The sequence below is a fragment of the Ammospiza nelsoni genome, chromosome 5, assembly GCF_027579445.1.
Source record: "Ammospiza nelsoni isolate bAmmNel1 chromosome 5, bAmmNel1.pri, whole genome shotgun sequence".
Taxonomy (NCBI): Eukaryota; Metazoa; Chordata; class Aves; order Passeriformes; family Passerellidae; genus Ammospiza; species Ammospiza nelsoni.
This window is the reverse complement of record NC_080637.1, coordinates 38,932,010-39,076,188: the sequence shown is the minus strand read 5'-3', so window position 1 is coordinate 39,076,188 and position 144,179 is coordinate 38,932,010. Positions and strand designations below refer to the sequence as shown.

At 38.2% G+C, this 144,179-nt stretch overlaps 1 protein-coding gene across 6 annotated transcripts; it reads left to right on the top strand.

Moving 5' to 3' along the window:
• The first annotated feature begins 30,381 nt into the window (after nucleotides 1–30,381).
• Nucleotides 30,382–143,898, top strand: PPP1R12A (protein phosphatase 1 regulatory subunit 12A). 6 transcript variants are annotated; one of them, XM_059471538.1, is made up of 25 exons: nucleotides 30,382–30,710; nucleotides 75,048–75,178; nucleotides 94,092–94,210; nucleotides 100,327–100,486; nucleotides 102,282–102,426; nucleotides 104,592–104,666; nucleotides 105,125–105,213; nucleotides 105,342–105,499; nucleotides 109,598–109,719; nucleotides 112,200–112,415; nucleotides 113,200–113,294; nucleotides 114,277–114,399; nucleotides 115,766–115,927; nucleotides 116,368–116,544; nucleotides 120,175–120,265; nucleotides 121,699–121,896; nucleotides 122,073–122,193; nucleotides 124,220–124,338; nucleotides 124,995–125,060; nucleotides 128,233–128,249; nucleotides 129,011–129,152; nucleotides 129,807–129,911; nucleotides 130,802–130,849; nucleotides 135,284–135,334; nucleotides 141,749–143,898. In XM_059471538.1, exons 1-25 carry the CDS (start codon nucleotides 30,474–30,476, stop codon nucleotides 141,833–141,835), a joined length of 3,054 nt encoding a protein of 1,017 aa, XP_059327521.1. In that variant the 5' UTR covers nucleotides 30,382–30,473; the 3' UTR covers nucleotides 141,836–143,898. The 6 variants fall into 6 exon arrangements, with proteins under 6 accessions (XP_059327521.1, XP_059327520.1, XP_059327524.1 ...); XM_059471537.1 differs by having other exon boundaries at nucleotides 30,383–30,710; nucleotides 102,282–102,423; nucleotides 122,073–122,241; XM_059471541.1 differs by lacking the exon at nucleotides 141,749–143,898 and adding an exon at nucleotides 136,966–137,136 and having other exon boundaries at nucleotides 30,383–30,710; nucleotides 122,073–122,241.
• The last annotated feature ends 281 nt before the right edge of the window (nucleotides 143,899–144,179 follow it).

Here is a 144,179-nt window from a genome sequence, read left to right as displayed (position 1 = left end):
TCCAGAGAAATACATATTAATGAGTCAGATTAACAAACAGTAGAAAGCAGAGATAAGCTAGACAAAATTACTTTCTATGCTTCTTTTAGGAAAATAGTAATACTACTCAGTAACATTAGCAGAAATGACAGTTACTCTCCTGGTGCTCTGGCTTGAGAGCTAAGAAACTGGTTTTAGTCCTGGGCTAAGTGTCCCAGACATGTAAGTGTCCCCATCACATGTAACCTTCTGCAAATCTTTGCAAAAGTGGCCTTTTATTTCTAATTCCTTGATTTCTGAATAGTTGGCCTGAATTTCAGACCTGCTAGGTGCATACAGATCCTGTTGACTGTAATTAGAGAGCATAGCAGTCTAAAAATGAGCTTTCAAGGTGTGTCAGTTTGGTTAATCAGAAGTTAAACAACTCAAAGAAAATGATTGCTTGGAAATGTGTGCTCAGAGATGCTGCCTCCATTTCTTGTTTTGCCAAATGGACATAACATTTTCCATTAATTGCTCAGCTAAAAGCTTGTAATGAAATTACTTCATCCTCTATATTTTAATGTGAAAATATCAACTAAAAGCATGGCAGAGGAGTGATTTACAAACATTTTAGATAGGCAATTGCACATTGATTGCTGCATATGGAGACTTACTCCTTCCAGATTTTGGTAATAAAAACAAAGTAAGTATGAAAAATTACAGTAGAGCTCTGCTAAATCATTTATCCCCAGTGTTTGAATACTGTTTCCCATAAAGGAGCAGCAACATTGTCGGTCTTGTGACTACAGTACCGAGGAAGGTGAAAGATAGCATCTTTGGAATTAAATTGGAGAAATATGATTCATCCTTTTTGTCGCTTGCCAAGCTTACCTTGACATTTATTTCTTGTGTGAAGAGTGCAGAACTTGTTTACATAAGTTTCCCCCATACAAATGCATCTGGATTTCCTCTGAACTGTCATCATCCTGCAGGGATATTCAGTCTACCACCTCATGGAATTTTCTTTTGTAATGACACTGAGTTAAATGGTACTGTGGGCCTGAATGTTGCCAGCATTCATGGCAGCCTCATGTTTCGAAAAGTTCATACTCCAATGGGAACTCTGCAACCTCACCCTGACTTTAGAGGATGAAATCAAAACTTAGATGTGAGCTGGTTCAGACCTATCTGGGTGGCAGCTTTGCATCTCAGGATGTTCTCAAATGACAAAACACTGCTGAATTACTGAAAAAACTGTGATTGTTTAATGCGGTATATAGGATTTTATTATTTAGGTCATGTCAGTATGAGAAGGGCTGAAACATATGTATTCCTGGTTCATTTCAATTCAAAGCATAATGCATTTGTTTAAGCAAATCACTAGATTTTCTCTGTACAAAAAATACATACACAGTGAGAGATCACCTCTTTGGAGAAAAAGAGTAGTTTTCTTAATTTCTCTTTTACTGCTGTTCCTGTGATGGTACAACCAAATCAAAACTTGGTTCAGATTAATATGGTAATGTACTGGTACAAGCATAACCAGATTTAGCATTGTTTATGCTTTCTGAACATGTGTTCATGAGGGGTTTATATTTCTAATCAGGCCAGCATCTTAAATGTAGGTAGACTTGTGCAGATTTTACAGTCCAGACAAACTACCCTGGTGCCATACAAATCAAGGCAATTCTGTTCACCTTCACAGGAATTGTTGTGCAGTCACAAAGCAGTCACTATCACAATACTAAGGAAGAATGTCTATAGTCTAGAGGATGTAGATCTCTAAAATGCATTCCATTTAGATATCTACCTGTATTCACAGGAATGCTTTTTACTTTTTTGCCAAGTACTTTTGTCTTGTGATCATATTGGCGTACCAAACCCTTTTAGATTATTGCACATTATCAAAAAAATAAAATAGGTAATATTCCACTCATTTAAACAAATCACAATTCTCATGACAGAAGCATCTAGGCATTAAGCAACATAGATAATAACCTTTACTTCTTACTATGTTATGATGACATCAGAAAAGTGACCCATTTTTTTCCACAGCCTCTGTATTACTTAGCAAAACTATTTACTCCTACCTATTTCACATTAATAAAATGAAAGAGGCAAAAAAGTAAGAACTGTATTGTTCTGCAAGAGACATCTTCAGTGACAGTATCATCAGAGGCACATTATACTTGTAATTAGTTAAAGGAGAAGCTGCTATAAGATATAATTTAACTGAGATAATTGTAGCCTGGATTGCATCTCTAGTTATATATTGTGTTTGGCAAAAATGACTATGTATTTTTAATTTCTATATTTTGCATACATCTTTTTTATTTTAATGTTGTCTGTAATTGACTACATAAGTTGCTCTTTATTTAGTGCTTTTGCTGTATGGCTGTAAGCCAAACTACACAAATAAGTAAACAAATGAGCCCAGAGGGCTGTGTGAATATATGTTATCTGACAGTCCTCAGCGACCCATGCTCCAAAAGGGGTGTGGGAGTTTTTTCACTTTGTTTTGTTTTGTCTTTGTGAATAGTATTACCCAGTTTCTTAATTTTGAACAGACCCATCCTCTTTGAAGAAAATTATATATGCATAATTTGGATTAATTTTTTAATGTTTATCCAGTGTTTCAATTTTGAGAAAGTTAATGGGGAATTATAAGGAGCTAGTTTAAGGTGTAATACTTGCTTAGAGTGGTACTAAATAGTTTTTAGATAAGGTTTGCTCCTATCTCTTTCTATGCTAAGCTTCTCCCAGAATCTATGGACTATTTGCAATTTTTGTGTGTGAGAGCTTTGTCTCACTTTCAGCAAGATAATCAGAATAACCTTACTGCTAGGAAACCAAAGAGACTGAGAACTAATTCTCATTTGCATTTCCTTCCAGCCATGATTAGGTCTCCATCATCATGTGGCCTTTTCCTTTAAATAAGCTGTTTAATGCCAGAAACTTGAAATGTGTCAAAGTTCTGACAAGATTCTTTCTACATTACACCATTAAAATTTTCTGTTCTGATTAAGCTTTTGGGGTGACCTAGTTCACTGTGTGCACTGATGTATCTTGACTTTTGGATGTGGGATAAAACCAGCTATTCCATAACCCTCTGGGTTTGCTTTGTACTCAGGAAAACAGGAAAAAAGAAATGGAGCTGGTGCATGCTGTGTGGGAGACTCTCACACGTGTGTGCTGTGCAGTGCAATGCTCCCTCCAGGAGTGCCAGCCACTGCATCCAGTGAGAGACCTGTCTGTGAGGAATGGGCAGCACCCAGACAGGACAAAGCAATAACAACAACCAAAAATCATTTGTGCACTTTTGTGCATGCATTAGGTACATGTGCCCTTACAACAAAGGAAAGATACTGTTTAAAATTATTCCTGTGTACCATGGAAGAGAGAACCAAATCAGGCAGCAAGGAAAGTCCTTTTCCAGAGAGCATCCTTGACAAGGGATCCTCTTTGTTGCAAGAGCATTAGACCAGGGTATGTATTACGTCACACAAGAGACTCTCTAACTTTGACTCAGCCAGTTCAAACAGAAATAAGTCAGAGTACTGTGCAGCAATAATTACTAGCTGAGGCACTAATTGGAACAAATTGCCCTTAGGGGGGAAATGAAAAACAAAGGGATAAGCTTCCCATGATCTTTGCACTGCTGTATCCATTTACAACAGCAAGTTCTCCATCACAGTGGGCAGGAGCAGGGGTGGGCTCAGAATCAGCTATGAAATCTAACAGGTCACAGCAGGAGCCATGAGGCCACTCTTCAGGAGGGAGAGAATGAAACTGGCTTAAAGACTTGTGTTGTTCTAGATTAAACGACTGAAGAAAAAATATTAAACTTCTAGGTTTCTCATTCAATATAGAGATGATAAACAACCTACTGTAATAAAAGGACCTTTCCTGTGAAAGAACATACTCTAGTAAAGCAAGAAACATTGTTTGGTTTCTTATGTTCCCTGGAGCAACTTGTAAAAAATATTTTGGCATCTTCTACTCATATAATTTCCCACTGCCAAAATGATTAACTGAAACCAAGAAATTGCATCTTCTTCTGAGATGGTCCTAAAACTCAGAAGTACATAGAGTCAGTCTGGTACATTTCCATTTTGCTAGTTTTCAAAATCTATTTGAGTAATGTTGCTGAGTGAGTCTACTCCACTGGACTGCCCATAGACAATCCATTCTATTTTTCTGGGAACAAGATCATTTTTTGTCTTATTTTCTGGGTTCTGTCTTGAATACATGCAAGTTTGTAATGACGCCACATAGATAACAGCCTATGCTGAGTTCCTGGATGTATGCAGTGATAGTTCCCATCCTTGTTTGTTTACTCTACCCTGAACAGCAAAGAGTCAGCTACTAAAAGCAGTGTGATAATGTCTGAAAGAGAGAGTTAAATTTTGATTATTTTTTTCCATTCTGAAGTCTGTTATCCAGGAGGTGCTACCACTGCTGCTCTTGAGTTCAGCCTTGTCCAGCAGTGGGTGTGTATTGCAGCTGGCTGGAATTGGCTCTGTGGGCCATGGGGGAAGCTTCTGACAGAATCCATCCAGTAGCCCCTCACTACCAAAATCTTGCCACACAAACCCAATACAAGGCCATACTGAGGACATTGTCACTATGCATTTGCCCTGGTTTTGCATTCTTACATAAATAACTGCTATGGCCATGACAGAGACAGGATACTGGGCTGAGTGGACTCTTTGGTCTGACCCACACTCATTATTCCTCTTCTCCTATATTTTTCTGATGACTTGATTTTCTGCTTCATTGACTCAATCTCCAGTCTGCAGGGCCCATTACGTTCTTATAAAGGCAATTAGATAGACAAATTATTCTTGACAATTCCTCAAGGGCTGCTGCTCCTTACTCCTTGCTTTGTTATCCTCTCAGGATGCATAGAGACAGTCTGGGATACCTCTTATTTGCATTTGCTTTCTACAGATCCTCATTTTTTCCTATGACAAAAGCCAGTAGACTTTTCTTTGCAATAATTCTTATTTAGTTTCCAGAAAAAAAGTGCTAAGTTATTGCTTGAATAGTTGCTAAATTCAGTAAAGATAGATCTGAGGCCTCGGCATTTAGTGACCTGTTTGGGTTGTTTATCTGAAATGATGGGGTTTGAGTTACTCTGGAACACCTAAATTTTACAGCAGAAATGTGAACAGTGTCTTTGATCATGATGTATCAGAGCAGACTGTGACATTTGCTTCAGAAGAGAAAGTTACTAATGTTGCTACCATCTTTTAACTCAACCTTTGACCTCCATTTTACAGTTAGTTGCAGCACTTCAAAAAATACTTTCAGCCACTTTCCTAACTGTTGCAGAAGAGGCAAGTCAGGAATCCTAAGACATACACAGTGCAACAATCATGAATTTAGTTCTGATTGAAGGGTCAGAGCATTTAGTTCTGACTCTATGGAATGCCAAATCCCACACTGCAAGTACCAGTGATACAACAAATTACTCCATTCATTGGTTACTGCTGACATGGCCTTCTTGCAACTCAAACACCTTCCTAGCTCAAATATATTTCTCATTCAAAGACAATATTAGGTCTTCAAATTCCTCCTATTGACTGTTGTTTAGTTAACTGCAAGATTTTTAGATATCTCTTGCCAATGTTTTAAATAAGCCCTCAGTAACATTTTTTACTGGCTGTGTATAACTTTAATTGGTAGTTTTGTTTCTCTTAACATGGTAATTATGCAGCTTCTAAGAATACCTTGAGAGAAACGAAATTTCAAGAAGTCATGGTCAATGGAAGTTTATTTTAAATTGTTAAATAGGGTTTAATTCTCTGAAACTCCAGCTGGATCTGTGCCGTTTTCTTATATATTTTTACCAGGTCTGCATGTGGATGAGTATATGGCTCTACAAAATACAGGTGAAATTAATGAAATCATGGTGAAAACACGATTTTATTCTATAGCATTAAATTCTTTAAGTGTAATGTATTCCTAAGACTAGGCCCATGAGAGAAATCTCAAGGTGCTTCTGCCAAGAATCACAAATTGAGGTGATTAACATCCCTTGTCATTTTTTTCTCTTTCATTATCATTTTTTCCTACTCTTGTCTTACAAAGTTAAATGCAGAATGTGTTTATATCAACATTGTTACCAATAGCTTGATGGTGCCATGTAGTGTATTACCATGACATAAATTGCTATACAAGTAGTAAGAAAACTATGTAATTCACTAGAATATCCCATATTCTGAATTAATCATTTTTCATTATGTAGCTTTAATGAAATTGAAAAGTTTAAGTCTTTTCATTCAAAACCAAAAATTGGCTGAAGGGGAAAATAATAAATGTTTGTTCTGCAAGTTAATGATTTAATTTAAAAGATTGAATTATGAAGTTTTATATCCTTAGAATAACTTAATGAAACTCAGATGCTTTTTAAATTAAAAAAAGAAAAAAAACAAAAAACCCAGGAAAACAAACCAGCTTCTGGACAGACCCAGAGTCCCTGTATCAATTAATTGTTGAGAGTTAAATTAGCCAGTGCATTTAAATTTGTTTGTTGTTTTAGTTTTATTCAGTTTACCTGAAAGTAGAAGTATGCAATACAAAAAGCAGAACTGTCACTCCAATTCTCTTTTGTTTGTGTCTGTTTTCTTTGTTGCTAGACAACATGTTATTCTTCAGTTTTTTTCCCATAATTAAAAAAATACCGCTACAGCAGATAATATGAGAGAAAGTAAAACAACATACTGTCTCTTTTGTCCTAATAATGGGAAGGTATTTGTCTGGATAAGGTCACAGTTGCTTCTTAGTATAAATTACTTAATTGTTTTCAGTAGGGCTGTTGTGTGAGCTCCAGGACTCGGCAGTCTAATCTGAAGCAGAACTCTCTGTCTTCGAAAGAATGTTTCTGGGGATGATCTTTGCAGGACAGGCTACTAAGTCACCAGGCACTGGGCAGATTGGGTTTTATTAGTACTTTTTGTTTTGTCTTAGAAGAGAATGTGGATAATAAAGAAACATAATTTTACAGACATCGTTTTCTATGACCATATACTTTTAATTCTTTGTATTTTTAGGCAGAGAAAAGGCTACTGCCAAAAAATGGTAGTCTTCACAAGAGCTGAATACAGCAGTTGCAGGCACAGTTAGTCAGATTTTTAATAACAGCCTGTTTTTTTTTAGTGACAAAAAAAGATTTTATGCTATAAATGTAATTAATCAGGTGGTAAATATCAGTACATTTTTAGGTTTCAGTGGTACCTTTCCAATTGAAAAGAGGGACAGTGGTACACCATTAGTACCATCTAATGCAGCTGGAACCACGTTGTTGTGTAGTCACAGGGCAGCTCCATCCTCTTGGATAAAAATAAATTTCATTCCTTCTAAGTTTGTATATGGATGGACAAGCCTGTGTGCATGGCTTTGCGAAGAGCTCTCCCTCTGCATAAACACTCTCTCAAAGCCAAAGCTGGAGGCCAGTGCAGTCAAAATATGTACTGGTTTAACAACAAATTGTACGTAAGATGTTGTTTTAATTGACATATCTGTGAACAGTCAAACCCCTACTTTAATCTGATTTGTATCAACCAATAAACTCACAACTTTTGTGGAAAAACAAGCCCTGGCCCTACCCAAATCTTGTTCCTCTGCACGGAGTTTATAGAAAACTATGCAGCAGGCTGCATTAGTTACAGTGCAATCAAGGATTCGCTAGGAGGGAAGAAAAGGACTTGTCCTCATGTGAACTCTGCATAAGATGCCTGTGATTCTTGTGGGGGCTTTCAAGGTGACACAAACTCAGGTTATGTTGGAGATGGTGGTAGAATTATAACATAAATTTATGTAAGTTTTAGGAGCACATTTAAAATTCTTAATTAATTAATTTTTTTAATGTCCCTATTAGCCAAGTGCTTGCAACAGTCCAAAGATGAACAAATGCCAGTACAGCAAGAGTAAATTTAGCAGCCACCACTATGCTAAAAAAAAAAAAAGTTATCCAAAACATAAGGCACAAGGAAGGGTGATTTCAGGGTTGTTTTGTTGTTATGGGAAGTTTTTTTCAGATTTTCCTCTGGAAAGACAGAATGATCCTCTTGGGGGGAAAAGAGGGCTCACTTGGAAGCTTTTTCCAGGGCAAGCCATACACATATCCAAACCCACACACACAAGCACAGAGAGATATTTACCCCATTTTGCTCAGAGCCATTACATTGGCTCCAGCGGAAGAAGGCCTGTCAAAGGGGTCTTTCACTAGGCACGTAGGGAAAGCAGGAGCAGAAATAAATATTTGCATAAATGTTCAAAGCCTAGCACTGATTTTGAAGTAGCTTACTTCCAAATGCTCATTGCATGTTTGCATTACAATGTTGTACTTTCTTTTCTCGTCTCTGTCTTAAATCATGTTCTGTCTTTCCCCTCTGCCTCCATTTATTTGGTCCTTACACCCCTCCAGCTTTTTTTTTTGCAAACACCATAGTAAATTTTAATGTGGGAGCACCTATAACTTCACTTTTTTAAGGTTTTGGTGCTCAGCAATACTAGTATAAACACTTCTGGTTTTACATTTTTCTCTCAATTGTTTAATCTGCTGTCTGTTTAAACTAGACACCAGCAGGGTTGCAGTCCTTAGCAGGCAATCCCATTCCTCCAGTGAGGATGCCTATTTTGTATGAAGCATGTGATGTTAGAAAGGTTTGTTAGTGTATACAACGAGACAGCTAGGATGCCATCTATGGTTTTTGTTGGAGCCTATTATCTTACACAGTAGCTACAACCTGATAAGTGTCATTTAAATGCTTCAAAGTTCTTCTTTAGCACGGTGCAAGATGTTTTTGCATGCGTAACTCCTGTTACAATCAGTAGGAGGTACATCTACTCTGTGCCCTACTCCTGGCATGGTACATTAACAAGGAATTTATAGCTGCACCCTAAAAGAGCAAGAATTTCTGGATAGGCACCACTGAATATATACTGGGATATCTCGTTTTTACCATGTTCCAGGGAAGAAAAGTTTGGCAAAAGTTTGTTTACCTTGATGTACAGCTTCAAGAGCAAAAAAGGAATAATGTATAGCTGAAATGCCTCACCATCAGTGAAAGGCTCTGAAAAGCTGCAGCAGCACACAAATTAAGAGCAACCTACCACTCTGTGCCAACTACGACTTAGTTGGGAAACTATGCAATGATTAAACAATGAAATTAAACACATAGGACCTGGAACATTTAAATATTTAAATGCCACTTTTCATAACAAATCATACTAATGCATAACAGTGAGTCTGACCTTGCTTTAGGATGGCCTATGACATTGCAAGAAAGACAGATAACTTTGTGCAGTCCTCTGCGCCTCCAGTTATGATCTGTGTTCTCCTATAAAGGTAGGGCTACCTACATGAGATCTTGATTATGAAAGTTCTTTGTTTTTATATATTTATCAGGGATATGGCAGTAATTTTTAAGTGAAAGGAATCTGCTTTCATATAAGCATAAATCTCAAGTAAATCCCTTGACCTCAGTAATGCTACAGGAAAATGCAAGTCTGGCTCCTTAAGAGCTGCTACTTACAAGTTTCTTCTTAATATTTTAACTACTACTCACATTATTTTATTGGACAACCCCATGGCTTTTTTCAGTGGAATTATCTCCCCACTTTATCTGTAATTCAGGTAAACTTTGCAGTAGAAAGTTCACCCAGATGTGCTTCAGGAGAGAGGGTTTACAGGCAGGACAAAACCTCCAGCAGAAGGAAACCTTTGAGCCAGCTGTGTGAAAAAGCAAAATATTACTATGCATTTTCAACAGAAGTCTGTACTTCCAAATGGGAAAGTCAGTAGGAGTCTATTCAGAGGCATACAGAGCAGGGGTTCTCAATCTTTTAGTGATTTTTTGTGCCAGCAAAGAGCTGGTTATAAGACATTGGCCCCACCTTGTTTCCATGTCAAACCTGTATTAAAAGATGCATGTAAATACATTAAGTGCTTTCCTAAAATTAATTTCCTTTGAAAGCCATTGCATGACTGTAACAGCATTGTGCAGTCATTGAGGAACTTGCTACTGTCTGTTTACAACACATCTACCGGGGAATTGGTAACAGCTAAGCTCACTTAACTAAGAGGTTAAAACAGCAAGAAAAACAAGGTAACTTGGGGTCTAACTCTGGATAATAGCTCCAGTCCAGATCAGCATTTTCCACGGATCCCAACTCCAGGTGCCAAGCAGAGCTAAACCAGACTTGCAATGTCAATGTCTTAGCCAAGGTTTTGTGTAGCAGGAGGGGGTGGGAAACAGCTCAGGCTGGGACTGCTGCTCTAAAGGTCACTCTGCTTTGCAGAGGGAGCCTGCAGCAATGTGAATTCCTGAGTCGAGATTGTCAGGAAATGTTTTTTAGCTGAAACCACCTTTGAAATCATGTTAAAGAAAAAAAGAAAAACAGTGAATATGGATCATTCTCACAGAAGTCCTTTATCACGGGGGCATTTTATCTTGGAGCAAATTTCTCGTGATGCAAGTTTTTTAAACCTGATTTAATCCTAAAAACATAGAATTTTTGAAACATGCAATAGCCCTTGGGGGTTATTATTATAGCCCCACCCTGACACCTGCACATCTGTTTGTTCAGATATTGCCCCAGGGAAAACATTTGCCCCAGCATGCAAGCCTAAGAATTTATAAGGATTTTCTATCACTCATGTGCTGTCTCTCGATTCCAACTTCTCTTTTAAATCTCTGTAAGTGTATATTAAGTGTGTGCTAAGGTCTACTGACACATCCAACATCATCTTCATCCTTCATTCTTTTTCAGTTTTTCTTGTGGGGTTCTTTGATGTGTGTGCACATGTGTATGTACATCTAGCCTGCTATCCATCCATCCATCCATCCATCCATCCATCCATCCATCCATCCATCCATCCATCCATCCATCCATCCATCCAGCTGTCCTTCCCTCCCTCCCTCCCTCCCTCCCTCTCACTGGGACTGTTGGGCAGCAAGGGTAGTGGGGACATGTGTCAGTGTGGCTCAGGCTGTGGCCCTCTCACTCCTAGGCTGAGAGGTCATGTTCAAATCTCATTTCCTGATGCTGAGGAAAGAAGTCTAAACAGTTAGTGGCTTCATCTCTCGAACAAGATATTGACCTGGGGCTTCTGGATGTCAAAGATTTCAGAGAATATTTTGGAAAGAAAGGGGAATAACCCCAATGCCCTGGCCAACATCCCAGTTTTCAGCAGAACTAGCATCAAAACAGAATGTGATTAATGCTAAGTATATAATGGCTGCCACATTTGCCTTTGTAAGCAGAAGGTCTCTTGCAAACAAGCTTTTTATTCTTTCTTTCTGATTCCAATTAAAACTAAAAAATTTTCTTTAACTGTAGGACAAGCATTGTAAAATATATTGGTGCTCTAGTGTCCTGCAAAGATTATCCTGACTTATGAATATGTTTTCACTGCCAATTTTAAATTGATGTAATTTAAATGTTTTCAGACTTCCATTCCTCTTAAATAACACTGCAGTCTGTGGCCTGAACTTTCTTCAAACTCAACACCATTGCTTTGATAATCTCTGTAAAGACAGAATGGTACTTACTGTGTAAAGATGGAGTTTTGAGTGTAATAATAAGCTTTTCTCATTCCTATTGCTCTTGAAATTTGATGTAGCTAATGCTAGAGAAGCTTAAGTGACTGAGTTTAGTTTTACTTTCAGAATTATACTGTCTCCCAAACTATGTGTTTAGAAAATTGCTGTTTTTGCTAGCAAGCACACAGGAACTCAGGCTGAGGCTCAGGCAGTTCCCACACTGATCACATGCACTTCAGACTTAGTACACACAGAAACTCCATTAGAAGCAAATGTTACCATAAAAATGTATCTTCGGCCACACAAAAAATTAAAAAAATTTTCAAAAATTAAAAAAATTTTCCAGGTGATGATGTTGGACTGTGGCAGCCATTTGGGGCAGTCAGCAGCAGCTGACAGCTCCTGGATGGGGAAAGGAACACTTTCTCAGATCATAGAATATCCTGTATTGGAAGGCACCCACAAGGATCATCAAGTCAAACTCCTGGCCCTGAATAGGACCACCCCAAGGGTCACACCACGTGCCTCAGAGATTTGTCCAAATGCTTCTTGGGTTTTGGCAGGCTTGACATCCGTGCCTGCCTGTCTGCTTGCCTTCATAATAAAGCAGTAGACTGCTAGGAGGTTTCCTCTCAATCTCCTCTGCTCCAAGCTGAAAAATACCTACTAGTTTTGTCCTTGCAGGAATTGAGTTTCTTAAGAGCGGGAAATGAATAAATTAAATGGCAGAAACTGCTCTCCAAAACTGTAGGAAGTACAGAGGTGAAATATATCCACTCTGAGATGCAGCCTTAGCTCTGCCCTGAGGCCAGCTGGGCCAGCTCTGCATGCACCAGCAAGCTGCAGTTGCATTTGGAGAGAAACCCCATGATCATTGCAGTAAAACACTTGCTGTGACACCTTGTCTTTGCTATGGCAGAGCTCAGCTCCTCAGTCACAGTGACCAGGACACACTCATAGCTGGCTGATCTTCAAGTACTCAGGGTGTTGGCACGAGGTCTGTAACCAACTGCGGTTACTTCTGTCCTGGCAGCTTGGCTGGACCAGGTGAACAGGCAGTGCTTCCCAGGATAAGAGCCCCAGAGTTCTGCACTACAGTGCCTGGTGTGGCACTGCACCAGGGGCTGTCAGTCCAAAATACCTTTTGTGTGGTTTGTGGTGGGACTCATGGGGAAAATTCTTACATATCTACTTACACTTCCTGTAATCTTCTATTTTGCATTTTCCCTGTAAAGTCATAATACTTTTCATGTCATTTCATTCTCTTCATTAATTTTTCTAGAAATACAGGTGATATGCATGTCTACAGATGTTTTGGTATCAGCAATATATAACATCAGGGGGTTGTGGTGTTTAGGGTTTTCTTATTATTTGCATCATTTTAACAGGAAAATTGTTGAATTTTCCTCCACATGACCAGGAGTTGGACTTGATGATGATGATGAATCCTTTCCAACTAAGCATATTCTGTGATTCTATGAAAGCATGGAGAATAACTGCAGTGGAGAACAAATTAGTTTCTGAATGTTACTAGCATTTATCTATCACCTACACTTGGTAAGGCAAAGCTACAGGGATTGTGAGACAAGTCGTGAGAAGTGAGGCTGAGCATTCACATTGAAGTCACCAGGAGAAGAGAGGTTGTGAGAGATGACTCTTGGGGAGTTCAGCACCAGCTTCCAACTTCACATCCACTGAATGATGAGAGCTTTGATGAAGATTAAAGAGATGGCACTGATGAAGGCTGTTACCTGGCTTTGCAGTAACTAGGTGGGAGCTGGAAGACCTAAGGCATTTCTTCTAAGACTGCAAAGCTACCAAGTCTGCATATTGTGACCATGGGGCAATACAGGGTGAGTAACAGAGGAGCACAATGAATTTGCTTCTCTTTACCTCCCTGTGATTTAGAAGAAAATAATATATCACAACTTTTCCAGCCACAGCCTCCTTCCTACCCTACGAATGGTAGAGAAAGAGCTCATTTTCCAGGGTTGGGAAAATGTCATTGAAGCAATGGAAACACACCATTACTGTGAACACAACTGGTTAGGAAGATCCATGATAAGTCTTCAGAACAAAACATTTTTCTCATATAAAAACCCCAACTTTTTAAAAAATTAAAAAAAAAAAAAACTATCTTCTAAGCTTTTAAAAATTCTTAGAGGGAGCACTTTCCTAGACTGGCACATGCACATTGATGTTGTTGCCAGTTTAACAATTATTTGAGGAGCCACCTATTTTTCCTGTTCTTTGTGGAGCCACTGGGATGCAAAGGCAGATGTGAGCATAGCTTGAAGATTTTGCACTGCCTTGCAAAGTGACTGTTTAATGTGTATTTGTAGACTGATGCTGGAAACACTTCATAATTAGTCTGTGTCTAAGCCAAAATATTTTTGTTGTGATATTTGAATGTTACATTTTACAGATGATTTGTAAAACAAAAAGGAAAATGTTACCAGGAAAGAGGGTAGGGACGAAAATATCTCTGCTGATTTTGAACTGCCAGACATAAAGGCAATTACCAGAGCAGACTGTGGAGATGTGCACCCAAAGGAGGCCTTAAGGGCATGCTTTGATATTGTGTCAGAATCAGAGGAATGTCTGCTTTGTGCTAATTTGTGTCAGTGTAGTTGGCTTGCATATAGACTTCAAATAAACTGCTGATTTTAAATAACCATGCCAGTTTGGAAAGCCTGAGTAAATCATCATCTACATAAGAAATCATAGCAAACACAGACATTTCTATGAAGATTCTATCCATGAAGAAGATTCAATGTGCTGACCACTTACATGGATCACAGATTGGAGTATCATTACCTTTAGTGGACAATGTGGTCAGGATGCTGTGGGTACAAAGTGTACACACAAGGAGAGGACCTAGTTTGGCCGTGAGATGTTATCATGTGCCAGAGGATGGCTGTAACCTAGACCATAAAAACATCCATACTGTACAGTAGAGCTTGGCAAGTTTCAGGTTCTTCTATGTCCTCACACTTTATAATACAATATTTTGGTATTTGAAGGCTGCAAACCTCTTGTATGCTTCCTGAATCACCTTCTAGTCCTTCTGCCCTCTTTTGAAAAGTTACTGCTTTCACTTCTTAGCTTCTGCACACTCTTGGCCAAGTTAGAGGTTGTCCTCCTTTTTTCCTATTTTTTCTTTCTTACAGCGAAGTTTCTATACTTGCTTTTCAAGCATAGCACAGGAAGGCCACTGAGAAATATTTAATAAACAAGAAGAAAATCATAAATGAGAAAACTCTTTAAAGTTTTTCCATAAGGGTGTAATTAGAAGTATTTAATTTCCTTTAGATGGCTCATTCAGGACAGTTCAGCAAATCCCAGTATTATGAACACATGAAAGACATGACCAATGGACTGATGGATGTCAACAGTGATGAGATAACTGCCTATACTTGTGATTCTGACTGATATTTGGCTTGTCAGGGTGCCAAAGGATGAGTGGAATAAACTGAGGTGGATCAAGGACCTGTGCAATGAGATATTTCAGAGTAATGATACTGCCAGGGTTTCATCGTTATTCCTGGGGTTATTTTGCAGCCAAGCTTATTGCTGATTCATCCCCACATGGACTGAAGAAGTTCAGGGCTTCTTTCTTGAGAAAGTCAGGAGCTAGACTACAAATGAGTTTCTAGAAACAAGGCATTTCTAAAACTCTGGGAATTTTAATGGAAGAAAAGTAGGGCTGTGAGATGTAATTGCTGTGACTTTGGGCCAGAGAGTTCAAGTCAATAACATGGACAGTCCTAGTTACAGGAACATAGGCATAGTGTGTGAAGGATGAATCACTGATAATTAATGCAACATCCCAACATGCACTAAAGGAAAAGGATTAAAAGGTAATTTGTCACCTAGTTTTATTAAATCAGAAAAAAGTTGAGATTTTACCAACCAGACTTCAGATAGCAACATGGAAGTAAATGCCAAACCAGGGGTAGTTCTACTGCCAAATAAGTGTGGTTAGACCTTACCAAACTCTATGTAACAGCAGCCACATCAGGTTTGCTAAATGTTAGCAGTCTTAGTTGTTATTCTGACAATATCTTTTAAAATACACCCATCTTTACTAGTCATCACCATACCGTAGAAACTATAGTTATGCATGCAAACAGGCTGCTGACAGTCAAATTGACAAGATATCTCTCTGCTTCTACTGCTTGTGGTCTACAATCCACAGACTCTGATATATTAATTCCCTCTATCAGAAAACCTCTCTTCATATCTCACTTTATATAGACACTGCTCACACTCAGCCTACAGATCTCCTTCAACAGTGCTAATCAGAGAGAATTTTTTTCCTGACATTCTCTAGGACCCTGAATGCCTGGGTGCCAAAGAGGTGGCAGGATGAATGTATTTTAAATGAGATGGAAGCAAAATGCATTCATTGTCAGACTGAAAAGTTCTTGCCTTGGGACAGCAGCAAATTATTCTGAAACACTACAAATATAAGAATATAAAGGGTGATTTACAAGATCAATATTTAATGAAATACAAGGTATTTTAGATTATTATGATCCAATTTTCACAGTAACTTCTGTTATATCTTATTTGCTTCCAAAAAAATTAAACATCTACTTCAGTTTTTAAGCGAATTCTTCCTGAATGTAAGACCTAGGATAGCTGCATATACTATACACACTTCAGACCAAAAAATGTCACATAGCAAAGTAAAAGGAAAGACTGAAATTCTGCAACTGCTTTCCATCATTCTAAATGCCAGTGCTGAGATAGTAATGTAGCTCATGGCCCAGATATGTAGTAATATCACATGCATTTTAATTAAAGGCAGTTGTCCTCATCCTGCTGAGGACTTGGTCACTGATGTACAGTGGAGCAGGAACAGTCTCAGTAGGCAATCTTCGGTATCTAGGAGCTGCATCGCCAGCTGGGGTTTTATTCAGAAAAGTACTGAGGCTTTAAAGTCCATGCTCTGATCATCCTTACTCACTCTGCATTGGCTTGGTTTGCAGAGAGGGCTTGGTGCATACATAGGATATTCTTTCTGAGGGACGTGGAACTTTAACTTTCACTCCAAAAGCATACCGGCTGCCCCGCCATCATAATTAGAGCAGAAGGACTCTGAACCACATGTATGGTAGGCACCACCCACAATATAAACCTAGAAATAGTTCAGCCATCACAGTAAATCTGATCTAAGGTAACATACACATATGTATATATGCCAGGGAAGTGACTGAGTCACTATGGAAGTGGCACTTAGGGACATGGTTTAGTGGTGGCATTGGCTATGCTGGGTTAATGCTCAGACTAAATGATCTTAGAAGTCTTTTCTAACCTAAATTATTCTATGGTTCTTTAAACTGAGGAATCAGTACCAGCCATTTCCAGCTGCTGATCTGCTCTTATTGCATTGAACCACTGATGCAGAAGTGACCAACAAACCATAGCACACAGCCTACTACGGAATATCGAACTGGGAGTCGGATTCTCTAACGACACATCTTTCCAAAACAGATCTATAAAGCATGTGATCAACAGTGAAAGCTGTGGAAATACAAGGGCTGTAGCTAAAGCTGTGAATAATAATAATTTCTTTCAGGTGCTTCTCTGCAAGGTTAGTCTCTAGATTCTGCTTCCTTTACTCATATCAGTTGCAGGCCGACATGTAAGAGCTTGATTCACTGTCCAGCCATGTGCAGGAGTGCATAGAAAATATAATGGGCATGTTTAAAATAATCCTACCAGAAGCCAAGACCTTTCATTCTACTTTGCACTTGCATTTTGTTGATTTAAATGAGTGTGAAATAGGGGATATAAATGCTGCTTGACTTCAGACACCTGTCTTAGGGGAGCAGTCACCTTGGACTCTTATCCAAGGAGAAAGACCTTTCTGGAAGGCTACTGAACATCTGAGCTCAGACTGTGTACACACTTTCTAACACAGAGCAACAGAGAATCAAGCCTACTGTCAGTAGAATTAGGATATCTAGGATGTAAAAGCACATTAAAAGAGAATTCATGCATTTTAATACATTTAAAATTATAGAAAATGAATTATTTTTGTACAGCATGAGATTGAAAATAAACATGGCTATTTCATGAGAAACCACGGGATTCTTAAATCAGATGCAAGAATCCTAAAGCTTCATGATTGCTTCCTTTTTAAACTACTTGATAAAAAGCAAACAGGAGAGTCCTTGCTTTAAAAAGAAAAGATCTGGCAAAGCTTCCAGCTAGAACAAGGATAAGACAAGATTACAATCTGTTTACTGGAACATAATAAAGTCATCTGAAAAAACAAAAAGCACTGGAGACCTCGCATGTGCTTTGGATACGTATCCTAAACATGCTGTAAGATGTGACAGAACCTTTTTCATTTCTCTATTTATTGTGAAACAAATATAAAAATGATATGAAATTATTGTTTCCTTTTTATTTTTATCCTAAAATAAAAAGGAAACAAAAATCACTGTCAATAAATTCAGATGATGTTACCATGAGTGCCTTTTACCATCTTATGTATGTTGATGAAAGAAAAAAATTTGTTTGAAGAAAGCATCTGACAGAAACAAGCAAATGGGGATAATTCAGCAGGCAGGCTAATTCCCTTTACTTAGACTTTCCCATATACATTTATAATTGTGTAAGAACATCCCATCCTGAAAAACCCATCTCACTGCTGAAAATAGCTAGTCTAACTAATACTTTTAAGTCTTAAGGAGAGCTGAATTGGTCACCGCCTAAATGGTGAAAGCCAAAAGTCTTTTGGCTTTGAAAAGCCAAAAGCTGGCATAGGGTCAAATGGCACTTTGGCAGAAGTCCAGCTTCTGTCATACACACACACACATGTATATATTTCCAGCCAGAAGCAGATATGCCAAGGGAAAAAGACTTGCATTCAGTTCTGCTGCACTTCACAAGAGCAATGGGTGCTACAGACAGAATTGTAGTTATATGCACTTGGTTGGATTAATAAAAATATCATAATTAATCTCTAAGCAGTCATTTCACAAGCAGTGTGCAAATATGTACACAACTGCAGGAAAAGTTTTTATCATAATGACTGATATACATGCCAGAGAGCTAACCCATCTTCTTGCACACCTTCAGCCCTACAGATACTATATGCCCAATTCCAGTTTATTACATCTTTTCATCCCCTTAAAAATTAAGGTTCCTGCATATATTGAAGTAGAGGCCTTCATAAGTAAATGCTTACTTAATTAGTGTACATGTAAGCATATGCATACCTACTAGGCCTTAGAGGTTTCAATGGGACCATTACATGATTGCACCTCATTATATTGATTAATATGGTGTGAAAACAAATGTTCCACAGATTTCTTTACAGTCCTTCTCTAACTTCACTAAAGTTAATTAATGCATTCCCTTCCAGGTACGACCATGCAATGACTAGCCAAGGAAGATGACTTTTGCCTCACACAGCCAGCCATTGGGTGCCATGCCCTTGGGAAGTGGACCCAGCTCCCAAAACACGTGTTACAGCCAGCAGACAGAAGTCATTAGCTGTTGGCAGATAGGGTGTATACAGAAGATGTGAGAACAAGCACAGTGGCTTGAACTCTGTTCTCTGCCTTGCCTTGGGGTCTTGGTTACTGTCTTTGGCTTCACTGCTCAGGATCCTGCTGGCATTAACCACCTGTTCATTTGTAACTTTGTCCCAAGCCATCTGTCCTTGCTGTTGCTCTGTCTGCTCCTTCTCCTGGACTCACCTCATGAATTACACTCCCTGGTTTTCTGGCTCCATCTGAAGTTCAGCTATGCTCTTGTCAAAGTGAATGCAAGCTTCCTGGTGCTAAACCCTAGACCCATAGGCCTACCTTACTCTGTTAGGCTAATGAGCCTTATATGTCTCTGGTTCTTGATTTCAGATTCCCTTGATTATATCACCCAGCTCCTGCCTCCACCCAGACTCAAACCCCAGGGCTTCACTGTGAGTCTCCTAACTCCCATGTCCCGTCATAACAGTCTTCACAGACAGGTGCAGGCAGACAGACAGCAGCTTGTTTTGCTGGTGCTCCAAGCTGGGCAGAAACGAGCCAGCTTTGGTCTCAAAGCTGTGCTCCTACATTACCTGAAGGGGAGAGCTCTTTTATAACCAGACAAGATATGCAGCAGTTTGAAACACAAACTGTATCCACCTCTGTCTATACTTGCTCACTTGGACATACTGTGCAAACCTGTACTAACTTTTAGGGTAGAGATTAAATTTAGATATCAAGTAGAGACACACTGTTCACATGTCTCAAATGTTTGCCCAGATGTTGAGCAGCATCCTCTGCGCCACACAGCTAGACAGAAATTTACTGTGCGTGTTGGAGAGGACCAAGGTGGGAAAATTTCTACTTAACTTTCTTAAAACTGGTTATAGTTTATCTGTGAATATTATCTATGTTGACCACACCATTCAGGTGAAGCATAGCAATTGCATTTTGTTAATTTGGGTATCAAGCCAATTCTAGTCTGAAGCACACTCTGAATGTGGTCGGTTGACCTTGGCTAGACACTAAGTTTGTCTATCATTCTCCCTTCTCAGCTGGACACAGGAGAGAAAATAAGATGGAAAATGACTCAGGGGTTGAGATAAGGCAGTTTACTAAAGCAAAAGTGAAACTTTGCGTGTGTGCAAGCAAGAGGAAAAAAAAAATTTTATTCTCTACTTCCCATTGGCAAGTGATGTACCGGGAAGCAGGGCGTTGGCATGCATAGTGGTTTCTCCAAAAGGTAAATGTTGTAAGTAATGAATGCTTTTCTCTTCCTCCTTCTTATTACCCTAGCTTTTATATCTGAGCTGACATCGTGTGGTACAGAAGGTCCCTTTGATCAATTTAGCTCAGCTGGCCTTGCTGTGTCCCCTCCCAGCCTCTTGGCCACCCCAGCCTACTGACGGAGGGCAGTGCTAGAGAAAGCAATGCTGATGCTGTGCCAGCACTGCTCAGCAGCAGCCAGAGCAGTGGGGTGTTATCAAGACCTTTCTAGCTGCCAATGCAAAGCTCAGCACTGTGAGGGTGCTATGGGAAAATGAACTCCATCTCAGCCAGACCCAATACAGTGAATTAGGTGTCTCTGTTTCAGTAGTGTTAGTCTAGACTTCCTCAAAATCTGTATTTCTATAAGTGCAACACAAATCTCATTTCCCCAGTACTAGAATTTGAAGTTTAGGCCTTTATCCAGGGTAGTTACAGTAAGTTTACACCAGCTGATGATTTCATGCCATGTATTTTCCACACCAGCAGGTGAAGGATCAAGAGATACAGAAGATGCCAACGAAATGTGCTTGAGCTACTGTAAAGCTAACTAGTTTGGCTACCAGTAGTAATATAAGCAGAGTTCAAGTGTAAACTAAGTTAGGCTAGATTTAATTTAGACAACTGAAATTTTGTAACTTAAACTGAGTTCTGTGCTTGCAAAACTTGTACCCAACCCAGGCAGCACAAACCTAACAAAGCCACTGTACACTGGAATCATTAAAACAAATATTGAATCTAAAGGCTGCCTATTTTATGGCAGCTTTAAAAGCAAATGAAGCATTTATTAACTTCTAAATTGTTTTTAATACCTGAGTACCTCAATGGATCTGCTCATTAAAACTGTAAGATGTGAACAAGGGCACAGTGGCAGGATCTGGCCATAAATGCTTTCAGACATGTGACAGAGACAGAGTTTTTTGTGCTTTTGTTTCTAGGTAACTGCCTGGTTTTGTTTAACTATGTTTTGATTACGGTATGGACTTCATTAAACACTGTATGGGCAAATGGCATGCTTTATATTATATTTAGCTTTATCTCTCTACTCATGAGGACTGTGTGGGGTAATTGCTTCTTTGAGGGCTGATCCTCATCCCTTTATTAAAGTGTGAATCTGTGGGAACATTATATAACAGGGGAATGAGATTCCAGCTCTGCTATAATATGTTTAACCTGAATAAATAGTCAGGCTGGAAATTGTCTGTGTGTTGTATAACCCCTCCATAAATTAACGCTTAATTAAATTACAGATTTTGGAACTTATACTGGAAATCATTTGCTTGCATAAGAAACTCCTGTTGGATTCAGTGGGATATTATTGGGACCTAATACAAAGTCACTAAAACAAGTAGGAGTTTCTAAACTGAGTCTTAACTGCTTTAAGTGAAAACAAATTAATACATCTAGACATTCTCAAGACAGAGCAAGTGTCTAATGTAACTTGTATGTATTACCTACACAATTATTATACTTCTAGAGGAAACAGTCATTAAAGCTACTGCACAGATTTGAGGTATAAAACAATACAAGATATATTTTCCTTTGTGCTGCTGCAGAGGAGTGTGAGTGTTATACAATGGTGATTGTATGCAGGATGGAGTTGCAGGATATTTCTAATTTTTGTGGGGAAAGTGAATGGCATCTCTTTGAAAGTAAGAATCTTTGGAAGTATGCAATGCACAAAAGCAGTGACATAAATTTTGAATTTTAATTATGGATTCAGTTTTTACGAAAAGAAGACAAAGTAGTTGTGCTTAAGCCATTATTTTTTTACACTATTTGCTTTTCTGTAGCAGTTAGACCTTTTTATAATCTTATCTAAATGCAAGGGTTGAGGGAGTAGGACCAGATCCTTCTCCTTTTGAAGTAATTGTTTGCCATTTATTTTACTGGGAGTACCACAGGGATTTTATAAAGAGTGTAAGATCAAATATTATGTACAAATTAAAAATTATGCAAACTCTGCCTTTTTTTAATATGGGAGCCCACAGAATTGTGACACAGACATTTAGAACAGAAATCACTTTTGTGTTAGTGCAGGAATGTTTGGGTTTTTTCAGAGCACTCTTACCTCAATCAAAATTCCCACTGCAAAAGAAGATGCAGCATTGGGTGCTGTATCTCTAGTACACTATTATATCTTTACTAAGGCTTTAATTTAAATATTTTAGATCTTAAATAGTGAACAGTGGGAGTGGAAAGATTCTAATTAATGTGATAAAAATTCTTTATTCAGTTTCTGAGTTTCAAATACAAACTTAGGTCAGAAATGTAAAATTAAGAATTTTAAATATTTATCCCATGTAAAATCAAGATTCAGGTGCACAGCCAGGAATGTTACAAGATCCTATTATTTATGCTGCTTATCAGCCCACAGTCCTAAATTAGCTATCAAAATGTTAATAACAAAAATAATTAAAACAATTACATTTTAAAATTTTATCTTCCAACTACAATTGTGTACACAAGTAGTTAATTTTACTGTTAATGATCTAGTTGAAATAAGGTAACTTTTTTATCTATCTATCTATCTATCTATCTATCATCTATCTATCTATCTATCTATCCACCAATCTGTCTTAAAATGAGTGTAATGTAAAACTTTTCTAGGACCAGCCTTTACTTTCTTGAGCCAGAGGGAGAAAGCAATGAAATGCACATAACTAAAAATCAAGGAATGCTTAATAAAACCAAGCCAAGTGTCTGATCTCAGCAAAATCAGTGCTTTAGATCTCAGTTAGAGCTTGAAGTAAAAGCACACACTAAGTGTTTCAGTCACAAAGAAGTATATGGTATATACACTATACCTGTGTAATAGGTACACTGTCCCAGTGCTGTAACAGGGAAGTGATCACAACGCAAACACACCTGGGAGGAAGAGGCAGGTGAGCATGGGAGATGAAGAACAGCACAGCCTGGCTGTGCTGGGGGATGTTTCTGCTGGGGTCCTGGCTCACTTCATGCCACCATCGCTGTACACTCAGGACTAAGTGTCTGCTAAGTGTGTGTCCCCTCATGACTGTCAGTTTTTAAAATTAAAAGACTGCCAAGAATGAGAAAGCTGTTCTTATAATTTAACATGAAAATGATCTTGCCCTGCACTCACTGCCATGTTTGCACAGAATCCTTCTTTCTGGCTGCTACATGGAAGGAAAGAGAAAGTCACATGAAACAGGTACATTACCTCCACAGAGAAGACAAAGACTATGCTCACTTGCCTTACTCAAGTTAGTGCATTTATTTTCCACATTCCAGAATCCAGGTCCAAAGGACACCAAACCATTAAATAAATGTTTCCATACGTGCAAAAATAATGGTTTAATGGTCACAGCTAAAACTACAGGTGAGATTTCTTGTGATGGTTGAGCCCACATAATGTATTCCTGCTTCTGAGAGGAGTCATTCTGTCCTTCCTCAGGCCTGGTCACATACTCACAAGTCTATCTAGCCTCCTGTCACCCTTTGATGCATTTGTTCTGTTTGCTAGAGCAGCAGAAAACTAGCTGAGCCAAGAAGTAAATAGTCTGTTAGTGTAGCCAACTCATTCAGGTGCCAAATGAACACCAAAGCCTGGGAAACAATTGGGAAGGGCATCTGTGCATCCAGAGGTAGGGAATGGGCAGTACAAAAAAAAGACACACTTTTGTGTGTCAGAAACCTGCCTGAATATCTTCATTATCTAGTGAAACTTAGCCTAGGTCTCCAAGAAAATGCTGGATGACATGTCTTTCTCTCAGGCAAAGAGAAGGCTGAGTCATATATCCAAATTATTTAGGGAAATAAAAAAAAAAAAAAAGGCTAAAATCTAGAGGTTACAGCCTTTTCCTCATCTTACACTAAGTGGCTAAATAATGCTTTGGTGAAAAGAAGATGGTTTTGAGTTACACAAGCATCTGCTAAAAGGAAAATTAATTTTACAGGTCCCTTCTCAAGTGTTTTGAGTTACTGTGATGAATGGGTTGCAGGCCAGCACGCCACTACTGGAATGGTTAGGAAATGTAATTTCATCAGATGGGGGTTGAAAGTCACAAACCTAGAAGCCATTTAAAAAGATCTTAAAGCATACATCTCTGCATTCATGATATAGATGTTAAAGTTTCTAGAATACCTTAGTGTTACATTAGCAGCTGTTGTATTTTGCCTCAGATTATTGTCTCAGTTAAGTAACTCTTCTTTTGAACTTACAAGATGAAGCAATTCAATTTCTTAACGGCCTTGCGCTAAGGAAAAATAGGAGGCCACCAAAGAAGTCACTTGATGGTTTGGGATGAAGTCTGATCAGTTGAGCTGTAGTGTGAGAAGTTACCTACAAAAGTAGATTTCCATGGCAAACAAAGGGCTTGTAACAAATATGGGGGAGAGAAAACCAGTAGAAATGTTTATTAGGACAATGAACTGCTAGAAGAAGTGATTTCTGAGCAAGGAAACTGCTTTCAGTTGATTGTTTCTGTTGTATTCAGAGCCACGGGTCTTTCTGAATATTCTTATAAATATGCATTGCTACACACTAACAGCCAGTCCTCTTTCTTTAAAAAATCCTATTTTAGTGGCTGTCTGAATAGACCAAAGGATGACATTATTTTTGCAGTGATATAGGTGTGTCACTTCTGTTAGTACGTGGCTACGACTAATCATGATGTGAGTGCACAGTTATGCCACATGCTGTAGGCACCCTGAGCAGCAAGGCATACTCCTAGGAGCCCAAAATCCAAGCCAAGCCAATTGCTCAGCCACATATAGATTTCAGTATTTTTAATTTAGAGAAATAACACATTCATACACCAAAACAAATATTTAAAAGGAAATTCATATACCTTCTGGTAGCAGAAAGGCAGAAATGTCTAGGATGTCACTAACCCTTGAGTGCATGTACATTTGCATTGCGAGTGAGAAGCTAGAATAGGATGTCTTTCCTTTCTATTTGTCCAAAACATTCTCCTGCAGTCCTGGAAGTATGTTTCCCAGCTGTGATATGTTCAGAATGCAGTTCACAGGGAACAACTTGAATGCATTTCAGAGGGATAGGTCATTCCATTCCCCCTCAGTATTTGAATTGTATGTTTCAGCTGCATGCTCCTTGACTCAAGCCACACACAAGTGGGAAAGAAACACTTCACCTTCAGAAAGGTGAACAGGGGTTCATAAAAGCTACTATAAGGTTATGTGGCCTTTAAGACAGCAAAATAAATCAAAGATAGTTGTTTTCAATATCAAGAGGACAAAATGGACAACGGTCACAGCAGTGTCAAACACTGTGTCTGCATCCATACATTTGTATAGATTGGATAGAAACAGAGCATCTATATTTCTGTTACACAATGTATGGCTCAGTTCTTTTTTTTCATGACATGACTAGACAAAACTTAAATTTAATTGAAAGTAAGAATGATTTTATAAAGTCAAACTTATAAATAAGTATATTTTCCTATTTTTAAAGGACATGGTGTTACTTTTTACTAGCCAAGAGAACTATTTTTAGCTTAATCCATGTACTGTTGAGATTGTCCATAGAACAAATGCTAGTTTAACAGATGGGTACAGATAAAAATATGTGAAAGCATCTCTATGTGAATCAAGTTTAAATGTTAGCTTGCATTGCCATTCAGGAATACAGAGACACCAATCTGTGTAAAGCTCATGGAAGATGCTGGGAGAATAAACCCCTGCAAATCCAATTCAGAACTGCATAGTTTATAAATCTATGCTCTGGTTGCTATGGTAGTTTTAGTTTTGGTTTTGGTGACTCAGGATTATGCAGCAACAAAAAGTAACCCACCTTGAAATGTGAGGTTTCTGTATAAGAATCTTACTCAGAACTGACTAAGACCCAGAAGTCTAATTCTTATGTAGTTTACTTGAAAATTTTGATAGCAATTTGTGCATAGTCCTCTTACCTCTTTTTTTCTGGATGAGGATTGTACCAGAGATTTCACTGTTATGTGTGTAGGTGTGTCACACAATTAGGGTAGAGAATGCACCAGATTTAAAGACAGAAATGACTATGACTATCAAGTAAAGCAATGAAAGAAATGCCTTATTCTTATGATAGGTATGTCTGTCATGGTGTTTTCATGTGAAAAGGTATTTTTATATTTTGTTATCCCTTCTCTCATTTTACCATCCAGAATTCTTTATAACAATCTCTTAAATTTATTAGAAAATTTTGTGTCAATATATATATATGCAATATTTTATTGCAATATGCAATAAAAAAACTACCCTTTTTTCCCAGAGCTGGAATTAATGGCATTAACTTTGATATATTCGTTTTCCTTCAATGGGGAGAGAAAAATGTTAAGACAAAATTTTTAGAAGCCTCACTGTGTGTAATGCTGTTCAAAATGAGAGACAAATCAGCAATTAACCAGTTGGAGGTCAGAACAAAATTCTACATCCCAAAAGATGATGATTTTGGGTAGTGCAAAAGCTTCATCTGAGAACATCTGTTGTCTAGGATGAAATAGCTTTGAATAACGGTTGTTATGCTTTTAAGAAAAGATAGAAAACCAGAAAGCACACTGATAGTAATCTCATTGCTAAATCATTGTATTGATCACTTGAAGCCTGTTGTTAAATTAACTGGAAATATGTACACACATAGATGCTATCTCTGTAAAATGTTTACATCATTACCTCTACAGAAAAGTAGCCCTACTGAATTCAGTGCTAATATTTGTATGTGGAAAATTACATACTTAATCACCTTTAGTGTTGTGTATATACATGCAAACAAGGGATTTAACACCACACCTAGTGTGTTGAGTAGTCTGGTAGGAATACATCAAAAAAGCCTGATAAAACTAGGTCTAACTTAGTATGTTCTTAAGTTGCACATATAACGTAGCTCACATGGTTAAGTGTCTCTTGCTAGCATGCTGTGATCATTGTACACACACATGCACACTTATGCAGTTATCTGATTCACTCTTGTGACTCTTGCAGTACTGACTCTTTCAGAATTAATTTGATACTCACTTTTAATATGGTCTTCAAAGACAGCTTTAATACATGTTTGCTCTAACCCTCTGCACAAATGAATTTAACACTCCATGCTTAGATAATGGGAAAACAATTTCATATTTCTACCAAAATTATTATTGGTATTTACAGATGTTTATCTCAATTAGTATGGAATTAGAAGCTGTAGCCTGTCTCATCTTCTCTCAGCTACACTGAATTTACAATGAAATGGAATGACGTTAGACACGGGGTAGAATGGCATAACAATGGGGTAAAGAATATGGCCCAACATGCCTTTGCTAATGAAATTACAAACATTTATGGGAGATTTGAGATAGGAAAAAATTAGAAATTAAAAATATTATTATAAGTAGTATTATTATTCCTGTCTTGAAGAGTGAACACTTGCAGAGATTAACTAGTTTACATGAATGACAGCTCTACTTTTTGCTTAAGGAAGACCATATGCTTTCCTAGATTTAAGTGCTACATATAATTTCCAGCAGAGCACACAACTACCTCCAAAAGACATTTATATTCAATGTATATGGAATATGTGAGTTTCAGCTGACTGTACAAATGAATTATATCTTGCCTGTAGTGTCTGCAAAACCCTTCAAACATATCATAACTCCCAACCATGAGGTGCAATCCAAAAAATTAAAAATTCAAGGAAAATAATGTCAAGAATGTGGAACATACAAATAGCTGCAGTGCATGGAAAAATATTTGCTGAAGTTCTCTGAAAAGCTGGAGCTGAATCAGTGCAAAAACTTTCCTGGAAAGAAGAATAAAAGGAAAGTATGAGATCTGGTTTTTAAAACCAAACTAACTGCATGATATTTTAGAACAAAACTGAGCTGTAGAAACTCTGCATTTCACTAACAAGCCAAGAAGAGCAAGTTGGAGTTAAAAGAGGATCCATGACCAGAAAGAAAAAGCTGAGCTGGAAAATGGAAATCAAGGAGTGGGGACTGGAACTAATGAAAACTTAGAAACCTGCTCCATGACATTGAAATTCCTGAGAGAGTGCATTTTGAACATGTGCCTATCAATTTGTCTAGAATTACTTTGTTGCTAATAAAGCACTCTATTTACATATTGTGTGCTGAAATCAAGCATTCTTCAGATATGAGGATTCTTAAAGAGTCAAATTTTCAGACAGCCAGCTGAGAGAGCAGCAGCATGATGGGGAGGTGACTTGTAAAATATCTGAGACATTTGGGGCAGGGGAATGCAGCTTTTAACTTGCATTACCTTTTTCCAGGTTATAGTTTCCAAGTTCTTAGGAAATGGCTCTGGGTTGAGTCTGTCCCCAGGGACTTTGCCCACAAGGACAAGACCACAGCAGGAGGCTGGAACCTGCACAAATTCCCTCCTTAGACATGAGTCGGGTGCTGCAGCCAAGCTGCCAGCCATGCTGTCCATGCCATGCTGATGGTACCAGTGCAATGCCAAAGCACAGCTAAACCACTCGTGGCAGTAATAAACAAAGACTGGCTTTGAGCTGTGCTTTGCAGCCAGCCACATTTTCAAACCCAGGAATGTAACATGTACCCCTGGATAATCACACAGGCTGCCAACGGGAAGGTATAAATTAGGTGCCAGGTAATCTTTCATCCACCTACTTAGACTGCAATTCTTTCTCTGGCAAATCTTTCATCTTGACTACCAGATGTTGTCTTTTGTTCTCAATCACGTTACGCCTGCAAACTGTCAGTGCATGTATCCCATGCACTGCTGTATGAGTAAGTCTGATGGATATTATGCAAATATCTCCAGATGAAAATCTGTTCTGAAAGACATTAAGAACAGCACGTTGCTGCAGGTACCTTGCAACTACTACTTCTTGTGAAATGTCAGACATCTTTATCAATATCAATGGAAATAAGAGCCTGAGCCGGCTGCACGACTGCCCACCATAAAACGGAGAGATTGAGAGATTGCAATTAGAAAAGCACAAATCATGCAAAATTTGAAGTGTATGAGGTTTGGTGATCCTCTCAAACTATACTTTGTTCCCTATAATTAGTTGAAAATAAAACTTATTTTCCAGTAGATTCAAAACCACATTTTATCCCCAGAGATTATTCCATTTAAAGCAAAATACATATTGCTTTTAGCTAAAGAAAACAGGCTGTGCATAGAAAAAACTTTATTATCTGTTATAGCTTGGTTACTAGAAGTTGCAACTCTGAACAAAAACATTTTAGTCTTCGTATCTTCAAATGCTGCGTGGTTTGTAACTATTTGTTTTCTCCCAAGAGAAAGGATGGCTGTGCTACCCCCCGGGTTTTGACATCATGGAAGTGAACCGTAAGTGAAACGGACAATAAGCACAGGGCTTTGTCCATTGCCATGTAGAATGACAGAATCATGGAATATTATGGAGTTGGAATGGATCTTAAAAATCATCTAATCCCAATCCCCTGCCATGGGCAGTGACACCTCTCTAGACCAGGCTGGTCAAGGCCTTACCCCAACTGGCTTTGATCACTGCCAGGGCTGGGGCATCCACAACCTCCCTGGGCAGCCTGTTTCAGTGCCTCATCACAATAAAGAATTTTTTGCAAAAATATCTAGTGTAATTTGTACCCATTACTCCTTGTTCAATCACTACAGTTCCTGACAAGGAGTCCCTCTCCAGCTTCCCTGGGGCCTCCTGAAGTGTAGAAGCAAATGGTAGTTGGTGACTTCGTACATCAAGCTGGTCTGAGGTGGTCCTGTCTAACCTCCCAAAACAAAGGACCCTCAAGCAGGTTGCTCCATTTATTTCCTCTTTTCCAGTCAAGTGGCTGCATGTTGGCGACCGCAGGCGGAAACACCGACCTCGCCGCAGGTGACAGAAGTCGCAGGTGGGAACGGGCAGCGCGTTCGGCGAAGGGGACAGGAGGCGGGGCTGCACTCCCACCCCCACTGCCCCCTCCCAACTCCCATTCCCCCCTCACAACGCCCCCTCTCAAATCCCAACTCCCACTCTCCCCTCACAACTCCCATTCCCCCCTCCCAACTCCCACTCCCCGGCCCGCCCGGCCCGGCCCGGCCCGGCCCCGCCCCGCTGCCCGCCCCCCGGCAATCTCGCGGGATTATGCTAATGAGCTGCCACCGCCCCGCCTCTCCGCTCCCCGCCCGCCCCGCGCCCTCCCTGGGCGGTGAGCGCGCGCGGCCGCGGTGCGCTGTGGGATAGTGGCGGTATAAAGTGTACGCTCGGCGCGGCCGTGGCTGAGGGGGCCGGCGCGAGCGGGGTATGAAGATGGCGGACGCCAAGCAGAAGCGGAACGAGCAGCTGAAGCGTTGGATCGGCTCCGAGACCGACCTGGAGCCGCCCGTAGTCAAGCGCAAGAAGACCAAGGTGAAGTTCGACGACGGTGCCGTCTTCTTGGCCGCCTGTTCCAGCGGAGACACCGAGGAGGTGCTGCGATTGCTGGAGCGGGGCGCCGACATCAACTACGCCAATGTGGACGGGCTCACCGCTCTCCACCAGGTCGGTGCTGGGCCGATCGAGGGACCCCTAGCCGGACTGGGGCGGAGGGGGGGGGACGAGGCCGCCCGAGTGCCCCCCCCAGAGGAGGAGGTGGAGGAGGAAGGGGCCGGAGGCGGCTGCGCTCCCTCCGCTGGGGGGTGTCGGGGCGGGGAGGTGGCGGCAGGGTCAGCCTGGGACCGGCCGGGGGCCGCGGGCCGAGTCCCGGGGCGGGGGGCTGCACCCCCTCCCCGCGGGCAGGGCGTCGGAAGGGGCGGATGGGCCTCTCCTGCGGCGGGAAGGAGGTGCCGCTGACCCTCTTTCGCTTTCCCCTTTTGGCAGCGCTTCCCTCGGAGGGCTGGGGGGAGCGGGCCCTGCCCCGTGTGGGCTGGGGGGGCCGGAGGCAGGTGCCCCCGGCGTGGGAGGGTGACCGCAGGTGAGGAGAGCGGGCCGCCCTCGGGGGGCGCTTCAGCCGCTGCCCCTTGCCCGGGATCCCGGTAGTAGTTCCGTGCTTCCCTCGGATTCCCGGTTCCGCAGTAGTTTAGCCGATTAAAGCCCGCTCCTGTGTGCGGGCGGCCGTGTTGAGAGAGGGATCATCTATTTCTCTCCGGTTTCTAGGGGAAACCAGTGTTTTCTTCAGTATATAGAAACGCGTATCAGGAAGGGGCTGCTTGTTTTCGTTACCGATGGCTCCCGCCGCAGTATGAAAGCTTAACTTCAAGGGGAGCGGGGATCTTATTTTTTTTTTCGTGCGTTGTAAAGTAGTGAAAAACCCAATCCATATTGCTTTGTTCTGGTGTGGGTATGTGGGACGGGAGTTGGTGCCGAGGGAGGTAACTTTCACTTGGGCCGGGGGGGGAATGGACGGGAAACTGGCTGTGAAGTTTCCTCAAAATGGATGCTTTGTGCATGTTGAACTTCATAGCAGTCTGATTGGAATCTCAAAACGTTAGCCAAATAAGGAAAGGCTGTGGCAATCCGGAGATAATGCGGGTTTGCCTGAATGGTTTTTTCTCTAGAAGGCCAAAAGCTTCCACACAATATTGGATTCACTGAATATCTGGAAAACAAAAAAATATCTCTGACAGGCTAACTTCTTGTTCTTAAGTTTAGAAGTTGTTCAGTAGTTTAAAAAAATATCTTAATGGTTTTGTGTTGTAGGTTAATCAAGTAGAAATCTTCCCAAAATGGTTATGTGAGGTGGTTTCTTACATTAAAAAAATGAGGTGGTGAATTTGTTTTCTTCATCCTGTATAGGTTTTTTAAGGATGTGAGGCTTTAGAAATTCATAAACTGCCTTGCAGAGCTGGATAGAATCCCCTTTTGAGCATGGGGTATAAAATTTTATGACTCTTAGCTCTGTTTGCTGTGTCTGAGTTGTCACTTGCTCCCCTGTATAGGGTGTTGGTTTACTTTCAGTTGTGAACCGAGCTGGAAGAATGAGTGTGTGTTGTGGTTGAGCTTGTCAGCGTGTTACTGCAGCACGGTTACCTGACTGCAGGCTAGCCTGTCACTTCGCTGCAAGCTTTTCTGTATTCATCCCCCTCTAATGAAGTTATGGTCGGGTCACGCTGCCAGGGAGCTCGGTGTGAGGAGCCATACCTTAACTGGTTAGATCCTTGGCTCTGCAAGTGCTGCGCTCCAGCCATTGGTAGGGGAGGATGACGCTTAGTTGAACTCTATTGTTAGAATGAGAGGTGGCGTTCTTGCCTTCTGATGTCCAGAAGGCATTTTCAAAATGTCTCTGATACTGTACACCAGAAAGCTCTCATCAGGGTAATTCTGAGCATATTCTCCCCCTTTTTGTACATTGTAGTCAGCTTTCAGTTTGGAAGGGCAAAGTCTAAAAGAACAGAGGTAAAGATTTACATCACTGCTAAAATTCTTGCTCACACTCCTCCTTCCCCCTCCCCTCCTTTAGTGATACCAAATGACCTTTTCTGATTTTATGATACTGGAAGTAAATAAGATCAGTTGGGAAGTTATAATCCTCTTGAGGCGGTACAGTAAGTGGAGGTTACCTGTTGCTATTAAAAAAGCCATAAAGCAGATCCATGCCTGTGACGACTCTGAAGGGTTTCACTTCATTATTAACACAAACTCATATTTTCTTCTAATATGCCATATAAAAGGTGCAAATCACACATGATGCAGTCTGTAGCATGAATTAATTTCATCAATTTTGGCTGCAGCATGAAAAAGCTGTATCTGTTCTCAAAGGAAGCTCTTCAAAACTTGTCATTCTTCCTGACACTTTTGACTGACTGATGGTAGTTGTGTTCAAGTCCATATTATTGTGTTTGAGATTGCCATGGAGTGCTGTTGCTGTGTGCTTCTTTGGTTTGTTGGGGTTTGTTCTGTGTTGTCTGTCAGATCCCATGTAGAAGACACTGCTCTTCAGAGAAATAAATTTATCTCAGCCAAGGTAAAATTACTGTAGGTTTTTGGGTTGTATCTTTTTTGTCCTCCATCAGTTTTTTCAGTTACTGACCAAATGCTTATGTCTGAAATAGCAATAGAATTAAATATTTAATGTAATATTTAGCCTTTTTTTCTGTTACATATGGCAGTTATAGGGAGAGACTTCAGCTTTTATTTTTCGCAGCACAGGTAGTTGGAAATGCTGAGGGGAAGTACCATCAATTCTGAAATTCTGGTGAACTTCAGATCTGGTCTCTAATGGAGGATCAAGCTTTGTTGCTGAGGCCATTAGCTAAGCTTTTTCTCTGAGTGGGGTAGAGTGCCATCCCCATCAGAGAGCTGCCTGTAGAATTGTTTCTGTTCATGCGTACGGGAAGGAAAACAATTACTTGACCTGGTAGCTGAGGGGAGGAAAGCAGGGAGGATATATATAGGTACTTGCTGCAGCCCTTGACAGTGCCAGTGAGCAGATTTTGTTTTATATCTGCACGTGCACGAGTGAGTGAACTTGGGTGCATCATATCTGAGGACAGATGAATTAAATTCTTTGGTATCTTACAGAAGAGGAAAAACTGTCATTAGGTTATGGTTATTATTCCTCTATGGAATTTTGAGTTCAAAGCTTGTTTTAAGAACTTTTTCTACACAAGTCCTCAGGCTAGGCCTTCAGCACAAAGGACAAAAGTGTTATGTACTGTTTTCCTATCTGAGATATATGTGCAGTGTAGGATATTGCAGCAGGATACTATGTTGTGCTGCATGATATGCATTATATACATATTGTGTGTGTGTATCTGTAAGACCAGAAAACTTCTAGATGAGAACTTTAAATTTACAATCAGATGTCAATGCCATTACTCCAGTGGAGGTGGGAGTTTTGAATGTTGCAGTCTCAGACAGCTGTTATGCAGAATGAACTCTAATTTGAAGTGCAGCTTTTTAATCTGCCTTAACAATGGAATGTAAGGGGAACTTGAGAAAAGAACGAAGCTCAAAGGTGAGCTGTGACCTTGCAAATTATTTGTGTCTCCAGAGTGGGGGGATAGAAGTGACATATTCCAAAATAATCTTGAGAAGAGGCTATATAATCTTTTCAATAAAACCTGATCTCGTCTTAGGCAGACATACTTTTTCAGAGTGGGATTCAGTTCTCTCGTCCCGAAAGCTTAACGCCTGTCATTCCTCAGAGTTTGGACTCTCTTCTGCTTTCCTTGGCTTTCATGGAAGAGAATTTAGTTCACTAGCTCTGACTGGAATTTATTGCTTAAATGGCTGAAAGTAGTTTGTCTAGAAGTTCCATAGAGCTTTGTACAGGAGAGTGAAGCCCACCCTTTCTGGACAGCACTACAGAAAGGCTGCATGCAGTGGGGAGGGAGCACGATGTGGCCGGTTTCCTGGAAGGCTGCATTTCCTGTGCACGTTGCTCCCCTGGGAATATCAGATGTGCAGTGTGCAGTACCTGCACACACCTCAGCACTGGCTGAGATTAGGCTGTGGTTAGGTGTCACAGTTTGTGCAGCCTGCTTTTTGGCTGCCCTTTTTCTCTGAGGCTGCTCAGACTAGGGGATGGCAACCTTGTTTTTGGCCTCGTTCTCTCTGGGTGAGGAAGGTGAGTGCTGTAGCCCAATTCCACCACACAGCATGGAAAGAGCATGTCCTGCTGTGCTGCTCTTACCTGTTCTGGGGAGGGCGCTGCTTTTGAGGTAAGATAAGGGGAATTGTCCTGGCTCTTTGTGCCTGGGGATCATTGTGTAACCCCAGGGGATGTTGTTGGTGAAGGGCCCAGCTCCTGTTGTCTTTTTTTTGTCTGTGACAACTACACTTTAATCAAACAAAGTTCCTCAAAGGCTATCTCTCTGTTTCAAATTGTGGCTTTTTGCAATTCTTTAGGTGCTCATTTGAATGTGAAGGTGAGACTGTTTTACCAACATTATAGTTACATACTAGTTTGCAGATAGAGCAGTATGTGGTAATAAATAGAAATTTTGATTTGCTGCCACTGTTGTAGGACTATGCTGTGTTTATCCCTGAATACTAATTAAGATTGTGTGTTTCACAGAATGTTTGCTTACCCTTTCTGAGTAAGGACAGTTATTGCTGTCATTGCCCGTGGGTTCTATGAGATTTATTTCCTAGATAAGAAGTACCTTCCTTTGCAGAGGTTTTTGCAACCGTTTATGTGAAAAATTCTGTCAGGGCTTTGGGTGGCATATTCTCAGTACCTGATATGGTAACAAGTGTGGATACCTTTGGCACCAGCTGTGTTCTTGTTACAGCACCCTTTCAAACTGCAGCCAGTGATGCAAAAGGAACATAAAATCTCCCAGCACTGGTCCCTTTGCCTTAGAATTTGATAGAGGGTGTTAGGGCTGCCCTGTGTTCCTTGTGATGAGTGGTAGCCCAGGTCATGTGTTTGAGCTGGGGCTGCAGCACATCAAGCTCTAAGAGCAAAGACCAGGTTGCCAGTCCTAAATATCTAGAGTGTTTGCATCATAGCAGCAGCACCCAAAATCCAAGGGTAAGGGAGGTATGGAAATAGCTCAAAGCTGTCCTAGTAACCTCCTGGCTATGACTTCTGCCATTACTGTTTCAGAGAATGAAAATACTGGTGTATATGGTAAACTTGTTAACTTTTCAAAACTGTTGAGTAGGAGGACTTCATTTCGTACTGAAAGGTTGGTGCTCAGTTACAAAACTGATGTTCAAGTCTCACTGTTTGGATAGGAACCAAGCTGCTAATCACCAAACCTCCTAATGCTCTCATGGTGGATGGTCTACCGCTGAGAATTTTGGGGTAATTTGTTCAGCTTGTTTTATTACTCTTTTATAGTGGCTTTTTTTTTTAATCTATGTTTTAAGATAAACAGAGAAAATGAGTCCAGAAATAAATGTAATGTTGACTTCACTCAGTGATCAGACTACAGAGGCATATTTGTTTAAATTCTCTTTTGTGATTGGTTCTTGTGTGGGCCACAGATCTTTCTGTAGTTACAGTAGCTAGGTTCAGATGGTACAGTAAGTACTTGTTAACTTCCTACTGATGTTGTCATCCAAGATTTTAAATTTTTTTTTTTTTACTCTTTGAAAGGGAGGCAAGAAGAGAGGAAAAAAGGTGTGATTTTTCCATAACATACTGTGAGTGTAATAGTGGATATTTAAATACTGTATTCAAAAAATTGTGTTCTCCTTGGTGTTTTATGAAAGAAATGAGTAACAATCTCTTTACCTTTTTAGGTTTATTGTTTCTGTCAAATATGAACCTGGGATTTCTATGTATTTTCATTGCTATGGATATTTCTTGTGCACAAACAGAATAACCCAAGTGAATTCTAGCATATAGAAATTACTTAAAGTATTTAAAGCTAGTTTTCATGTTAGTGTAACTGACAGGTTGCTTAAACTTGCTAGTCATGGAGGAAGAGTTCTGCATTCCAATGTAAGGATGAATTCTTCAGGTAGGAGTTTAGTATTTACTGAAGCTAATATTCAGGGACAATTTGGTCTCTAAATATGAATTTCACTGTAGCATTAATGCTGCTTTTACAGTACAGCTTTGTCTGTGGTTTTCTGTGTGTTCTAATATATTTTTGGTATTATTAGAACACTTTCTCATGATAGGTCATCAAAAAGCACCTTGTAAAAGTAGATGAGGTGTGCTTTTATATGTATGAATAAAATGGATATGAACACACTTGATTTAAGGCCTTTATGATTTTGACATTGTAGTAGCAAGAATGCTGTTTTACTAAATTATTGAATTTCAGTTGTTAGCTATATCTGAGGCTAGGAGACAGAAGCAGTCAGTATAAATCACTAGTAGATTTACCCCTCTGGAGGGATCTGTATTCCAGGCTTAACAATATGTGCTGTGTTGTAGTTGGAACAGATGGTTTGACAGGCTCTTGTGCAGTTCTTTACTTGTTTATCCCTTTGCTCATGCTCTCAGTTGCTCCCTTTCTCAAAGTTATTACTTAGGCTAGTAAGACACTTAGTGCAATCCTCTCAAAAACTGAGAGCCCAGCAAATTGGTTCTCTGTCAGTGTAATTGTGTTTCCTGAGGCTGCACTCACAGCATGTGGAATTGAGGAACATGGCCTGTCCTAGCACATACTGGTATTTTATCCAAGGATACGTCCAGATGGGTTAGACTTAGATCAATTAATATGCTCTGAACGCAGTGTGGAGGTAGTTTTGAAACTGTGGCATGAGTACATCACCTTTCTGGGATTCTTGAAGCCAAGAATCTGTAAATTATATTAAATACTGCTGTATAGTAGTGTAAATATAGATCATACCAGGTGAGATATGCAGCATGTGAGGGCATTTGCCTAACAAGTGCTTTGTCAATGCCCAAGAGTATATTTTTCTTCATTGATCTTGACAAGTGTAAAATGCAAACTGGAATGCAGCTGTAAGGCAGGGGAGCCGTCCCTAAGCTGGTCAGCCTCTGATGCTGCTGCCTGGGTGGAGACATTCCGAGCTCCTTTACTTTCCTATATGCATTCCTGAAATGACAGTCCATGGAAAGCACGGCGTACGGCGTAAGAGTAGCAGCATTCCTCAGCTGTTTCCAGTCACTTCAAGTCTGTGAGACAGAATACAAAAAGGCAAAAGATGATCGCAGTACTTGGTGGGGGGAAGCATTGTTGAAATTTTTTTTTCCAATGTATTGTTTTGTCAAGACCTGGTACCCAGGTCTTGTTTCAGTTATTGAGCACTGAATCAGCCACTGTGCTTATCCTGGAAACCGAATCTTTGCTGGCTCATTAACAAAACCAAAATTAGAGCAATATGATGAAGTCCTTGAACGAGACTGTTTCCCATTTATGCCTGAGTGGTGTTAGCACTTACCCCATTAACAATATATTTGTCAGGCTAATGGCTTCTAAAGGTCTGTTAAACAGAGAGAAGGGTGGAGTTGGCTTTAAGAAGAGGGTGAACCCTCTGAGAATCAAATGTAGCCGCATTTTGGGCCTACACATTTGGGCCTAGGTTTATCTTCAAGATCGCAAATAAATAGTTCCTATACTACTGTAGTTTCTGAATGCTTAAATTTGGTCTATAACTGGCACATGACCATTGATTCTGATACTAAATTATCTGTAAGCTATTGTTAGAAATGGTTGTAGCCCTAAAACATTCAAAAGGGCCATGTCTCTCACTGATTTTTTTTTAATTATTTTTAGTTCAGTCTGAAATATGCTTTGATTGATTTTCTCATGTTATGATTGTAGTTCAGGGCCTTGAGTTGGGACTGACACCTTGCTTTGGTGTGATCAGTTAGCCAGCCAGTGGTGATTATTAGACAAGTTTTAGTTCTGGGGTGATTATTTAGTTTTGGAATTTGTTTTACTGCCCTGATTGTGAAGCAAGAAGAGTAATGGGAATCATCTATATTGATCACTTCTTGAGTATTTGAGGTTTCTTGTACATCAGAGAATTACTTGCAAGTGTTAGCTTTGTGTTGTGGATCTGATAGGGTTTTCTTTTTTTTGTTCTTTCACTGAAGGACTGAGGTGAACGTTAACAGGAAACCTGTTTGTTAGTAATTCTAACAAATCTCCAATCTTATAGGATGAACTTACCTTACTAGTTTTTTTTAAAATTCACACTTGAAGCAAGTATTTATATTGGGCAAAATAATATCTTCATCTGGTAACCAAGGTGAACAATCTGACAGGCATGTACCCTGTATGTGTGTGGTCAGTGCTGCCTTCTGGAGCAGTTCACTTGGATGAAGCTTGCACTGAGGAGCTGCATTCCTCTGCCAAAGCTGGGATCCTTGTGGGCCCCTTTGGAAACTGGAATACCATCTCAGGCTTTGAAACTTTCAGTTTACAAATGTCCTAAAATTTGCTTTAGTGCTCTTGACTGAAAACCTACACTTTTCTTACTGAAGTGGAAAAGTTGTTATTTTAAGGCTGCAAAGCATGTTGTCCCAAGTTTTAACAAAAGTGTTGTTGCTTACAGTGTGTTTGCAAATAGATGCAATTATGCTTGAATAAGTAAGCTTAAGTGAATAGATTTATTTTGATAAAATTATTTTCTAAAATTGTATCTCCCCACCCCAGAGATGAAACAATCTGAAACTACTTGTGTTATTTCCTCAATCAATGTGAATTATAGCTACTTGTCCTGTATTCTAGAAAATGTAAGTAACCCTGCTTATTGTTGTTGCAGCATTAAGTTATTTTTTTATTTTTATCTGTATTTTTATGAAAAGTCAATGCTCTTTTACTTGTTTTTCTAGTCTCTTTCTTGGAGATGTTTTTAAACATGGTGCTTGAACCTTCTGAAACTTTGGGCAAAATGAATTACCTTAGGTTTTATCCAAAATGAAGACTGAAAATTGAGGTGCAAACGTTGTGTCTGCAGGCCAAATGTGCACTCCTCATAAGTAATAATCTCATTTTTATCCACTCATATAAAACAATGTCTCCAGAAAGCTTGCCAAACTTCACAATTTCCCACCACCTTTTATTCAGCTACTGTAGCAAATTGAATTAAGTCCTGTGTTTTTGAGGAGCCTGCACTTGATCTCCTCAGTAGAAAATAAGTTTAGTGCTTACCTCTGAAAGAAGAATTTTTGTGTAATGTCAGTTTCTTGGTTTCTGAGTGTAACAGAGCAGAGGGGGCGAGTTGTGCTAGCACTGGCACTGTCAGTGGGTTTTTGTTCATGAACCTCCCTGGACGTGGCTTTTGGTCACTCGTTGTCTGCTTCCTTGCAGACAGCCTGGCCTGCTAGCACCTGCTTGCTTGGCTCTCTGGGCCTGTGTGTGTACGTGTTTAATAGCGATAGTGAATGCTAATGCTGTATGTCACAGTGCTTATCAGGTATTTGTGCACTCGGGAAGAGAAACAGCTTTCCTGCATCCCTGCAGAGGAGTAACTTAACAGGTCTGGTGTCTCTTGTGCTTAGCACTTCTAATAGACTTATTCAGTATTGAAGGTGGACTGCGGCCGGATCTGTCAAATGTGACTCCTAAGAAAGCTCACGAAGTTACTGTAGAAACCAGTCTTATCTATAGCTCTAGGTAAATACAGCACTGGTGATTCAAAAGCTACCAGTTTTAAGGAAAATGGGGAGCAACTTGATGTGAATTATATATTATAAAGTGTTTTATTGCTTACTCTGGTGGGATCTGGGGGTGGGAGAGCTCTTTCTCAGTTGTTTTCTCAGCAATTGAGGAGGTTGCTGTACTCTAATATTGAGGAGGTTGCTGTACTCTGTAATAGTAAAAAACATGTCAATTGTATTATATTAAATAGCATTTTTAAGCTCAAGTAGCTGTTAAGATGTGACTGCTGGAGATGAGCACTATTAGAATTTTTTCTGCAAGAAGCCTAATTTTGTGAGAATCGCTGTAACTTTCTGGAGCCTAATCGTTAGTAGGTTCTATGGCACGAGGAACAGGGAAACAAGAGTTTTTCTGGATGTGTATGGAGCAGTTTCCAAGGGAAGATAACAGCTTCAGTTTGAATTACAAAGACTTTGCAAGAGCTAGGAAAGCCTACTTGTGATTATTAAGATGTCAGGCTTCAAAAGCTGTTGCTGCAGTTATGGTTTGGCATCCTTTTTTAGGCTAAGACACCTGCTGTGTTAGGTGCATATGCTGGATGAAAACATAAAACCAAGAAAGCTCTGGCATAGAGAAGCTTGCATTATAGTAGTCCTATTAAGAATACTTTTCCTTCAAGTTTGTTTTTAAGATTTTTGTTACGGCATCTTGCGTGTGTTGTGGATTTTTTTTTTTTCCAAAACACAATATATAAATAAAAGCACCACTGAAAGCTGAAGGCAGGCAAACTGTGGAGATTCAAATAAAAGACCAAATAGGACTTAAAAGTAACTTTCTGTTAAGAAACCTTGGCATCAGAGCCATATCCTCTTCAGTGACATCATTTATCATCAACTAAACAGAGATATGACTGCAGTGTTTGCTTTAAGAGCTGATATGTAATTTCTCCCTTTTGGGAGATCCTCCAAGGGCTTTGTATCTCAATAGTTTCTTACCTGCACATATTTTAACCAGTACTTTGTCTTTTCAGGACAAGCTCTCATGACAACATTTGAAAGATGTTGTTCTTTCATTTCTTGTAAGAGTTTGGGCCCTTTTGATTTTTTTTCTGTAATTATCTAATTTTATTTTATATTGCCAAGTTAAATGACTTAAATATGGGAGAATTTTTGTGGTGCTTTTTTCTCCTGTTCATTTTGCCTTGTCATTTTTCTCTGCTGATAATGTATTTGATAACATTCTTTGAATTCTGTTATTACTTGAAGGGTGCTTATGCAGAATTTAAACAATTGACAGCCTAAGTCAACTGATTGGACTGCTTCATTGCAGCTTAGCTGCAAATATTACTTGGGTTTTAAACTTAAGTCAGAATCCTCACTTTTTAAAACAAAAATGGCTTCAGCTGTTCTGCTGATGAACTCATAGTAGGCTGTAAAGCTGAGGAGTGTCACTTAACTAGGAGTGACATCACTAACTGTTTATCAATGCACTTCTGTACTTATCTTTTTGTAGCTGTGATTCGTGAGACCCATATTACTCCACGCAATTGCATAAGTTTCTCTTTTGAAGAAGTTCTGTGACCTAGATCAAAATGGGCATTGGGAAACTCAGGGTAAAAAACAATCTTCTGATCCTAAGATAGAACAGTGATGGAGATAGGAATTTTTTAAATCCAGGTAAATTGCCCCTCTTTCTCTTTTTATGTCCTCCTGTCTCCTTGGTCTACTCATGTTACAGAACCTGGATTTTTGACAATCAAATCCATCTGCCTTGTGGCTTTTATTAAATAAGAAGCATTGGTTGGTTATTGGTGCTTCTAGATTTATAAAAGCAGTCTCCAAATTCAGGTCTTGCTCTGTAGAGACCTTAACAAGGTGCTGGTGTTTACAGAAATCCAGTCTGGGCCCTGCTTTCATTTCTTTCTCCAAGAAAGGCTGATGATGGTTGGTTCCTTTAGTACTATCAGCATCCATTGAGACACATGATGTGTACATGTGTGCTTTTTCTCCTCCTTGTGAGGTTACCTAAGATGACTCTCCATACACCCAGACCAATGAGTGCACTATAAATTTCTCTCTCTGGAATGTTTTAACTTTGCTGAATTGCAGAATACATGGAATTGTTCCTGTAAAGCCAAATATGTAAATCAAGGGTTTCCATATACTTTGGCTTTTGTCAGCCTCAGAGTGTATATTGTGAAATGCTTCTGGCACTTCTGATGACTCTTGATTGACTGAGAATATTATGACTCTGTTAAGGTATTTATCTCCTTAATCCCAATTATTTTTCGTATAATCATAGAGTATTAAGGGTTGGAAAGGACCTTAAAGATTATCTAATCCCAGCCAAACCCGTGCCATGGGCAGTGACACCTCCTGCTAGATCAGGTTGGTCAAAGCCTTACTAGAACTGGCTTTGAACACAGTCAGGGCTGGGTCATCCACAACCTCCCTGGGTAGCCTGTTCCGGTGTCTCACTGCACTCACAGTAAAAAAATTTCTTTAAACATATAGTCTAAATTGCCCATCTTTCTATTTGTACCATTACTCCTATTTCTAGCACTACAGTTCCTGACACAAAGTCCTTTTCCAGCTTCCCAGTAAGCCCACTTCAGGTACTGGCAGGTTGCTGTAGGGCCTCCATGCAGCCTTTCCTTCTCTGGGCTTAACAGCCCTGATTCTTGCAGCCTGGTCTGCCAGGGACGTGCTCCAGACCTCTTACCAACTCTGTGGTTCTCCTCTGGGCTTGCTCCAACACTTCCATGCCCTTACCTTGAGAGCATCAAAACTGTACACGCCACTCCAGGTGGGGTCTCACAAGAGCAGAGGAGAGGGGGAGAATCTCCTCCCTTGACCTGCTGACCACACTCCTTTTGACACAGGGTATGGTTTGCCTTCTGGGCTGTGATCTCGTGCTGACAACTCATTCTGAGTTTTTCATCAAACATCGCCCCAGTTCCATTTCCACAGAGCTGCTCTCAGTCATCTCTCTGCCCAACCTGTAGGTGTGTCAGGGTGAAGTCCAGTTTTAGTAACGCTCTGGCTTTAGAAGTGGCATATGAGAATCTTTCTTAAAGTCTTAGGTTGAGATGCAGATAGTACATCCAGTTTAAGCACAGTGAGGTGGTGGGGGGTTCTGCAGTCTTCTTGCTTTCTGCATGTAGGACTTCAAGTTCTAGACAGTGCAGTGGTTTGAATTTTATCAATTGGTGTGTGGGAACTCAGCACATCATTCCTGATGTGCCAAGTCACCGAGACAACCCTTGGGGGGGCTCGGAAGTCCTGGAACGTTGCCAGAAGTGTTTGGTGGCTGGACTTTGATCCTGCACAGGACGCAACACCTGTATGAGGATGGGAGGATCACATGGGGATAAATGGTGAAGGAATAGGTTAATTATAGAGTGAAAACACAGGTTTTGGAATCTTGGTACAGGGAGGTTCTAGGAGACAAGATGGAGGAGTTAGGGCGTGTCCTGTCCTTCTTCTTCTTGTCATCCATCTTCGGTGGTGATGGTGGCGCTTTGAGATCGGTTCTTACTGAATGTGCACTTGTCAATAAGGGTGAAAGGTATTGGGGAGAAAAGGTAAATATCTTACACGTAGTTTTTGGTATAAAAATAAGCGGCCGCCCCGAGGGAGTCAGAGTGTGCTCATGACTGGCTTGCTGTGTGGATCTCTGTCGGGCCGGGAGAAAATATTGTAGATAAGAATTAATAAACAACACTGAAGAATTGAAAAACCTGAGGACTCCTTTCGTCCTTTGGAGCGCGGGCTGCCTCAAGGCCATCCAGAGCCTTACCAGGCCATTAGAACAGCCGAGACGGGACATTGGTGGAACCTGACTCTATGATAACAAATGCTTGGAAAGAAGTTATTAGTCATTGTAGTCAATATTGCAGGAATTTGTCAATTTCTTCGAGGATAAATATGATTCTCTCCTTGCCCAAAACACTGTATGCATACAAAAGCAATAGTGTTGCCAGTTTAGCAGAGAATGAGGAGTGAAGTTCTTCCTAATATATGATCACAACTAGGTTGGAATCAACTTGGTTGGAAAAGACCTTTGAGGTCCAGTCCAACCTATGACCTTAAGCCACCTTGTCAGCTAGACCATGGCACAAAGTGCCACATCCAGTTGTTTCTTAAACACCTCCAGAGACTGTGACTCCACCACCTCCCTGGGCAGCCCATTCCAATGCCCAGTGACCCTTTCTGTGAGCAATTTCTTCTTAATGTCCAACCTGAACCTCAGCTGGTGCAGCTTGAGTCTGTGTGCTCTTGTCCTGTAGCTCCTGTCTGGGAGAAGAGACCGACCCCCACCTGGCCACAGCCTCCTTTCAGGGGATGCAGAGAGTGGCTGGGTCTCCCCTGAGCCTTTTCTCCAGGCTGAACATCCCCAGCTCCTGCAGCTGCTCCTCCCTGGGCTGGTGTTCCTCACCCTTCACCAGCCTCACTGCCCTTCTCTGGACTCGCTCCAGCATCTCAACATCCCTCCTGAAATGAGGAGTCCAGCCCTGGGCACGGCACTCGAGGTGCAGCCTCACATGCAGAGTACCAGGGACAGTCACTGCCCTGGTCCTGCTGGCCACACTGTTCCTGACACAGGCCAGGGTGCCGTGGCCACCTGGGCACGCTGCTGGCTGCTGCTCAGCTGCTGTTAATCAGCACCCCCAGGTCCCCTCCTGCCTGGGCGCTGTCCAGCCACCCTGTCCCCAGCCTGCAGTGCCACCTGGGATTGTTGTGGCCAAAGTACAGGACACGGCACTTGGTCTTGCTGAACCTCGAATCATTGGATTCATTCCATGGATCCAGCCTGTCTGGGGCTTCTGCAGAGCCCTCCTACCCTCCAGCAGATCAACACACACCCCCAGCTTGGTGTTGTCTGTGAATTTCCTAATGGCAGACTCAATTCTCATCAGTAAAGATACCAAACAGGGCTGTGCCCAAAGCTGCTCATGGGGGATGCCACCAGGCACCATCCAGCAGCTGGGTGCAGCACCATTCACCACCACTCGCTGGGCCCAGCCATCCAGCCAGCTCTGACCCCAGTAAAGGGTGCCCTGTCCAAGCCATGGGCTGCCAGCTTTTCCAGGAGCGTGCTGTGGGAGATGGTGTAGCAGACAAGTAGCAGAGTGATGGGGTCTTCTGGAATAACTAGGGAAAGGTAATGTGTCTGCCCCGATCTCTGCAAGGGAGATGGAGGGAATGAAGGTAGCTTTTAATTTGCAAATTACACTGGGCACAGTGTCTAAACTGAAAAATACAGCAGGGCTGTAATGTACTGGCTGAGTGGACTGGTCTGTCATGATAAGAGACTCTTCCCTCTAGCCAGCAAGGGGTGAATTTTACAGTTGAGTCAGTGGTGTGGCTGCTTTGCTGTGTTGGATTTGAATGTGTACTCTGAGGCTTGTTTAATGTGAGACTTTTGACTTGCCTTCAAGTGTACCCCTTTGTCTCTGTCTCAGGTAATGTCCAGAAAAGCAAGAATCAAGAGGAAGTGCTGCATCTCATCAAAATAGTGCAAAAGATCCAATTGAACTGGTTATAGTAAAGGCTGTAGGACTTGCAGTATTGAGGAAAGCTTCCTGGAAACCTCTTGCTGGAGATGCTAGTTACAAGCAGCTGTGGTCAGAAAAAGTTGCATTTTTGCTACAGGAATAGCTGTTATTTATGGGCAAGTATCAAAAGGTTCTAGATTAGAGCAACCTCATAAGGGCTTTGTTTGTCTACTTAGCTTTAGAAGTATTGAGATCTCAGACTTTTGTATCTGTTTCACTTAAACAGGTTTTCATTTCTACCCCAAGGAGTGGTAGCCTGTTTTTAAACCAGGCTGCTGTGATGGCTGCTGTCTAACTCTATATACTTTTCTCCCCTGCCATTTCAAGTGTAATTTATATTTTATGGTTAATAATTCTTAACATTGAGTGGCTTTTCTTTGCAGCTATTAAGAGGTGTCTTCATGTCACATAGTTTCTGTTGATTGTTTTGGTGTCCCCTGTGTTCAGGATTGAATAGACAGGTGTGCTCTAGAACCTTCAGATGTATAGAAGTGATGCAATTAGTCTGCAATATCACCATGTCTTCATACTGTTTTTAGAGTTACTACAGTTGCTTAGCTGATTGACACTGCTCTTCAGCCATAAAACAACAAGCTACAATTTTGGCTTTAAATCTCTGAATCCTTGATGCAATGAACTTTTACAGCATTCTTTTTGAGCTTGGGAATTGAAGCCAATGTCAGTAACTTTTTTCTTTTCTTTTCGAAGATTGTTCAAATTGACAAGCTTTAACTTTCAAGTGTCTACTTTAGTCTTAGTGTTGGGTTTGACCCGTGATTTCAGTGTAAGTGTCACATACAATTAAATAATTCTGAATTTTCTGTATTGCCATAATCCTTTCCTATATTTTGCCAGTAGTTGTAACTACTTGTACTTCCACTAAGCACCATAAATCACTGATCCTTTTTTTCCCCTGATTTCCTGCAAAGGACTCTGGGGAAGGAGAAGAATGGATGTTGTGCGTTTGCTAATTGGTAAATGTATGAGTTGTTCGTGCCGCTGAATTAGGAGATAGAGAAATCTTTGAATGCATGAAGCCGAAATCCTGGCTCTCCATCACTGTGATATGGGCTTATTTAGTTTGTAATTTCATCCAGCATTTGAGCTAAAACTGCTAGTAGATATTAAATTCTCCACCAGCAGTTGAATCTCAGGAGTAAGGCTCAGGGCAACTTTTGCCTCAGTTGATGAAGTTCTAGTAAACTTGCTTTGATGAACTTAGATTTTATTTTGTGCATGTACTGGCACAGGCAGCTCCTTCAGCTTGTAACCAACTGTGATGTGTAATCAAGTATAGCCAGATTGCTCTGACCTCCTGCAAGCTGGTCTCCTAAAATGGAAATTATCCATTTTGCAGATGGAAATTGGAGCCAAGCAGCTGTGAATTCCAGTAGACAAATACTGAAGCAAACTCATAACTTTGGTCTTCTATTCAAAAACCAGATGACAGTTGAGCCTTGCATTTGCCACTTGCTTTCAGTCTTTTCCCAGGAAGTTGGGGAGTATTTGTATGAAGGCACTGCTTAATAGACAAAGTTTTTTGTTTCTTTTTTCACATAAGTCTTTTCTTTATAATACTTACTTTCCCTCACTTCCTCTCCTAAAACAACAAACTCTTGCTATTCCCCAACCTTTACTTCCATGACTGCTGTTTTAGGGAGTTAGTGATTATTTGCACTGAATCAGCTTTTACTGATTGAATGGCTGGAAACCAGGCTAGGTTGACAAATATGTACATTTTCATGCAGCAGTGCTGCTGATCACCTGCAGTTGTAGAGGTTGGTGTGGAATTGCTTAGCTATATAAAGCCTACTGAATGTAGAAATGATAAATTATATGGTTATAAGGACATTTCCATGAATCTGTGGCTCAGAATAAAATGTATTGCCTGGATGAAAGATCTACTGTTTCATCCTTAGTTTAGCTTTGGAAATTGAAGACAAAAACTGGGTGAAATTGTAATAATTGCTAGTGTTCTGTGCTGTTCCCAGGGGGCTACTTATTTAAACCTATAAAACCATAATTTAACTGTTGTAGAAATTTTTAGCCTGTGTGAAAGCTTGCTGCATATTTTAGGTTTTTGTGGAGGCTTGCAACTAGCACTACTTCAGATTTAGTTTTTGACAAAAAATCTGACTTGTAGGCAGAAGCAAAGCTGGCATTTAATATATGCAGGCAAACCACAAGCAGTTCTGTTAACATGTTCCCAAGGGTCCTACATAAACTGGAAGAAAAATTATGCAGCCTCCTTAATCTGTGTTCCTGGTAGCCGTACTGAAGCTTTGTCTTTAAAGAAGAAAGGCTTTTGTGGTTATGCCCTAAGGGTGCAAAAAACCCAACTAATGCATTGAAAGGTGCAAAATCATAAGAATCTTTCCCAATAGCCAGATCACAGTAAGAATTTTTTTTTGTGGTTAGTGCATTTTGAGTGATCATTAAGAAGGTGAAAGACAAAATAGAGGGGTGGTTTGTTAAAAATGATGTAAAAGAGAAAGAAAAACACAACCAAAAAACTTCTGCTGGTCTTTGAAGACAAAAAACTGCTGTTGCAGTTTTACAGCCTTTCTGATTTAGCTCTCAAGTGGTAGATGCAGTGGGCACAGTACTGCTTTCTGTTATGAGGTGGGCTGTATTTAAAGTATATAAAGTATCTTTAGATGCTGGTTGTTGAGTGTCTGGTGGAAGGGCTAGATACTTCTGCCACTGAAGTATCTGGGGGACATTTGCTTAGCCTTTGTCTGCTTACTTTTAGGTGAAATAAAAATGAGGGATTTTCTTCTACTTTAAAGACTCTTTAATCTGAGTTATGAGGTTTTGATTTTTATGGTCTAAGGAATTCTGACTTCCTCAAATCCTTGGCCGTTAAAATCAGGTACATAACTAGAGATTGTTCAGTAGATAACTACAGTAAGCATCCTATCTTCTGCTTCTTGCTGTATTCTCATGCCTTACTTTTTTTCTGTTCCTAAGGTTACCAGAAGGAGTAAAATTATTTTTGCTTTACACATCTTTTTCCTATGTGCATTTAGCCAGCAGTTTTCAGAATGCTGTTTGATAGCATGTAGTGTGGTCTTGCCTGGTTTAGTCAGTCCAAGCAAGGAGTTTCTCTCCAGTCTAAATGCAAGCATACAGGCTTGAGTCTGCTGAACAGGGATGTCTTTGCTCAATCTATTCCTGGATCTCAGAGCTTACTTTTTTTGGCAAGTAGGTAGGCATGTGTTGTAATCTTTCCACCTACTGCAAAGTTAGTCTGGACAGAAGTGTGGTCTTAATTCCTGAAAAGCATGGCATAGGAAGCAGAGAAATGAGTGGAATAGAGAAATTGTTGCAGCATACCAAGCAGAAAAGGTTTGTTGCAAAAAGAGAGTAACAAGTTCTTTTAATTGCAGGATGTTCTTTGTTCCACAAAGCAGAAATGTTTGTTGTTATGCAGTTGTTAACTTTAGTGCTGTGTAAGCAAGCAAATGTTTATTTAATACATGGGTTATCTTACATTCCTAGAGTTTGCCTTATGTTGTCTTTTGACCTTTTTTTTTTTTTAATGACATGTGAAGGGGTGACTGAGAGGTGCCAGAGTGTACTGGCTTGATGAGAAATAAGTTTCAACAGAAGGTATTTTGGGGTGTGGCTTTGTTTGTTTGTTTAAATGAAAGTATGATTTAGATTGTCTGCTTTGAATAATGATTCTTTTAATTGGGTACAGAAACATAGATGCCCAATATAGTTCTTCAGGAGTATAGTCTGGGGAGATCAGGACTTTTGTTAGTGTCCTAACTAGTGCTTGTCTGTCTGGTTTTCTTGTTTTGGGATTTTTTTTCCCCTTTTTGGAGACACTGCTGGCTTTTTCTACACTCCAGTAGCTTTTTGGCTACTGAAGCAGAAATCTTCTGCAGAAAACCTGAATTACTCCACAGATGTGGATGTAGATCTTTCTCGAGATCCTGGTCTGATTAGAGCTATTAGTTGCTACAGAAATATGAGAATTTATGTGGCAACTGCTGTATTCCATGGCTTTTCTCTCATGATGGGCCTGACACAGAGACACAGCAGAAGTTCCTCATGAAGCAGTGGCTTCACTCGTGCTGGGCCGTGCGTGGGCCTCTGAAGACATCTTTCCTGCTCTGCAGTGCATCAGAGTGGAAGATGTGTGTGAAGTTTGGGGAGGAAGAGCACCATCAAATACACAAAATATGCTTGCTTGCATTTTAATATTTGATTCTTTTTGAAGAAAAATTTTAACTTACTATACCATTCTGTCAAACATAGATTGTACTGTATTTGTATCTGTAACTGATCAATCAGTAATTGAGGGGCCCTATAGTAGAACTGGGGGGATTCTTGACATTTCCTGGGCTGTTTGGTGTTTGCTTTGTGGTGTTTTGGGTTTTTTTTCAAACTTACCTTATTTAGTTGGGTAGACATAAGTTACCCTAAGGAAACTGAAAAATTTACTTCAACCTGTAAACATTTTGGCATTTTTTGGAAACAGGAATGCTGTCATGTGAAAATATCTGATCTTGCAAATTGTATTTTTTTTTTTTTTGTAATAGTGTCTTCACACATGTAATGTAATAGCTATTAAATAAAAGAAATGCTGTCTTGCTGTTCAGACACCTTATTTCTAACATGACAGAGAGGATCTTTCAACAGTCTCTGATTTTTATTAAGTTTTCATTTATAGAAAGCAGAGATCCTAAAGTAATAATTTAAAACTGCACAATTGGTTACCTTCTTGCATATGAGACGGTATAAGTTTAGATCTCTACTGGTAAAAAGATCTAAAGGTTGGGTCTCTAAAATCAATCCAAGAGGTGATAAAACTGTTGCTATGTACTTGAGGGCAAAGCAGGAATGGGTTAAATTTTGTATACTGATATTAAAGTAGTTGAAAGATTTTTTTAAAATAAATGTGCTGTAACTCTTGCTTCAAGCTCATTTGAATTGTTAATTTCAGCAAATTTTATCTTGCTTTAACTATAGTTCTGTAGTTGTGATGTTCTGAACATGCTTAGACTTAAAGCATCCAACAAAAACAAAGTAGCTTGCTTGCAGTAATGGAAAAAATGACTCAGTCCAAGTTGAGAACAGAAATTAGCTAAAAGGCAAACAGTAATTCTTAAAACAGAAGCTAAGTTTAAGCACTTCATAAACGACGTTTGGGATCATCCTGTACTTCTGGTTTTCCAGTTACACGAGTTCTTCAGCCATAGTGTTCATGTGCCACTTTTAGTAAAATTTCCTGGTTTTGCCAAATAGATTTCATACTTTGGTGTGCTAGTATGCTGCTAGCTTAGCTCAAGAACCATGAGACAACACGGTAGAGTCATCTGAGATTAAAGTACTGTTTAACTGAGGAAACTCAGGCTGCTCACTTATACATGACACCTGAAGAATAAGGGTGGTATCAGTTTGCTTGAATTCTGCCAATAGCTGTTGGCTTCTTGAGAGTCATGAGGAGGTTGCTGGTGACACAAGGGCCATCAGCTGTTCAGCTTCTCTGGTACTGGTGTGCATGCCAGAGTTCTGAGATGTAGATCCATTTGCAAATGAAAGAAATAAGCCATTTCCTTATGAGCAAGACAAATAATGCATTGCAGTTCCACATTTAACCTTCATTTAGACCTCATATCTTCAGTTCAAGACCTTAAGTACAGGGTAATTTTGAATATTAAGCTTTAATAGAGAAGATTGCTGTAATTAGGGAGTCATTACTTCATAGTTGAATGAGGCTAGCTCAGAGATGTCTCACATAAAGAATGATATTAATCAAATCAACAGAAAGGTCCTTCTTTCCTTGGATTCTTGTGTAATTCAAGCTCTTCCGGCTATACATTTGCCCAGGCTAGAACTAGTGAATAGAATATTCTTTCTAAACTGCATAGCCATATTCTGCAGTGTGATATTCTTGCTAGGCCTGTAGTTAGACATGTGTAGGTACCTACCAAAGTAGTACTTGGGACTTGTGTTGTAATGCACGTTGCAATTGGGTAGACATTTATTTTAGAGATACTTCTTTTGTTACCTCAGTGCTTTCTGAATAAGTGTATAAATGACATGGCAGGAATTAACTCCTGATTTTATGACCTCCAAATTAGCTCCAAATTACAGGAAACTGGCTTTGTTGTCAGGTTTCTCAGGGGGAAGTGAAAATTAAACACAGAATCACTTCTTTTTCAAGGTGATAGTTCTGAGTTTTCCTTTATTTACCTTCCCACATCCAGTCTTTGCTGCTGGCTCTTGCATGAATGCTGTCCCCAGTATGCAGATGGCTTAAGACATGAGCCTGCTGTAGACTTCTTCCCTAGATAGCATTAGCTTCCCAAATAAGAATGGGAAAATTCTGGAGCAAGGGCTTTGGTGTGCCTTTATAGGCACTGGCCACATTTCAGTCCAACAGTTTTCTGATCTCGTTAGACTCCACAGACACCTGAACACAGCAGTTTAAAGCATAAGGAAAATTACCACCATGGGCCCCTTTTTTGTTGTTTGTGATAACATCAAGTCACATTACACTTGAGAACTTTTTTGCCAACTGTTGTTGATCACTTTTAAGAACATTATGAATCAGTGCCCGACACCTTAATCTGAAAACCTCAATTTTCAATGCTTGTGTAAGAAACAATAATTAATTTCTTTATAAGTCTTTATACAGCTCTACTATAGAAGTAGTGAGAAACAGACTCAAGAATTGGATCTTGCTTCTACTCCTGGAAACACTTAAGCTTCTGTAGATATCACAACTTCAGCAGAATTATCTGTAAGACTTGCAGATTTGTGGCCAAACTCTACAGCCCTTGGTATACTTGGAGCATCCTTTTTTAGTGCTGAAGTTGAAAATGCTGTCTTCTGGGTTCTCCAGAACTATAGCTATAACTGTAACTCATCCTCCTAGATTTTCCCTTCTCTGTAAAAATAAACAACTCTTATCCAAGCACAGGGTTTGCATCTGTTTTAGCTAAATGAGTTACTTAGTAAAAGGAACTATCTATGGTAATACCTAAACCTGTTTTACAGCAGTACTTATCAAAGTACTTTTTATGGTCTGTTAGATAATTATATGCTCTGCTTTTGGAATAGTGTGGTTAGATGCAAACCCTAGAGCAGCAAGATGGTGTAAGTGTATTTTGTGTCACCATTGTTTTTGCTTGCCATCTTCATGTGGGACAGCTCAGCTCAGTTTTATTCAGCTTGGTTAATGACCTTATCCATTCATAAATGTGTGGGTGTCCTGTTGTTTTCATTAAGGCTGTGGGAATAGATTCTCATAACAATCTTAAACCTTTTTCTTCTGAAACTAGATATGTAGGTTGATTTTAATGCAAATATATACATATTTTATTGATGAGTATATTAATAAAATGATGTACGAAGATACAAAGAACAGCTGTAAAGTTACTGGAAGTTTCTTGACTAGAAAGTGACTTTATTTGGATTCAGGTAGTCTGGATCTGAACTTCTTCACTTTGAATTCAAAAAGTGAGTTTTGCATTCTGCCACATATCTTCTTTCACAACTGTCCTCTGCACTTGAGATGCAATTTTGTGACTAAAATGAGGGTGAGCATTGCCCCAACATGTGTTCAAGGTCAGCTGTTTGTAGGTTTTCAAAGAATGCTTTACCTTTGTGATCTTACTAGGCTTAAAACTTCAAAATCACATATTAAAACTTCTGATTTTCCCTGACCTGAATTTCCATTCTTTTCCTAAATGGTTGTGATGACTGGTGGCTGAATTTTGTTGATAATCAGTTACCACCTCTTCTCACTATTCCTGGGCAGCAGGAGTGGAATGGGGAAATGGGAAGATATGAACCGATTCTAAAATTTTTAGGTAATGACTGCTAGTGACTGGATAAGAGAGCCCAGAGCGACTGTGCAGCATCAACTCCTGTTTGTGTAGAGCCCCACATCTTGTGCACTGCAGCTTAAGATGTTTAATTGCAAATTAGGTGACCCTTTTAGCAACTTGTTCTGTCTCAGACATTAGTGATTTCCATGGGAAGAAAGCAAACTATAGCCAAGACTGACATGGAAAGGCAAAAACTCACCCTGTCATTTTCTTCTCCCTCTTGCTCCCTAGCGTGTTACAGAGGAGTGCTTGTGACACTCATATGTCTGCAGCATGCTGTAGTTGTGTTGTCTGTTGCCTAACCTAATTCAATCTAATGAGTAAGTCCTCAGCAGAGCAGTAGTAGTAGGCATTTTCTGTGCCATTCCTAAAGCCAGGAGAGTTAATGCTGTATTTATTGCTTCAGTTTTACTCAGTGCTTTATATTGAGTGCAGGACTGATAAGGAGTGAATTTGAATTTAGAAGTGTATCAATACAGTCCTTTCAAACAAAACCTCAGCATCCCAGCTGAGGCATCCCACAGAGGCAGTCTCTGCCCTCAAACATTTCTTCTAAGGAGAGCTCATATATGTGGCTTTTTGAGTCTAAGATCTTGTAAAATGTGCTTTTAGCAAATTGATACCCTGCAGAGCAAAAGTATACTGGTAGCTACTCTGAAGTTGTCTGAAGTAGCTTGGTATAATGGCACATATTTCTGAACTAAGAATGCATTTACTTTAGATAGGGGTAGATATTGTGAACCACATGCTGTTGTTATTATAGACTAAATGCCTACTTAGGCACAAGTAGGCAGCTCCTGTGCATTCCCATATCCTGTTGACAGCTCCTGTACATTCCCATACCCACTGACTCTTGTGTAGGGAAGTTCAATTTGTTGACTTGGCAAGTCAGTGTGGTAGATGAGCTTGCAGTTGGACAGCAGTAACTTCTAAAATACTGATACAAGAACCAATTGAGCAGTCCATTAAACTGCTGCTTAGGTCCACCCAGTGGCATGATTGAGAGAACTAGTCTTAGCTCTCCTCTGTGGATAAAATTACATAAATCTACAGCTTCTTATGGAATGTTTTTAATTTGGGGGAATGTTAGCCAAATGAATTCCAAACTTGAGTAGAGATGGCTCCTGATTCACAGTCTGGCGTATAGGCTTCAAATGTGTTTAGCCTCAGGGTCAAATTTAAGATCAGACTAAAGTTTCATCATTTACACAAAGGTAGTGGTAATTTTTTTTTATTTTTACCATGGTGACATATGTACTCAGTTTCTATAATAAAACTGGTTCTGGGTCTTGTTTGGCTACACACTGCTTAGTTTTTCTGCTTTGTTTTTTGTTAGTGTCTTTGTTAGACAGAGTATATTTGCTGAGGTGCAAAAAGGCAGCTAGATCTGGCAGCAGCTAACATTTACTGGAAGGAATAGTTCTGTTCAGATTGTATTAATCTACAAGCACATTTTTTTGTCCTTAGGAGTCAATAGGCTATTGAAGAATTACATTCTAGTCCTACCTAAAGTAGGCACAAAATGTTCTACTTAATTCAACAGATCTGGTAGTCTGGTTTTACTGTGAGGTTTGGATATCTGTTTGAAGAGGAAAACCAGTATTAACTAAACTATGCATTTTATTAGCAAAATTGACCTTTCATAAAGATCAATTGTGAAATTCTTATCTAAAAAGATTAATGCAAATATTAAGGGGAGGTAGTATATAAAGAGTATGGCAGAGTTCTCTAGAAATTTTGATCCTGTGTTAGAAGTGTTGCTTCCCAATGTTTAAGTGCTTGATTCCTTCTGAAAAACAAACCTTAGAGCTGAGAAGATAACTGTTGTCATGCTGGCACGTACCTCTAACTGCAGCTTTTTGTATTCTTGTATTTATATGTCTAATCCTGAAGTTCATACTTACTTCTTTCAAGCCCCATCTTCTAGGCTGATGTTTCCTTCCATTGTCTTGAAAAGTCCCTTGCCCTTCTCAAGTGGAAGCCCTGCAGTCCTTTCTATTTTACATCCCTATCTGTTCAAGAATGTTGCTTTCTTCAGTTCTCTCTGTTCTTTCTCTGTAGACTGTGTATTACCATCTCCTTATAAGCACTTGCTCGTTAGAGTTATTCTTGCTGGAATCTAGGCTACAAATAATCTTTCCATGCAGCGAGTTTCTGCCTCTGATAAATGCAGGCTGCAGCCAGTGGCTGACAGTGAGATTCATTTGCTGTCAGACCCCTGAATTAGGCTTTTCTGGTACTTTTCCTTTGCACCAAAATCAAGGATGTTGTGTTTATGAATGCTCCCTGCAGTTTTGAAATTGATCTGTTCTTAATATTATGTAAAGAAGTGCATTCAGTTGAATGTTAAGCTGTAGATTCTTTTGGAAGGCTATTTGCATGAGCTCAGTTAAGGCAAAGTTATGCTATATGTGTAAGATTTAATTCTAAAGTGTCTTAAAAATATACTGCAAATGTTCATCTTAACTGTGATATATAAACTAAATAGACTTCATGGATAGATTTGTGTAAGCATTTTCCATGGGAATCCCAGTGCCTTATATGGTCAACTTGCTTTGTAGTGTTCCAGTGAAATGAAGGCAGCCATCCAAAAACAGGGGAAAAAAAACCAGCCCAGCTGTCTTTAGCTTTGTCTGTAATACCCTCTTTCTTGGCCTCCTTCAGTAGCACAGTAGCTAATTATTAAAACTGAAAATGTGGCAAGAGCCTGTGTAGCTGGTAGAAGAAATTTCTTTTGTGGCAATGACTTTATATGAAAGACTAAATTAATTTAATGAAGGGTAGTAGCATATTGATAATACTGCTTTATTGCATAATGCACTTTTGCTGTCATGTAAGCTGTTGTGCCTCTACCCAAGCTTGCTGTAAACTGGTTATCATTCCAGTAGCTGTTACAGCCAGAGCAGGGTAGAGGGGGAGAATCACCCTCCTTGGCCTGCTGGCCACGCTTGTTTTGGCTTTCTGGGCTGTGAACACACACTGATGGCTCATGTTGAGTCTTCATCAAACGTCAGCCCAAGTCCTTCTCCACAGGGCTGCCCTCAGTCATTTTTTGCCCAGCCCTGTGGGTGTTTCTGGGATTGCTGTGACCCAGATGTAGGACCCAGCACTTTGCTTTGTTGAACTCCATGAGGTTTGCATTGGCCCATCTCTCCAGCGTGTCCAGGTCCCCTGGATGGCATTGCATCACACGGCGTGCCAGCGAACGTGCTGAGCGTGTGCTTGGTGCCGTTGTCAGTGCTGCTGGCAAAGATGTTGAGCAGTGTCTGCCCCAACTGCTGAGGGATTCCACTTGGCACTGGTCTCCATGTGGACAACAGGCATTGACCACAACTCTTACATGCAGCCATTCAGTCATTTCTTTATCCACCAGGTGATACATTCATCAAATCTATTCATCAGATCTTTCCAGCTTACAGGGAAGGATGTCATGTGGGACACTGTAAACCATTTGCATGAGTCCAGGTGGATGGTGTCAGTTGCTCTGCCCCATTGTATGCTGAGAGTTTAAATAAGTGCCTTTTCAGGCTTGCATATTAAGGGATTGCTTCAGAGGGATCTGGTTCAGGTTCCTCTGGAAAGAGCATCTGGGTATAGTAGCACCAGTGAGGTGAGCTACCCTGTACTTACTCTCAAGTGGTAGGATGCACAGAAGCTTTACTGTAATTCTCTGTGTGGTAATTTATATACCTATACTTTAAAAACCCCTCCTGAATAGAGGCTACATTGTTAAACTTAGTCATATCTCTTTATTCAGATACACAGAATCTTGTTGAATGCGGGAACAGCATTACCTTTACTTGTAGTCCTAATAAAAAAAACAATTTTCTATTGCAGATAAGAGAAAAAAACAAAGCCCTTCATCACTTTCCCATTCTGAGAAGTATCAGTAAAAATGCTGCAGTATAATTTAAATTGTAGTTAAGAGGGTTTTTTCCTCTATAAGGGTCTGAGGCCTTTAGCATTCTTTCAGTTAATCGTACAGTTGCAGTGTCTGATTTGTGTGCAAAGGAGAGGCCAGGCTACTGAGACCAGTTATAAGTCATCTTTGCTTCTGCTGATACGTAGCATTCCAATCAACTCTCAGAAGAGTAGCTTTTGTTTCTTCATGTCTTTTGGTTGCAGATTCTACTAGCTTCATGTAATGACTTGAACTCATTGTTTTAGCAGAAATGGCAAACAGATTTCTCTTATTACTGATTTTTAGTCTTGTGACATGGTTGTCAGTGTCATTTTGTTCTAGGCCAAAGAGTTCTGCCTATTGAGTTATTTTTCTGAGAGACAGTCCATCCCTTTGACCAGGACTCTGGATCTCTACAAGTTTTCAGCTATGAAGCTGTAAAGGAGGATGGATTTTTTTAAAATACTGGATTAGATTGCTAGAAGCAAAATCTCCTTGGATGGATCTATGTTTTAATATTCTAGCATTTTGCAGTGCGATAGGATTTTTCAGAAGAAAACCTTTTTTCAAATATTTTCAGGTTTACCAGAAGAGTGCTTCAGGGAAAAGCTAATATCCAATAGAATATACCAAGACCTAAAAAAACCTATAGTACCATACAGTGATAGATGTATGTTAATTTTGAGTATGATAATTCAGAACACAGCAGCTGTACAGATGTCAGTGTGCTGTGGACTTGTAAAATTCATCTAGACTTGGGCTGGTTCTATCTGTGCTGTGACCTCTTTGCCTCCATTAGCACAGAGGAGGAAGCTGTAAGATTCAAAAATAGAGTAGGGGCGTAGGAGTGAGTCAGAAGAGTGGAGGCAAGAGCAAGCTGTCAGATGTGGGCTGGCTGTCAGGGTGAAACTGAGAATTAGGAAAATTAGGTGATAGTGTGGAAAAGAAAGACTGATATTGGGAGTACTGAAATAAAGGAACTTGGTTGTTGGTATATTAGATATGAGGTAATTAACATGAAATCTGTACTTGGACTTAACATGCATTAACCTTTTAATACTGTATTACGTCATCATACCTAGATTATGGGGCCTCATAGATGATTTGCTCTTGGGAAAGCTCAGGACGTGATAAAAGATGCTGTTGCTCATCGAACTTTTGCTTTATCAGTGAGGGGGAAAAGAGGAGAGTGGTGGATGAGGTAGGAGGGAAATCTGCAGGAAAATCTGTATGCATTTGTAAGTGTAATCAAAGGAAGCTTTCCTTTAGCCCTATGAAGTAGTGGATATCCTAAAACCTCAGTTCCATGGCATTTCCAATTGTATGGTTAAGTCAGGGGACACGGCTTATGATGACCTTTTTGTTTGGTTTGTTTGTTTTATGATCTCTAAAGCAGTAACTTTGGGATGGAGGTTTTATGAATCCTGCTTATCTACCTAAATGGTTGTCAAGTGGCAAGTAAGAGCACATGAGAGAGTGAGCTCTATTTGGAACAAGATTTAAATAGTACAGGCTAAACACTCAGAGATAAAGAAAAATCCATAATTTTGAATAGCCACACATTACAAAAGTACTGATCATCTCACAGATTGAATGAAACAAATTCATTTAGCCACAGGGAAGTAGAAATCATGTAGGACTCTACGCAGGTCAGAGGTTTGTTGGGCAAATTGCTTTGGCTTAGGCAGTGTTAATCAAAGCATTTCCTAGGCCTGGAATATTTGGCTGTTCAGCCTTACTATTGCTTATATATAGGTGCATAAATGAATATTTAATGTCAAAGTAGAGTCCTTAGGAGAAGCATAAAGGTCTAGCACTTTTTTTGCCTAATTTAATAGTGAAAATTATGCTGGCAGAACAGCTTTCCCCTCCAGAAGTTTTTTTGTACATGTGTGTAGAGTAGGAAGAGCAAGCTCAAGACATCAAAGGTCATCTTCTGGAATGTCAGGAAGTGGGTTTCTCTCTTCTGTACAACATGGAGTCCGTTTCTCCCCAAGTACTCTGAGGCATTTGGAGTATGGCCCCTAGCCTGATGGATAGAGCTTTTGTGAAAATTAATTGAGGACCAGTTTTCAGAACAGTTTGCATTGCAGGAGCTTTTGGTTTACAGCATGAACAGTGGATGATTGAGTAGTAGAGAAAGTCACACAGGCCTTTGTTCATTTGTCTGAAATGTGAAAACTTGGAAGTCTTCCCTGTCAAACCATACCCCTGTCCTTGCTATTGCTCCTCCCCTTCCAGGGACACTGGGTGGGTACCCACCAAAACTCTGCAGTGCTTGGACTTCCCCCCTGCTCAGGCAGTGTGTGTGCTTTTTCCATAATGTTAAAGCAATTTCATTTTTTGTGGGTTTTTTTTCACTTGTTTAGCATTTGTTTGTAGGTATTTGTGGGGGAAAGGCAGTCAGTAAAGCCAGTGTGCATTTGTATGGCTGACCTTGAAGCCAATGTGCTTTTCTGCCAGGCTTTCATTTTTGTGCTCTTTAATAATAATCACCTTTAACTAGTAATCTGATGTACAAGAAGCAAACTTCAGAACATTTGTGATTGATTTTGTGATGACATGCCTACTGGTAAGGTCAGGTAAACAACAGACTTCTGGGCTTTTGTTATTTCTTTCAAGCTGACAGTCCTGGTAAAGAGAAACTTCAGTGTATTTTGTGTCCTGTTGTAATTCAGATATGTCAGCAGCCTCTCAGAAGTTAGAAGTCAATATAAACGAGTTAGTGCATAATTAGCAATTTAGGCTTTTGTCCTTTTCTCTAGAATCCCTTTTAGACTGAAACTGAAGTGGCTGCAGCTCCTGCAGGTGCAACTGAGGCAGTACCCTACTTTGCTGCCTTGAGAGGGTGTGCTCTTCCTCCCACCATGCTGTTTCCTTTCCCTCCTCCTTTTTTGTTTGTTTCAGTGGGTGGGGAGGAAGAAAAGGTTGTTTCTGCCGTGCTGGTTAGTGAATTGGCTAATGGAGAGTCTGACAAATGCTTTTGGGAGTGTGCAGTTGAGAATGAGGAGGAGAGTGGGACCTCCCTGTTTGTCAACAGTGAACTCGTGTAGAATCATGCCCTGAGTGATTATGATTAGTGTATGTTAGCTCAAAGGAATTAGGGTTTTCTGGTTTTATAACACTACCTCCTGCAGGGAACAGATTATTGCTTAAAAGTCATCTTGAAACATAGGCATATTATTGGATAGGGATGGTGTTTATAAGAACTTTGAAATGTTTTCATTGTCTGAATGTCATAGAATCTAAAGCAAAATATTCAGATGGGGATCCAATTGCTATCAACTGGGATATGGTTTTTGTGTAACTGCCTAAAATCAAGTGTAGCAGGAAAAGAAGATCATAAAAGCTCAGTTTAAATGCTTTCTTAAAGTGTCTGTTTTCATCAGCATTCAAGAACTTTTACCAAAGGTATATTCTCCATTATCTCTTAAAAGTGGTACTGTGTGCAGCTACAGTGAAAAAAATACATCACTAGCAAGTTTCTTTAGTGCCTTTTCTCCTTGGAACTCATTTCTGAGCTTCCAAAATTTGGCATGCAGGACTGAGAGGCTGGAGGTGAACTGCTGCAGCAGGTGTATGAAAGTCTGAATTCCTTGTTCTGTGACAGAAGTGCGGAGGACACCATGATTTTGTCACGCAGATTTTGGCATGTATGCTGTGGGTGACAGTTGCTCATCTAGTTACAGTATTTTACTCTGGCTTGCTTGCATAGATGAAATTATTCTTAAGAAGGTTAGCAAGAACTACAAAATTCAGCATTGACTAGTTTACAGGTTTGCCTCTACACACAGAGATAACTTGATTTGTGAGGATTAAAGGCTCTGTAGAGGATGGGGAATATACAGGTGTCTCCTTGCCCTGTCTGTAAACTCTTCCCTAGAATTTGTAGACACTTAGGAGATAGCAGGCATGACCTCTTGAGGCACTGCAGGTTCTGCCACACAAAATAGGCATGACCAGAGCTGTGACTTGGAGAGTCATTAAGTCGTGCCGTGTGAAATGCTGCAGATCCCCTGTCTTACGTGTTTGGTGGCAGTGGTGAAGGTGGTACAGCCTGCATCAGAGCATGCAAACTAATGCAGAATGAGGCTTGAGATGGTGCTGGTGCTGGAGCACACACAGCAGTTTGACGAAAAAGAAGCTGCTTTTTTTGTAAGATACTGACAAAAAGTATAACAGTTTTTGTATAACAATGCTTCTAATACAGTGAGGAAAAGTCAACATATATCATTCTTGACCTCTGTATCAGAGTAGGTATCAGAGACTGTGTCAGAGTCTGGTTTGCTTTGTAATGCCATGAAGAGAACAACAGTAACACTGGTTGCAGATGCAGTGTAGAGAACTGCTTCTCAAAAATGCTCAGTTTGTTCTGGGTTTTCATGCACTGTGTGCCGAAACAGCACACATCAGAGTTAATCTGATACTTCATATGGTGAGGGTATACTGTGACAGAAAAAGAGAAATCTGTTGTAACTCAGGTTTGGGGAGACATACTTCAAGGTGTCCTCTCCTGAGGAAGCCTCTTCAGGCTCTGCACCGAAGGTGTCTCTGCTGGTAAGCTTTCATGAGCGTCTGTGAACAGTTGGTCTGAGGGGGGTGAGCTTTCATCTGGCAGGGCTGCAAGCTTGAAGAGCCTCAGTGGACCCACGTTGATTCAGAACTGTTTGCTCGTGCCCCAGATCATAGGAGTGAGTGTCAGCTGCATTCTGGGCCCATCAGGTCATCAGGCTCCATGGTGCGGAAAAAGCAGTGCTGCTGGTGGTGAAGCTAAGCAAAGCTTTTGGGACAGTATAACTGTGTTGACATGGTGTATAGCCTTCTGGCTGATAAACCTAATGAACCTCGGTTATCTTAGAATCTTTCACATGGATTATTTTTTGTTTGTTTGTTAGTTAATTTTTTATTTATTTTATCCAGTATGGCTGACAAGCTAACACATTCAAGCATTCCTGTTGCTGCTTTGCAGTGCTGGTACGGTGTTATCAGTCCTTTGCTGTTTTGCACGTATTTCACAATCTCTTTAGAAGACAAACGTTGGCAACCTTAAAGCGACATTAGTTCTTGAAGAGTGCCTAGGGAGCTACCCAAGCACACTTGTGACCAAGATCTACTAAGTTAAAATAGTGGTCCATGGGGTTTTAATATTCTTCCTTATTACTAGTAGAATAGAATGTATATCAGCCTCATTATGCAAGATAAAACTTTCTGATTCTTTCAAAACACAAAATAGAAGTATTTGTTGACCAACTTTCTATATTTATTTATTTATGCCCTATATACTGTTTGTGGGTTTTTTCCCACTCTTAACATATCTAAAAAATGCTTTAGTATTCCTGCCCATGACAGCTGTGTTTTTCATTGATGTTTCTAACTTTTCCTTCCAAATCTCTGCTCTGTTACTGAAAGTTTATACTATCCATACCCATTTTACTTCAGATTTTATCTTGATTGTCTCAGTTTTATTTGTTAAAAATTATTTTTAATTGCTACCATAATTTTGCTTTATTTCCTTACTACTGTAGCTTCCTAATAAAATTGCCTTTTAGAAAATGGCTTCTGGTTCATGTGACACCCATTCAGAGGATTAAAAAAAAGACTTGAAAATTGGCTCTTTTAAAATGCCATGTATCGTGTATATATAGTGACACATACTGTTGTGGGTGGGTCTAAGTAAGCTCAGATTATTTTACTTGTTGGCTGTTGTCTTCCTGACCATTTTTCACTGTAATTGGGATGTAAGTAGTTTCTTAGGAACTTGTGACTACTTGCAGTTTCGTTAATCTGTCATAATGAGTTTCTAATGGGACAACTGTACCAAAGAATTTCCTGTTTATATAGACCAGAGGGAATCCGATGTCAAAGCTGGTACTTTTATCCTGCTCTTTTGGGAGAGAGAGAGGGTTCCAAAGTGGATTTTGTGGCTCAAGAGAAATCCTGGATGGCCTTCCCTGTTAGGAAGTACTCACGGCTGTTTTCTCGCGCCAGTGAAAAATTTGGATAGAATCCAAGGCCAGTTGTTGAGGTGGGACTGGGGTTGCTGCTGGGGCAGAGGAAGGGCCCACATGGGAGCGCCCCCATCTTCCTGCAGCCAGTGAGGAAGCTCGGCAAGTTCGCGGCGTGGCGAGCCTATTGAGGGCAGTGTTAAGTTACACTGTGGCAAAAACGCCTTTTTTAGAAGTTGCAAACTCTGTGTGCGCAGTTGAACAGCTGCATAGCTGGCCTTTGAGAGAGAGGGAGTTTGGTCTTGAATATTTCTTTTTATTCTTTATAATTGACAGAGGCTTGTGGTGTGTTTGATTATTATCTCTTTATTTGTTTGAACAAACAATTTTGTTAAACATTCTGAAGCGCATACAAATTATTTTAGAGGATTGCTTAGCAATGGGACACCATGAAAACACTTTTTTTTTAACTTCCAAAGGTTTCTTTAAATTACTTGTCTGACTTGAATTTTGGCTTTAGGTATATCCTGATGTCATTCATCTTATAATTGAGGAGAATTTGAGTCTTGGTGACTCTTGTCTGTTGTAAGTACCTTAACTTTTGGAGACCACAGGGACATTTTTTTGTTCAGATTAAATGAGAAAAAAGGCTTTGGACAGGCTCTTCCAAATGATGCTCTGTGTGTTCCTACAATGTGGAATATGAAAATGTATATGGAAATTACCTGACAGGTAATTTCTATACCTTATGCACTCCCCTGAGTAATTCCTTCAAACTTTCAACAGAACAGAAAGCAAAGCAGGTCCCAGTTTCTTCTGGTTTTGTTCTGCATGTATTTCTGAAAGCAGAAATTAAATGAGTGATTGTAAAATGAAGTTATGTATATATGTGTGTTCCACAGCCATTGCAGAAAATTGGAGAGCTGGTTCCTGGGGTTTTTATTTTTTTTTTTTTTTTTGGTTGAAAAATTAAGTTAAAATGCATAGACATCACTGTTATGTGTAAAACACACCGTACTACGAAGATTGTTCTGGAGGTTTCTCAACACTTCTGTGCTGGCCTGCCTCAGAGCAAGGCCTGTCCTGAGGAGCATTGAGGTGTTACTGCTAAAACACCAGGTACAGGTATTGTCTGACACCTGCAGAGTTGCAGGGACTGGAAGCTGCAGGTTTCTCTCCTTATTACCATCTGAATAGAAAAAAATCTACATTAAAAATACAGTTTTGAGAAAAAGAAGCTGTTTGATATTTACTGTAACAAGTTTGGCTGATTTGCTTTTGGATAATTTCACCTAAACTCTGTTTAATTGGTTTTTTTCAGAAAAACCCTGGTTTTCTGCTTACGTTTGGGTGAGCCTGTCAGAATACTTTACCTTCATCCTGAACCTGCTGATTCGCAACCTAAGTCATCTTCAAGACTTAGTAGCATTTTTGAAAAGCTGAAAATTATTTCCAATTTATCTAGTCAATTCAATGAATCATAAGTTTGATCACAAATTGAAGAATTTTCTGGGATTTACATGAGAGAAGAATAGCTTTTCTTTTCCCAGTCTAGGAACAGAAAGTAGCAGGGGCAAGATATTCTTTCCTTAGAAATGGAAAATTGAGAAACAATTAATTTCCATGTGTATATGTCGTCCTACTTGTTTAAAATGGCTTTGTGCACAGAATGCAGTTTTGATAAACAAATATATTTATCATATCTAACATTATCTGATTAATGTTTAAGCAATTTGAAATGCCAGTGTTGGTTCTCATTTTATTTTTGGTTCCATCCATGTATGAGTTTTTTCATTCAATTGGATGATATTCACTTTTTACAGGTAAAATGCATATAAATCTAACTGATTTATTATTCATACTTCACACGTACTTTTTATTCTATGTTAAATTGAGTTATACAAATTAGTCATTTATTTGCATAGATTCCCCTGCTTAGGGAGTAAAAGAGCCCTGACTGATACCACCCCTATCAGCTTACTAGATCTGCTTTTACTACTCATATACTCTATAATGCTAAGGAGAAAACTGCACATGGCAAGTGCTAATTGAATGAGTGTCTTACTGCCTTTTTGTATCTGTAATCTTGGGTTTTTTTTCTGTTAAAGGCCCTTTTTATTGTCAGAAATAAGGTGCAGTAGGATCAGAGCACAGAAAGTCTGTCTTGATTACTCTGGGATGCTCTATCAGCATGTAAATTTTTCCCCCTTGATGGTGTGAAGGGTTATTATTGTTTTTCTTAAATTCGATGTTATTTTTTTTATTCTGCTCAGTTCTGCCACTTCACTTAGCTAAAATTAGAAAGCAGGGAACACTTCCCCTGGATCCTGCTAATACAGAAGATTAGATGTCAGCTGATGACTGGAGTACAAACAGCCTATGAGTTCAGAGGAAGGCTGATAGATGTGGTTAGGTTTGCTTTCTTCCAAGGCACTGCACTCTTCCACTCTGAAGAACTCAGAACTGTATAGAGGTGATAGTCAGAAGCAGAGGGGAAAAAAGAAAACTTGGCACTTGTTGTTTAAATTTAATAGAAGGAACATAGAAATGAAAAAAAGCTATTTGTTTATGTAAAGAGGTTCCCCTGCAAAGTTTTCTTGACGCTTTTTTGTTTTGCTAGATTATATTGGTTAAGAAAGTGCATTAGGGGATATCAGGAGGTTAAGTATTTTAAACTGAAAAGCTATTTTGGCCCAAGAACTTGATTAGACACCCATATGCTAAAAGCAGGTTATGTTTACTCATGGAAAAAAAAAAAAACCCTATTTGAAATGCAATTGGCTACTCTTTAATTTGACTGGGACAAAAATACATGTTATTGCACAAAAATATATGACATTGCTTTCTCCTTCTGAAATGTAATATCTACACATTGTGTGACCATGAAAACTAATTGCTATCTGCCAAAGTTGTAGCAATAAATGCTTAGTGAAAGCATTACTGTATAATGGCACTGTATTTTTACAGGATGCCAGTTTTGTTTACTCGTGAACCTTGTTTCTTTTCCATACTTGTCAGGAGGTAGATGTGGAGGGTTGTATTGTCTTTGTCCCACTGACTGTGGTGCATCAAGCACAGGGCCTGTTCAGCCTTGAGGAAAGATGAGTGAGAGGGTGCCTGGTCCCTGTCTGTCAGTATCTGAAGGGAGTGTGTCAGAGGAGGTTTCCAGACTCTTCTCAGTGGTGCCAAGCAATAGAACAAGAGGCAGTGGGCACAAACTTATGCACAGGAAGTTCCACCTGAGTATGAGGAGGAACTTCTTTACTGTGTCCTGGAACAGATTTTCCAGAGAGGCTGTGGAGTCTCCCTCACTGGAGATACTTGAGAACCGTCTCAAGCACCTGTGCCATGTGCTCTGAGGATGACCCTGCTTGAGCAGGAGGCTTAGGCTGGATGGCCCACTGTGGTCTGTTCCCACCTGACCCATTCTGTGATTCTCTGATCTGTTGAAATTGCCTCAGCAGAGGCCAGAAAAAAGAGAAAGCCTTCTGTGGAACAACAGAGCTTGAAATTCAGTTCTGGATGCAACTCCCACATTCACTGATTTTTGGTGTGTGCTAAAATGAGGATCTGTCATATGTAATTTATACATACTTACCTGCCTAAGCCTTCTGGGTTCAAGACATCTTGTGAATTTGCACATTGTACCAGCTATAATACCATGGTGTCAGTCAGATCTTCATTTCTCCATTTTGCTTGGTAAACTCCTGTTCTTTCACTTGGCCTATGGTTAAAAAGCTGCTGAAAGTTCATTTGTAAGCAAATTCTACAAAAAGTACTAATTTTCTTTTTAAATTGAAAGAAATCAGAAGAAAAAGCAGAAGTTGTTTCTCAGGCACTTAATACCACAAGTTTAAGAAGAAGCCTCATTTGTGTGAACGTCAGACAGAGATTGCTTCGTAGAGTCCAGTCTCTTACCAACTTTGTCAATATGTTGAGCCAGGACAAAAAAGACCACTCAGGCAGATAGAGCTGCACCAGCATCAGTAACTTAGTCTTTCAATGCCATTTGGTTTGATCTCTTCCAAAATATTTTTTTTCCATGACATCTCATTTTCCAAGGATTATTTGAGGGGTTTAGGCAGATGTTTTTGGCAGGTTGTCCTGAGATTTTCCTTTGCGTTGAAGTAGATGAATACCATTAAAACTTAATACTACATATTTAGTATGGTGGTTTTAATTAAGAGATAACTTCTGGTATGGGAATTTCAAGTGTTCCTGAAAATAGATTTTCACAGAGCTAAAAATGAAAACAAATATTTATTTGAAGCACATTTGCATTCAATACTAGGTAGCCTGGAATAGTGGGGATTATTTCAGCTAGAACAGGAGCAGACATTAGACTGGGTTATTTTGTCCATATAATGTCTGTCAGAATGAGTCTTGATCCATTGCTGGGATTGGTAACACTCAGGGTAGCATCTCTGGTTAGAGTAAAAAACGTTGCAGCAGCCAACTCTCCTCCTTTTCTATCTTGGCAGGAGGTTAGAGGGCAAGAATAGTTCTATCTTTACTTGAAGCACTCTGAAACAACTCAAATGTTGCAGTCCTGATTAAGATCTATGGTTAAGCATTCATTAGGATTTAAATAGTGGAAAATCCCTATGAGATCAATTTTTTAACATGTTGATTATATCAGTATCAGCAGCGATAGATTTTAGAATTTTTCATTAATTGTGCCCATAATTAAACCTGTGGCTTTAACTATAAGTTACAAACTAGCAAAACTTAAAGGCATGTAATTAAATTTGTAATTCAGTGTAGCAAAGAAAACATGACAGAATTGTAGGATGGAAATTACGTTGTGCTCTTACTGCATATTTGAGCTAAACATTTACTGACTTCATGTAGCACCTGGTTTTATCTTGGAGCTGAAAGAAAATCTTAAGTGAACTTTTGTTGAGATATATTCATGTATATATATTCATGTATTCATCTTAGAAAACTTTGACAAGCTGTTTACATGAAGTGGAAATAATAGCTAGAGAAGTTTGAGTTCTGGAATGATTTGTCTATTTTTGTCAGTGTTTGACAGTTCCGTGGTATTTCAATTAAGCAAGGATAGTTAATGGGTGCTCAGTTTCAATAGACTCTGCATGCCTTCCCCATGAGACTTGAACGGACATGAAATGTTGTATCATCTTCAAGTAGTGGTTTTTCCTTAGGAGAAAGTCTCTTTCTTACCTGCTTTTGCAGATGTCTAAAATGGTTCTCATTTTCTGCGCTTAAAAGGGAAGTGTTTCCAAGAGATTTCTCTGGAGAAGATTTTGCTGTTGCTTGCAGAAGCCATGAGACACTCTTGAAGTACTTTGGTAGTTTGAATTATCAGATAAAGTAATAATAATTTTAACTATTTCTTATGGGTCAGTTCTCCAGGATTTTAAATAGTAGGCCATTCTTACCAAAACATAACACACAAGTGTATCATAGGCACAATATTTACAGGCAAGCTAAAGAAAGGAACGCTAGTCTAGCAAAAGAGTAATATTACTAGTTTAGCAAGGATATTTGCATTGTAGGCCATACCATTTTTGCTAGAAAGCATGCTTTAACAAAGTAAAATATTCAATCCTAAAATTAGATTTTTTCAGTAGGCAAGGTATCCAGTACCAGCTCAGTGAAAAATAGAGGCTGTGACTTGTGGCTTCGCTAAATGAACGCTTAATTTCATAATTGAGCAACATTTGTCATCTGTAATACTAGATTAAGACCTGAAGTTCTGTTACAACACCAAAACTCTTCTGTTTCTTAACATAAACATGCACGTCAACAGCAGCCTCTTCACCCTATATGTACTGTATTAAACAGAATGCTTGGCAAATGTAAAATACCTGCTTTTATAGTGATAGCTTGAATGGTAAATAGGTGTAGTAATCACTAATATTTCATAACCTCATTTGTTGGTCATTCTTATTACCTTTCATCCTGAGAGTGTTCCAGAATACTCATTGAATCTTAGGATGTAGTCATAACAAGTATTAGAACTTTAGGATGTTATACTTGGTATGAAAACATTGAATTAATAGCCGAGTAAGAAATTAAGGTGCAAAAAAATTCCTCCTTTGTTCTAGTGGCAGTAACTCCCAGATTACTTTGACTCTGTAACTTGAAAGTTAGATAAGGCTCATGTTTCATTTCATACACCTTACTGCCACTTCATTTGTTGGTATTGCATTGTTAATGTGCAGCATAAATATGTAAGTTATTGAAAAGTGGAAAGTGTTGCTTGGACCTGGTTTGGTTCTTTTGACCAAATTTCTTTTTAGACTTTCTCCATTAGTGGTTTATTGATAGAAGAAAACGTCTAAGAATTGCAATATGTGAACTTATTCTTTTTTTTGCCAGTGTCAGTGAAGATGAACAGAAGATGTGATTAGTGAACTGCAGTGTCCTCTCTCCTAAGAAAACCTTTCCTCATGAGGGCAAAAATCATTGCAGAGTGAGACCAGCGTTCAAACTGTGGGGGTTATCTCATGGTGCTGTGCTCACTGGGAGGGCAGCACGAGGACTTGGGTGGGAGCAGGAATTGTTGAGTTCACACTGTGAACTGCTCTGTGGCGCCATTATTTCAGAGGATTCATGGTTAACCACCTTCTCATGACAGCTGGTGAATTTAGTTCTCTTCAGCCTCTGTTCCTGTCTCAGTTTGAGGTGGAACTGCTGAGGAAGTGTAAGGAAGGGAGGGAGGACAGTGAGATAGACAGTGAGTTACGTGATTTCTGTAGGAAGGCTGTATAAGGCCAGGTTGGATGGGGCTCTCAGCAGCCTGACGTTCCTGCCCATGACAGGCATTTGGATATAGATGTGTCTCTTCCAACCCAAAATATTTTATTTTTCTGTGAAATACTTACAAACAAGAAACTAGGCTTAAATGTGTTGTAAATTCAAAAGTACAAGGGGTAAGAATCAGTTGCTAATTTAGAAATATGTCTTTCAAAAAGTGTCAGTTTGAAACAAGAAGCTTTAACACAGGCTTTATAATGGGTGAAAATTCAAAGGGCAACTAAATTTTGTTTCTTTGATAGTGGAATTAGAACATGAAAATGAATTTCAGAACAATGCTGCTTCTCTGAATACAAAACCCATTTTAATGTAATCCAAGCAAATAATTCTGCTTTAAACATATAAAGATAAGATTATTTTTCTTTCTTTTTCTTATTTATTTCATTTTAAATTCTAGTTGCCTTTCTGATCCAGTTTAGCACAATGTGTCAGCATAGCTGACATAGTAAGGAAGTGTGGTATGTGATGGCAGAGGAACAAGCAACCCAAGGTAAAGAGAACAGGAGCCATTTTTAACTATCTCTGCTGCTTTAATTTGATTCTCAGGTGCATTAGCGCAGATGTTCATGTCCTGCTAAGTCCCGTTGGACCAACTGGAATTACTTCACTGGAAAAATTGAAAGAGGGGACAAACTATACTCCAGACCCACTGTGTGAGGTCTTCTTCGTGTTTCCAGTATTCACAAGGCAATTCAGAATGGCTGTTGGACTTGTTTCATCCCTTTAATATATTCTTCTGTGTTCATATTCTTGACTCTTTCCTGTAGCAAGAGTAAAAAAGGAAAAAATTAAATGTGATGGCAGAGGTGTCAAACAAAAAACATTTGCTTTCATAATAGATGCAAAATAGTTTATGGACTAGATCAGAATACTGATCTAATCAGTAAAAGGGTAGATTTTAATCTGTTTGTGGAGAACGGAGACAAACTTTACCAAAACTCACTAAAAGAAGTGTAATGTCTGAATGCCTAATTTAGATGGCGTTACCTCTTTAGATGTTAATGAAAATCAGTAAAAATTGTAGCCCCATGTAAGGTGCATGGTGTATGGGTCTGCTTCATGGAAATGGGACAGTGCTCTAACAGACTGATTGCTTCTTTCCCTACAAGATTTCTGATTTTTTCAAAATAGTTACAGGCTTGTTCTTCCTGTCTTTTGGGTGAGAGTGCTGTCTGCTGAATTCTTTGGGTGCTTACTCCCTGAAGAACCAAGCATTTCTGATGTTTCTTTTAAAATTGCTTCATTTTAAGGCTACTGACTAAGTTGTATTTCCCCGTCACCTGCGTTCTTAGCGCGTAGTATCAAGAGCCAGCAACATCACCTGCCACTTGCACTGAAATACGAAGTTGTGGCAGACAGTTTATAGTCTAGCATGTTCAGCAGGTATCTGGTTGTCTCCTTTTGGGTATTTATGGGAAAATGTTAAAATGTTGTTACCAGCACAAGCTAGACCTACCTAGGACTGGTCTGTGTGGGAGCCAGGTGCTGTTGATTTTTGCTGGTCTTTGTAGTCCAAGTTTCAGGTTGTTGTACAAATGGAAAGTGGTTTTCTTTTCTGGACTTCAGTGTACTTCCTTTTTCTTATCAGAAAAGGTAACCAGACTTTGTATTCTCAACTTTGCTTTGACTTTATGACTGATTAGCCTAATTTCTAAATTGGTTCTCAAAGGAAACAAGGTTTGTATGATTGCACTGGCAGCTGTCGTTCTGTTTGAGGCCCGTTTGCTAGGTCAAATCTGGCAGGGTAATGAGTGCTTCATGTGGAAATGCCTTTCTGCAGTTGGTGAGGGGTTGAGGGAGAGAAAGCAGTTCATGGGATGAAGGGTATCTTGTGTGTGAGCTCCCGTGTTCTGCTTGCCCTAGGAGCTGGCTGGTGTATGTGCTCTGCAGATGTGTTTTGCAAGCACTTGGAAAGAGCTTCAGGATGACCTGTGCTTTCACTGAGTGGTTTACGGTGCTCTTGGTGTGAATGTGGGCCATGGAGGGAGAGACTGGGAATAAGGGCAGAGACTGCAAAGAACTGAGGTGAGTCTTGGAAGGGCTGTAAGAGATGTGCAGAAGGAAGACCTGCAGCTGTCTGTATCCTGTGTTCAGATTCTGGGACAGAAATAAAAGTGAGAATTTATCTTTCTGAGTTACTGCAGCATCAGTGGAATTCTAGTTATTTACATCTTGCATGAACATTGCTTTTCCCTTTGTAATAACCTGCAGGCTGAGATCTAGAAGGGCAGTCTGTTCAGTGACTACTGCTTTAAGTTTATCACGCTGCTCTGACAAGCTTTCCTTTTGTGGTTGAGATGTCAGTCTTTAACAACAGAGGCACTTCTGACACTTGATAAATATTGCTTTTAGAAGTGAACAGTGCAGTAGAAATGGAAAAACATTTAGATAAAATTTCTTTTATAACATTTGTTTCTTGGCTTTCTGTCTTAAGGTACCTGATGATAGTGAGAGTGCCTTTCCTACGGAAAGTGCTGAGAGTGATAGGATCTATGTAACACCTGCCTGTAGTTCTGTTAAGAAAAAAAAGGGCACATGGAGACATAGGATGCAATCCATTCATGTTTTTCAGCAATAGAATCAATTGCAATTTGTTGTACTAGACTTAAGATAGGTATTATCTTTTTGGAGACAACAGCAAGTTTTTAATAAAATATTTTTGGTTATGAATGTACAGTTTCTGATAATATCTGAAAAGTGTATTTGAGCTCTCCTGATTATTGCCATGTATGGCACAATAAACTGCCCAAATTTGGTCAAATATTTTTAGCCACTTAGTCATATGTCTTTTAATGTGCTGCATATGTAAGCTTTTGATTCACTTAGCAACAGCACTTTTATGACTATGTCTTGCCAGGTTTTCTCATGTGTATTTGAAAAATAGGCAAGAATTGTTGAGTTGTGTCACAATCAGATGGTTGGGTTTTTGTTTTTGGGGTTTTTGGTTTTTTGTTGGTTGGTTTTTGGGTTTTTTGGTTAATAGCAGTAATCAGTTTTAAGACAGCTTTTTTCACAGATAATGAATTTTTTTGAATTTTAAGATCTTAAGCATGCATCATATTAAAATTTAGTATTCAAATACCTGTGTTGGAAAAAATGTTTCTGATATAAATTTATTTTTCCTTATGGTGAATATTATTATAGATGTAGAATATCAGTGGTTGGACAAATTGAATATCCAGAAAAACTGGATATATGGCTATATATGGTTGATATTTCTGTTAAGTGTAGACATCTGAGTTTCTTGAATTTCTTTTCCTCCTAAACTGATTAACCATATCTTGTGTTTGGACTCTTTATCACTAAGTTACAAAATTAAGTCTTACAAAAAGAGGTGATTCTCTTCTTTCAGAGCTTGTTATAAGTGTGTAATCATTGTACACTGTTGATAAGTGGGAGAAATTGAAGACAAATATGGTTGACAAACTGGTAGTCTTTATTGTTGGAGTATGTTAAGAAATTATTTTATTAGGGATGGATATGACTAAAAAGTTTTCAAGTCAGTTTTCAAGAATACCTGAAAAGAAAGGGAAGATTTCATTTAAGAATGGGGTTATCTTTTTAACTGAAAAACAAATAATGCAAGCAGTGTATTGCAGTCTAGTTGCAGTCTAGCTGTACCTAACTAAAGCAAATGGAGTTAAAGAAGGATGATTTGTGGCTGGTTTTCTTTGGCTCCTTACACTGGGCAGCAACATTCTCCTCATGGTGTGGCTGTTGCCTCAGCATTGCAGAATGGAGGAAAGCTTCAGGATTAATCTTTGAGCATGCAGTTGCTTAAATAGTGATATCCGAGTTGTTTTCTTTCTGTAGTGAAACATTATGTGATTTTGGGAATTTTTCAGAAGTATTCTGAAAAGTAAAATTTATACCTTAGTTATATTTCATTAGAGGCATAATTCCCTAGTAGGATTTAGGAGCTCAAGAGTAGAGGTTCTCATTTCAGCCATGTGGCTATGTAGCATTGTTGATTTATTAAGCTGAAAAATTAATACCAGTCTTGTGGGGTCTAGCTGCTTGGAGTTCTTGCTGCCCTGAAATGCAGAGGGACTTTTCTCTCAGTTGCTCTGCCCTTTTAAGGGCAGCAGGATAGAAGTTGGCAGGAAAACTCACTGAGCACCCTGTGAGAAAAATACTGGAACACAGAGAAGAAAGGCAAAACAGGAGTCAGCCAAGATGGAGTTCTGCAGAATGGCAGCAGTTCTGCATCTGAGCAACGCTGTTTGCTTGGTAATTAACAGATGTGGGCTGATGATAAGATTTTTGCAACTGCCTAAATGATACTCAAATAAGTTTACAAACAGGAGTGATTAATAGACTGTTATAAGATTTATGGTGGTATGGAATATACTGCAGTAGGAAACAGTGGGGTGATGTTAAAATACTATGCAGCATCCCCATTGTACCCCACAGTTTCATGAACATTGCAGGTAAAATCACATTATGGTATTGTTTTCAAAGTGTTTCCCTTGCTCTTAGTCACAATTCTGCTTCATGGTGTAGCTGTTTATTCAATTTTAATATCCACTCAAGTGGCTGAGCTGGACCTGGGATGAAGGGACGGCTTGAGGAACCATTTTATACTGGACAATAAGGGTTCAATGGGGTTTGTAAAGGGCTTATCAGAAAACCAGAATGCATTTACCTGAGAAAATAATATTTTTTTGCTTTTTTAAACTAATTTATTTAAAAAGTTTTATAGATCTGGAACACCTGTTGTTTATCTCTCAAATTCTTCCTGTTTTGCTGTCAGACCCCAACAAAGAAACCCTACTTCCTCCTCAGAACTGAAAATACTTACGTTTTCTCCCAAAGATTTTGCTTAAAGATGTCCATTGTAGAACAGCTTTGATATGAACTTACTTCTTAACTCTTTCTTTCTTTGTAGGCTTGTATAGATGATAACGTAGATATGGTGAAATTTCTGGTGGAAAATGGAGCAAATATTAATCAACCAGATAATGAAGGCTGGATACCTCTACATGCAGCTGCTTCCTGTGGATATCTTGATATAGCAGAGTAAGACTTTTTCCTCTATTTTTAAATCTGTGTATTTTGCTCATACATTGCTAGAGAGACAATAGAAGCAGATGGTATTCATAAGTTGTGTTTTTAGTTGCCTCTGGGATGTGTAGTGAGGAAGAATGCTTTGATATTGTGTGTTGATTGTGAAGTGTGCTACGTCTATACTTTGTGTGTTGCATTTTCTATTTCTAGTTTTTTTACATTGTATACTAGGTAGATACAAACAAACATAAGACTGCCTATGACTGGCAGATTATTTCTTTATATTATTTTTTTTCTGTAGAAAGGCTTTCTGGGGGAAGGCACAGGGACAATGTTCCAAATTACATTTATTAATAGTCTGAAATATTATCCTCAGATAAGTCTGTATGTAGGAGATAAGTTTTACAGTTGTATTTGCAGTCTTGAAACGTTTGTTTTTCAGCAATGGTATAGAACAATTGGCTAGTTCTTTTGGCTGTGGAGCAAAAGCCTACAATAAATGCTGGATGCCTGTTTCAGTGTTAGTTAAAGCTTACTCACTACTGAGTTCCAGGAGTGGTTTTACTATTTTTGAAGTCTTTTGAGGGCCACTGAAGGTGTGCTAAAATTAAAATTTTTCATAGCAGTTAATAAAGTCTTTTTTAAAACCCTTTGGGTAAACACAAAATTCATTAATTTTACCAAATTCATTGTGACATCTGATCCAATGTAAGATTTGGATAAAATAGAAAGCAGTATTTTATCATATAATTATGTACTAATTGCAGTGGTGAAGAATGAAAATTGTGAGTTTGTTCTGTGAGTCTGAGAGTTTTACTTGCTGCAGTCTAGAGAGAAGTGAAAAATTCTGGAGACTCTGGTATATCATTTTCCCTGGAATTTTTTTTGAGATGTTCACAGAGGGACATCCTTTGTATATCCTTTGTATAACCTGGGGCACTGTGTGGCCACTAACTTTGTAATCTGCCTTTCTACGCTATGCTGATGTTTGATGCTGTTGTCCCCCTTGCATGAGTACTGGAAGTGTTTACTTCTTGGCTATACTATTATACTGTACTTGGCTAAAGAATTTCCCTGCAAATTGAGATAATATAGGCCTTTCTACAGTTTAGTGGAAGTAAAACACCTGCCTTTATTCTACAACAGGAAAAAGTTTAGTTAAATGATCTTGATTTGGCATTGCAGCTGAACACAGGCACTTAGTTGGGAAAGAGTGAGCAGTGTCCCTTGTCCACTGAACAGTTTTTCACTATTGACTTGAATATCTGAGATCTGTCTGGTTCTTGTTCTCTCAGATTGGGGCAGAACACCTCTGCAAATTTTCTATAGATAGCCTTTAGAGAAATGGGGTTATTGAACTGTAGTCCTTTGGGATGTGAGAATCTAAGATGTTGGAAGAGCAGTGATTCTGAGGTGCGTGGAGTTTCGAAGATAAGCTGTTGAAACAAATTTCCATATACAGCTGAGAAGGAGAACCTGATGTGAATGGAGCAGTATTTATAGCTGATGATGCCCATAGAGTTTAGATCTTCTTCAGACGGCTTCTCCACAATCTCATCTTCAAATAATTTACAAAAATGAATTCTAGAAACCACAATTTACAGCTGAAGCAAAACTGAGTGCTGTGTCCAGTTCTGGGCCCCTCAGTTTGGGAAGGACGTTGAGACGCTTGAGCGCGTCCAGAGGAGGCAATGAGGCTGGTGAGGGGCTTGGAACACAAACCCTGTGAGGAACAACTGAGTGAACTGGGCTTGTTTAGCCTGGAGAAAAGGGGTGACCTTATCACTTTCTACAGCTTCTACAGCTTCCTGAAAGGTGGCTGTAGTCAGGTGGGGATTGGTCTCTTTCACCAGACAGCAGTTGACAGTATGAGAGAACACAGTCTCAAGCTACGTCAAGGGGAATACAGGTTGGATATTAGGAAGAAGTTTTTTACAGGAAGGGTGATAAAGTTCTGGAATGGTCTGCCCAGAGAGGTGGTGGAGTCACCATGCCTGGATGTGTTTAAGAAAAGATTGGATGTGACACTCAGTGCCATGGTTTACTTGAGGTGTTAGGGCATGGGTTGGATTCAATGATCTTTAGGGTCTTTTCCCACCCAGTGATTCTGTGAATTCTGTGAGGGAAGGTGAAAGGATGATACAATAAAATACCAGAGATTAGAAATTTTGTTTTTATTTAATCCATAGTATGTGTTGGATGCAGCATCTCCTTTAGTGAGGATGCATTCCTGGGAGGCATGAGAATGTGTGTGTGCATGTTTGTGACTGAATCTGATGTATTGTACTTTTAACACCTATTTTTGTGCAAGAGAGAAGACACTCAGGGAATGAGTTCTGTTGTTTTCTACCTTTATTAATAAAGGGCTGGAGAAAGTCTGACCTGTGCTTCCCTTTCTCATCTTCCCGTGGAATCGCCTGTTGCACAGCTTTGTAGTGCTTCTCAAACTGGGGACTTGGCAATCTTGTTTCTGCTTCTTCGGCTGCCATCTAAAGTTTTCTTAGGCTTGCCTTCCTTCCTTCCTTCCTTCCTTCCGCCACTTCCTTCCGCCCCTTCCTTCCGCCCCTTCCTTCCGCCACTTCCTTCCGCCCCTTCCTTCCGCCCCTTCCTTCCGCCACTTCCTTCCTTCCTTCCTTCCTTCCTTCCTTCCTTCCTTCCTTCCTTCCTTCCTTCCTTCCTTCCTTCCGCCCCTTCCGCCCCTTCCGCCCCTTCCGCCCCTTCCGCCCCTTCCGCCCCTTCCGCCCCTTCCGCCCCTTCCGCCCCTTCCGCCCCTTCCTTCCGCCCCTTCCTTCCGCCCCTTCCTTCCTTCCGCCCCTTCCTTCCGCCCCTTCCTTCCGCCCCTTCCTTCCGCCCCTTCCTTCCGCCCCTTCCTTCCTTCCGCCCCTTCCTTCCGCCCCTTCCTTCCGCCCCTTCCTTCCGCCCCTTCCTTCCGCCCCTTCCTTCCTTCCGCCCCTTCCTTCCGCCCCTTCCTTCCGCCCCTTCCTTCCGCCCCTTCCTTCCGCCCCTTCCTTCCGCCCCTTCCGCCACTTCCTTCCTTCCTTCCTTCCTTCCTTCCTTCCTTCCTTCCTTCCTTCCTTCCTTCCTTCCTTCCTTCCTTCCTTCCTTCCTTCCTTCCTTCCGCCACTTCCTTCCTTCCTTCCGCCACTTCCTTCCGCCACTTCCTTCCGCCACTTCCTTCCGCCACTTCCTTCCGCCACTTCCTTCCGCCACTTCCTTCCGCCACTTCCTTCCGCCACTTCCTTCCGCCACTTCCTTCCTTCCGCCACTTCCTTCCGCCACTTCCTTCCTTCCTTCCTTCCGCCACTTCCTTCCTTCTTCCCTTCCCTCCCCTTCCCTCCCCTCCCTTCCTTGTCTTAGTTGAAATTTACTTATTGAGATAGCGCAACTCTTTTAAATCATCCAAATATGGGAAAGATTATTTCAGGCTTGCATGTCTCAAAATCTAAAATGATATTTAAGAAAGCAACTGAACTAGGAGATTTTAATTCTAATCCTAGAATTACAGAGTATTTGAGCTGGCAGAGACCTTTCGTAGGTCAACTAGTCCAACCCCTCTGCAGTGAGTAGGGACGTCTACAACTAGACCAGGTTATCCAGAGCCATGTTCAACTTGGCTTTGAACAATTCGAGGAATGGGTGATCTACGACTTCTCTGGGCAAACTGTTCTGGTGTTTCACCATAAAATCATTTGTGTTGGAAAACACTTCCAAGATCACTGAGTCCAACCTTTGACTGAACACCACCATGACCATAAAGCTGTCCTGTCCAGTTGTTTCTTGAATGTTTCCAGTGATGGTGACTCCACAGCCTCTCTGGGCAGCCTGTTCCAATGCTTAACTGCCCTTTTCAGCGAGAAAATTCTTCCTCGTGTCCAACCTGAACCTCCCTGGCTCAGCTTGAAGCCGTTTCCTTTTATCCAGTCCCTGTTAGCAGGGAGAAGAGACCAAGCCCCACCTGGCTACAGCCTCCTTTCAGGGAGGTGGAGAGAGGTCTCCCCTGAGCCTCCTTTTCTCCAGGCTAAACAACCCCAGCTCCCTCAGCCACTCCTCACAGGACTTGTGCTCCAGACCCTTCCCCAGCCTTGTTGCCCTTCTCTGGGCATTCTCCAGCACCTCAACGTCCTTCTTGCAGTGAAGGGCCCAGAACCAGACACAGGACTCAAGGTGTGGCCTCACCAGTGCCAAGTACAGGGACACAATCCCTGCCCTGCTCCTGCTGGCCACACCATTGCTGATCCAGGCCAGGATGCCATTGGCCTTCTCGGCCATCTGGGCACAGCTGGCTCATGTTCAGCCACTGTCACCAGCATTCCCAGCTGCTTTATCCCTTGGGCAGTTCCCAGCCACTGTCCCCAGCCTGCAGCACTGCATGGGGTTGTTGGGACCAAGTGTAGGACCCAGTACTTGGCCTTATTGAACCTCATCCAGTTGGCCTTGGCCTACTGATCCAGCCTGTCCAGAGCCCTCTGCAGAGCCTTTGTGTCCTCCAGCAGATCAACACTCCTGCTGAGCTTACTGACTGAGAGTGTCCTAGATCCCCTTGTCCATATCATCCATAAAGATAATAAACAGGACTGGCCCCAGTGCAGAACCCTGGGGAACACCAACTCCCAGCTGGATGTAACTTGTTCACCAGCACTCTCTGGGTGCGTCTATCAAGACAGTTTTTTATCCAGCAAAGAGTGTGCCTGACCAGGCCATGAGAACCCAGTTTCTCCAGGGGACTGCTGAGAGAGAGTGTCAAAAGCTTTTCTGAAATCTCAGTGGACAACATCCACAGCTTTTCTCATCCCGTTGATGGGTCATCTGGTCACAGAAGGGAGATCAGGTTGGTCAGGTAGGACCTGCCTTTCCTAAACCCATGCTGTGTGCACTTGATCCCTTGCTTGTCCTGTAGATGTGAAGATTTTCTTCTTAATATCTAATCAAAACCTTCCCTCTTTCAGTTTGAAGCCATTTTCCCTTTTCCTGTCCCTGCATGCTCTTGTTAAAAGTTCCTCTTCAGCTCTCCTACAGGCCCCTTTAGGTACAAGAAGGCTGCTATAAGGTCTATATATGACCTGTAATGTACACTTTACTTTTAAGTAGTCCCTGCTGCTACTCAGATGTTCCTCAGTGAGTGCTCTCCATGTGCTGGAGATCTGTGAGAAGTACAGAACATGGAGATGGTAGGAAGCTTCTCTGGATATCTCAGGGAGCCATCACTTCAGCAATATTTTTGCCTTGGTCCCATGCTAATTGCTAGTGAGCTGAGTGAATATGTGACATGGCCTCCCACTTGCTGGGATTTTATTTTACTCTGTACTGTCTGGTCAGTGGGCTTGTCATTGCAGGTGTATTCCCTGTCCCTGTTATCATCCCCTGGGCTCACCACTCCTGTGACAGCTTCTCCCAGCAGTATCTCCTGTGCCATTTCAGTTTCCTGCTCCTTCAGAACTGCCATTTTTTCTTGACTATGTTTCCTGTCTCTTCTAAAAAAATGCGTCTTCCACTTTGAGAAATGTTTGTCTTACAGAAGGCCACTTCAATTGAAATACAGCAAAGAACATGGTTTAGTGTGTAACAATGTGTCAGCTGCTTGCAAAGGGGGAGTCCTGCTGTAAAAGTAAAATTTCTGGTATGGAAGGCAACTGCTTCTGTTGTTTCTGACATTTGTAAATATTGAGTGTTTCAGCTTACTAGAAATTCTTTGAATACTTTAATTTTAGAATTGTCTATTTAGATTGCTGTTCATCTAGTTTAAGATTATGTAAATCACCTTGCAAGCAATTGTAATATGAACATGTTTTAAATCAAAATTCTTCAACATTTCCATAATAGGTGGATTTTGTATAGTATGTTCTCTTTTCTGTTCTCCTTTTTTTTTTTTTTGTACACAGAAAGCTTTACCCAAGCAAGCTTTTTTTTCACTAATGTATTAGTTTAAATTAAGAAGTCAACATGAAATTCTTTGTAAAATTGTAGTTACGTGAAAAGAAACTAACTTGAATACAGGACTTAAACAGAAATTTTGTGTGCATTCTTTAAGATGCTATTTAATGGGTAGGACTCTTGAATTTGCCTTTATACAATTGTTTTCTTGTGTATAAGGAATTATTTTGTCTGATAGAGCTTTTCTGTGGTTGAAAAGTTCGTATATTATTTCAGTATCAGGGAATAAACAACTTTTTTTGAATGCAAAATAAGTAATGGGGGAGGGCAAAAGTGGCATTTAAGAAACAATTTTAAAATGCTTACTTTTTTATTTCTCTGCTATGTATTGCACCAGATAAAGAAAAACCTGAAGTATCAGAAATTTCTCTTTTGTTCAATAATTAGTCTGTGTTAAAAATTACTTTCTTGTGGGGTTTGTAGGTTGCCTAGTTGTGAGTTTGTAGTTGATGTATTTTGAACCTTGTTTGCAACTGTTCAGAGGCTACTATGCAGTTTTACTACTTAAATACGAATGCTTTTTCATTTTACCCAGAATGAAAGATGCATCTTCAAAGAAGTATAAGAAAAATGTTTTTCAAAATTAACATAAAGTCAGTGACAGTTACAGTTTTGTTGCAAAAAACCACCCAAAAACTGAAGGGGGAGAGAGATGTCTGCTGAAGGAAGAATAGCATTTTCATACCTTCATGCAGTAGGTATTACAAGCAGTTTGACAAATGTTGCTGGAGTTACTGAAATTCCTCATGGGTTCAAGGGATGACAAATCTATGGAGGGTGGATATGTTAAAAAATATTAAGGCAGGATACATACATACAAATGGAATCTGATTGAGGAAGTCTATAGCAGTAGTTGGAAAGGTATTATATGAAAAGTAGCATGTATTTGCTCTCCTTTAGTTCTCCTTGGAGATCTTATGTTTGGAGATGGGCTTGATGTTAACTGGGTATTTGCACTGACTCTTTTAGGTAGCTTTTATGTTTGAGAAGCATGTTTGATACCTGTAGTTTGATACCCATACTAATCCTAAGACTTAGCCCAGTTTCAAAATATATCTTCTTTATTTAAGAGGTTTTGAAGGCTGGAGCATATGATTACAGTCAGAAACAGAAAAACATCTCAAGTTCAGAGTCTCCTCAGCTTATTTAGGAAGAGAATAGTATCTTGACCAACTCTGTTGCTGTAAAATACCGACTTTTCCTTTCTGCCCAAAGTTTCCTATGTTATATATCCCTTCCTTCCCCTAATATTTAAAGCAGATTTTAACAGGCTTGTGTGTAACCACAGGCTTGCTGCTGACGCCCATCTGTTCTTCCAGACTCCAGACACCTGAAAGTGAACCCAGCCAAACTTGTTTGCTGAAGCCTTTGCAAACCATTGTCCCAGGATCTCCCTATTTTGGTAACAGTCCATTAAGACTAAATGAGTGATCCTTGTCTGATAGACAGAGGACTTCGAGACAGTCCTGCACACCTGTAGTTGGATATCTGTGTGTTCAGTGATAGGTGGTTTTCTTACAGCTCTAATTGCCTTGGGGGGACTGCTGTGGGTGCTGCCTGGTAGTCAAGAGAATTCAGTGAGTTTGGCAACATGATTAGACTGATCTAACTTGAGACTATTGCAGAAACAGGCAGATACTCACTTCCTCCCTTGGTTTTGCCTCCTCCACCTTCCCTCGTGTTATCTAATGATCACACACCAGTGTGGGAGCTATATGCATAAGAATAGCCTTCAGGGGCTTTGGAGGCTTTATTCTCTTCTGGATCACTGAGCTGACCTGGCTTGCCAGCAGCAATTGGCATAGATATGCAGGTTAAAAAAAAAAAGTCTAAGCTGCTTTTCAGACATATCTTCTACTTCTGATTGGAAGCCCGGCTGAGTAGAGCTGCCTGTTCAGTGGTGGAGTCCCATGGTTCATCTCCCAGCTCATGAGCCTGAACCAGTTGGTACTGTACAATGTTCTTTCATGATATCTGAGGGTGTTAGTGCCAGAAAGTATGTTTCAAAGCAGTTGTTTTTAATCCATCTTCTCCCAAAGTCTTAATAACTTGATCATCTGAAGCTATTTCTTACTTATTAGTGAGTTTTTAATCTAAGCTCTTTTGCTGTAACCTATTTTAATCCTAAAGAGCAAAACATTACTTAGGCAAAGCACACTAATAAAAATGTCAGGGATGGCTCCTATCTCCTTCAGCTTGGTTACAAGTTATGGTTTTAATTGAGTAGGAAGTGATATTACTAGTGATACATTCAGATATGGATCTTTGGAGAATAATTGGAAATTTGGATTTTTGAACAACAAGGTGAAGCTTGTGGTCTGAGGTAAACCACATGCAAACTGATGATGCAAACTGGTATGAGGTTTGATCTTACAGAGAGGCTATAAGGTGAAAGGATGTTTTTGTCAGGATCCAAAGTGTTTATTTAAATAGTAGGAAATGCTGACTGGAGGTGTAGAATTAAAAGTAAAAGGAAGGAAAGATGAAACATCATACAGCCCACTCAAGAAAATGAGAAGAGGACTTCAGAAGGATAAAACATATGTGATAAAATAAAAACAGGGAAAGAAGATATATTCCCAGCCAAGGAAAAACATCTCTTCTAGAAGAATGACTGACTCTTACAAGTTGATATTGGTAAAGCTGCAAGTGGTTTTTTTGAGAGCTGGGAAAAGGTCGCTGCAGGCTTTAGAAGATTGTTACAGTTAATTTCCATTTGTTGCCTTCTTTGTGAAAAAACAGATTGGGGAAAAAACGTGTCCCCTACTCTCCGCCCCCAGTCAAATTGTGATGCTCTGTGCAACATAAAAATTCCTTCTTCTCCAAACTTGCATTAATTATCTACAATGATAAAGCTAAATTCTGTTAGATAAAATAGTGGACAGACTGGGAGAAGATCACTGGGGTACTATCAGTTGGCATTTTCTTTTATGAAGATGTACTGTGGTAGTGTCCTGTTTCCAGCATGTTTTTGCTGCATGTAAGTATGTCCTAAGAATAATGAAATGCTAATGAGATTGTTAAGGTTGGTGGTGAAGTTCCCTTTTTGAAATCATGTCATTATGTGGTAGAGTGTAATCTTTTCTACTGTGTAGCTGTGATCTGATGTGTGGATAAAACCCAGCTGATGGAAATACACAGTAAAATATGGTTGATGGGTTAGAGGAAACTATAGCACTTAAGTGATTTTCATACATGTTTGTTCAGGTGAGGGAGTCAAGGAGAGCTGGTCACTGTAGTATGAACAAAGTGTGTGCTCTATAGCTGCCTTTCTTCAGATTGGCTTACTGTGTGCATCTCTATTTGTGACCCTAAATATTTTTAGTTAATGTATTAGTATTTTGTAAGTGTTCCTGTTCTTCTAAGGGTAAATGTAATAGAAATTAGGTTCAGAGATATCTTCCTCAGGAACACAATTTAATGGGAAATATCTTTTTTTAATACAGTTTAGCAGTTCATTCAATCTAATGAAAGTCAAGGAACTGATGCCCATTGTAATGCTCTCTTAGTATTTGGCTGAAAAAGAATTTGAAAATGGAGCTGATGTCTAAAAAACTATTATGCATTGAGAAGTGAAATAGGAGAGATCTTACTTATTTCTCACAAAACATTGGTTTTATTGGTATTCTGAGAACAATTCAAAGTAGATGCCTTACATCTAATTCTGAAGCCGAAGGTGGTACATAAGGAAAAGAACATATACAGAAGAGTGATAGATATGGAAAATGCGAGAGATTGTATAGACTCACAAGAAACAGCACTCAGATCCTTCCCAGCTGATAGATTGGAACTGCCCGTTGCACCAGTAAACTCCTGTTTCCTAGGTAGGACTAGAACATGGGAGAGCAGCTCTAGATATATTATATTCATGGGCAACCAAGTTCTGAATTGCACAAAGGCTTGGTGAGTGTGGTGTACTGTCACGTGTGAGGGGCCTCATCAACCAGTTCAAGATTGCTGGATGACAGAGGCAATGATAGATCCTCTGTACACTGTGGAATCTATGGAATTATTAGTGCTGTTGACCACTGAATATAGTATTTATTGAGTTATCTGATATAAAAATAATTTAACTTGCAACAAAGTTGGTTTTGAGGATTGTGTTCTAGGAGAAAACAAGGTTGTGGTATAGATTGCCACTTCTCTGCATCTCAGTTTTGATTTTCTTGCAGCTTTTACTTGAGTGGTTTATCTATTGCAAGTTTGACCCTATTCTGTCACAATACAGTAGACTTTCTAGTGACACCAAAACAATTTATGACCTACCTATCCTGTCTTAAAGCCACGTCTTTTGTTGGCTATCCTAAACTGTGTCATTTCAGTGCAGATGACCATAATCTGTGTGTGGTTTTCTAGTCTTACCCCTGACTGAGGCAGGGTAAAAGATGTTTGAGTTCTCCTAAAATGCATGTAGATGTAGCCATGGTGTCTCTAGACCCATAAGGGCTGCTGTGCATTGATGAAAGTGGGTTATTTGGGTACAATTCAGACGCTAAGACACAGAAGTATGAGGGTTTTCTATAAACAGTGGATTTGACAAGAAGAAGGTATAGAAAAGTAATTATTTGAAACCTCTTTATTACAGACAAGATACTGCTCATCAAATGATTGAGACATTTGAATTAAGAGTAGGATTTTATTTTGGAAAAAGATTGATTTCAAGGAAATTCAAAGCAGACTGAACATGTAAACAATTGCCATGAAGTGCAGATTGCTGGTATCTAAATGGGGGTCAGACTAAGTTCAGTACTACTGAGTGATGCTAGAAACTGCAACTGTGATAGTAGCGTTGCTTTACAGAGAGGTCTGCTTACTATATTGTTATGTAATATAATTACAAGTAAGATAAGTTCTGTGATGTAGTAGTTATGTATATACTAAGATCTTTTTTAACACAGGAAATTAATTTATCTTGGTTTAAATTTTTCTGATATAAATGCAGTCATGTGGCTGTTGGAGCAAAACAAGCCTGTTAAGTCCATACTCATAACTTCTGCTGAAATAGAAGTCAACAGATAAAATCATTATTTTTGATGCTGCCATACCCAAATATAGCAATGCTGCTTTTGGCAGTAAGGCTGGAGGGATGGTGAGCTCCTGGTGGGATCACCTCTTCTTAGCTGAGGAAACTGGGAAGCAGCATGGTCTTCTTTCTCCCTCCTCCTCTTCTGCCTCCATGCTGCTGTTACCTCTTCTTCTCAACCCCTGGAACTCAATCCCAGTTGTTCACCTTGATGATGGTTAGGTAAATCACCACAAATGCTTGGAGACTTGCTATAGGAAAGCATTCCAAGCACGGTGTTTTCAGCTGCAGTTACAGTATGACCTCTGCAGCTGCAGTGAGGCATTTTTCATACTCAGCCTTCACTTTTGCACAATATGCTGCAAGCTTCAAAATGAATGCTCGTTCATGCAGTGCATCATGAAAATAACATTTGATATGCACTTTAAAAATACTTCTTGTTTTCCTTCATGTCATTCCTGCTGAAATTTTTGCCCTTTATTCCTCCTGGCAATGTCAGGATCCACTTCAGTTTTTTCTTGGGTGCTGCTTCATTTGCAGGTTTTTTTGTGGTAGGTTGGTTTTTGGTTTGTTCTTTTTTTGGAATAGGCCATATGTTTCCCTATATGGCTTTCTTCGTGTTTTTGACTTTACTTGCTTCGCTCACTGTTTATTTTCACCTAAACATTGCTCTGCCACCTCTCAAATGTCTTTCCCTCTATATGGATAAGGCATATGTGAAGGCTCAGTTGCTTTTCAGATGCTGCAAGTAGGAATTTTTCCTTTTCCATCTTTGTGTTTTAAGTTTAGCTGGCCACCTACGTACAAATATTTCTAGAGCTGGCTTCTTTCAGAGGTTTCTTGCAGCACAAGAGGACTAAAACTAACCAGATACTGTTATCTACACTGTTTCTTTTATGCTCCTGCATACCAAAAAGGAAGACTGATGAGATTCTACTTAGTGTGCTTCCTTGGGCATACAAGTAGCAGTGGAGGCTGGGAACAGCCAGCTATGTGCAAAATTCAGGGATGTGTTGGTATGTTATGGAATGTTGGCTTCCCAATCATAAATGTATTTTTTCTATAGGTACAATATTTAGGAGTGATAGAAAGTGATGTTTACATAGGAAGATTTTTTTGTTTGTTTGTTTGTTTGACTACTTTGATAGCTTTGGGAGTATTTGACAATTTTGAAGCAAAGATGTGTGTCAGTCCAAGATGCTTTTCATAAGAGCTTCATGGGAGAGAATCAGAAGCTGGATTTGATGCTATGTGCAAGAGCTATTGCATATTGAAGGACATAAAAATTGTCTTTGAAAACTGGCTAATTATTTAGAAAAAAAATACATGCTTTAGTCTGGATTATCCTGATGAAAATTGAAAATAAATGTCTCCCTTCTATTTGCTTAAAATCTTTTGGCCATTTGTTTCTCATCTATTTTTTGTTGTTATTTTTTAAAGCATCTCTAGCTATCAGAAATTCCTGGGGTTTGTGTTCTGCAAGAGAAAAATCAGAAATTTACCTCGGGTTTCTTGTTGATATTAGCTCTCTTAAAATCATCATGTATTTCAGAGTAAATAATTGTCTAGTTATGCTAAATAACCCTAATTGGTCTGATTTAACTTTGTGTTTTGCATTGCTACTAGCTGATGGTATGCTTATGGGGGGAGCATTCCTTTTTAAAAAGTGCTGCAGCACTCTTTTTTCAGAAGAGGAAGATGTGAGTGAAAGTCTTCTGGATTTTGCAAAGCAGCATAACCTTAGAAGTGCATGAGTTTTTTCATTATTTGATTTAAATTTAACTGCCATCACAGAAGCCTGTCTTTCTTGTGCCAGTCTCTATTCAGTTTTAAATGCTCAGAGGCAGAATGTTGAGGCACAGCAGTGAGTGACAGTGTGGAATGGCATTTTGCAGAGTGCCTGAATAAGACATCCCTGCGAGTTTGACTTTGTTTTTCAAGTCATTTGATTTGATCTCTTTTGGTCTTAAAATCATGCAGGAGAAAGGATTCTAGGCCCACTTGAATTTCTGCAGTTTTGGTTCCAATGCTGAATTTGGAACCTTCGTGTTCTTTTATAAATCCTAGATTCAGAAGAGAGAGCTGCAGTAGTAGCTTAGCTGTGGGGAAGGGGGCTTGAGGGAAGTGACCTGTTGGATTTCTCTGCCGCGGGTGAGGAGAGGCCCCGGTGGGGCAGAGCAGGGGGCGCTGTGGGAGGGTCCCTGCCCCGGCAGGCCGGGCTGCTCCGCGCCTGCACAGACCTGCTGTTGCCTGCCCCCCGCTGCACACGTTTTAACCCTCTCCACCAAATGCTTGTAGGGAATACAACATAGGTTTCCAAAACTGGGAAGTTGTGGCTTTTTGTCATTACATTTATCTGGGGTTTGAATTACATGTTCAAAAGTGAGTGTAACATTGTGAGGGTGCATGAGGGAGTGATTGAGGGGTAGCTGTACCCAGGCTGTTCGTACCTGTTCAGCCAACTGCATGTTTTCCGTGGGGCTTGCCCGCTGACACAGGGCATATTTATACCGTGTACCACAACAGAATTTAGCATAATGTTACTCTCATGCTACTGGATTTGCTTCAGGTTTGTATTATTTTAAGACATTCCAGAAAAATAAAAATACCAGGACTTTCTGAAATATTTTATTTTGAGAAGTACATCCTTATAATTCAAGAATCACATGGAAGTTATAATCCTATCTCTCAATATGTTATCCTACAGGTATGTATACCTTTTCTTACCTGGCCTATAAGTGTTATTTTTGCTGAAAGTTAAACACCAAATAAAACTCCAAACTGATAAAGCCAGACCAAAACAAAACTACATTTGGAAATGACAAGTAATCTTGAGTTAGCATTTCTACCATGTCTGAGTTAATAAGAACATTGTTAGGAGATCAGAGTGGAACTATTTTACAGTTAGAAAATATTTTAAGAAATATTCCCTGACATTTAGAGTAATAGAAGGTCTGAGAAGAATCAGGTTTTACAGTTTCAGTATACTTCAACTTTTAAAAAAACTGAAAATAGTAATGTTAAAATTTTATATTTTTATTTGTTAGGTGTCTCTTGGAGGCCTAATTGTTTGGCCAGAGTTATTGTAAATGTATTTCTACCAGTTATAGGGATGTTTTACAGAGATGTGCTTTTACAAGTGCATTGATACTTTATATTTAAAAAAAATAAACAGTGAAACAATTCTTAAAGGCACTTAAAAAAAACCAAATTAAAATACATATTCCAAAATTGTCAGTTTTTAATTTTTTTGCTTGTTTGTTTCTTCAAATAAGGGTTTACACAGCTGCATGTATACAGTGATACTTTTTCAGTCTCTGGCCCCTTTTTGTCATTCAGTTAAGATACTCATAGAATTAATTTGAACTCCAACATGTATGGATTTTTTTAAAACCAGCTGGGCTTAGCTGAAATCTTAAATGTTAGCTAATTAGTTGAAAGTTCTTGGCAGTGGTGCTGTTAGTTGGGCCGCTCACTGGCAATTAGGCCTTGTTTCACGGGAGGGACACACTGAGCATGTTTATTTAATATGTATATGTAACATTGTTTTAGACAGGTCCCTCTCATCACATTTTAGGAGTCAGGATCTGCTGTCAGTCTTCTGAACAGTCTGAAGGGACCCCTTGTTTGCAGCAGCGAGTCTCCAGTGAGCTCAGTAAGCAGTTTGTAATGGCCACTTGTGCTCTGCCCTTCCCTGTGCCTTCCGCCCTTCTGGTGACCTTCAAGTTCAGCCAGTACTTCAAGTTAATTACATCGGTAATGCCTTTGCAAACTTGTTTCCAGATACTGTGAACTGGGCCAAGGTTCCAATGTAAACATATGCCCCTCTTTCTGGTGCTGAGATAAATAATATGAAAATGCTATCTGCAGTGTATGCTGCTAGCCAAGTTTGAGCATCTTCCAGATTCTTGAGTTCTAAATTCAGAGATATGACTCAACTTTGTATACAAAGTGTCTTCAGAGAGAGGTTTTCCTCTCTTTTTGTCTATATATGCATTTTGTTAACAGATGTACAGACACACACAATGTTCAGTTGTAAGGGATTTTTATTGGTTTGGGATTTTTTTTTTTTAATTCAGAATGTAGGTCACATTGCTAGTTAAACTTTTTTTATTTCCAGTTCCTGGGACTGGTTTTGGTGTGGACTGTTTGGCTTTTGTACAGTGACCTCAGGGTTGGTTTTTATTGTTTCAGATATACTAAGATTCCAGCTCTTTATTTGTTACATAAAAATATATTTTTCACTAAAGGATGTGAGAGTATATGGGTTTCATAATAATTCTAGGAAAATAAATGTTTGCTGCTTTTTTTTTTTTCAAAGTAGTTAATTTCAGTTTTCAGTAGCTATTGAGGAGTATACATCAGTGACTCCTAGAAGAAAAAATTCAGTTAGAAGTATATTTGCCCTCATAAAACAATGGTATTGCAAAGCAAACTACTTCTTCTAGTCTTACCCAGACTGCATAATCCTTGTCATGGAAATATCAGGACAAATTATTTTCTTTTCTTTTGCTGCTTTTATCTTTCCTAGTATTCCTGGGATACTTACAGTTCTCTATATTTAGATCCCAAGAGACTAAAGGTGATACCTTTAGCTTGTGTTAACACTTGAAAGTTTTAACTCGATAAAACAGGACGGTATGAATCAAGCTACTGTTTCTCTGTCATCTAATTAGATTTAGAATGAAAATTTTCCAATACATTATACAGTTTATCACTGAATTTTCGGAATTTTTCTTCTGTAGTTGTCTGTTTAACGTTACCATTTTTGAACTCAAAACTTCAAAATTTCAAAAGACACAAATTCAAGTGCTATACCAAAAAAGTTTAGTAGGTGATGGTGGAAATCTTACATGTTTTTACTTTTTCACTGCTTCCAAGTTTACATAAAGCACATTTTATAGACATGGTGTCAAAATGCATGGGTCTGGACTTTTTATTACACAGCTTCAATTTCCTTTTCACTGTATACATGTAGCTGTATAAATTAAGTATCAAGGAAATGAAGTTATATTATGTTTGCTTGCATAGGAAAGATGAAATTTTAAGATGAAGGTATCATCTACTTTAAAAAGGTAAAATTCAAGCAGTTGTTTGTATACATTGTTTGGGGTTTTTTCCCAAAACATGGAAGTGTTATATATGCATACATACCTACATACAATAATACATGGTAGCATGTGAAGATTTTAGTATATGGCACCAGGGTAACTAAAATGTCAAATAAACCTTTGTTTGAAGTCATACTATATAAGTTTTAGTTAACATTTAGTTTGAAATACAGTTCATTCGAGAAATATTTTTCTTATGTAAACAGCAAAATCTTTGCATTCTTAGGATTGTTCTGGTACTGTCTTCTGCTCAGTGATGCCCTATGAAGTCAGGGCATCATTCACCTGGTCTTGTTTACCAAATCTGTTTCCTTTGTGTATGCAATGTAGAGTCAAATTATCTCCACATGGAAAATGATTGCTTTCCTTTCCACTGGTAGCACTAAGTTCCTAACAAAATTACTGATTCTGTAGGTAGCAGGTTGACTTCATGTACCATGTGAACCCTGTCATTGCTTGCTGAAAGTAGCTGTACTCTAAGTAAACAAATGCATCATACACTTTTACAGGATGAGGGTGATCTGAATGATATGGAAAACAGAACAAATGTAGATTTCATTATCAGGTGAAAAAAGGTTACACATTAAAAGGGGTCTTTAAAATAGTTGGAATTTGAGTTACTTGGTTTATCGTAAATAATGTTCTTTCATTTAATTTTCCTGAGAGGATCACTGTTAATTTTTCGAGAGGGATAGCAGTGGAGGAGCCTAGTTGGGGTGGCTGAAGGAAGGCTGGAAAAAGTGTGTTCTGTTCTCACTTCTGTGGCAAGAAGTGTGCTGCCTTTCACCTTTGTTGTGTTTCTTCCATTCCTTTAAATCCTGTGAATTCGGAGCAAGTTCACCTATGCTTGCTTTGCTGACCCAAGAAAACCAAAGCCCTGTAAGCACCTGCAAAAGGAAAATCAGATAACTGTACTTCTCCAACCCTACTAATCCCCTAGCATTGCTGATCTGATTTTGATCTGTAAGCAGCTTCATTTTGAAGTCTGCTTTAAAGGATCAATTGATGGTGAAGTTGTCCATCTATAAAAATAATAGCTTTAAATGCTATACTAGCCTTTTATTCATTCCCTTCATTTTTTTATGCATTCCTTCTTTTGTCATATCTACATTGACCCAGTGATCAAATACAACTGCTTCAATGAGGTAAGTATTTTCTTTAGAGAAGTGGTTTAATTTTCTGCTAGAGGTATTCTGTGGAAATACGTAAAAATGGTCTTTTCCTGTCTATAATAGAACGTAAACATTGAAAGAACATTAATATTCACTTGGATTTTTAAAGAAAGGTATTTTTGTAAGTGGTTAACTTTATTTTGACTTTGTAAGAGAGTTGATTTCCCCAGTGCTGTTTTTGCCAGTTTAGCAACCCCTTGCATAGCGATTACCTGATCTGTGACCTGGGAGGCTGTTTCACTGTTAATACAGCTAGTATTGTTGAGAAACATCGTTCCTCTGTATTATTTTTTCATTCCTGCAGAAGTTCAATCTCTTAAAAGGAGGGAGGTCAGAGTTAGAGCACAGCACTCTTTCAAGAAGAACAGTATAAAAACAGCATGGTTTACCAGCATCAAAGTTGTTGTTAGCAACTGATGATGGATATGTCAGGAGATAATAGTTGCCTTTCTGGGAATTTGTTTTCATTTTGTGATCTACTGGTTCTTAGCACTTCTTGACGTAATTACAGAGATTTAGTAACAAGTGCTAGTTAAGTCATACATTAAAAAATACAAATATATGAGAGTATTAGATTCTGAGTTATTGATTAAAGATAAGAGATTCCAGCTATCTAGGATGATAATTAATTGGCAGAAGTTAAGGCAGCAATAAAGTACTTCAAAGCATTTGTATTAGTGTTGGATTAATTTTGTGATTGTCTCCTGCATAATTTGGCATTCTGTAATAGTGAAGGTAGGAAAGCACTCTATTTTGTACACCTTTTATGACAGATGATTGATTCTTTGGTATATTCTGAATTTTTTTCTTCTCAAATATGTGGAATATATGAATTAAGCTGTGCAAGACAGGTGGATTTGCAGCTTTTTCTTGTCTTAACACCTGTCATGGCTCAAAGTATCAAATTTTTTAGGTTAATAGAAATATTATGGTCAGAAGCTGCAAGATTATTGATCAATTTTAATTGTTCATTAACTGTAGCTTTTCAATAACTTGGTAGGCTTATGGTTTAACACAGTTGAATAATACAATACTTTTGTATTATATTGACCTATTGTTGGATTTGATACTGTGACATAATTGGAATTTTGGGTTCTTGACTCCTGAGACAGTAACATATTAAATAAGAAAACATAATGGGATTGAAATGCGTAAAGTACTGTTTTCTTTCTCCCCCTTTCCTCCTTCCCCACCAAAAGCTGACCTTATTGAATATTTAGAAGGAGATGTAGTTCTGTTTTTATTGACTTTAAGAATCTGCCGGAGGGATCAGGGATCATCATTTCGGCAAATTGTATGTGCCACTGAGTTACAGGAAAAGTGGTTTAATTAGAGGAGGTCACAGGAATTGGTGGTTCCATCCCTGTTCAACTTGTCATCACTTTTGGTCATTATCTAGCCATTTTCTTCTTTCAGTTCTTCAGGTATGTATGAAGGGTGTCAGGAGTCTTTGTGGCAAACTAACACCAGAAGGCTCTTTGTATTAATGGGTATTAGGATGAAGAGACATGCCAGTATTCATAGGCTGGAGACAGTCTAAAGGGTTTGTATTTACACCCAATGTAAATGTTTCTATTAATTGTATGTGTGCATATGATAGCCTAGTGGCTGTTATGTTGTTTTTTTGGTTTTTTTTTCATCAGTTTTGCTGTGTTATTTACGGGCTTTTTTTCTTTGTCTGTTGGCAGATATTTAATTAGTCAAGGAGCACATGTAGGAGCTGTAAATAGTGAAGGAGACACTCCATTAGATATTGCTGAAGAAGAGGCAATGGAAGAGCTGCTTCAGAATGAAGTAAATAGACAAGGTAATTTTGAATACAGAAGGGTGGTTGTATTTATGGACACTAAATGTATTTTTGAAAACTTGGGCTAAATTGTGACTGTTGAAGTCAATTTATTTTCTAAAGAGAGTTGGTCACTATAGAATGTATGGTGTTTAGGTGTCTGTCTCTTAAAACAGATTTACCTAATTTAACAGTAAACTACTAATTGTCTCTCAGGCTTTGCCCAGTTTTAATTTATATGCTTAAACCCATTTAAAGCCCAAAGCAAATGGTGAAAAGAAACTGGAAGACATGATCTGCAGGGAAATGAGAGATACCTACTAAGATTAGAGACACGCAGAAGTAGAGTGGATTTGCAAAGGCTTTGATTCCGTTAATCGGTAGTGTTAACAGAAATTTGATTAGCCGTTTTTACAGTTAACACACAACGAACATCAGATTAGACAGTTGTATTTTTTGTCAGTATTACCATTTCTCTATTTTAATTGGTTGTTCTCTTTTCTAACAATACTATCAGTATTGCTTGAGAGTTGTTTCTAGAATTCACCTCAGCCTAGATTTTTTAAGGTTGTTCTTGAAATGCTTGGCTTTACTGATGTGTGATACTAAATGACTGCGGTAGCTCTTTGTCAAATTGGAATTGTTTGGGGAATGAGCTCCTCCAAAATCTCTTTTATATGTTACTGCATTTTTTAAAGAGATATTTTGTTATATAGGATTTTACATACATTTTTATAATGTGGATATTCAACATTACAAATTACAACAACACTAATTTTTATTCTTTTGCAAGTTTAATTATTTTGAACATCCCAATTGTAAAATCAGCATAATGCCACAGTACTGAAAATCTCAGTGAGGTTTACATATTTCACAGTTGAAGCTTACTGTAAACTGTGTAAGGTACTGTCTTTATAAATCTGAGAAGAAGGTATGTGTTCCCACACCATAGCTATTAGCTTCTAAAGGAATAATGTAGGTTGTTTTAAAATACTAAACTTCACTTAGTATGGACAACCTACTTTACTTTTGCATTTTTATGGCAGCTGGTTTGCTTGCTTGTTTCACAGAAGCAGGGAGGAAGGCATTATCCCTCCTTCTAAACTTGTGTGTGAAGAAATAAGAACTGAGGGCTTTTATGTGCAGAGATTAAATCAAAGGAATTATTTCATGATTGTGGGTGAGAGTGGACTAGGAAGGGTATGAATCTGGATGTGAACTTACAGTGGATATCTTACTAAATCTTGAGACTGTTGTCTCAGTACTGATATTTTAATTATGCACCTTTGATGGCATCCTAGCTTGCATATAGATATTACATAAATTTGTGTATTAATGTTACATTAAAAAAGGATTATTTGGTCATTATCAGAATCACTTAAAAAGTGCATAATTGTGTTTGTTGTGGCTAGAGAAGTTAATAGCTATAAAATAGGAACCTAATTGTTTCTCTTAATGGGCAATTAATAGTGAGGCATTGTGACAGTTTCATCTTTGGCTATTCAGCTATGTGTAGCTGAGTATAATTATCCCTCTAGCAGTGAGATAATTCCATATGATGCACTCCTTCATATTAAATAAAACATTGCCACAGTTTTGATAATGCAAGTTAACAGTGGGGTCTGTGGAATAATCAGCCCTGGCTCAGTGTTAAGGGTGATGGAAGACTAGCCTATTTATTTTGAAAATAAACAAGCCTGGGTGACAAAATATCCTATCTCTGTGTAGATAAAATATGCAGTGTGAAAATTAAATAGGCACTTTCCATAACATTTTTGCCTTGCAACCCTTTCATGTATTCATTCCTGTGTTCATGGTAGCTTCATTTTTGTGTTGTGTGTTAATGCTGTAAATTTGGCTTCCTACAGATTAGCAGAGTTTGGTGGCAAAAAATTGCTTGGAAAGATCGGTCAGGTTCACTGTGATTTCAGATTTAAGTGATGATATTTGATGTTTATTCCTGTTAGAAATCCAAGAAGAATCATTGGTTATGTCTCCTTTTTTGCTGCTTTTGCAGGCCTTTTGTCTTTATAAGAAGTGTCAAAACAGACTACCCAGCTACTCAGCATTCTGTTAATCATCAATTTGTACTTGGGCCCATTTTTTAGCAGCTATCAAGCTGTATTTTAAGGACATGTCTTATTACAGGACAAAAGGTGGAAGCCTCTAGAGACACTAAATGCACAAAAATAAATCACAGAATACAATGCAGTTCAGTTCTGTGTTACATTACAGGCTTAATAAAAGGAAGGATCTTCAATGTTTCCTCATCCTATTTTAGTATTCAGGCTCCAAGGTCTGATCTGACTAGAGAGGAGATGGTCAGTTATACAAAATAATCTTCTTGTTATACAGGTTCTATTGTTATGAGTGTTGGCCATTAAAGAATAAAGATTTTCTAGTATTATTATCCAGTGGCTGTTTTTCTTTAGTCATTCAGATCCCCACTGGCTACAGCTCTAAATTGCACCAAGGGTCAGGTGCCTTTTCTGTGCCTGGGTCTTCTTGTGTCCTGCTGAGCAAATAGAATGACTTGACATAATGGACTGTGCAGGAATTGTGAACTAAGGAAATAGCTGTCCTGTAACTGAAGCTCTACCACTCTGATAATTAGGAAAATGTTTTTCTGCCCTAATCTTCAGTGGAGAATTATTAGCTTAATTATTTTTAAGCTTAAAACCTTCCTTAGTTTTGTAAATTCTGAGAAGGGAAATTACATGCTCAAGTAAGGTGTAAAGATTTTTTTGACCCAGTTACAAACACTTCACAGATAACAAAATCAGGTGTTTAATGGAAATTATTCCAGAGTAGTGCTGAACAGCTGTTCTGTTTGCACTCCATATGGTTAAACTATTTTGTGTGTTATAAAAGCTCTTTTATCAAGGACTTTTGTTGGTCCTCCATATGACTAATACCTTTTGCATTGGTCAGTCCCATGTATATATAAGGGGCCACTCCAATTCTCAAAATCATTTACCTTCATCAAAAATATTATTAAATTTCTCATTGTGACCTGTCATGTTTCTACTCTGCAGTGTTTCAACACAGAGTTGTGGAAGTTGTCTTTTACCAGTAAAGTTTTCATTTGCACTGGTGAAAATCAGCAGACTTGGAAGAGATGTGGTTTTAGTCCTGGCCAGCCCTGGCCAGTTTTAAATGTTGTCTCTCCTCAGGGCTCGAGTGGGGTTACGTATAATGATTTGAAGTGACTTTTTTAGCTATTGATCGTCAGATGGCCTCTTAAAATTATTTTAACTGCTTAAGCAGTTATTTTGAATTATAGGAAACATTCTCACGAGGTGAGTTAGTGGGGAGAGGTGATGTGAGGTGAATCAGGGGTGCAGTGTAGTAGCTATTTATTCAGTAACTATCAGAATGGTCACTCCTGTCCCAAGGAGAAAAACATGTTCCTCATTCTTAATTATAGGTGATGTAAAAAGACTGTCCCAGATGTATTGCTTAACTCAGATTTGTTTATATGGATAAAATGCGAACTATTACATTTGTATATAAACATTCACTTCATGAAGTAAAAAGTGGGTTGATCTTCCCTGCAGTATCTATAAAACATGCCTTTATATGGCTGAGTCGTCCTGAAACAATGATTCAGCAGTTACATTTATGCTGAATTTTCATTAAATGCTCACTGAATGGCACACTGTTTTCAAACCTGATTTGGGCTGTTGAGTAAAACTTGTTGATCAGGAAAAAGTGGAAGCATTTAGCAATAAATTATTAATGCTATAAGTTGTTAGGCTGCCAGAGAGGTTAAGTGCACTGGTGGTGTGAGAGAGTGCTGTGGCTGAGGCTGAGCTGGGAGGCAGCACATTGCCATCTATGGGCCGTCGGGAGAAAGGGTTGGAAACAGATGATGAGCATTTTCTTTTCCCCTGGTCTGGAAAACAAAAGGAACGAGAAAAGCCCATACAAGGTATAATAAAGGCTGTTTACATTCCATTTTCTGTTGTTAATAATGGGAATTGTATTTATCTCAGAACACAACTTTTTTCTGTGCCACAAAGTTTAATTCCCATTTTCACTCCAGTTATTAATGTGGAATGTTTTATTTAGATTGACAAGATTCTGGTACTTTCTTCTGTTGAAATATGACCAGAAATTAACTGTCTTGTAAAATAATGTATTGATACAGCCATTACTCCTTTGTAACCATTATGTTTTGTTTGGGCTTCAGAAATGCAGTAGTTTTTGATATTAATGGAAGTCTGTATTGAGTATTAGTTACTTTATCTGCAAAGCATTGCTGTTTTGACATAATAATCTGGCTTGTTAGGGCTGTCTGGAAAGTAAACTTAGATGTGACCCCTTAGAAGCTCACAAGATCAGGATCTGGAATGAGTTTTTACTCTGCTCTTCCTTTATACCAAAGCTCCTCAGCACTAACAGCTATGTAAATAACAGTTTTACACTGATACGAGTTTGTTCAGATTCTTCAGGTGGAGAAGGTTACTCATGCTGATAAGGATTCACAGTTGGACTTTGAGCATACAAAAAAGGGAATGGACATAAATGTGACTAAGAGATGATCGAGCATACACTATTTATTATCTAGTAGTATTTTGCAGGCAACACTGACATGTAAATGACTGTATTCTAGAGTATTTTGCCAGAATCTGGTCGTCACTGCTGTGTCATTCTGAAAGGAAAGCAGATGCTCATGCCCATGAAGTTAGTAGTTCATCTATCAATATGTAGGAGCTTCCTGAGGAATGACAATGTGTGACTATCAATGAATTATAGATTCAGAGTTCCTGGTCTTCACTCTTCATATTTGTCATACTTGGAAAGTTTTCTAGCTTTTTCCTCTGCTGAGTCCTTCAACAGCCTTGTATGTTTTCCTGCATCTTGGAGACTCAACATCCAGATTATGGTTTTTTGTCAGTTTCTGATAAAATGTACTTCTATTAATTTTTTACCTAAATTGTCAAGATTAAAATGGTTTTGCTGGGCAATTTGTTGAATGAGTCTAGGGGTTTGGTCAAGTCCTCAGAACACTGACTGTTTAACTTGCTTCAATTACTTTATGGTACTTAGTGAAGTTTTATCTTTTGATTGTCTTTAGCATTAAGTTTTACAGTATATATCTCTTAAGTCCCTGCATACCAGTGTGTAAGATTAGAGAGATCATACACATGAAAACATTTTGTTGAAGGTTGGGCCACTGATTTTCTGATAGAGGTCAACCCAGATACAGTTTGTGCTCTTGATGATCAGAGTTTCTAAATTGCTTTTCCTTATGAGTTGTCACCTTTCAGCCATCATTGCTAGAATTATGCTCCTGCATAGTTCAAGATCTCTTTCCTGCTATGTTTTTAAGTAGTACTTACAAAAATGCTTGCAAATAATGTGTTTGTATTACCCTTCCAGGGTCTGGAATTTATTTCCATTTGTTTAACCTGATGCATATACTTGCAGGTATTATGATGATAGACTGTGTTTCTCCCTTTCCATCGGTGTATAATTTAATTTTTTTTTTGTGAGACATACTGTAAAAAGTTTTCAGTGTTTTGGATGTTTTTTTAGTAGAGCTATGAAAGTGTAATATCCAAAGTGTTGTCTATTTGTGTCAAAGGTTTGTGATTCATGCTTTAGAAAGTATAGAAGGTATAGCTCCATTTTGTCACCACTGTTAAGAAGCAAGGTTGTTTCTCTTACCATAGAGATCTGTTTGTAAAACAACTTCAGCAGTTTTCTACTGTGTACAGCTACACAGACTTGGTAGTTGGTGCTTAGAAAATTAAAATATAATTTTTCTCTTTTTTATCAGGTCTCTTCAGTAGTTATTAGTGTGATGGTAGACATTCTTAGAAGAATGAGTTTGAAGAGTTTGACTAGATTGGTTTTATTATTATTTATTTCTAATACTTTTTCCACCCAGCCCTTCCTTTTGTTAAAAAAGGCATTATGCAAGCTGTCCCACAGTGTTGAATGTTTCCATAGCCTTGGAATTCATCTTCCAAAAAATACACATATCTAACTCTGAACATTATTCAGGTTTAGGGGCTTTTTAATGTATCATATAAATGCAGCATAAAATTTGTTATATAATTGAAACAAATTATTTGAACTAAAATATTTTGTGTCTTCTCTTCCCCTCTCCCCCTCCCTGTCTGAATTAGGGGTTGATATAGAATCAGCTCGCAAAGAAGAAGAACGAATAATGCTAAGAGATGCAAGACAGTGGCTCAACAGTGGCCATATAAGTGATGTCAGGCATGCAAAATCTGGTGGTACAGCACTTCATGTAGCTGCTGCTAAGGGCTATACAGAAGTCTTAAAGTAAGTGTGGTTTAGCTTTTTATATTTTATTGTCTTGATGTAATGCTGCTTGGAATTGGGCACTTCTAACATTTCGGGAGTGTATCTTGAAAATCCCAGTCTCTAGAACAATCTGTGCTCAATGCTTGATTTGATGTTTTCAAGCACTCATAAATCATGATGTGGCTAGCTTTCTATTCTAAGTCATTCAAAATATGAATATAGTATACATGTTGAACTTAAATACTTACTTGTAAGCGAAGAAAGTTGATTAAAAACTTCCCTGTCTCTAAAGACAGCTATGTAAAAAAGCTTAAGAGCTTTTTCTAATGCCAGTTACCATCCTGGTTGGTGCATATTTTTAGGACACCATATTTGTTTCCATACATAAAGCAGAGTTTGTAATTCAGGCTAAAAGTTTTTTCACTTAAAAACCAGATAATTTAACTTTGCGTTTTGATGATGTTTTTAAAATTCAATTCAATGACTCTTGAAGTCTTCCCTGGAAAGCTTTAGCCTCCAGATGTTCCCTAATTCACTGCTTTTCATTAATCTAATATGAGTATATCGTAACATATTTAATTTCTTTTTCATCAAAGCTTTACTTTTTTGGTAGTAAAGCATAATTAGTAATACATTGCTTTAATGTGATTGTAAATTTAATTGACTGCTTTAGCAGTGCTAGAAGTTTTTACAAACTGTAACATAAGTGAAAATGAGCACGCATCCTGACTGTGAGTATTGATGCATTTAAGGTCTGCAGAGCATATCTTGAATGGGAGTTCTGTTCAAAAAACCCTGATGCTTCAACACGATGAAGACAAATTATTCTGTTGAAAAAAAGGAATTTTTGTTTTAGAGTGGCAGGTGTCTGTAAGGGAGTTGTATCTATAACTGTATGGATATTTTTTAGCACCCTAAGTTACTGTGTTTTTCTGCAGTCCAGTCTGTATATTTCTCCTAGGAGAGGCAAAACCTATGTGCAGGCAGTTTTTGTGATTGCTGTAATTATCAAAAATGTGTGCTCTGTATTGGATGCAAGACTGCAGGATTTGCAGCTCAGCATGTGTGGAAGTTGATTCATTGGAGGATATCACTATAAGTATATTGGCTCTTGAGAAACTCGAGAGAATTTTTTTGGAAAAAAATTCTGTTCTTACGTGATTTCTAACAATTATGAACAGTGGTTCAGACAGCTCTTTACATAAAAATACTTGTTGGGTTAAGTGTCCTCTGTCACTTTGATGCTTACCTGAGAACCATGATGAATGTGAGTCCTGAATGCAGGCAGAACAGCAGGTCCTCTCTTTGAGGAACTCTGCTCCCTCTCAGAGAACAGTTGACGCATGTAAACGCTAGATTTTTGCAAAAAGTTAATGACAGGAAGTGAAAGTTTCAAACAGCTATTTTTGGAATGGAAGGAGGTTTTAATAGTTTACTAATAAGAACACTGTATCTAACAATTTTTTACATTTTACAACTCTTTTCCTTAAAAATAGCCTTTTGCCTATTACCACAGGTACAAAGAATATCTAACTGTAGAGACAATGGTCTTTGGAGAGGAAGTGAATAGAGTAGAAAACGGAAAAGGCTGTTTTTCTTGAATTTTCCTTAAAATATGTATACACACCTGCTAAACAATGAAAAGGCAGATGTTTCTGTGAGAAGTCAAATTAATCAATTGTCAGTAGCCCAATGAAAATATCTATGAGAAAAAAAAGAGAAATATATTACCGTAGAGCAGTTTTACAATTTTTATGAAAATTTATTTATCCCTGTCAGCAGTGTCAAGATCTATTTCTTTTAATTTCTTCAGGCTTTTAATACAGGCTCACTACGATGTAAATATTAAAGATTATGATGGCTGGACACCACTTCATGCTGCTGCTCACTGGGGTAAAGAAGAAGCATGTCGCATTTTAGTGGAAAACCTATGTGATATGGAGGCTGTCAACAAAGTGGTAGGATTTTTATGTAATCCTTGTCAAGATACAAAGTTCTGGTCTCTAAAGTGACTTTAGAAGCCAGGGTAAGAAAAGTGATGATAAACTGCTGTTTACTGTCCGTGGAGCTTTATATAATGCATGTGTTGTCAAAACAGCATGGTTGTGTTCAGAACTAAATTCTCTGATTGTCTAAATTAATTTAAAGGCCAACTTTATGCTTAGCTCTGTGTTAAATGATCCATTCAATCTTTGACATGGAGATTAATAATTGAAAGAGTTTGTTGGCATTTCAGAGGTGCAAAATTAGTGACTTGATGGATTGCATTTCAGACTTTTATTTGATCTCTGGAGATGATGATGGTGCCTTTGGGTAGAGATTTAACTCTTAAAATCAGTTTGTGTTGGTATATTGAAGAGTTGTCACTATATTATGCTGATTTGGGTGTGATAGAAGAAAGCTGTAGGCAGCTCTGCACCCCCTCGACATAACCTGAATGCTTCCTAAGCTCTATTTTTTTGACTTTTCATGCAATGGCCTGTGTGGCTTGCTGATCCTGCTCCCAGTAGACATAAATATGTTCACGAGTTCACATAGCCATCAAAAGGATCCAAACCTTTTCTTTCAGCCAGTGCTGAGCTCTCATTCTTCTCTTCGTAGTGTGTTTTACGGATAGATTCTGTTCTATTTCCAATTTATGTGTTAGATTTTTTGCTGGGGTTATGCACTAGAGAGCACTCTCTAGTACGTTCAAATCCACTGGAGAAGAATAAGCAAAAAGGAGGCATAGAGACCTATCAGCTTTTTTTCATATGGAGTTGTTTCTGCAAGCTAGGAAAGATTTGCCTGTTTCTAAGTAAGCTAGTAAGCATTATGCTTTCGGAGATAGGGGGATTGAAAGCTCTGGATTTCGTTTCAGTTGTATGTGCTTAGCATCTCAGAGAACTCAGCCATTATTGTTTAGGCACCTGACTTCAGCTATCAGCTGTTGCAGATTTGATTTTAGATGTAACCTTCCAACTGCAACGGTTTCCTGCAAAGTGACTTTTTGTGGTCATAGTAGGTCTAACTACCACCTAACAGCTACCTGAAAGTAGAAGGCCACATTAAAAACTGTAGTTATAATGCAAATATAAACTTGTGCTAATAGTTCACGTGGTAGAAGATCTCAAGCTGTTTTGGCTAATTCTTGTTGAAAGGTGCACGTGCTTCTGCTCTATGATCAGAATTAGCAGTTTAAAGGTTCATCCTTTCTAACCAGTTAAGATAGTCTTCACAGTGAAATTAGGAATAATTTGCCTTTAGTTAACATCTTGAGAAACTGAAATAAGCACAGACAAACAGGAGCACCTTTCATTATTTTTATAAGCTGCTGAGGCCACATTTAAATGACTGCGCTGTTTTTATTACTGGTTATTGTACAGAAGTACAATATGTACTTCTTTACATATGAATTACAATGATCTTGTCATGATCCCCCCCAACATCTCAGTAAGCCCACCCAGCATGTTGATGCGGCTGCATTTATGCCAGTGAATACAGGACTTTGCCTAGATTCCAGCCTTCAAGTATATGGCCATGGAAATCATACCCTAAGGAGAAATAAAAAGTGGTTGTAGCAGATCTTTTATAAAGTAGAATGTAAATTGTAAAATAGAGTTTTGCTGTAAACTGTGAATGCATGACTGCTTAAATTTAGTGCAACTCCTTTAAATCATTAAAACTTCAAAAATCAAGCTATATATGATAGTCTAAGATGGGCAGGATACCAAACTGCTCAGGATCCATCGATTCAACTGCCATTGTGAACATTTGTTTGGCACTAATACTGTGAGATTATATTCATCAATCTACTTTTCATTCGTGGTGTTCTTTTTTTCCTTCAAATGATAGTAAAATTTTATTGTCATGTCTTTTACCACTTAAAAATGTGTTTACTCATCAGGTATAAGTGTTTTTTTTAAATTTCTCCCCCCCCCCCAAAAAAAAAGTGAATATTGCAAAACTGTTTTCAAGTACTGACAGACTAACAGTTTGCAGTAGAGCTTGATTCATATTTTCCAATTTCTCTCTCTAAATGTTCTCCTTAACCTGCATCATCATGTGATGAGAAGACATCGTAGTCCCCTACATTTAAAGTCTGTTGTACAATTATGGTGTTTTACTTCTTCCCTTTCTCCAGGGCCAGACAGCATTTGATGTGGCAGATGAAGATATTCTAGGATATTTAGAAGAGTTACAAAAGAAGCAGAATCTGGTAGGCCTTGTGCATATATATGTGTGTGTGTGTGTGTGTGTGTGTGTGTATGTATGTTGCATTTTAATATACATATGATTATGGTATCCACCTCAGGGCAGGATAAAAATTAAAACTAAAGTTTTAAATTCAGTGCTTCAATTCAGGTGATGCCACAGTCATCTCAAAAGGTCTTTTATGCCTTTACTTGTCACCTATGGTGACCAAAAAAGCCTTGGAAGAAAAAAGGCAATCTGCAACTTGCCTTGTCCAGTGGGCATTTGATGATCCAAGGTATCAACAATAAGCATCTTACTTGGAATAACAGTTTTTAAGATTTTTATAGCTTTGAACATTCATACTTTTTGAAATTTTTACACATTCTAGTGTTTGTAGTAATTAGAAATTCCCCTCCATTTGTTATTTTGTCACACTGATGCCATTCTAACAATTAAACTGCATCATTTTCTGTTTTGAAGCTTCATAGTGAAAAACGTGAAAAGAAATCTCCCCTAATTGAATCCACAGCCAACTTGGATAATAATCAGACACAGAAAACATTTAAAAAGTAAGTAAAAATAAAAAAAAATTATGAAGTCTTTAAAAAAGATGACTTTACAACTGTCACAAAGTCCTACTTAACAGGCTTTAGTAAATTTTTCAGTACTTAGTAAATACTTTTCTTTACAAACTCAGTAAGGAGACGCTGATTATGGAGCAAGAAAAGAATGCATCTAGTATAGAGTCTCTGGAGCAAGAGAAAGCAGATGAAGAAGAAGAAGGAAAGAAGGATGAATCCAGTTGTTCTAGTGAAGAGGAAGAGGATGATGACTCAGAATCTGAAGCAGAGACAGGTATGTTATTTGGAGCATTGCATTTCTTTAAATATTTACTTTATAAATTTACTTGTTTAATATCGACATGATACAAAGTTAAGTATCTTAGATTTCTCTTATTCTTCTGTGTTTCACTAAGTTTCCAGTTATTTGAAAGTAAGTTTGTATATGTCTAAAGTTGAGTCATAACAGATGTATCCAATGGATGTCTGCACTGGTAGCTACTTAGGTTAAAGCTATTAGCCAGCTTACTTGATTGGCTGCTTAACAAATAGATGCTGTTAATTAGATAGATAAAACAATACAAGCCTGAAGTAGCATGTCAGAAACATTGAAAAAGTTAGAAGGTCAAATTAGAGAGGAAGAATTCTTAGCAGTATTTGCTTGTGGAACTGGTGCAGTGATTGAATCAGAAGAAGTGCAAACATTCTCATTTGTTCTTACCATCTTGAAGTAATTACTACTTAATCTGGCTCAGGTATTCATAAAGTAGTAGTGCATATATTTTCAGTGTGTTCTGAGATAAACTTTTAAATGTATTATTTTAATGTTGACTGTTAATTCATATATAACTTAAAGAGGAATGTTCTTTTGAAAAGTTTTGCATTTGTATTTTTCTCCTAAGAAATAGAATTAGTGGGTTGTTTTTTTCTTGAACAATTATCAGAGCAGTAAGTACTAATTAAAGAGCAAAATGTGTATTTTCCTTTCAAACCAGAAAACAAGTGTCTGACAATAAGTGTTTAAAGCTATATGTTTAATCCTAATAAAGAATATTAGAATTGCAATGCAGCAGTACCTTACATAGACATGGATGTCATTAGAAACAGCCTGTTAATATTTTATACATTAACTTTTAAAAATAACCGGGTTTGGTGAGCTGTCAGTTTTTATTTTAATACATTCTAATTTCTACACCTGAAAAGGCAAGATTAATAGTGTATTTCAGAGCTAGCCAATTTATCATAAGCATTTAATGTAGATAGAAGTAAAAATAACTTGTGAAACCAAACTTTCTTTTGTGGGTTTTTTTTTTTTTTTTTTTTTTTTTTTTTTTTTTTTTTTTTTGTAGTTTGAAATAATCCAGCATTTCAATATTAAGCTGAAAAAAAATGTCTGGCAGGCTTTGTAATTACTTTTTTACCTTAGTGTACTTGCATCCATTATTTACTGAGCTTTGCTAAACTCAAACTACTTATAATATATAACATGTAGTAATTTCTCTGTCACTGAGCTGACTGTAATGTCTGCTGGACTTTATGAGTCTGGTAACTGTGTTCTCTTCATTGCCAGTAGTTCGTGCCAGGAAAATTTGACTGTGACACAAGAATTAATTTATGTAAACTTCAGGGGTTTTAGTATCAACAAGGCTTTTTCATACTTTATTTGGCAAGATACACTTGAAGCTTTTCCCTGTAGAGCTACATCTCTTAAGTTCCAAGATTTTACTTTCCCTTTTTTTTACCATTATTCAGCTTAAGGTAGTGAAAGATTTTTCAAGTGAAAAATATTATTATTATAAGGAGCATTCTGGTTGTGGAATATTTTAACAGTGTTCTGTATTCTAAAGTTGTAGAAATGGTGATTTCAAATCTTTTGGGATAATTAAAAGGTTTTCCTGTGTTTTTGTTTCATTGGTTATGTGAGAATATAGTTTAAATATAAATACACTTCTGTCTGTAAGACCAAGAAGGAAAACATGAATATGAAAGTAGCTTATTGCAAAGGACAGGGAAACAAGATAAAAAATAAAATTTTCATAAGTTCAGGTTTTGTAACTTACTCTTTTTGATGTACTCTAATTTTTTTTTAATTAGTCCATATCAGCTTAGTCATGCATACAACTGTGCTCTTGCTGCTCTATTAATAATTTCAGAATACAGTTGTGAAAAATCCATTTTTTCCTTCCGTGCTTTCACTCCTGATAACTTTTTCTGATGCCTTGAGAGGCCACCTAGAACAGAGGCTAGACAGAGTTAAAGGAATAAAGTAGGTATTTATTAAAAGGCCTTCAAAGGATGAACCTTGGGCAGTACAAGAGCCTGGCCAAGGCTACACCCAAGATGGACAACGGATCACGAGTTTTTAGACTTTTATAACTTTTGGTCCATTTACATATTAGGGTTAAATGTCCAATTACAGCTTCAGGTTATGAAGTCCCATTCACCCAGATTGCTCTTCTCAATTCACTCTTTATAACTTTTGGGCCTGAAGCTGCAACGGTGTTCTTGGGTCTCGGGCTGGAAAGGGATTGTTTTGTCTAACTAAACTGTGAGGAGAAGGTGCTAACACTGTGTGTGAAGTTCAGAGTTATGTACTGCTGCAGTACAGAGCCTGGAAAACTGAAAGCTAAAATTTAAGGAATCATTTTTGTGTATTTTAAAGATGTATTATTTACAAATTTCTATCAGATCTGCCTGTGTATCATCTCGAATCATACTGTCAGTCCACATTGCCTTGTTCAGCTTTTTATAACCTAGAATTTTACCACCCATTTTTTTCACTTGTGTTTAAAAAGAACTTTCCATATAGGGCTGTTGGTCATGTAAGCTATTTATATTTGTATTTGTTTACTGCTTAACTAACATTCAAAACATCTGTTCAACTATGTCCATAACTAAAACAAGTGTGTAACACCAATACTGTGAATTACACAACTTGTAATTGTATATCAGTACTTTATTGAATTTAAATGTTAGTTGTAAGAACACTGCATGAAAACCTTGTATACTTTCTAAATAAATTGCTCCCAGGCTGTATGGGTCACATAGATGGAAAGATGTGTCTCTAGTAGGCCAAAACCATTGGGGATTGAACCCCCATGTTGCTTCATGCTGCACTAACAAATAGGAGGCAACATCCAAGCATGAAGAAAGTGCAGTTCAAATACACGAAACAGAAGTGAGGTGTAACATTATGAAGCTCAAGCAAAAGCAGTGACAGCAGTTGTTGTATCTCAATCATGACATTTTCTGTGAGTTTGTGTAAGAAGGGTTAAGGTTTATGAACCATGGGCATAGGAAGGAATTTGGAGAAAGCGGAAGAGACTAGGTAGATAGACAGTGAAATGTGGGTAAGAAAAGCAAGGGACAAAGAAGGAATGAAGCAAATGGTAAATTGGTGCTCTGGAAGGCAAGTCCCTGTCTTAGGTCATTCTGGTGACCAGAATTCCTGATGTGCTTCTCTGTACAGTTAATTATTTCTTTGAACTCAAACATGCATAATTAGCAGAGAATAAAGGTTTCGTTTTAAATTGGCCCCTGCCTTCTGTGCTTAATTAACTGTTACAGAGTCACAGAATCAAAGGATAGTCAGGGTAGGAAGGGAGCTCTGGAAATCAAGTCCAACTTTCCCTGCCAAGGCAGGGTGACCCTAGAGCAGGTTACACACAAAAGCAGCCAGGTGGGTTTTGAATGTCTCCAGAGAGGGAGATTCCACAGCCTCCCTGGACAGCGTCTTTCAGAACTCTTCCACCCTCAGTGTTCTTCCTCATGTTGAGGTGGAACTCCGTGTATTTTAGTTTATGGCTATTGCTCCTTGTCCTGTCACTGGACAGCACCAAGAAGAGTCTGGCACCATCCTTGACACCTGCCTTTGAGATACTTATATGCATTAATGAGATCAGATGAGATGCTAACAGATCTCCCACTGTTTCAGTTTTTATGGTCATTAGCCAGATACTGAAATACAGGCTGTGTGGGGAGACTGAAATCTCTGTCTCCAGAGGTTTCAAAGATGTGACTCATCAAAGCCTTTAGCAACCTGATTCATAGGCAGTATTGACCCTCTCTTTGAGCAGAAGGGTGAGTTAGGTGATCTCCTGAGTCACTTTGAACCTGAATGATTCTGTACCTCTGTCTCTGCATCTCTGACTGGTAACACTTGGTGAATACAAAAACATAGTTCCATGCTGTGTGCTCAACTGTTTAGGAAAACAAGGTGGACCTAGCTAAGATGTAAAGTAGGAGTGAGGGAGAAAACACTGAGGAATAAATAATAAAATGCTGGTCATAAAGTTAACTGTAAAATTTCTTGGATGAAAATTCAGTTAGGTGTTGTAAAGGTGATGAAATTGTGAATGAAGAATGAAGATTAAATCTTGTCAATATTTTGCAGATAAGACCAAAACCTTGGCAGCTAATAATGCAAATACCACAAGTACACAATCAGCATCAGTCGCTGCGACGGCACCCTCAGTAGCTGGTGGCCAAGGGGCACCTACATCCCCTGTTAAGAAGGTAAAAGAAAATACCTTTTTATTTTTTATTATATTGTAATCCTATGATTTTCTCTTTCTTTTTTCTGTGTAAGTATATATTTTTGATTCTAGTGTAAATAGTTGATTTGATTGACCAGTGAATTGAGAAAAGTATGCAGAGATTCCTAAAATACTTTATGTTCTTCCCCAGATGCTGTTAATTTTTTTTTAATTTTGAATGACTTCAATTCTGCACAGGGACCTAAAATACAGAGCTATTAAATAGCTGAATGTAAAATCATTCTGAAAAAGAAAATGCTGTTGCATAGTGAGTGGAGTTCTTGTATTTTCTGAAACTAAACTTCATCTTTTGAAAGTCTTTTCAATGTGAAACTCCTCCAGAATTTCTAGAACCTACAGTTCTTGTGTTTCTCAGTGCCTGTATTTCTGATGCACTTAATTCAAGGGAGGCAGGCATGACCATGTGACTTTTGGAGTATTCAGCTAGTACTTTGGCAGAGAAGTTGAAAATTATACCTGAAATAAGAAGTAGAAAATTGTGTGGGTCTCATCCTTGTTTTAATATGGTTAGGACCTCGTGGAAGAGCTAGGTAACAGGGACACATGATTTATTCAATGCATAGCTCAAAGCCACACCTAGCAAAGCCATATTGCTTGCTGGAAGCTTTTACAGCTTGTAACTTTACAGGAAAAGTTAATTTGGATGAACCTTAGTTTTACTTGGTTAGGGGAAGATAGGTATCTTGGGTAAAAAAATTACAGTAGATAAGAAAGCATAGTCAGAAGTCCAACTTTTAGAATATCGGAGCAAGCTGGGTAGTAAGCCAGTACATCTTTGTTTGTCATTCCTTACAACTTTCCTGTACACATCATCATCAAAGTGTAGCCCTGTACTAGTGCATCTGAAATGCATGTTCAGGAGAAGTGGTAACCATGATATACTGCAGCCACAGTGGAAGGAAAAGATATACTATTAGGACATACTACTCTGAATTGTATTTTGCTCCTGGGAGCTTACTGGGGTTATACTTCCATATTCCCAGTAGAATCTAATAGTGGTTCATTTTACAAAGTATACTTTAGGTGCAGGTATGTGATTGAATGCTATGGGGGAGTATTTTCATAAGAGAGGAAATAAGCTTGATTTTAAGCTAAATTACAAGCTTTTATAAATCATCAATACACTTCTGATTCTGTTATGCAGAAATTAATGGTTCATATTTTGGTCTTCTAGGTAAAAGGTACATGCTAACAATAAACTGCACTTATCTTCCTATTACTAGGAAAGCTCAGGGCCTTCTGTAGCTATAAAATAAATGCACTTTATATCAAAAATATTATCTTGTAACATAGCAGGTACATGTGATCTAAAGGAGCAGTTACAGCTCCTGTCGATAAACAAAAATGCTTTAAACTGTTTTTACCAGTGAAGGTAAAGCAGCACTCTGTGTGATCTTGCACCTGCCTTTTTGGGTCTGCACCATCTGATCTGCTGTAGCTGCAGTTCTGCTTTTACATCACAGATGGCCAAACTAAGAGGTGCAGATGCAGTATACTAAGCTAAAGTCAGGTTTCCTTCAGTCTGCTGCTCTGTGACTGCAGGTACTGAAGGTAAGGCAAGTCTGGGAGGATAGCCATGCTAGCTATTGGCATGTGGGATGTGATTCAGGGATACGAATGATACATGGTAAGAAGATGAGGGATATGTTAGTGTGAATCTTCCAGTACTCTCAACAGTGTGAAGATTTAGGCCACAGACCTTGTAAGGTCACAGGCTTTGTTGTTCTTTTCTATGCAAGCTGTAATTCTGTCTCTGAATGAAGTAAACATGCTGTGTTACATTTAGTTGTTATCTGTTACTATGGTTTTAAGTCTCTTACTGCTTTTTTGGTATTTTTGTGTTATAATGAAGAGTTACTTACTATAAACCTAGGAACAAGCTATATGGTGTTAAAACAACTTTTGGTTTCTCTTTTCCTTCCTTTCAATCTTCATCTTTGTCTTGTCTGAATTGGCTTTAGTATGATTTCATTCCTCCTATCATGCCTGTCGTGGAGTCAGTAGATCCTGCATCATGGAGGCAGGGCTTGCGCAAAACTGGCATTGTTCTTGTGCCCAGTAAGGGTGAAAAATCTATGGTGAGGTTCTTGCGTGCACAGGTTTATGTACAGGTTGCAAAATAACATATTTAATCGAAATGTTAATACCAGATTTGCATGTTTCTAAGTTTTTATCTCAAGTTCACAGCGTGTATTACAAAGTGTGAGTTTTTGTAAGCTAACTTTTATAAGAGTGGTATTCCTTGACCGGTCTTATGTTTCTCATCCCATTGACTAATTCAAGAGAAAAGTGCATAGGTTGCCTCTCACTACAACTTCCCTACAAGTTCAGCACTTGTGATTATTAAAAACAGTTTTGTTCTCGAATCTTTGCAAGGAGCCTGAATTACCACAGATAACATAAATTAATAATGTAAATTCATTGTCATGTGTTTTATAGTTTCCAACATCTACAACCAAGGTTTCTCCCAAAGATGAAGAGAGGAAAGATGAATCTCCTGCTTCATGGAGGTTGGGTCTTAGAAAAACAGGTAGTTATGGTGCACTTGCAGAGATTACTGCTTCCAAAGAAGCTCAGAAAGAAAAGGACTCTGCAGGTGTTATGCGTTCTGCATCAAGTCCTAAACTTTCCTCTTCGCTGGACAACAAAGAAAAGGTAATAATTTTCAGGATAAAACAACATTTTGAGGACTTCTTATACCTTTCTTAGTATAGATGTTAATGATATATTATAGAAGAAAGATTGTAGTACACATCTGTTCTTTACTAAAATTCCAAAAAGTTAAATTACAGAGCTTCTTTATAGTATCTCTCAAAGTGTAATATGCTCCTTCAATGTCTGGTGACCTGGTACATAGGTCTGGCATTTATTCCTTTTTAGGACTTGCAAAGCTAGTAGTCATTTTTGCAATTCGGGGACATGGGAGATTTGATAGCACTTGCATCACTTGCAGAATTATGCTAAAAGAATCTTACAAATGAAAGAAGTCTCTTTTGTATTAAATTTCATTTTGTAGTGATTTTTTATTTTCAAAAATTGGTTCTGTAACTAAACATGGATATGCTAAACCAAGTGTTGTTCCGGTACCTGAACAAAATAAAACTTGTGCTTCTGTTTTAAATACAAATGTTTATATGATTTAAAGATTAAGAATAGTAATGTACTGTGCTATATAAAAATACTGAACCAGTTGCTTTCAGGAATCACTGATGGAAGTGTACTGCAGCAAAGTAGAAAAAAAAAGTCATTGGCATTACTAGAATGGAAACATTAGCAGTTTCATTTTCTTGTTGTAGTCTTTTATGATATTTAACTAAAGCTTTAAACTCATTTGTATGATCAGACTACAGTAAACATGGTCAGAGTTGGCATAATGATCCTTTTCCAGACAAGATAATCAATAATAGTAACAATTAACAAAAAAACTAATGTCTTTCAGGAGAAAGATGGAAAAGGAACTCGACTTGCATATGTTGCACCTACAATACCAAGACGGCTGGCCAGTACCTCTGACATTGATGAAAAAGAAAACAGGTGACTATGAAGTTATATATCATTTAATATGAAATTAAATAAGATTTTAGAGTGACTGACAAACTTTGATGTTTTAAAACTCTGCTAATTTATAGCATTGTCTGACTGTATAGGTTATGCAGAAAACCAACTGTTTGCAACTGCAGAAGTGCTAACATACATTATCATGCAAAAAGAGGTACATTATGATGGCCAAGGGTATCTGAACATAGAATACATCTTTTCAAAGTTTTGTTTTATTTTGCCTCCTACACCTGATTGCCTTATATATAATTTTGTGAAAGACATGTTTTATTCTTCCTATTGTCTGAACTTCAAATTTTGGGCTGGTATTTTTGTTAGAAATTCAGTTTTTGTATGTCAGTTTTTGGGATAGTTTTTCTAAGTAGCTTTTTGCAAGGTCATTCCTTGCTGCTATAAACCGCAACAACAGCCTGGAAATTCCTTATGACTGAAGTCATGTCAGCTAGTGATACATGTCAGACCCCTCAGGAATGGCTACTGCAGGCCTACTTAGGCTGGTCTTAGAGTATCATGAGTTCTAAAGGCTTGCCAGCTTTTAAACTTCTTATAACATCAAAGAATGAAAAATGCCATCAAAAAAAAGCCAAGTAGATTTCCCCTATTGCACTGGATAATCTCAGGAGCAAACAGAAATACATCTTGTTCCTTTTTGGAGAAAAACAAAGCTAGCAATGACCACAGATAAAAAGCAACAATTGATTTAATGTTGATTAGGTCCTCTTTAGCAGTTTTCTTTTGATGCTACTTTCTTCTTATATTTCTAATTGTGTTACTATGAATGTAGTATTTTTTCACACAGGCTTGAAAACGATTGTCCATAAAAGCAATTTTATTCCTTATTCAGTTATGTTTATTTTAAGTGTGTTATCCAGGATTTTAATTCAACGTTCCTGTTCAACTCACATCCAAGAACAGCCTTCTTTAATGTGAGTTTGCTAAACTAAAATCTCTTTTACAGGGATTCATCTGCTAGTTCAATACGTGGTGGCAGTTCCTACACCAGGAGAAAATGGGAGGAAGATGTCAAGAAAAACAATTTGAATGAAGGTCCTGCATCATTAAACACAAGTTATCAAAAAAGGTGTGGGATTTTTCTCTTTTTTTTTAATCAAAATAGGCTTAAAAGTTAACAAGCACTGAATCATTTTGTAAGGACAGTTTAAAACTGAATGGTGACATATTGCCATGTTTATTATAATTGCAAAGTGCATATTGCAATGGTTGTGCTGGTTTTAAACATGCAGTTGTATGCTGATGGAGTGCTTGTGCTGATTTTAATCTATATAATTAAAGTTAGATGCTTGCTTTTTCCTGTGGTTTATTTCAGTTTGGGGTTCATTTGACACTTTACAGATTAGTTCTGTAGTCAAAGACAATTTTTCAAAATGTTGCAATAGGTATAATTCTGCTTGCTATATGAAAAGGGGGAAAACACTGTCTGTTGAATTCTGGTTATGGCATGATAGTGTTGGAGGTATTGGACTGCTGTCCTTAATTGTAAATTATAGCCATACCTATGTTGAGTATCAGCATCATAGAATACCTAAAATTCACTTGAATGCAAAGTAAATTATGAAAATACGAGAATAGTTCTCAGGTATGCTGGTTCCTAACTTGCAGAATTTTCTTAGGAGGAATCATATGCTGCACATATACTACATGATTAACTTTGCTGCATTGTGTAGTTTCAGTGTAGTTATGTGAGTCAAATTCTTCATTATAATTAGTGGGGCAATAAATAGCTAAAATGAATAATCAAGGAAAAGAGTCGAATAACTAAGCTGCATATTGGTACCTGCTGCTGATGTACACGGTACATACTTAGCATTTTTTTGAGTCTTGACATTGATGTTATCACTAACCAGGCTGTCTCATACAGCATAATGCATATTAATTTCTTGTAAACCATTGGGTCTGCTTTATAGCTTGAAGAGCAAGGGAAAAACCTGAGTGGGAGGTTATTCTTCCTGGGAATGATTAAAGATTTTTTTTTAAATGGGGCAGTATATTTAATTGCTTTCAAATTATAAGAGGAGTGATATTGATGACATTTTCTTTCCTGACAAGCTGTGCAGTAAGGTTCTGCATTTTCTGAGGTATTCAGTGTGGGTGAAACAGCAGTTTAAAAATGGGACATTGGGGGCCCTATATGAATGCTTTAGTAGATCTGATCAAGACATTCTTATATAAATGAGTGAGATTCCATTCTTTAGCCTCTTTGGTGAAGAAATGGTTGGGACTAAGGGACACCTCTGCTGCCCTCCAAAATCATAAATTAAAAGTCCTAGCCAAGGAAAAACTGGAAAAAAGCTTCTTTTGCACCAGAAGTTTCCAAGACTTAACTGAGGCACAGAATACATGGGCAGAAGTTTAGTAGATTGCTTGATGATATTTTAATGAGTAAATATCAGTAATAAATGCCATCATTGTACATGTCTCTCCTTCAGTGGCTCCTTTGGTAGAAGACAAGATGATTTGATAAGTTCTAATGTTCCAAGTACTGCATCAACAGTTACCTCTTCTGCTGGTCCTCAGAAAACGCTGTCTGCCAGCACAAACACTACTACGAAGAGTACAACGGGTTCTACTTCAGCAGGTGTACAAAGCAGGTAATGGCACCAGCACATTTTGTTCGTTTTTTTTGTCAGGTCTACTGTGTGCTTATGTATGTGCATGCGTTCTTGTTTAGTACATCCTGGGGCTCTGGATTTTTTCACTTTACTGTTAAATTTGTTCTGATTTTATTCAATTTGGCTCAAAAATTGTGAATGGCTTTCTACTGTAGCATGAAAGCCATGTTGGTATAAAAGAATAAATCAAATGTTAGAAGGGTCTGGAGAATAAAAAATCCATTATTTTGAACTGGTAATTTTTAATTTATTCAATTTAATAGCTCAAGCTGAGCTTTCATAGTAGAGACCTTTCTCACTTTGTTTCTTAAAAAAAATCCATCCCTCATTTTACATGTTATTAGTTGTTTAGTAAAGTGCTTTCATTGTTTAGCTGTTTCCTTTTCTCTTTTTTTGTGTTGCTACTTGTTATGCTGTAGTACCTCAAATCGTTTGTGGGCTGAGGATAGTACTGAGAAAGAAAAGGACAGTGTTCCTACAGCAGTGACCGTTCCTGTTGCACCATCAGTTGTAAATGCTGCAGCCACTACTACAGCCATGACTACAGCTACTTCTGGCACTGTGTCCTCAACATCAGAGGTCAGGGAGAGACGGAGGTGTGTAAAGGTCCTAAGAGTAATGTTGCTCTTACCCAAAAGTTATACTTTTTATTTATTATTTAAAGGAATGTGTTGGTTACCACAGATTTGAACAGTATGGGGTGTAAAGCAATGTTGTTTTCTTGCTGTGCATTGAAACAACTGGTACCTCAGTTTATCTAAGAGCTTAGTACTAATAGAGACCATTAATGAAATTTAAACTGTGATATTGTATGTTTTTGACTGGCCTTGGTTACTCATATGGTATATGGTATTTTCAGATTTTATTTATCTTAACAGATTAAATGAGTCCTCTTAGAAGTACCAGTAATGCAACTCTGTAAAAACACCAAATTAAAAATAATTAAATTATCAATTAATTAATTAATTGCTACAATTACATGCTGCAGACTGAGGTAGTGTGCAATTGGCAGTATGCTAATAAGTCACAGCATAGTGGTTTTTCAATCATTTTGTATGCTTGACATTATTGAGAAGAGAGTATTAAACCAAACACATTCTGTTTATTTCATTGCATGATTTAGGGTCTCTTCTACTTGAAAGATAGTCATGCAATTTTAAATGCAATGCTTTAAGAGATATTCAGTATGAAGAATGAGTAAGAAGCTGATGTAAATCTTATTTTAAGAATATGGTGGGTTTTTCTGTTTATAGTTCTATGAAGGATGACTTAAGATTGGTGCGTATTTGTTTCCATAAAGAGTTGTTTCCTTCTATTTATGGAAGCAAAAATAAGATTTCAAAAGACTGGTAATTCATGTTAGCTTTCCTTTGTTCTTCTTTTTCTGGGTACTTATAAATGTTTATCCTTTAGCCCTCCTGCTGCAAGTTCAGATTTGTGTGTTGCTCCTGTAGTAGGTTCAAAATGTACTTTCTGTATCAGTGCCAGATATGTGTATCTCTGTACGTTCAAGGAGGTAATGAAGCTGTTCTTTATTACAGGAGAAAATTGTATTCTTTTGGTTCACTTAAGGCAGCAGCATTTAAAGATTACTTATAGAGGCCTAATTAGGGTAGTCTGTTTTCTGTAGTCTGCCTTCCTACCCAAAACTGAGATGAAAAATCTTCTATGATAAGTGGATTATGTTTTTATTATTCCCCACCGTGATTCAGGAAGGGTCCACATGTGCTAACAATCAATTTCAATAGCTACAGTAGTCAGAACCTGCATTTTCCATAGTGAAATTTGAACCGAACCCAACAAATTAAAAGCATAATCAACAAAATGTGTATTTTCTTGAGAGTAATTCAGAGTAGTTCAAATTCTAGAATTCAAATGCTCTTTCAGTCTTATATCTAGATAGATAGCTATATCTATCTTACATAGCTAAAAAGGCAAGGAAAATTAGAATTAGGCTTTTGCTGTCTCGTTTGCTCTAACCGGTGTATGTGTAGTAATGTGCATATAGTACATATGTTTTAGATACCTTTTTTTAGATAGTTGGCCTGAAATGCTGTGGTTTTCTCTGACTGGGCTGATTGTGTAATATACTGTTGCAGATGCATTCTTGATGGCATATTAGTATATCCATGAATCTTAGAAATCAAAATTGGAATAATTGCTGCATGCATTTGAGAATGTTGTGCTCTAAATATGAGCACAGGCATATCTATCTGTATATATACAGATAGATACATTTGTGTGTGTATCTACATATGTTTCTATGCACATGAAAAAATAAATCTATATTAAATATTACATGCTATATATTAAGTAATGAAGTCAGTTAATCTGTGTGTATTGACTGAAATTGTATATTTAGAAAGTATGTTTGCAAGACTTATTTCAAAGATAGTTGAAAGTGAGGAATAAAGTACTTTATTGATGAAGCACATAATGGTGCATTCTTTTGGAACAGCTGAAGAAGCTATATTCTTCATTTGACTTTTAGGATTGGTTTAGAGAATCAGGGAAGGAAATGACAAACTTGACTCTCTAAGTCTTTGTATCGTGAATAATGCAGCGTAGGTAGCTGTGTGTGACACATGCAAGGGATGCTAGGGAAGAGCACTTTCTACTCTTGACTGTAGCTGCAATGTGCACCTGAAAAGCTGAGACTTTTCATTTTTTCTCAGTGCAGTTTAAAGTATTTCAGATTTGTTGGAAGGTAGGTGCAGGTACAGCAGTTAGTAAAAAGAAAGTTATGGAAAACAGTTTTGTAGCAATTTTAAGCCCTAAAGATGATACCTGCTCTGCAGTCAAGCCCTCCTAGGTAGGTGGTGGTTCAGGTCAGGTTAACTAAAGCAACCTAATGGCCTAGAGTTTTGGGGAAGTAGAAGGTCAATCAAAAATGCTGCTTGCAAGAGACCCAATAAGAAAATCAAATTTACATAGTGTAGATTTTTTAAGATGCACCATAAGATGGGATTTGTTTCAACATTTTTAAGTATAGCAGTAAGTTGTAAGTATTTTAATGGGGTAGAGCATAGGTTGTAATCCATAGGTCTGTGTATATGAAGTTTTTTAAATCTTATGATTGTTTCAGAACTCTTTTTAGTATGTGCTTAAGGCTACTAAATATATTATTAGGTGAGCAAACTGCTCTTTCCATACATAAATTACTTAGGTGTTAATAACTGATGGCATAATCACTAGCAAATTATTGAAACTTTATCCAGTGACTCTTAACTATTCTTAACTAATTATATATAAAGAGAGACAATCAGAAAATATTATAGAATCTGATCTAAAGACGCCTCAGAGAGGTTTTAAACAGCCTTTAGGCAACCTTTTGATTTCGCTTTTTTCAAATTTTTTTTTTCACTTTTTTTCTAATTTTAGCCAATTTAAGGATTTAAAAGCTGTGTGAAATTATAGCAGCTTCCCAGAGTATTCTGCCATAGAAAATCAACAAATGCATTAAAATATTTTAAGTTCTTTAATTATGGGTTTACATATATACAAATTTATGCCTTTGTGCATGTATCTATTTCCTGTTGGATTTTTACTTGTTATCTGGATTAGAGAATTTCTTAAAAAGAATCCAGACTTTGTATCTACCCTAGTAGCCTTTTATCTTTGATTACACTTATCTGCTTATTCTGCAGGACTGCTGTGGGTTTCATGAGGATTTATTTTTAAGCTCATTTTTTTCAAAGGGATTTGGATTACTCAAAGCGTGGATGATTAATGTGAAAATATGGTAACCACCTCCTCAGGGATTCTTAATTTCTAGTGAAATGGATGATACAATTAGATTTTCTGCATTAACAGTAGATTTGGCTTTTTCTGAAACCTTATAAGTTATGTTAAAAGGTAATACATACACATATTTGATTATATAAATGTCTAACTGGCTGAATCTCTGAGCTCTTCTACCCCTGTGTTAGTAGACCAGTGATATACCAAATGAGCTGAAGTTAAATTTGTAGAAAATGGTAAAAAGAAATCTAAATTAAGTAGGAAAAGTGTGTTATTTAATTGAGTTCTAAAGCTACTGTCTTGATGAATAAATAGATCCAGTATGATGTGAATGAAATGTCTAAAATGTAATCTGTCCCATATAGTTAAATATTTTCTTATGACTGCCTTTGTTTTCAGTCTGCATTGTTGGGGGGGGGTTGACCATTTAATAAATTTGTGCAGAAATTATCATGTGCCAATTTTGTTTGTAATTAACTCTTTAGATCATACCTCACTCCAGTACGGGATGAAGAGTCCGAGTCCCAAAGAAAAGCTAGATCCAGGCAAGCAAGACAGTCTAGAAGATCTACACAGGTATAGTATTAGTAAAGCTTCTACATGTTTGAAAACATACCCATAACATCATTCTTCAGAAACAGGCATAGGATACTGCATTTGCATCCATTTCTAACCTTTTTTTTCTGTGCAGGAGCTATTGTAGATAATATGATTGAGTTGATCAACATGGATAGCTAATAAGATTCATAACATTAAAAAATACTTTTAGTCTTATTTCTCTGGAGAAGGAAACATACTAAAAGAGAGGTTTTTATTATGTGCTAATAATCTAGTATCTAACTGCATATCTCCTTGCAGCATTTCTCTCTCTGAGTTTACATACTGATATATTTGGAATTTCTTCCCAGTTTTTATCCTTATGTATCAGCAACTAGCAGAGTCCTGTCACAGGGAGCAATGTGGCAGGAGCAAAATAGGGTATCTCTAATGGTACTTGAATGCTCTTTGGGCAGTGGATTAATTGCCAACCGCTGTCTGCCAGCAAACTGAGAATTATCAGCAAACAGTCCCTGGATAAAACAGCACAAAGTACTGTAGCCATTTTCCTTTTTCCTGTTTTTAGGCTGAGTCCATAGCTACATTGCTTACTGATGTTGCTTTCTAATCTTTGCAGTTTTAAACCCCTCATATACTTCTGGTTAGCTTTCCAAATGAGAGATCTGTACTGCTTGATACAACTTCATTGTATAGGACATATTTTTACTTTGTAGTACTAATTCAGAGCCCTGAATGATGGTCAGGCTACAGGCTAACTATTGCTGAATCCTTACAGTGAAGAAGCTACCAGGAATTACTGGATTAAACTTTATCAACACTCAAAGCAATTCAGTAACTCATAAGATGCAAAGTTGGCTTTGAAGAGTAGATTACAAAGTGTTTTGAGCAATGTCTCAGTAAGGCATCAGCTGAAAAGTACAGTAGAAAAAAACTGTCTTCATAAAATTGTTCGCTTTCTAAACTTATTTCGAAACTAGTTTATAGCCTAAAAATAACAAGAGACTTTTTAGTGTTGCTGACCTAAAAATCCAGTTGGAAGAAATTAATTTGTAAAGTATTAACCTTTCTGAAAATATGAGTATTATATTTTTAGGGTTCTTTCAGAAATATTTACTATGCTCTTGATCATATTAAAAGCATCTATTGGATTCTTAAATTATTTCTATAGGATCTTCTATGCAATCTCTACTAGTTCAGCTAAAAATTGGCTTGCTGGAGAGTCTGTGGTAGATTGCATTACAGCAAACACTTGCCACGTATCAGAGGGATGTTTGGTTCCAAGATTCAAGAGGAAAGCTTATAGGTAGAATATGTAGGTAAAATTTATTTCTTAATAGATAGATTTAATTTTCTTAAGTTGAATATTTTCTTTAAAATATTTATGTAATGTGATCATCTCCATTATGTTAACGTTATATTTGAATGGTGTTTCCTGACTGCTGTTTTTACAGGGCGTAACACTGACAGATCTTCAAGAAGCTGAAAAAACTATAGGAAGAAGTCGTCCCTCACGAACCAGAGAGCAGGAAAATGAAGAAAAAGAAAAGGAGGAGAAAGAAAAGCAAGACAAAGAAAAACAAGAAGAAAAGAAAGAATCTGAAACTAAAGATGATGACTATAAACAAAGATACTCCCGAACTGCTGAAGAGGTATTTTCATGATGAGTCTCTTTAGGTATAGAAATTATATGAATCTTTACTCCAACAATATTATATTAATTTTGATAGTACTGTAAGAATAATTTATATGGTTAAATGTTTTCATATCCCATGGTTTGTATTTGTTAATCTTGGTAAATTAATTCTGACATTTTTCTGTTGAATAGCCGTATCATCGCTACAGACCAAGTTCAACTTCGACTTCCTCATCATCCACCTCTTCGCTCTCTACGTCCACTAGCTCTTTATCCAGTTCAAGTCAGCTAAACAGACCAAACAGCCTTATAGGTATAACTTCTGCCTATTCTCGGAGTGGAACAAAGGAAAGTGAGAGAGGTAGGAGTACTGTTAGGAAGGAGTTTTTGTTATTTTGTTGACAAAGGACAGTTTACATTCCTATAGGTATGTCAGAATGCGGTGAGATACGTAAGACCACTGGGAATGTACCTTGCTCAAATCTTCTGTAAGAAATTTCAAAACTTTCAGAGAGGAAAAAAGATTTTCTGTATTTGGTGGTGTTTCGTGGCCATGTGATTTTTTTCCATTCTGTTGGGTCACAGAAATTTCAAATATACTCCCATAAATACCCACATAATGCTGTAATTTCTACTTTAACACAGTCCCTGTAATAAAATGCTATATTTCAGGGCCTAAATACTTTCAGGTATTAAGAAGGAATTTTACTTTATTAAATAATTGCTAAATAACTAGGGGTTTGTTTCAGTCCTTCCACACTGAAGGACTGAAATGATGCTTTATTTCTTTAAGGACCTCTCAGGGTTGTACCAGCAGCTGGAAAAGGAAAGGGGATGTTTCCCTTTGCGGTTCAAATGTAACCATACTTCTGTATGCTTTAACTGGTTTATGTAATCTTAAACTGAGGATTAGATGCATGATACAGAGATCACAAAATGTTCTCTGATGTCACAGAGATTTTGCCTTCATTTCAAATGTGAGTCCCCTGATATAATTTTGAGAGATGTGCCTGATTCTTTGCCTGTCAAATGAGGAGCCTGTTAACAGTGTGATCTCCTGTTCTTGGACTTGACACTGTTGACTTGAGAGAAATACTTTAATTCAAGTTATTGATCAGTAACTTCAGTGGGGTTTAGTGATTGAAATTGATCATTTTGTTCTACAGAGGGTCAGATAAAATGATCCACTGACAAAATCTCCACGAACTATATAGCAGTATTGCCATAGTTACTGGGGCTGGATATACTTTCTGATTTTTTTCCCTTTGTCCTAAAATGAACTGAAACTTGGATTATGATTCTTTTGTAATGCATGCTTACTCTAGGAAACTCATGCTAGATTTTTCTATGGAAAATATTTTCATTTGGTAAATATTAGCTACCAGAGGTTCTGTTTTTTTTCAAGTTATGACATTTGAAGGAGAAATACACTATCATTTGAAATCCCAGAGGTAAAATCCTAGTTTATTACATATGGAAAGGTGTATGTTCACCACAGATATATTTCCCTTCTTTCCTATTTAATTTTTGCTTCACTCTAAAGTGTTTATTTACCTCTGGAGACTAGTGATGATAGTTATTAATGATTAGTGATTCTTCTATCTGGACTCAATTCTGTGATTTCTTTATTTAATAAAAGAACATCAGGCTGAACAAACTGCATGATAATAAGCAAAGAACTTTGGTTTGGGCAGGTTTTTTTAATGGGGTTTTTTCCACAAGTTGCTTGTGAACACATAGGGCAGCAAACACCATCCTGAGTTGTTACATCTATTTTCAATTGCCATTATGTTAGTTTTAAAGAAGGATATCTGTAATACAGTAATAATCTAATCTAGGAGGTCCCAATTTATTCTTCCTTACAGCAAAAATGGAGGGGACTGTGGTGAAAAGGAGGCATCTAAGAAGGATTGGTAAAAGCTGGGGTTTTTTAGATACTGCATCCTTGATGTATGGGGAAAAAAAAGCTTGTTTGAGGAAGAATGGTAAAGGGTTACCTTTCTCTTTTTGTGTACTTCTATACATCTGCTGATACAGATGCTTCAATTATTATATGACAGTTTTGAAAACTGAATTGTAAATCCAAGTTGTGTTGTATTACTGTTACATTAAGACATTCTGTTTAGGTTATTGATGGGAAATTAGTATTTACAGTATTTTAGAGCTATGTGTTTTGGGGAGTGTATGTTACAGCAAACCCTGTATGTGGTAAGAAGCTCTTCAGTGAATTTATTTCAGGTAAAAAGAATTTAGTGTGGGCATTTTAAAGACTGAGAAGAAGTATTTTAGAAAATTAGGTTGTGTTATAATTCAGTGAATGAGAAAGTTGTTCTTAACAGAAGGGGGCAAAAAAGAAGAAGAAAAGGAAGAAGATAAGTCACAGCCTAAGTCTATAAGGGAAAGACGGAGACCAAGAGAAAAACGACGATCTACAGGAGTTTCATATTGGACTCAGGATGTAAGTAAACTTCACTTGTAACAAAATGAAATGTGTATAGTGTACCCTTAAAATAGAGAATTGTTTAGAGTAATTCAATATGTAACTCACTGTTCTAGAAAAAATTTAAATATTCTTCGGTTTTGGTTTGATGCTTTCAGGAGCAAAATCAAAATTAAGTTTTTTCAGTTGATACTGCTAACCAGAATTATAGAACACTGTAGTAACCATAACTTAATAGGAATTAATCACAATCTAAGGAAAAGAAATAAATTACTGAACAAATCTTTTCTGTTGTATGTGTACCAAAGATGTAAAAATGAGATTCTTGATTTGGCACATTGCAAGTAATTATGTATTTAACAACTTGAAGAACTGCTGTCAGATTAGAAAGGTTATATTTGATGTTTCTGACTATTCCTTTTCCCTTTTCTTTGTCACAGGATCCATATGTAATGTAAAAGCCAGATTTTCATGTGTCAAATGCAAAATTGTTTCATCTCCTTCTAGTACTGAAAACATGTACCTGTTTGAGAATTTTCTTCATATATCCTGTATATTCTTTGTGGAGTATTCTTCTGCTCTTATATTTTCATATTCAAAGTGTAGAATGCATTAAAATTTTACTAAGTTTTCAACAGTTTTAATTATTTTTCCTCTCCTACCTCTTTGACCAGAGTGATGAAAATGAACAGGATCACCAATCTGATTCAGAAGAAGGAACAAATAAGAAAGAAACTCAGGTAATTTAAGAAAGAGAATTTATTCATTACCTTTTAAGAGATACATTTTGTTGTAAAATTTTTGTTACAGTTTAATTTACATATCAACAGTGGCCATAAGTGACCATTTTGACTTCCATTCTGATTGTGTAGAAGTAGCATCCAGAAAATGGAGATTCGATTTTTGACACACAGGTCAGGGACATGATGCAGCAGGTTACTGGAGCAAGCATTCAGTTTCTGCCCAGCAAAATTTTTATTTCACCTACATTGTTATTTTCAGATAAATTATGGCAAATTACATACACACACAAATTAAAAGCTTAGAAAATTAATCCCAGTGCTGTCATTATTATAATTAAAAAATAATATGCAAAGTTAATTTAAGGAAACACAGAAAATTAAGGAGCTCAATGTATGTAATTTCTTCAGTGAACAAAATGGTTTTCTAGATATCCTAAACAAGTATTATTGGTCTTGATAAAAAGTCAGTGGAAATCTATATAATAGGCTTGATTTGATGGGAAAAGTTCTTGAAAACAGAAAGGTATTTGGCAGTGGGATGAAGAGGTGTTGAAAGGGATTAGTTATATAAGCTGAACTATAAGAAGAATGTATTTCTTTTGACCTGAACCCTGGAGTAGCACACTACAGAATCATATTCATTACTTAGGAATAAACCTCAAGTGATATTTCTTTCTTTTTTTTGGTAAAAGCTTCCATTACACATCTGTTAAATATTTTAGTTAAGAGACTCATTCTATGCCATTTTGGTTTGCTGTCTTTTTTATTTCTGTGCCACATTAACATAACTACATAGTCCTGTTTCCTTCCCTTCCAGTGGTACATATCATTATCCTAAGGTCTGTAATTACTTCACATTCTTTTCTGTAGACATTAATTTTGGTAGAGCATTCTGTGTGGTGCTTCTGATAGAATTAAAAACATTACAGTGAAATACTGCTAAATCAGTCCCAAAATCATGAATATTATTGAAAGGGTGAATGTGTTGGGCTGGACTGGTGAAGTATACAATTGACTGACCAAGAGTTCTTGGACATGTGCACTTTTTGCTATGTGCCTAGGGCAAGAGAGTGGTGGTGAATGGAATTCCGTCCAGCTGGCACGTGATCATGAGTGGAATTCTGGAGAGTTCAGTGTTGGGGCCAGTCCTGTTCAATACTTTCCCATATGACCTGGCTGAGGGGATCTAGGACACCCTCACTCAGTTTGCAGATAACACAAGTTTGGCAGGAGTGTTGATCTGCTGGAGGACACAAAGGCTCTGCAGAGGGCTCTGGACAGGCTGGATCAGTAGGCCAAGGCCAACTGGATGAGGTTCAATAAGGCCAAGTACTGGGTCCTACACTTGGTCCCAACAACCCCATGCAGTGCTGCAGGCTGGGGACAGTGGCTGGGAACTGCCCAAGGGATAAAGCAGCTGGGAATGCTGGTGACAGTGGCTGAACATGAGCCAGCTGTGCCCAGATGGCCGAGAAGGCCAATGGCATCCTGGCCTGGATCAGCAATGGTGTGGCCAGCAGGAGCAGGGCAGGGATTGTGTCCCTGTACTTGGCACTGGTGAGGCCACACCTTGAGTCCTGTGTCTGGTTCTGGGCCCTTCACTGCAAGAAGGACGTTGAGGTGCTGGAGAATGCCCAGAGAAGGGCAACAAGGCTGGGGAAGGGTCTGGAGCACAAGTCCTGTGAGGAGTGGCTGAGGGAGCTGGGGTTGTTTAGCCTGGAGAAAAGGAGGCTCAGGAGAGACCTCTCTCCACCTCCCTGAAAGGAGGCTGTAGCCAGGTGGGGCTTGGTCTCTTCTCCCTGCTAACAGGGACTGGATAAAAGGAAACGGCTTCAAGCTGAGCCAGGGAGGTTCAGGTTGGACACGAGGAAGAATTTTCTCGCTGAAAAGGGCAGTTAAGCATTGGAACAGGCTGCCCAGAGAGGCTGTGGAGTCACCATCACTGGAAACATTCAAGAAACAACTGGACAGGACAGCTTTATGGTCATGGTGGTGTTCAGTCAAAGGTTGGACTCAGTGATCTTGGAAGTGTTTTCCAACACAAATGATTTTATGGTGAAACACCAGAACAGTTTGCCCAGTTTTCTACAAAATCTCTTAATTCTCAGCATTATTATGGTCTTGACAGAAAATAGTGTTTTGTTAGAAGTGGTTAGGCTATAGCATCTGTATATAGCATCTGATAGCTTTGATATCCTCTGTGCAGTAAATACACTTCAAGATGTCAAAGGGGAAATTGAGTGTATTGTGGAGAATGTGCCTGTTTACCTATGTACATTGAAAAAATACAGTTTCCTTCTATAAAAGGAAACCAAGCAAGGCCCATCAGCCCCCCTAGAAAACCACCTGTGGGGAAGGTTTCAGCCACTGCTAGGAGAATAACATTGGAGGACATCCAGGTGATGATATGTCAGTAGAGTTTCTTGACTGAAATGTCTTCACTTAAGATTAGAATAATAATTGGAAAAAAAATGAATTTGTAATGACCACTCAGAGGGGCAAAAGGTTTGTATGACTGATGTAATACTCAGAGGACACTCCCTCACTCTTAAGTCATTACTTTTAATTAAGTTTTGCTTGACAACTAAAAGGAGTTATTTTTTTATATTGCTTTCATTAATTTGTTCATTCATTCCAGGTGAATCCACAGGGACAAAATTTACTGTAATTAAGTCTAATAAGTACTTCCTTATGTTGTTGGTGTAGTAACTTGTTTCCAGTCACACTGTGTTGAAACAGCGATCCTGTATCTTAATATATTGTTTTGGGCTGAAGTCCTTATTTTCAAAACATTGTAGCTGATGTTAAAGAAGAGAAAGAAGGAACAGTGACTTTGAGGAACACTGTTCTGAAGCCTTTGATAACCAGGAAGCAAACCCAGAATGCACCAAGTGCTGAAATAACTCCACTGTTTAGGACACTCCAGACTTTTAGAGTGTTAACGTCCTTGTAAATCATATTTTGTCAAGTGCATTCTAGCACATATTTATTTTCTTTTCCAGACATAACAAAATTGAAGCTTGACACAGTTCAGATAATACATACTGGTAGATAGCATGCACATTTGACCTAACTGATTAGTTGTGTTTGTTCACAGATTGTTATATATTTTAATCAAATTATTCACCAATCCATTCTTTTTCTCTCTTTTTACCTCTCCCCACCTCAGAGTGAGAGCCTTTCAAGGTATGTGCAATTTAAACAAATTAGAATTGTTACACTTTCTGTCATTTCAAGTTGTTTATGTACAAATTCAGCTTTAATCCAGTGGTTGGATTGAGCTTTCAAAGGCTGTGATTTTAATATTTTATTATGTTTTGATTGGTGAAAATCTGTTATATAAAACTGCTCTAACACATGATTAGTGAAGAGTGAACAGTGTGAAATTGCTCTTAACTTTATTAATACAGGGTTTTATTGAGTTATTAGGATAAAGACTGCTAAAGATTTGTTTCATCAGCTGTTTCTGTTGAAATACTAGAATTCACAACACATAGTTTTGAAATCCTGGCTGCTGTAACAAAACTTAAAATTCATCTAGGCCATTCATACAGTGTTTTTTAAAGGACTAATATTAAACTAATATACTTTTTTAAAAATGTTCTTTATAAATAAAGAAGAATTAAGCTATCTAAGCCAGTTTTAAAGTATTTTAAGACATGTAAATATTTGCTTGCATTAAATAATTTAATTACATTTAAAATATTTCTCTGCATGCATTACTCTGCAGACTGAGCAATTTGAAAACATTTTCATCCAGAATCTTGAAGTACTGGAGAATGTAAAAATGAAATTTGCATCAAATTAGGAAGTGGTAGTCTAACAAAAATACCTAGTTGCATTTGGTTGTTTACAGCTGGGTAGCAGCAAACTTAAAACATTTGATACAGTCAGGGGTCTCAGTTTGGCTGCAAAGGCAAAGAAAAACCAGAACTTTTCTTTTACAGATATGATTCGGGATCGCTCAGCATGTCTGCAGGTGATCGCTACGATTCAGCGCAGGGGCGATCAGGGTCACAGAGTTACCTTGAAGATCGAAAACCATACTGCAGTAGACTAGAAAAAGATGATAGCCCTGATTTTAAGAAGGTATTTGATTCAATAAGTTTGGTGCAAAAATAGGATTTCATTACTGCTTTTCTTAAGTTGTGTGAAAGTAGTCTCACATTGCATTCAAAATGCTGCCTGAAGTAACTTAGCGGAATGGAGAAGCACAGCAACCACTACAGTGGGGAAAAATATACATTATGAAGCAGCTTCTGGCTTTTGTACTTTTCAAGGCAAGGGAGAAATCAGAAGAGCTGAGATACAGTCAAATTTTAAAAAATAATATGATAGTATTTATCATAAGGTATTATTAAAACTGATGTGTGTATATGTGAAGACTTTATTAAGTGTTTGCCAGCTTACATAGATATGAAGTAAAAATATGTTTAGATCTTGTTTTAAAATAGAGGAGGAGTTTGTTGAAAAGTTTACTGTGGTGGGGTAATCTGTGGAGTCAGAAGAAAAAAAGATGGCTTAATTATGTGTAAGGTAAGTTGTGTGCTCCCTCTACAAAGCTGTTTGTTTCTAGAAATATTTAGTAACAGTTCCTTACCATGCTTGCTGATTTTAAACTTCATTATTTTACTTCTTAGACTGTTAATGTATTTTTAATTTTACATGTGCTTCAGTCATACTTCTGAAGTTTTTTGGCTAATCTCACCATTATCTGATTTTTTAACAAATATTTTCTCTTAGCTTTATGAACAGATTCTAGCTGAAAATGAAAAGCTGAAAGCACAGTTACATGACACCAACATGGAACTTACAGATCTTAAGCTACAGTTGGAGAAGACCACTCAGGTTTGTAGAAAACAAAAAAGCATGTACTTAACCAACAATGTAGATAATAAACCAGACATAACAAAATTGAAGGGACAAACCCCAGCCTATGGGCTGCTCTTCACTAGGCATCAGCTTTGGTTTTTATCCAAAGATGGGAATGGACAATTTCTCTTTCTAAACAGAAAGGAGTGCAGGATTCTGGTCTTCAACTGTGAACAAAACATGTGAGACTGCTTCCTGCCTACTTAAGTAGTAGTGATTCTTGCCAGCATGTATCTGCATGCAGCTTTTTTGCAGGGTAGGAGTAAACATTTTCTACACTGTCAAGCTCATATTTAAACTGACAAGTGGGACTGATGGCAAATTGGCATAACCTGCCAGTTCTTCCTGGCTGGTTAGGTAGCTTTATTTTGGAAATGAAGAGGAAATAATGCATTCCTGTTACCAATAACTGCTGTCAGATAACAGTGCTGCATACAGTTTTACAAGACACATATACTGGAGTTAGATTTGTCTAAATTTGTCTGCTCTTGCTGTAGAATGTTTCATATTGTCAGATCACATTTATCACAATTTACGTGTACTTAATTGTCTTTGATGCATACCCTGCAAATGTTAGTGAAGAACATTTAAAAGATGCCAGTTTTGTAATGCTTTTAGATAGAAATACTGTGTTTTTTCCTGTTAGCCAAAGGCTGTGTAGTGATTAAATAACAGGGATGGTCACAAAAGAAGTGCATGATAAATCCAGCTTATTCTTTATTTCAGTGTTACTTCCCTGAACATACTTTAAAATGGTTTTGATTACATACTTCAGACAGAATATTAAAATGTCTAATTGATTTTTTTCATCAGTTCTGTGTTATGTCAAAGCACATGTCAATGTCTTCATCAATTTTGTGTTTCAGAGACAAGAAAGATTTGCTGACAGATCACTCTTGGAAATGGAGAAAAGGGTGAGTTTCTTCCAAAGAGCTTTTAAATACTCCAAGCTTTGTTTTAGCTTGTTTTGCAACCCCTGGTTTGGATAGATTTTAGTAGGAATAGAAGCCTTTCTTATTGTTTGCATTTTTTAGAGGATTTGGGGATTTTAGGTTTCAAAGTGGCAATGAATGTGAGGTGGGAATTGCCTTTAGTTTGCCTGTTCGTTCATGATAACCAGTTTCTAAACTCTGCTGCCCTCCAGGGATCTGCCATTTGTTCCATCTCATCCAAAACAATGTTGGCATCCCAGAGGATTAAACAGATTCATTGTGTCTCATCTTTTAACACATTTCCAAGATTCAGAGAAGTTAATTTCCTTAGAGCTTTCCAGAGGCACCAATTATTGTTGGTAATGAGATAGCTGTTTCTGCCTCAGAAACATGGGACCTTAAACCTGCTAATGATATAAAATTATCTTTATCTGCCTCTTTCCTTGCACTGTAGCTGTTTCCAGAGGAATATGATAGTGGGGTAGGAGGAGAAAGTGGAAGAATGAGTAAGCAGTGCAGGAAGAGGGGCATCAGAGTCAGAGACAATCCTAAACTGAATGGGAAAGAAGTCATGCAGTGAATTCATATGTGAGATAGACTGAAGGAATTATTTCAGAAGTTGGACACCTGATAATTTTAGGCTGCAATTTCATGCTAATTAAAATCCAGCCCTATAAAAGTTTAGTTTCATGGCAGTGTAAAGCAAACTACATTGATTTTGTGGTGGTCTTGGCTTCCTTCATGACTCTGAACACCATGTGTTCTTTTCTTCTCCCTTGATCCTGGAATGACACATTAGAGACAAACTGGAAAAAAAAGTTAGACTTTGACAATAAGAAGTGATGTGGTAAACATTTATTAATCCCTGGTAAATTTAATATTTACTAGCCTTTTGTATTGATTTTCCAATATTTTAGGTTTTAGTTATACAAAACAAGTTTTAGTTACACAAAACTGTCCAGTATATAAACAGACTTTACAGAAGCACATGGAGATGTAGAAATGCTCTCAAGCACTTCCTGAAGATTCATTATTTTTATCTTAATAGTCTCTGCACTTTATTGCTGCCGTTTAGCACATATTTCTCTCTTTAATTTTTTGGCATCCTAGTGTGGACAGTGATTTCATCAGTAGAAGGGTTTCAGCAGCAGTTAATTGGTTTCTTGCTTGCTAGCATGGCCACACAAGTGGACATTTATAATTTAATAGATGGAGCAGTATCCATTACTGTGGGGGTTCATAGGTAATGCACGGAGTGCTGCATAGATAGACATTATTTCAGTGTTGAGTTACTGCTTGGCTTTCTCCCAAAACAGGCCATTGCGTTATGACAACTGGCCTTTTTTAGAAAGTCTTGCACTTTTTTTAAGGTATTCGGTCCAACGGCAAAATATCTTTCAGAAATGTTATTTTCCCTAAATGTTATTAGTATTAAATCTAGTGGATAAAATAATTAACTTAGTGATGTATGTTTGTAACTTAGGTGCTGTATGGCTGAAACAGGGTTTACACAAAATTTGTACATCTGAATCTTGTTTATAATTACCCACTTTTTTTCAGATAGGAATTTAAATGAGGAATATATTTATGATTTTTTTTGTTGTTATTATTGTTTAAATCTGAAGCTTCACTTTGAATGTGACTGAAGCAGGATTCTCAGCTGCTAGTCATCAATAGCTGATCTCTAGAAATAAGCTTATTGAATTCAGCATTAAAAATAATTTTTAAAACACCTTTTTAGTCTGTAATGTAATGATAAAAATGTAAAAATTAAGAGAGATTGTAGACCTTTTCTAAGTATACTTCTCCATGTATATGACTTCACTAAAATAAAATATAAACCTAAAGACTTTTTATATAAATTACATAGAGAAGAGGAGAGGAGAAAAGTAAAGTAGTGAGGAAAAATTGTAAGGAAAAAAAAAGCCAACAGAGAAAGAGCTGAAAGCATCTTTGGACTGTGATATTTTCCAGCTGAAACCTACCTTTTCAGTGAAGAAAATGAGAGTATATATTAGGCCTAGATTTGCACAGTAGTAAAATTCAGAAAATACTGGCTTTTGATTTTATTTAAATTCACCCTTCAGAAGTGGGTTTCCATGATGTGACTTTGTGATACATTGTGAATATTGTTCATTTGAAAACTGTTTACCAGAAAGGGCTATTTCCATGGGGATGGGGGTAGAGATGAGAGCACATGTGCAAGGTCCTAGCAATACATGAGCAAAAATGAGGGTTTCTTTAACAACCTGTCACTCTGCCAAATATGCAACCAGCCCTTTGCAGAATTCTGTATGACATGATAATAAGACTTGAAACCAAAACTCAAACTTACAGGTTTCAGTCTGGATGAGAAAGCAGTAAAATGTAGGTGCCTTTAAACAATTTCTTTCCCAAGAAATTGTTCCCTTAAACAATTTCTTTCTTCAGCTGGAAATTTGAATTGTAGAGAGGTGTATTTCTTTGTATTATTGATTATGCAAGTATATGTAGGCATATACATGTGGTTTTGCTTCTTAAAAATTGTATAGTGCTGGAGGGGTCAGTTTTTCATATGTGTATATCTGTGTATGTCTGATTTTGTTTCTTTTTTTTGTGAGTTACAAATGTTCCTTGACAGACCTTACAGAGTTGAGGAGTTATATAATAAAATTTTAGTCCTCATAGATTTCAAATGCTTTCTTTGAGTCCAGGAAATAATCAAATAAAACTGGCAAATCTTCTCAGTGACACTGCAGTGCATTATTTCATTGGCATCCCTCAAAGCAGTTCCTAAAAGAGTAAGCAGTTCAAGTGAAAGAGGAGCATAGCTTCAAATAATAGGGACAAAACAGTTCTACAAAGACTGTTATTCCTATACCAGTCTATTTGTATATTTTGTATAATGTGAAGTATAAAAAGTCAGTTAAAGATTTTACTGAATAGGTTTTTATTGCTAATAGACAAGTTCAACATGCTAGTTAAGCAAATGCTTTCAAAGTATTAAGAATTTCTAGACATCTGAAATTTTGAAATTTGTTTGATCATTCATCTCTTGGTAATAGAAAAAATTGTTGAATATTGCTTAATATAAGAACACATCATATATGTTATTTTGTAAAACTAGTAGGTAACAGATTAAATTCTAAGTATTGTAAGACAGTGTGGTATTTTTGTTAGTTAATTGCAACCCTTTAACTCACTGGTACTTATGTTCATTACAGTCATTATAAAAAAGTCTTATTTTGAAAGAGTTAAATACATTAAGTAGTAACAACTGCAGTAATATATTTATTACTTTGATAAAAATTAAAGTTGTTTGCTATAATGGGAAAATGTTGGGGTATAACTGCACTGTGATTAAACTAAATTCAAATGATTTATATCTGAAAGGTGTCCGGCAAGAGTCAGTATCTACTGGGCGGTATGATCTAACCAAAGTTTTACACACTCAGTCAATGCTGCTTGCTGTTTGCATAACACCATTGGATGCAGATGCATATGTCCACTTCGCAATAATCTGTTGCTTTTGCCTCTCACCCTCTGGAAAAAAATCTGAATGTAGAGTACTGATAACTGCAGCTGCTTTTAAATGAGATACACTGCATCGTCTGACACAGGAAAGCAAGCAATCAAGCTGTAAACCCCAGAGTCTATTGCTCATCTGTTAGATGTGTTGAAAAATAGGTTTAAACAAAATAAAAATGTATCTGCACTGCAGACTGCAGTGTAGTATAGAAAACCCTAAACTAACTTTCCATAAGCTGGCTTGTTATATAGTCAGTGTAATCAAGTTCTTATGCAAAGGATAATTTCTCCTGCTTCTCAGGTAAAAAGGGAAATAAAAGGAAAATTAAACTATATGAGAAATGCAGAAAATATTCAAGAAACATTTTCTCAAGAAGCAGCTGATCTCATGTAACTAGATTTCTTTGGTACTGAGCTAAGTCCTATAGTGTCAGTTGTATCAACTGTTGCAGTTTGGAGTGTGGAGAGATCCCACTGAGCTGAGAGATGTTTCAGCTACCTTTGTTTGCCTGTGAAAGCTTATGCTTTTGTGCTTATATCTTTTAATATTCTTGTTTGTTTCTGATAATTTTCTGCATTTCTTGGATATTAAGGTCTTACAAAAGCCTAGCTCATGAAAAATAAATCCAAACAAGTTGTATACTTAAAACCTTTCTAAATTAGTGAAAAGGAAGGGGTATTTTTTGTAGGACTTCATATGAATTTCTCTATCTCTTCCTCTTTGGATATTAAAATTCCATATTGACCAAATTTCTATGTATCACTGCCGTCACAAGTTTTCTGTCCACACTATGCTTTTGGTTGTATGATCTTTGAAACTTGAAGTATTTCACTGTTACCACAGTATTTACAAGCTGTAATTTTTAAAACATTGTATTGTTCAGCATTAACACACATCTTCTGATTTAGGAAAGAAGGGCGCTAGAAAGAAGGATATCTGAAATGGAAGAAGAACTGAAAGTAAGTAAATTAGTACAATATTAGTTACAAAGTGTATTACTATGTCAGTAAGACATGTAGTCTTACTGGTATTTTTTTATTATTATTATTATTATTATAAATTACCAGTATTACTGGTTTCTGTAATTTCACCAGAGAATGACTAAGTTGCAGCTGCATGTCAGAGTCACTCCTGTCACACAGCTTGTAGCAAAGCTGTGGTCTGGCATAAGCAGCTGTACGGGTACGATTGCGAAGAAGGTGCTGAGTTCATGGCTAACAAGAAACATTCAGAGGTGGTTAGGGTGAAACATATCTTAAACTAATCAAGATGGAATAGCAGTCTACAATTTTGATGTGATACTTACTCCGTAGTTTTATTTATAATTACTATTATTAAAATCCATTATTATTAAATAGTGGTAGCATATACTTGTATAGATATTTAAGCATTAAATGTTGTTTCAGTCTTTATCTCATGCACTTTATTAATTAGATGGCGTGTTACAATGTTGATAGAAAATCTCTTGTTTGTGTAGTGTGAATCAGGTTTTACTTAGAAAATGCAGTAGGTAGATTTGAGCTGTTGACGAGTGATACTTACCATATTGATTTCTGCTTTTTTCACCTATGTATAAAGTGAATCTCAGAAGCAATATTCTTTTTTAAATAAATTACATTTCTGTTTGTTTGCATTTTTTAACCAGTCTTTATCAATGTTAAACCCTCTGATATCATTAAGAAGGTTGAGAATTTGGGTAGGTTTTCTTTCTATTATGTCCTTTTGTGTAAACATTGCATATGGCCTACAAAATTCATAGAATTTTGGTGGAATGTGAAAATACCATTATTTTGACATTTGATATTTGTCAAATTTGTACTGCTTAATAAGAAGTTTCCTTTTAAGCTCATTTTTGAGCTCCCTCTGGTGCTTGGAAATGGCATAAACTTCCAAATACTTTCCATTAAAATACATGCACCAGGTTCTGTTGAAGTAATTGAAGCTGACAGGCAGAACAGCAACTCTGATGCCTCTGGCTCCCTTGGATTCAGGCCAAAATAGTTTGCTGTGAGGCAGGACACAACGTCCGTGATTCCTTGAAGGGTCTTCAGAAGTGAAATACAGAAAAAACAAACTATGATAGAGGAAAATAATGGTCTGCCTAAGAATAGAAGACAGGATGTGAGCTTCTAGGGAAAGCAGGCCTTCTGATAAAAATAGAGAATACAGATATATTCCCTTTTCCAAAAGTTTGCTTTCAATAAGCAAGAAGTGAAAGTTTTGAATTAAAGATTAAATATTCTTCCCATAGTTTGTTGCATAGTTGTTTAAAAGTGTCTGTTAAACGTGTCATTATGTACAGGGTTTTGAATAGGAGATTCAGTTTGTGCAATTAGGATGTTAAGTGAAGAATTCCAGGAATAGCTCTCATTGTTAATGCATCCTGAACTGTTTTGGAAAGCTGTGACTAATCACTACTGGTACTTAGATTGCTTTTCAAGAATGTGCCACTTGTTTGATGCTTTCCTTTCACAGCAGCTTATTTACTTCAAACAGGACTGTTTCTTCTAAGTTTTCTTTCAGTTCTGCTCATCTAATATACATGTGGGGTTTTTTCTCATTTTCACTCCTATTTCTTTGATTCCTGCAGAAGCTGCAACAAATAAAGCAGATTGAATCTTTGAAACACATAAATGAGCGACTGGTGACTGAGAATAGGGCCTTGACCCGAGTGCTTGCCAAGTTGTCAGGGTCCTGTAGGCAACTGCGCTCTGTGGACTTGTAATTTCTTCCTTCTCCTTTGTTTAGCCAGGCAGGTGTTGACATTCAGTTTGTGCTTGGGCAGAGTTTTACTATTAACACTTGTGTGTCAGAAACTGACTCAGTGTTGCTCGGTTCTTGAGGTGTGGCTACAGCTAAAGCATGGTGCCCAGTGTACAAGCTGGAGGTGTCGAAGATGTGCTGGAGTGGTGTGGTATTGTCCCTGCTAGCACTGAAGCTTGTCCTTGAAAATAAATTGGCAAGCATCTAGGAGACCTTTGACATGTTAAAATCTTGGCAACAACCGAAAGGATTTGGGTTTGTATGAGGATACAATAAAGTCAGTCTCTTGTTTTGATGTTTGTGTAAATGCTCAAATAGATTTGCCTCTAGTTTCTAACAAATTGAAATTCAGATTTGAGCTTTGTTTCTGCAGTTTGGTTTAAGTGCATAGAGTTCATAGAAGTTTAGTCTCAACAAAAAGAGTGTTTGAGAACCAGTTTCAATACTCTGCATTCCTGAATGGCTACATTAGCAACCATTTTTCTTACATTTGTGTATTTCAGTGTTTCAGTGCGGACTAAAGTATTGTTTTTTTAGAAATGTATTGGAATTTCAAGGTGATTACTGTTTTCACTTGAACTTCCCATTTGAGTCTTGCCAATACTTATTTTTACATAGACAATTTAAAACAAGCAGTTCTAGCACAGAGTTAAGATCATTGATTTATATTGCTGTACATATAGGCATCCCAGTGTGGATGAGAGTCCTACAGTGCATGGACTGTAAAATCACAGACACAAAACAAACTCTGCCTAGTGTGTCAGATTGGTTCAGATCCCTTCTGATAAGAGTATGAACTGCTTTGAGTTTCGTCTTGGAAAACAATGCTGGTCTGTTATTCTTAGTGTTACTTCAGGGATGTTACAGAAAGCCATTGAAGATTCAAAACTTACATAAGGATAAAATGTGGTTTCATTCTAAACCAAATCTATATGCCTTTTTTCCTCTTAAATATAACAATTGTCTAGGCTGGAGTTTACAGTGAGCTTTTAAGATGTGTAGTTGAAAAAAACAAACCAGCCTTCTGCACAGTGACTCTTGCTAAACTGCTTCTTTTCATCTACCCCCCTTCCCACTTGGAAAGGAACGCGATGAGCGTGCATTCTGCTCAGAATCTGATCTCGGGTTTTCCCCACTAAGAGGCCTGAAATGAAGAGGTTTATCCTTTTGCTTGGTGTCTTTCTGGAATTGGACTAACATTAGGATGTGGTGTTCCTCATCCAGGCCCTGCATTCCACAATGCTCCCTTGTGTTAACCCTTCTGAGGAAGTGAAGTCAGCTCGCTGACCTGGCTGAAAACAAATCCCTTTGTTCATAATAGTACTTGATCCATCTCACCCCAGTATTGTTGGATCACTACATTAACTGTGCAGAAAGCAGCAGGGGCACACTGCTGCATGAGGAGGCAGAGCAGACCCTTTAGGGCTGTCCATCTTACACCTGCCTCAGCAAACAATGTGGTTTTTCAACACAGCTGAGTTAATCTAATGGCTGCTGTCCACATCTACATATCCATACTGTCTTTTTTTTGCTAGCAGTGGCATTCCTTTAACCATGGTAAGCCATTTGGGGTGTTAACCAGAGAAAACCATTCAGTATTCCTCTCCATAGCAGGAGTTTGCAATGGCAGATGGTTGTGGAGCTTGAGTAGCCTGACCAGCAAAAGAGAAGCAGTGGACACACATCAGGAGCCTTGACAGTATGGTGCTAGGCACAATAGCAGTGTGCCTGAGTAATCTGAGCAGGTACCTGAGCAGTTCTTTTGTAATCGTTATAATCAAGTTGTTTTGTATGTACAAACTGGTAAATCCTCCAGCAAACGCAGACATGATTATTACTTTACAGATCTGAGATGGCTCCACATATATCAGATGATTATTGAATCATGATTTGCTAAATTATAATACTGCAAAGCTAGTCATGATACAGACAGACAAAATAGTGCATTTTTAATCAAGTCTTATCACAGGAAGATACTTTGCTATTTTAATGAGAAGCAAATTGGAATTCAAAGTGCAGTGTGTTACTGTAATTTTATTGAATTTGCTACAAAGGCCCTTTTTCCTCCCTCTTGACATTAAAGGTGTATGGTGTCACCTCACGAGAAGTTTGAGTACCCATAGAAATGCACTGCTCCAAGAGATTTGTTTAAAGTATGTGGGGATTAGTATTGATGAGAAGTGTAAGTATTTTAGGTTACATGTGCTTATCCTTCCTTATGAATCTCCTGATATTGACAGAACTGTAGAATTATTTAGATTGGAAAATACCTCCAAAATCATCAAGTCCAACCAGTGCCCCAGTCCAATGACCCCTAAACCATGCCCTGTGTGCCACATCTACACATCTTTTAAATGCTGTCAGGGATAGTGACTCCACCACTTCCCTGAGCAGTTTTGCTTGACAGCCATCTTGGTGAAGAAATTTTTCCTACTATGCAGTATAAACCTCTCCTAGTGCAACTGAATGCCATTTTATCTTGTCATATAACCCTTTTGTCTCTTACAAGTCTTCCCCTGTGCTCTAGTAGACTCACAATAAAAGAGAATATTTCCTTAAGACCTATTCTACCTATTAATTGAATCAAGATTAAAATCTACCTACAGAGATTTGCAGATATATAATGGTACTGGATTATGTTAAAGTTCTAATTTTGAACAGTGGATTTTGTTAAAGTAGTTCACCAGAAAATCTACCTCTCTGTGGGTCTGTCTCTATGTAATTAACCATTCTGGGCTACAGCTCCCTCGCTGCTCAGTAAGTTGAAAGAGGACTGTGTCATTCCTGGGTTTACTTTGAGGTTTCATTGGAATGCACACACAATGCTACTCAAGGTACCTATTTAACCAGTACAAAACCAGACTGCCTTGATTCCGTGTGCATGGCTAGATGATGGTTGTTGTGGTTTCACCCAGTACCTTTGGTATGAAATCTGCAGCAGAATGGAAAGGAGGAAGAAAAGCTTTTGGTTGGTCTGCCTGAAGAAATGTCTGTTCCATTTTTTGCAGACACATGCATGTTGTCTGGATATGACCCCTGTCTTGGACAACAGTTATTTTTTTACAGCTTAGACTTTAACAATAATGCTCGACAATTACAAAAAGATCACTCGTGATCTTTTCAATTTCAAACATATTTACATAGTTTTTGAAAGTAATCAGCATTTTACAGCTCTTTTTGTTCAGAACACAGCTCTCACTTGGCTATAACGAAAGCTTCCCTGTGACTCTAAAGAGCTCAACTTCGGTGGCTTTCCCTTGGCTCATCCATAAAACAGAGTTGGAATCAAGGATACCTGAATGATTTTTGACTACTCTAATTGTAGAAACCACCTTTTTTCTTCTTATCATCTCCTGTCAACTTCCTTTCACATACTTTGGTATTTGCAGGGAAATAAACTACAGGGAGATCTACAAGCTCAGTAGATTCACTTTGAAAGAGTCTGCAGTTTAGTGAAGTGAGTGTGGACAGGAAATGTAGAAATGAAACCTCTAGTGCACAGTTAACTGACCCTGCATTTTTCAACTTCTTAGTTCTTTCTCTTCCATTATAATGTTCTGAATATAATGGGATTGAAAGTATAATTTTGCTTAAATAAAATGAAAATAAATAGTGCCAAAAAAATAATGAAGAAGAAGGTAACAGGTGTCAGGTAGGTTGGTGGCTGAACTTCCTGCATACACTTGCACTTGAGATTACTTAGTGACTGTGCAGGAATAGGTGTTACCTCCTGTGTGAAACCCCTGCTAGAATCCATAGGTGTAATTTAGCTGTGAGTGTGATAGGTCGTTTGTTATCAGTGTGTGAATGTAGATATAGAGAACTGCTGAGATAATTTCTGGTTTCTCTGGAAGCTGAATTCTCCCAGTACCAACTTCTGTGCCCTGACTTGTCTTCCTTTCCTATCTGATCCTGTCCAACTCTCACCTCATTTGGCTTCTGCCTTGCAGCTTTTGTGCTTGTGTGTCACCTATCTCTTTTGGCAGCCATAACTTGCCGATCCCTAACCTGTCTGCCTGAGTGTGTAGCCTGGTGTTGCTCTGATCTGATCTTGTGTGAACTATGCTATTCAGGGACATGATCTCAAATTACAGGATGTGTGCTTCAACATGACTTTGGAAGTGGTTGGAGGATTAATGCTATGAACTAACAAGCTGAATCACACTGTATCTGATCAGGATGAAATCATCCAAGGGCACAGTGGTAGAGATGCTTAGCCACAGCATGTTTTTTTGAAACTCTGCAAGTGCAGTATAGACAAGCCTCTTTAAATTGTTGGTAGTTAATTTCCCTCTGCCCCCCTTCCTCCCCCCTGGAATTTGAAGTATTTCATTACTTTCCTCATGCTGCTATAAATGCTTTTGTCAGAGGCTGGTCATCTGCACCACTGAGTTTTAGTGCATCTAGTTGAAGCAAATGAAAACTTCTAATCTCTAACCCTTAAATGTATCATGCTAAAAGGGGAGATTTTTCTGAACTGCTGATATGAAGTGTGAGAACTGCCAAGATAATTAAGCTGAATAAAGATTTTTACTCACAGTCCTTGTCTAGTCTTGCTGCTTTTTCTTGAGGTGTAACAGCAAATAACCACCCTGTTTCATTTTTCATAGATGCTACCAGACCTGAAGGCAGACAACCAGAGGCTAAAAGATGAAAATGGGGCCTTGATCAGAGTTATAAGCAAACTTTCCAAATAAAAGGTTTACTACAGCAGCAAGTAATGGTATTGCACATCACTAATAACTCCAGTGGACCATGGTATGGCAGTCACTGGAAGTGTGGGAAGATCCTTCGGAGACTGTAATTTTCAGATATCCTGCCAAACACCCTCTTACCTGTGTGTTTTTTTGTATCAAGATCATTGTTTCTGTTAAAATGCAGCTGCTGAGAAGATAAAATGACTGAGAAATCTTGTTTACAGCCACAGCATAATAAGGAAAGTATTCAAGGCCAGATACGCCTCAGATATTTAACCAGTAAGCCTTAGTTGTACATAAACACTTTACATCAACAAAAGCTTTCAGCTCTCACAGACGACAGTTACTCAATAACATTTTTGTTGTGCCACAATTCCCATTTTTTTCCTATACTCAGTTTTTCTTTAAGATTTAAGTTTGGATTTTTTTTCCCTTCTAATTTTTCGTGTACCAGATTTTCTTGTACAGTGTTTTCACAGCTTTACCGTTTGCAGAGACCACACACCCTTTTAAATTACATAATTTGTGTAGCTAACTAGAATTGTGTTGTCCAACCACCTGGAACAGAGATGTTTGGTGGAACATTTGCTTTCACTGTTTGTGCAATATGCATTTACTTCCTATACAAAATGCTTTAAAAGTCAGTTGAAACTAGAAATATTTTAAGAGTCCTGTTTTCTGCCTTTATTGGTCACTTTAAAAAAAAAAAGAAAAAAAAAGAAGTTTGTAGTGAAAGACGTTAGATCCTGTAATCGTCACATTCATTTGAGCAGGTACTGAGTGATGCTGTATATATAAATGTGTACTGGTTTGATTTTTCAGACCACCACGTGGCATGCTTGAATATATTTCCCTATTGCAAATGTCTGTTAATGCAAATTAGGCTATCCAGAATAGTGTGTTTAACAAAGTTCGTTAATTTTTATGGTATAAAGAATTTAGACATTGTACATTGTATGGAGCCCTATCTTTACAAAAGGTCTAAACTATATAAAAACTTTATTATCTTTTTGTCCCATTTTTTTTCATTTGATAGTGTTCACCATAATAAAAAAATGCATAAATATAACTGCTTCACTACATTTCACATACCTATATTTATCTGAGTGCTGTCCAAAACTGTTGTGCTAGCCAAAGTAATGTACTAAATCATTTGAAAAGCATAACCCATTACACTCACAATAATGTTTATATGCACTGTTGTTGCCATGTGAGAAGGCATCCAATTTGATAACACCGTGTCAGACCATTTTATACATTTCAGTGGCCTTTAAAAACAAAAAAGTACTTAAGTGAAGATCATTTTTGTTAGGAACAGCTTTTATATTTTCACTAAACCATTCAAAATATGACATCCTATTGGCACATAGTTTATTGCCTAAAACCACTGAACAGATCAGCCATTAAAACAAATTGTACATTGTAAAGCTTGTAGTAGCTATTGTATTATGGATTATATTGTATACTATATTAAATGTGAATTTGTACCCCTTCATTTAAAAAGGTTGTGTCCTACTGCCTACTTGGGGGGGAGGGAGGGTTAGCTTTACAGGGGTGGGATATGTTTTGGTGAGGAAGACATGATGTCCTCTCTCTGTTGATTGGTTTTTTGAAGATGTAAGGTTATGCTCTTACTACCAAGCTCAGGATTTTTGATTTTAAAGGTACACGGATAGTTTGAGATATCTTATTGTAGTTGATCTGTATGAGAGGTGGGTCTGAACTGTAGGGAGGGACTTCCATTGTCTTATGCTAACATAAAGAATTGAATGGCTGCAACATATTGAGTTCTGTTACAAGACAGTTAGGCATATTCTGGATTATATTTGGTAAAGTTTGGGTGCCTGTGAATGATTAAATACGTGTTTCTAATATTTTAGTGTTTTATATTTAGGTTATTTATTCTTTATATCTAAAAAATGAATGGCTACTGTGCTATATTGATTTTATTGGTAGTACTGAGCAGACCTTGTATCTGCATGAAACTAGTTGCAAAACCCACTATTTTGGAAAAAAAATGTATTTTGACATATACAAATAAACTGAATACAAAATATTTTAAATGTGTGAAAGTTTTACTGATAAGACATTGAAATTTGTTATGAATTTAAACCATGTTATAAGTTTGCTATTTAAATTCTTTGGTGGGCATTTTTCATTCATTGCGTTACTTGGATGCAAGGTTCAAGTACCTTTCAAAGATTGTAATCAGATTGTGATTATTTGCACATCATTGTACATGCACATCTGTAAATGCAACAGTAAAAATGCCATATTTATGCAATCTGTAACAACTTGGACAAATGTTTATATATTTTACATAAACCTGTCTGTGTGCAGAATC

Excerpts from the sequence above, each read along its gene's own strand:
- PPP1R12A (XM_059471541.1), top strand. The coding sequence starts at position 30,474 with ATGAAGATGGCGGACGCCAAGCAGAAGCGGAACGAGCAGCTGAAGCGT. Across the intron at positions 102,427-104,591 it reads TGGAGGCTGTCAACAAAGTG|GGCCAGACAGCATTTGATGT; the intron begins GTAGGATTTTTA and ends CCCTTTCTCCAG. Across the intron at positions 114,400-115,765 it reads AACACAAGTTATCAAAAAAG|TGGCTCCTTTGGTAGAAGAC; the intron begins GTGTGGGATTTT and ends TCTCTCCTTCAG.